Here is a 139,027-nt window from a genome sequence, read left to right on the forward strand (position 1 = left end):
CTTACCTTATCTCATCTTAAGAATCTTAGTTATCTCTTATCTTATCTTAAGAATCTTAAGCCTTTAGCTTTTTGCCTTTATCAAGTACTAAAATAGTTCGCTATCCTACTTCTCTTACGTCTTACAAAGCAATAGACATTATATCTAGTGGGGTTTCAATCCCTACTAATGTTCCTTATTCTATAATAGAATTATTCTCTACCTTTAGTATAACATCTCTAAGGTCTGCTTACTCCTAGTAAGCGGCCCTTATTACCTTATCGTCATGGAATATTTCGCCTAGGTCGAATTCATTGTCCTTAATATCCGATCTACAAACTGGTTTATTAGTTCCTTTATATCCTATAGGTGCTAGCTCTTATAGCCAATAGCTTGCGCTATACTTACTAGTAGCGTCCTTATAAATTTAGTATACGTTATTATAACAAAACGTAAAACTTCTAATTAAATATTCTTTTATTCCTCGTAGTATATTATTGTCCCTTTATACATATATATTGTCTACTAGTCTTATACCCTTTACTATATAGTAACTCTGCCCACTTCTATAGTCTCTAATGTAATAACCCTGTTTTCCGCAATTTATGTAAGCTCCTTCTTTAAACTATTTCTCTTATTATAGAGTCCGCCTAAATATCTTCTGCTATTAAGATCCCTAATTTAGCCTCTACTCCTTAGACCTTTAATTACTTAATCCTTATCCTCTAGGTTTCTATAGTTTGCTCCATTTCTTATAGGCTTCTTTAGTACCACTTAGGTCTATTAGCTCTACGCCATACCATAATTTCTAACTTGGCTTTTATTATTACGTACTCTACGCCTTATATAACTATAGAACTCTATCCTAGCCTCTCTTAGCCTATTCCCTTTAGTAGATCTAATTATTAATCTTAATCNCCTNATCTATTANNTCNNNTAGGGTNTCNANATCTTNNATTAGNATAATNNCGTNNTAGACTTTAGCCTTAAGTCCCTATTTATACTATGCTATAAGCGCCCTATTATTCCACTCTACTTATATTACTAGTGTCTAGAACTATATCGTATACTTAATTACTAAAGTTTGTTATATAAGGTTCTAGAGTTTTCTTTCTGCTATAGTTATTTCTTCTAGGTCTCTAAACATCTGCGTAAGTCATTCTATAAATCCTTCCTAACTTAAGAATATAAATCGCACGTCTTAGTTAGTAGTCGTCATTCCATTTGCCTATATCTCCGTAAGGTAAAATTTAAACCACTTAAGTGCTTTTCCTAATAAGAATAGTCCTATATAGGCTATCCAATCTATAGGTATAGGTAACTTTACTCCCTTCTATAAAACCTTAAAGTATATCTATATAAGGAATCCTTTAAGCTTTAACCTCTCTCCTATAAATCTCTTAATTAATAGTAGCTTAATCTTTACTGCTCCTATCCTATTAAGTCTTTCTTCTAATACTACATTATTAGCTATTAGCTAGTTAACTATCTCCTATAGCTATCCAACCGTTACAGGTTGCTATAAGTTAGTATCCGCCATACTAGTATTGCCTCCTATCCTTAAAGTAGTTACTACCGTTGATGGCGTTATGGTGGCTACTTTTGGTGGCATATTATTCGACTTCTTATATTAATACTGTAACTAGGTAGTAATTATATAACGGAACCTTATAGCAAGAACTATAATGGGTTCGTTAATAGGCTAGGTATATAAGAAATGCAAATATAAAAGTCAACAACGTAAAAACAACTGGTGGAGTGGTTGCCTAATAAATTAACTCTAATTATATTCTAAGAATCACTATAAGGAAGAAACTATCTAGGTAGGGACTAAGGATCCTTAAATACACGACCGTACTCCTATAAAATCCTTCTTATACGTAATATACGTCTTATATATAAGGTATATAAGTTCCTCTCGTTCCTCTTATTTAATACATAGCACATTATATAACCTTAGTTACCATTCCTTATTATATAGTTCTATCGGCTCTATTCTAAACCGTGCCTAAATTAACCAACTAGCTTCTTCTATCTCTTCTCCAAGTAGTTATAACATCGTACTTAAAGCGTCCGTAACACGAATAGCCAGCCATCGTCTATATAAACTCCTATAGTAGCAAGTTTAAGTAGTAGCTAACTATTTACTTTTAGTTTTACCTACTAGCGCGTCTAATCTAGTCCTTACTAACCCCTTTTAGCTCCACTGTCTTAGCGCCAGCGCTTCGCCTAATATAGGTCTTCTTCTATAAGAAGACGCTAACGGCCTAGAATACCTTAGTAACCTACTCCCGCTATAAGTTATATAAGAAGGCCGTCTTATAGTCCCCAGCGCTGCTCTTAATTAGGCGGATATTATATTACGCTAACCACTTACTAAAGTTTAGGAACGGCTTATTGCTAAGGTCCTAGTAGTATAAGAGGTAGAAAGCTAGCCCGCTAAGTATATAAATAAGCGGCTTCTTATTACGTAGAGCTTTAATAGTCTTAAGGCGGCTATACTAGTTCTGCTTACTAGCGCGTATAGTAAATATTAGGGGCATATAGCGCGTAGAACCTTTCCCCTTAAACTTAAAAATAAATAGGTCTAAGATCTTAGCGGAGCACCTATTGCCGCCGCGGGTAAGTATATAGTAGCCTAGCAGGATATCTATAAGCGTGCGGAGGTAGCATTCTAGTAAGGAGTCTCCGCGGGCCCATAGCTCGCGGCAAACGCTCTTAAACTCATCCTCTATATATCCGTTAAGTAGCATATCTCTACCCTTATCTATAAACTATTCCTTTTCCCACTACGCGTCCCTCCATTATAGAACCTTTAGGTAATCCCTAATATTATCCTCCCGCGGGGACTAGTGGCTGTTTATCCCTATACCCTTCTACGTCTGGTAAAGGTCTATTAGGGTAGTAATATAGCCGTAAACTAAGCGCTAGGAGAGCCGCGTCTCGTCTTAGGGCATATTATTGCTAGCCTTATAGCTTTTTCCTTTTAGTAGCTAGCCTATAACCTCCTTAATAAGGAAAAGAAGTAGCTTCTCTTCTATAATAGTATTACTATTATANTACTACTTCNNCTTATAAAAGGCCTAGGAAGACGCGCGTTAGTTATAAGTATACTACTCTATAAAGTATCTACCTACTTACCTTAAACTCTTTCTGCTTTAGCTTATAATTTAAAGATATATTTTTAGGTCTCTCGGAATATATAAGGGTAAAGATACTCTACGCGTTAGCGCGTAGTTCGGTATTATTTATAACGTTAATCTTTACGCGACTAATTAACGGCATTTTTAAGATATGTAGGACGCTGCTAAAGAAGCTGCGCTATAAGGGGGGGTTCCTATTTTCTTATATACGCAGATATAGACTAGGGAGAAGAGGTAGAGAAAGCATACCTACTGGATAAGTAACCTTACCGTATAGGGTAAATAAACGGGCGCATAGCTGGGCCAATAGGCCAATAGTACGCGCGCATCAGCGACTCGATCAGTAGGGGTAAAGACATTCGAAGATGTCCACGGCTTAGCTGTAGGCTCGGCCGTGGACATCCGCGAATGTCGACAGGGGTTGTATGTGTTACGTACGGCTTAGTGACTAAGCGGGCGCTTAGCTGAGCCGTGAACACCAATAGTATATCCACGGTTCGATTTGTATGGCTGAATTAGCCGCTAAGTCACGATTTGGCAGGCAGGAGGCCCGTACGCTCAGTGGCATGTGGATGTTACCCCATATCCATAGTTGATCTTTAATTACCAGCAACGCCGCAGCAACGTCGCGCTCTTAATACCCGTCGAGCGCTATGCGTAGAGCTATCTGAGGGCTCTCTACTCGCACTAGGATAGCAAGAATTAGCCGTAGGTTAATAGAGATATTTGCGTTTTAGATTAGGCGCCGCTATTATATAAGTACCCCACTAAACTTATACCGCACTAAAATAAGCCCCTAAGGGGCTATAGATAAAGGCTTTAAGAGAACTCCTTAGAAGTTAGATATATATACTATTTTAAAGCTTTTCTACCCGCTTAAAGCTATTTATAAAGCTAATTTAGCGAGCACTATATCCGCTCCTACTATTAATTAACCTACTATATAGCCGCTTCCTTACTAACCCTCTAGGCCTACGCGACCCACTTAATCTCTTTAATAACCTTAAGCCGTAGGGAGTATTATTAAAGCTTATTCTACCGGCTAGCCCGCTATCTACTACCCTATTTAAAATCTAGCGCTACTATAGAAGGATTACCTTTAAGCCCTTTAGTTTACTTACGTTAAAGGGCCTATATAGACTTTATTATATAGCATATATAATATACGGGCGGCTACTTAGGCGGCTGCTTAGGCTTAAGCCCTTACTATAGCTATAGCTATAGCTATAGCTGCGGCGGCGCTAGTAAAGGGGAAGCTATAGCGCTTACCCGGGCTAATATATCCTAGCTTAATTCTATAATAAATAGAGGCGCTAGTAGACATACTGTTAGTAGACGTACTATTAGTAGGTATACTATTAAACGCGAATATATAAATGCCGAAGGGACCTTAAGCTAAAAGGTAAGGCTGCTAGATATAAGTAATTAAAGCTATAAAGACTACGCCTACTAGGACTTAGCTATATGGTTAAACAACGCCTATAGCTCGCGTGCTTAGGCGTCTATAGTCTTTAGGCGGTTTATAATAACTAGCATAACCTAGTAAAGTATTAATAGCTAGCTAGGGCCTTCTTCCTCCTACTATAGGTAGGCTTTAACCTTCCGCGTAAAGGGTAAATAGGCCTTATACTAGAAGACTAGGTAGTTCTATATAGGGCTATTTAGAAATATCTTGCGGAGGATTACTAAGTCTTATAGGATAACCTCCCAGAAATAAAATAGGAGGTTTATAGTGCCTATAGCTATAAGGTCGTTAACCTAGCTAACCTAAGGGCTAAACTAACCCTTTTAGACGTCTAGCTCTGGCTAGATTATTAATAGTAGTATATTAGGGGGGGTAACGCTTACCCTATAAATCTTAAAGCAGCCTATTTACGGCAAATAGCCGGCTATCGTTTATATAAACTCCTATAGTAGCGAGTTTAAGTAGTAGCTAACTATTTACTCCTAGTTCCACCTACTAGCGCGTTTAATCTAGTCCTTATTAATATTACGGCACTGGCAGAACCTAGCAGAACTTAGCAGAACTTAGCAGAACTTCATAGTCACGTGACTAGAAGACCGCATAAAAAGAACCCTACTTCGACTAGCGCTACTCTTCTTCTCCTTTCCTTTCTCTAGCTTTAGATCCTCGTTTATAGACTACCAATTATATAGGCTTGCGCGCCCCTCTTACCGTACTCGTGCCTTAATTAACTAAGTCGCTAACATTATCTAAAGCTTAACTACCCTTTCTTCCTAAGAAGGAACTTAAATATATTTACGGACTACGAACCAGAATAGAATATAGAATTAGACCTAAAGAATATTACTAAAACTAAAAGAATAGAAAAGAATAATAAGACCTATAGAATACGCATAGACCAGAACCCCTATAGAATCCTACTAAAGGTTACCCTAATAACTATACCGCGATGCTAAGAAATACAGTAGCTGGCAAAGCAGCCGCAGGACCCTTAAATACCTCCGACGGTAAAACAGTAACTGACTCGAACTTCCAAGTAAAGCTTATAGCAGCCAATGCCGAAATTAAACGACTTTAAGAGCTGCTTAAAGCTAGAGAACCCCCTACGCCTAGCGAGGAATTATTAGACACTTAGAGACTTGCTACAGTCCTTAAGGCTCTAGCCCAATATATAGCATTAGCATTGTCGCGGTCCGTAAAGGTTACGGACCCTCTATTACTTACAGACGGAACCAACCCTATATTTAATAATTAGAAGCTTTAATTATAAAATAAGCTTAAAGTTAATGCGGACCACTTCCCTACCACTTAGGCTAAAATGGCCTACGTCTTCGGCCGTACCGGTAGGGACGTACAGACGCACCTACGTCCGCGGTACGTATAGGACTTAGCAAAGCCCTTCCTCTCTAAAAAAGAAATAATCGTTTACCTGTCTTTTATTTATAAGGACCCCTTTAAAGTATAGAATGCCCGACTTAATTATAAAAGCCTAAACATAAAAACGATAGAGACTTTCTTAGCCTTTTAGACCCGCTTTCTGCACCTAGCCGGCTAGGCTTAAATTCCCCAGGAAGATTTAATGCTAGACCTATTTAATAAGCTTACCCTAGACCTATAGCGAGCTATACTACTAGTTTTTACTACTGTATAGACGCTAAAGGAACTTACGGACTAATGCTTGGCTATTAACTAAGGCCTCCGCCGAATTAAGGCACGTGCCGAACGGTATAAAGCTAAAAACCCTTTAAATCAGACTATAAGTAATATAAGAACGGCCTGTAATACCCCGGCACAATCGGCAACCCCCATAGCACTACCTATATAGCCTACCGCCAATTTAGCAGCTAGCTATACGGCTAGCCCTACTATAGGTCTGGCGAATGCTCGGCCTATATATAGCAACCCCCATATATAGGCCCTTAGTGATTAAGAAGCTTGCTTCTCTTACGGATAGAAAGGTCACCGTATAAAGGATTGCCTGATAAACGCGAAAGCGGATAAGGTTCTATTAATCTAGAAGAACAGCGTAGAGTTAGAAAAAGAGGAACCCTAAAAAAAGACTTCTCTTTAGGGTTAAAAGGGATTAATATATTAGATGTTAATCTAGGTCGGCTAGTTAGTAGAAGAAGCTGCACTATCCCTTATATTTTATTCCGCAATAGATACCAAGTTTTAACCTCTGCTTTAGCTAACTCTGGAGTAAATACCTTCGCCTTAATAGACACCTAGTGTGCCGTAAAGCTGGCTGACTTTCTAAATATACCTATTAAAGAACTACCTAAACTAATTCCTATCCGCGGGTATAATAGGCGGATAGGACTACCCATTACGACTATCTTGTAGATTTACCTCTGTGTTAATAGACAAAGGCAGTATAACGCCCCCTTCCTTATTACGGACCTAGGTAGCTATAATATAATCTTAGGGCGAAAATAGCTAGCCTATTTAGGCTTATAGCTTAATATATAGAGTAAACGGCTTACCTAGCCTAAAACCCTACCCCTAACCCCTTCCTTTATAAAAGAAATCAGCATTATAATAGAAAACCTCGTACGGCCCTAGATTAATACTATTTACCAGGCTAATGCTATACGTAGGGACTAGGCCTTTAAGAAAGATATATAGCTTAATTCACAATAGATCTGTATACTACGTCGCCCCTAGACTACCTATATCACGCCACCCGCATTAAAGACCTAGGAAGTTAGTAGTGACCTAAAAAAGCCCCCTATGGAGAGCTTAGGCCCTATATAGCCACGAAGAACAGTAAAGGACGTCAGACGTCACACTAAACTAATAGATTGGAGGGATAACCTATGGAAGATAGAATAGGAGCTAAGAAAGATTATAAACCCTAGACCGCAAAATACGGTCCGGAAAACGGCTATAAGGAAACCAGCGGACCTCCCACCAGTTAATATCTGCTATATTAGTGCCATAGGATTCTACTAAAACTTAGTTTAGCCTAATACCGTTGCCTTTANNACNAGCTTATACGAAATTAATTAAATAATTAAGGAAAAGGGAAATAAGCTTAGCGGACAAGAAAGCGAGCTTATAGATAAGGAACTAGTAGAACAAAAGCTGCCCTATTAACACTAGAAATTTAAGGACGTATTCTCTAAAGCAGCGTCTAATATACTTCCACCTTACCGACCGTATAACTATAAGATTGAGATTGAGCAGGGCAAAGAAAACACCCTTAGCTTTAGCCCCCTCTACGAGTAGTCTATTACCAAATTATAGGCCATAAAGCAGTATCTTATTAATAACCTAAATAAGGGCTTTATTAAGCCTAGCCAAGCCCCTTTTACCTTACCTATTCTCTTTATTAAAAAGCCAAATAGAGGACTCCGCTTCTGCATTAACTACCATAAGCTAAACAATATAACCCATAAGGATTGCTATCCGCTACCCCTACTTAATAAGACTCTAGCCCGAATAAGTAGAGCTAAGGTCTTTATAAAGCTTAATATCCGCCAGGCCTTCTACCAAATTAGGATAAATCCCGGGTCTGAAGATCTTACTATATTTCGGACCTATTACAGAACATATAAATATAAAGTGCTCCCTTTTAGACTAACTAATGGACTAGCTATATACCAGCAGTATATAAACGATGTACTCTTTAACTACCTTAACGATTTCTATACGGCCTATTTAGATAATATTATAATCTACTTTAAGAACGAGCTAGAATACGAGGAGCACGTCTATAAAGTCCTATAATGGCTCTATAAGGCTAGCCTCTAGGTTAACATTAAGAAGTTAGAGTTTAGTGTTAAGCGTATAAAGTACCTAGGTTTTATTATTAGTATAGACGGAATTAAAACTAACCTAGAGAAAACGGCCGTAATTAACTAGTGGACACCCCTATAGACCGTAAAGGGGGTATAATCCTTTTTAGGGTTTTGTAACTTCTACCGATACTTTATTAAAAACTATAGCAGAATCGCCTAGCCTCTTAACCGTCTTATTAGAAAAGACCAGCCCTTCCACTTTAACGCTATATATAGGCAGGCCTTTAATAAGCTTAAAAAACGGCTAGTATTAGCTCCTCTACTTACCTATTTTAACCCAAAACGGCCCTTAATACTAAAAACTAATGCCTTAAACAGCGCGATAGCTAGTATTTTTTCCCAGAAGTAACCGGACGGAAAGTAGCACCCTATTATATACTATTTAAAAACTATAATAAATGCCGAGCTAAATTACTACATCCATAATAAAGAAATGCTAGCTATTATCTCTAGCTTTTAGCACTAGCGTATATAGCTAGAGGGGACCCCTAAGCCGATTAAGGTAGTTTTAGATTATAAGGCCCTAGAATACTTCATAATAACTAAGGCCCTTACGGCCCGGCAGGCACGCTAGGCGGATACCCTATCTTAGTTTAACTTCTTAATTATATATAGACTAGGCGCTATAAACCGTGCGGACGCTCTTATAAGGCGTAAGTAAGACCTAGATAACCAGACGGCTATAAAGATCTTACTACGGACCTAGACGCTACTATAACTAGAATACCTTAACCCCTAAATACGGGCAGAACTAAGCACGAACTCCTTAGGCGCCGAGATATATCCTATTAACTCCTCTAAACTTAACCTTATTAATAAACTACTATAGGCTAACTAAACAACCCCCTCTCTATAAGAATACCGTAAAAAGGCAAAGAACGTTGCTAGCCTATAGTCCCTTAAAAACGGACTACTTAAGCACTAGGAACGGCTAGTAGTAGCTAAGGAATAGAACTTACAGACCCGGCTTATTGCCGAAGCTTATACCCAGGTCTTTATAGCCTACCCTAGAAAAAATAAGACCTATAAGATTATTAGTAACCGCTACTACTAGCCCGGAATAATTATAGATATTAACCGTTATATACAGAACTGCGACAGCTACTATAGATCTACAATTCCACGAGATAAGACCCTAGGACTATTAAAACCTCTCCCAATACCTAACCGCCCCTAGTAGCATATCTCTATAGACTTCTATAAGCTACCAATAGACCGCGACGGATATAATATGGTTATGATTTTAGTTGACCACTTTAGTAAGCGCCCGTTTTTAATTCCCTGTTATAAGAATATTAATGCTAAGGAGGCGGCCTAACTATATATCCACTACGTTTACCGCATTTACGGACCACTAGATACTATTATATCCGATTACAGCCCGCAATTTATATTAGCCTTCTAGAACGAGTTTACCTAGATCCTAGGTATTAGGCTAAAGCTCTCTATAGTATACTACCCCTAGATAAACGGCCAGACGGAGATTATAAATTAATATTTAGATCAGAGACTCCGGCCTTTTATTAACTACTTCTAGGATAACTAGGGCGAACTGCTACCCCTAATAGACTATGCCTAGGCAATCCTACCCCATAACTCTACGGGATTTGCACCTATCTAACTAGAAATAGGGTATTTACCCTAAATAAGCTTTAACTAGGATAGACCAGAAGAACCACGGACTATACGCAAGAAACTATCTTATAAGGAAGCCTAGCAGTACGCTAAGCGCTTAGAGGAAGCCTAGACGGTAGCCCGTATAAATCTAGAAAAGGCCTAAAAATTAATAGAATAGCAGGCAAATAAGTATAGGCGCGAACCCGACTTTACCGTAAGCAATATAGTCTAGGTTACGACAAAGAACTAGAAGATGGAACGGCCTAGCTATAAGCTAGACTATTAGATAGCGGGACCGTATAAGGTCCTTAAGAAGATAGGTAACTTATATAAAGTAAAGCTTCCGGATTTAATTAAGGTTTACCCCGTTTTCTTGCCGGATAAGCTACGGAAAGCTATAAATAACCTATTACCTAGATAAAAAAACGAACCTCCCCTACTAATTTAAGTTAATGGCGATAACGAATGGGAAATTAAAGAAGTACTAGCCTATAAACTAGTAAGGAAAACGCTAAAGTACCGCGTTAGTTGGAAAGGCTATAACCCAGATCCTACCTAGTACCCTATATAGAACTTTATTAGCAGTCCCTATAAGCTTTAAGAATTCTATAACCGCTACCCTAATAAACCAAGACCCTTAAAGTACCTAGACGAGTAGATAGAGTGCTGGTATAGCGAAGATAATAAGCTACTGGAAGAACATAAAAATAAGAACGCCCTATAAGCATAATACGGACTATAAAGCCTAAGGGCAGGCTTTTATAAAGGGGGGGGTAATGTTATAGCACTAGTAGAACCTGGCAGAACTTGGCAGAACTTAGCAGAACTTCACAGTCACGTGACTAGAAGACCGTATAAAAAGAACCCTACTTTAACCAGCGCTGCTCTTCTTCTCCTTTCCTTTCTCTAGCTTTAGATCCTCGTTTATAGACTACCAATCATATAGGCTTACGCGCCCCTCTTACCGTGCTCGTGCCTTAATTAACTAAGTCGCTAACAACTAACCCCTTTTAGCTCCGCTGTCTTAGCGCTAGCACTTCGCCTAATATAGGTCTTTTTCTATAAGAAGACGCTAACAGCCTAGAATACCTTAGTAACCTACTCCCGCTATAAGTTATATAAGAAGGCCGTCTTATAGTCCCTAGCGCTGCTCTTAATTAGGCGGATATTATACTATACTAACTACTTACTAAAGTCTAGGAACGGCTTATCGCTAAGGTTCTAGTAGTATAAAAGGTAAAAAGCTAGCCCACTAAGTATATAAATAAGCGGCTTCTTATTACGTAGAGCTTTAATAGTCTTAAGGCGGCTATACTGGTTCTGCTTACTAGCGCGTATAGTAAATATTAGGGGTATATAGCGCGTAAAACCTTCCCTCTTAAACTTAAAGATAAATAGGTCTAAGATCTCGGCGGAGCGCCTATTACTACCGCGGGTAAGTATATAGTGGCCTAGTAGGATATCTATAAGCGTACAGAGGTAGCATTCTGGTAAGGAGTCTCCGCGGGCCTATAGCTCGCGGCAGACGCTCTTAAACTCATCCTTTATATATCCGTTAAGTAGTATATCTCTACCCTTATCTATAAACTATTCCTTTTCCTACTACGCGTCCCTCCGTTATAGAACCTTTAGGTAATCCCTAATATTATCCTCCTGTGGGGACTAGTAGCTATTTATCCCTATACCCTTTTACGTCTAGTAGAGGTCTATTAGGGTAGTAATATAGCCGCGAACTAAGCGCCAAGAGAGCCGCGTCTTATCTTAGGGTATATTATTACTAGCCTTATAGCTTTTTCCTTTTAGTGGCCGGCCTATAACCTCCTTAATAAGGAAAAGAAGTAGCTTCTCTTTTGTAACGGTATTGCTATTATAGTACTACTTCCGCTTATAAAAGGCCTAGAAAGACGCGCGTTAGTTATAAGTATATTACTCCATAAAGTACCTACCTACTTACCTTAAACTCTTTCTGCTTTAGCTTATAATTTAGAGATATATTTTTAGGTCTCTCGGAACATATAAGGGTAAGGATACTCTACGCGTTAGCGCGTAGTTCGGCATTATTTACAACGTTAATCTTTACGCGACTAATTAACGGCATTTTTAAGATACGTAGGACGCTGCTAGAGAAGCTGTGCTATAAGGGGGGGTTCCTATTTTCTTATATACGCAGACATAAACCGGGGAGGAGAGGTAGAGAAAGCATACCTACCGGATAAGTAACCTTACCGCATAGGGTAAATAAACGGGCGCATGNCTGGGCCAATAGGCCAATAGTACGCGCGCATCAGCGACTCGATCAGTAGGGGTAAAGACATTCGAAGATGTCCACGGCTTGGCTGCAGGCTCGGCCGTGGACATCCGCGAATGTCGACGGGGGTTGTATGTGTCACGTGCGGCTCAGCGACTGAGCGGGCGCTCAGCCGAGCCGTGAACACCAAAATATTTACGGATTTACGCCGTAAGCTTTTATATAGTTTTCTCTGGATAGATAAAGGCCAGAATGCCAGGCAATAATAGCCTTCTATATCTAATCCTCCCTACTAATCAGCAGAGGCCACCAGGGCATAGTTATATTAGTGGTTATTTTTTGATTAAGGATTAAGCATTAAAAAGTAGGCGAAGTTGTTGATATTTTGATTTTAGAGGCGGCAATATACTCAATTAGGAAGGCGGTAGGCCTAATACGGAAGGCGGTAAGGCCCCACCGTCATAACCCCATGGACCGTCATAACCCCGTTGCTCACGTTAGTTACACACCCCCTAATTACTGCGCGTACACCTTCCAATTTGATACACGCACACCCCCACTAAACAGGCTTAGATCCTTCCTCTTCACGTTAGAACGTCACGTGTGTTTGACTTGTATGCATCTGCATTAGTGCGCGACGGTCGCGCGCCCATACCAAAATCGACACCTCGCATTTGCATTACTTTTCCCTACATCTACCATGGCTCTTAACCTACCTCCGTTAAAGCTGTACGATTGCGCAAACTTTGCCCTTAATGATATTAACAAGTTCGCCAAAGGGCAGGGCTATACAGCGTTAAAATTCCGCGTAAAAACTGACGGGTGGGCATAGGCACGGGCGATCCTGTAGAGGCAGTAGAAGCCAAATTAGTTTACTTACTGCCTTACAGATCACTGCGCAATCCATTTAATCGAGCCAGGAATAAATAGGTAGTATTATGGTGGTAAGAATGGTGGTGGAAGTCAAGATGCCTCTGTAAGATGGCTTGCGGCAATATTTCACAGGCTTACAGCGGTCGTGGGGCCTTACCCTTTCAGCACGACTTTACTAAGGGGTCCTTTGGCAGCTCTGGTTTAAACTCTACAAGTTATACTATAGTTAAAATTAAGATTTAATTATGGTGGTATAGTTATAAAAGTTGCATTTTAAAAGTTTGACTTTCGTGATGCAGATGCATACAAGTTAAACACACGTGACTTTCTAACGTAAAGAGGAAGTATCTAAGCCTGTTTAGTGGGGGTGTGCGTGTATCAAATTGGGGGGTGTACGCGCAGTAATTAGGGGGTGTAACTAGTGGTGGCCAATATTAATCTTCATCTGAATTAGTTTACGTGCTAGTGTCCGTGTAATTGTGGGGATTTGCGTGGTGATGTTATTTTGCTGAGCTTCTCAACACCAAGAACTTTTAGTCAACTTCAGAGGAGCCCAGCCACCACGTGCACTCCCCATAGCTCGGGTACTCTCTATGCTAAGGCGCTTGCTCTGGCTACATGTTACTAGACTGGATCGTGGAAAATAAGTCTGTGTACTTCCAAGGTTCGCGCCGTCCTGCCGTTCCTAACGTCACGCCTTCCTTCAGCGTATATCCTTTCCACTCGTTATTAGAACCCTCTACTCATCATGGCGCAAATACGACGCATCACAACTGGGATATTGCCCTCATATCTTTTCTGCTTTCTCTTTGCTTCTGCACAAGCACAGACAACCACTTCTCCAGCGGTCGCGCTTATCACCTCCGCGAATTTTGTTGGCTACACAAGCGCGGACAACAACTGTCAGTACAGACACTGTCGTCTTCTATGGTTATCTTACTAACGAATTTATAGGGTCACCAACCATCTGCCCGGCAAGTAGTACCTGGTACGAGACTGGGACTTGGGGACGATGCTGTCCGACAACGGCATCAGGAACGGATTGCGTGATGTGGACCTCTTGCTCGGGTCATTCCATAATCTTCAAATCTGGTGGATCAACGGCAACATGGTGCCCTGCCTCGTTCTTGGTATTTTTAAAACATTCGCTGACTGTACTTACGTGACAGTAACTCCCCTATGTCTGTCTGCCGTACGGCTCTCATCCTAACAAACTCCGACGATAAAAGTCCAGCCACCTACGTCGGCTGCGGCACCGGAAACTGGACTGCCTACCGAACACCACCACGAGCCCTCGTCGTAACCCTTACAGCTTCCAGCCCTTCCACGACGAGCTCTCCCTCTTCTTCAACTCCAATTACTTCCGACCCAACATCCACCTCAACTTCCACCCCTCAGCCTTCGTCGAGCAAAGGATGGATCGCCGGCGTTGTTATCGGACCTATCGCCCTAATCGCAATCGCTGGCTTGCTCTGGTATATCTGGATCCTACGGAAGAAGCAGCCAAAGAGACAGGGCAGCGCTGAAGCTATGATGCAGGGCGCATTGGGTGGCTACCCGCAGAACGATCCGAGGCAGTCGTACCAGCAGGTCCCGGGATACACGTACGAACATCCGTATGAGCAGCCTTACGGGCAATATTATGATCCGCATAAGCAGGTCTACGACCAGCCTATTGGGATGGGTGTGAATGTGGGAGGACCGGTTGAGTTGAGCTCCACACAGGTACCGGTGGAGGCTCCAGCCGAACCAATGAGTCCAAAAAATAAGCAGTGATGGAGCTGAATCCTGAGGAAATACAAAACTTGCATGCTGCTGAAGTGGTCTTGCGCTGTGCCACCGCAAAAAAGGGTGGGCTCTATGCGTTGCATATTGCTCGGAAAGTAATTTGCAGGAGCCGGCCTTCTCGTACGCAAAATTTGATCACATCGCCTTCTAGGACGTGGGATCCATCTCCACGGGATATTGAGGGCGATCGGCTTTCCTCGAAACCCCTTTCGCACTGGATCTTGCTCCAATGATTAGTCTGTGGACGTCTAGAAAAGAGTATATTACAATCTCTTTCAAGTGATCGGGGTGCTTTCCTTTGCGTAAAGCTATAAATATATTCCTGATGCCTAAAGATTTACGGAAGCTATGTCTCAAGCATGTTTTGAGCGATCTGACTGTGATCTCTTGTCAGGCTAAGCCTTTTGGAGAGAGTTTCTCATAGCTAGCTGTCGATAGTACCTCTTGGCGAGTGGTTTAGGCCTAGAGCGGGAGTGGAGCGCCACCTAATGTGGCTTGCAAGAAGTAAGGTGGGGGGGCTTTGCGCATGCGCCCACGGCAAATGTGTCCAAAATATGTCTGCAGACGCTTTTGGGAGTTCAACACCCAGCGTATTGCGGGTAAGGAGATATAAGAGACGTGACAAGTAGAGAAGTTATTGTCATGTTGTGAGGATGAAAGCGCTTAGTCACTGGTATGACGCAGAATGGCAAGGATCACCTGGGTTATGCGCAGGTCATATATCTTAGAGGTGGTTCAGGTCCAAAGGCATCGCATGAAACAGAGAAAGAACGCACCCAAGATATATATGCTTGTTAAGGCAGGCTATGAAAGTCGAATAGTGGATCCACCTTGGCCTCATGATATCACTGAGGGGAAACAGATGGGCCAAGCAGCTGGAGAGCTGCTGATGTTCCTCGGATTGTAAGAGTTTATCCTGAGTTGACACATCCGAGAAATTAATACCGCTTATACCTTCTCATACCACACGCTAATCCCGCTTCCGATGTACTAATCTGTACCACTTTCTAATCATCACTCACTATCAGATCTTACCACTGTCCTCATCTACTTCATGACATTCCAAACCGCCGCAAAGGGATCATAGTTAGGGTCCAACCATCGCACACAATCGCTCGAGTTGGCAATCCCGCCAGCGACATCATCCCAATACAATGCTGCAATGAAAGCGTAAGCCACGTCTATCCCCGTCGAGACGCCGGGAGAAGACCATATGTTGCCATCGGCCACCCAACGAGCTTGAGGAATCCAGTTTGCATTAGGCCCTGGGCTGTTGCCTATGAGGGGTTGGTAAGCTAGTGCCGAGTAGTGCAGATGGTCAAATTTGCTATGAAGTTGAACCCAAGATGCAACGGTAAGGAAGAGAAGCCCCGTCTTCGCCACAATCGTCGCCCCCGTACACACACTAACCAAATATCCTAACCTGGGATACATTTTCCCCACAAACTCGACCGCTGGGGCTACAAGGGCCTCTCCTCTTGTCTCAATTCCGCCCGGCACGAACAGCACCACCAAATCCTCCAGTGGCGCGTCAAAAGTGTGCGTTGGCACAATGGGCTCGCAGAAGTTGGACCCGGAGACGTTCATGACGGTAGGCTTTGTGGAGACGGGCTCGAGTGTTGACGATAGTAGTGAGGTGTGCAGGGGTCTTTGAAGAGCAAGGATGTTAAGGACGACTAGTCGGCCGAAGACGTCTATAGCTTGAAAGGCGGGGAAGAGGACCATGCCGTAGGAAGTTGGCAGGGCGGTACTGTTGCTCGTTCTTGGAGTTAGGCCATGGACAAATGCAAGCAGGTGCGGAAAGAGAGTGAAGGTTTTGAAGGAAGTCGCATTGCGAGTGTAGTATAGCTTTTTTAGATTCGCTAGTTAGAGGATGTTATAAAGGTAGTTAGTGTGCGTTTTATGGTTAACTATCCTGATTGCTCTGTAAGTGGAGAAATTGTTGAAGGGATGACCGCCGTTGAGCGGCAGGATCCGGAACCTAGACCCGTAGCTGCATTTAGTCTTACAATATGTCCAAGTTGTGGTCCTACATATATTGCACGCACCAGTTCTCCGAATAGTGCGTACCTGTTGATGGCCCGGGAAACTCTTACAGCGTCTTAGTACTAATCTAAAAGCTCCGAATTTCACGATCTAGCGTGATAGGGTAGAATATAATACATTATCGGCTAAATTATGAAAGAGCCTTCTAGGTCTAGGCGCAGGACTCGCAGCCCGGGTAAGGATTTCACCAGAGCGACCGTGATTGCATCGTTCCACGGCCATGTGCTCCACACATCATCATGGATGGGAATACGAAAATAAAACGCTCGAAGCGCCCGGCGTTGATCAGGAATGAGGGCGGAGGTGAAGCGAGTCAATGTGTCCGCTGATGAGAGCGAGAAAGTGTTTAGACTGTATGATAGTAACGCCGCTTCTTGATATGTTTGTTTACAGGTATCAAGTAATCCCAGATGCAGCAATTTGTGCCATCTTTCTAAGGACCCACGGCGAGCAGTCGGCTTAGTACACCAGTGATGACGAGTAGAGTACGGCGGAATTTGATCGTCATGATGGATCTCAAGGGACCTGGAACTGCGCGTAGACTTAAGTCCTCTTCGGAGATCATAGCAGAATGGAGCCAGTGGCATACGTCTTTGCTGCTTTCCTTTTCTGGAATGCCCACATGGACCAGTTTTCCGCCAAGCACATGCGCGTAAATCTGGTTGCGAACTTCGGCGGGGAGATGCAGGAGAGGAGACTGGTTCGAATTCCGCTCAAGGCTAGTGGTAACAATCAATACTTATATTTTCGGGTTTAGCAATTAACGTTTTTACTAAACGTGCATGACTTTCGAAGCAGCGTTAAGCCGACGAAGGTGGAGAAGTCGGATTGGTTTGGCTTTGTAACGTTTTGGAGCAGGTCCTCTGGGAGGAAGACGTCGTTTCTCTGCGGGCATATCAGCTCATCCGCCAGAATTTAAATGTGGATAAGAACTCAATATATATCTCCATCTCAAAATCAGGTAGCACAGTACCTCCTGTTATTCGATTGGTCCGTTAAAAGGGGTGTTGCCTTGCAAGCCGTTTTGGTTCTCCGAATTAACTTACTCCGTATTGAATTGCTGCTCCCTTTTAACTCCAGAAGCTAATTCGCAGCAAGCTGTTCATCTCAGATCGTACTATTTCCATCCTATCTCCTCAGATAGCTATACCCTTGAAGATCATCCCTCGCACCGCCTACTGCTGGTATTCAGCTGAGATTCATCATTATTAATCCTCGTGTGAAGTGCAGCTCCCCCGAGAATATTTCTTGGCAGTGGAAGGCTAACTCTGTGTATTCACTGGTCGCCGAATTCTTATCCTCCATCTCGGTGGCCACAATTCATCACATTATACGGCTTTTATATGTGCACATTGTACTGATAGTTTTGAAGTTATTCACACTACTATTGAAACTTGTCTTAGAAATGAAGAAGTTCACATTCCGAGAGTATCGGCGCCCTCCCAATGGTACGTCTGCTTACCTCCGCGGGATTGTTTACGAAGTTTTTTCGGTTGATTGACACTACAAGCCCGTTGTTTCTGTGCTGCATTTCTACAATAGAGGTGATTTTTATACTTACAATGAATATGTCTCGTCTATTATCTATCTTTAAATTTTTTCTTCTGGTTTGAGTATCTGGTCTTACCGGATAGGCTTAATTCGGAATTCGGGTCATTCTAACGCTAGTTCTGAGAACATATAGAAGATGCCGGTGAGGCAGAAGATGCGTCAAAACCCCAGCAAAACGCATACTTGAAACGCCGAGAGCAAGTACGAAAAGCGCAAAGGTGCACTAGCAATTAAAATACTTCGCCCCTTGCTTAATATTGGCACTGATACACCGCAGAACTCATCGCGAGCGCAAGGAGGCTTATATTAAATCACTGGAATCCGAGGTTCTCCAATTACGCACGAATGAAGCGAAAATATTACAAGAAACAAAAACTCTGTATACAGAGATTGAGAAACTTAAGAATATAATATTACAGCATGGTATCGAGCTACCATCGCTGAATGATAACTCTGCCCCTCAACCCCTGGTCGAGAGCACGTCTTCCGCCAATTCTGTGATTAGTATTCGAACGAATAGCTACCAAATGCAACAGCTACACGTGCAAAATACGAGCAGCGATTCAGACCAGCAGGCCGAAGATTTCATACTATCAGACAGTAGCGGCGGCGATCCCCCGGGACGCCGGAGATTTGGGTTCTTCAGAAAGCGCGAAAGTAATACCCCAGGTGCTGGTAACATTGGTAATTCATGTATTCTTGCCGCTCTGTGGGGTCGACTTACTTAACGCTGATGAGTATGTACAGTCTCAACGTCGACAACATCAAACACTGATGCCTCTGGATTATCCTCTTCGGCAAGAAACCCAGTTAACATAAGCGAATTGAATGTGACGGATGTCGGAACAGAGTTTGTATTAACGTAAGTTTTCACTCTACGAAAGTTGGTGTTCAAATATCACGACTGATACCTGGGTGTAGCCTTGAAAGTCCCTGTCTCTCACATACACAGGGTGATCCCAAAGAACCGTCAGCACCTTCCGGCCATGCCTTCACAGCCTCTGCTCAGCTACTGTTCCAAGCTCCTTCTGCCCCGACATCACATCTACATACACATGCCACTTGGGAAACCCCCAATTTAGGCTTGGAACGTCTCTTAGAACTTTCATCAAATTTGAACTTAGGAGATGAGGTCACACCTGTACAAGCTTGGAATTACATTCGGCAACATCCCTCTTTCGCCGGGATGGAAGTGGGTAGGTTGAGGAAATTGACGAGCAGACTAATGAAGGAGGTGAAGTGCTATGGGTGCGTGACCCTTTGCACCCTATCGATGTTAGTATGTGCTGAGATGATTTGCTAAATGAATCACAGGTTTGGTGCGGTTATTGAGCAAGATATCTTTGAAAACTTAGTCTCCGAAGCGCTTATAGTTGAGCAGGCCTTTTGAGGATGATATACACCCTTTATTACCTCAATGGTGCAGTAGCCTATCAGATTCGGGAATAGCCTAACGACGTCATGCAGTTGCGTAAGGGAATGGGACAATTGTCGGCTCACGCTGGGTTACTAGTATCAAGTGATCGCAACAAAGGACATAATATGCTCAAAAGCCTTGTTTTCATAAGTTATATTTTGTAGTCCAAGCTGCACCATGAGCGGGATACCAAACGAAAGGCACTTGAAAGGGTTTAATGAATCACCCCATCCTTTCTCTTTCCTTTCTCTTGCTCTGCTCGCAGCTGATTCTCCATCCGCTTGTTTCCCTGGGCAATCAATCAATTCAGCCAGCTTCCTTTCTTGGCACTGCCACTCTTTTCTGCTTCTTCAACTTCGCTCAAATAGCGGCCGCGCTCCTCCGCATCCGTGTTTTGAATGTCTGAATCATGACTTAGGCGAGCGTCTAAATGATGGTGAGACTTTGTATCTCTTCCCCTGGTAGCGTCCTACCATCTGATAATCCGTGCACTGGCAAAACAATAATTGGGCATCTCAGCTTATTGGCTGAAACCCCTTCCTTACCTCGCAACTCGCACGCCTCTTTCTCAAGGATTCGTCTGATCTCGCAATATACCCTATTGTTCCATCAATTGAGCTCCCTATCCACATCTCACCTCACACCTATCACCTACGTTAAACCTTTTTTTATTATATTTTATTAAAAAAATTATTTAAAATATAATAGAAACTAAAGCCAATGCATGCAAACGCCTTCCATGCCCAGTGCCGTCTAGAATTACACCCACCGCGATGCATAAAACCTCAAACCTCATATCTCTGCCAGCACATCTTCCCCATCATATATCATGAATTTCCCCACTACAATCAATCCCCCCTACAGCAGCGTTAGATCCGGCCCACAGGCGGCGTGATCCACCCCTTCTGGGCCACAGCCTGCAAACCCGCAAACCATAAATCGCCCATATACGCATACCCAGCAGTCGTCCTATGCCAAAAATTAGCCCAAGCCTCTCCACTCTCCCCAACCACAGCACCACCAGCACCAGCACCAACTCCAAAAACAAAGAAAACTTACGGATGCGACCCATCCACCAACTCCCCCACCCCAACCCCACTCATATCCACCACCGCAACCTTCCCCCCCCTCTCCACCCTCTCCCTCACCACCCCCGGCACCGCCTCATTAAACGCCCTGATCCGTGCCTCCGCACTCGCACTCGCGACACTAATAATCTGCGCCACCAGCACCACGGCCCCGGGACACCTCTCCACAAGCTCATCGACCAACGCCCCCAGCCTAGCCGGCGCATCCGCATAGCTCTCGTTCGCCGGCGGCGGCCGGTTGTGCAGGTCGTTCGTGCCGGCGTGCAGGAGTATGATGTTCGGACGCATCGCGAGCGCGGGCCCGGCGACCGCCGCGATTCGGGATATGGTGAAGCCGGGGTGCCCTTCGTTGTGGTTGTCGGACATGCTGCCGGAGCGCTGCGTCCCGATGAAGAGGAGGTCGGAGCCGGAGAGGTCGGTGGATAGTTTGAGGCGGTAGCCGTCCGTGCCCGCGGTGCTGTTCCAGCCGTAGGTGATGGAGTCGCCGAGGGGGAGGATGCGGAGTTCGGTGCCGGGGGCGATGGGGGTGCGGGCGGTGATGTGGAGGAGGCTGGTGGCGAGGGGGTGGTCTGGGGAGGTGTTAGTGGCGGGGTGGGCTGGCGGGGATTGATGAGACCGGTTCTATGGAGTTGGGAATAGTTGAGGGAGTCTTGTAGTTACGAGATGGTCCCGGTACCGTTGATGCAGAGACTCGAGGAAAGCATACAGCACTTACAGAGAGAGAGAAGGAAGGTTGGCAAGGCCAGCCGAAATAGTGTTCGTGAATACATGATTAAAGAAAACTACTACGAAATCAAAAGAAAATAGTATTGCGGGATCCTAAGAGCCGCAGGTGCCACGTTCCTTATAACTGGTTTCCCCCAATTCCACCGGACTGGAAGCCTGAGCAGTGTCTCATGAACACAGCCATGCCATTCGGTCCACCGGCAGTGGGGCTCTCAGCCCTACCAAACCCTGAAATGCTGAAGATGGGCATTGCTTCGGAAGACGATTGGTTCTCGATCCTCCGACACTAGCCTAACGTTGAGATGGAGTTTAGAGATCAACACTACGTCATGGCGTGACCGGAAAAAAAAATGAAAGGGACAGGAACCCTCGGGTTAATAGTGGGCTAAAACAGGGCTATACTTAGGACATCAAGTTTCGATACTTGATTACTTGTTCCGGCCTGAATTCATGCAAGGGTATCTAAGCCTCGCGACTTGAGGATGGCCGAAGGATGCTTACGTGTAGAGGTCTTAAGTCTGGTCTAAACCTATTTCGGGCCTTGCTGGGCCTTTCTGGTCTTGTCTGGGAGTTTGAGATGTGAAGGATCGGGTCAACCCGAAGCTAGGGTTAATGCCGGACAGAGATCTTATTTACGGCGTAAAATGTCAATACCCGGTATTGAACGCCGCGAGTTTGAAGACCTTCCGGAACTCGGGAAGCAATTAATTTAAGAATCACGTGATATACGCTCGAAATAGGAAAACTGAAATAGACAATGCTGTTCCATGGCTGGGTCGCAAGTAATACAAAGATTTGAAAGAAATAGGGTAAAACAAATCCAAACTAAATCTTCTAACGACCGAAACCCAACAAGTTTAAAACCACAACATCTATTTCGTCAATCGTTATTTTACCCTTTAGCTATCATGTAATATGCCTCGTAATTCGATGCGGGAAGTTTTCACAACTTAGCAGCTGCAGCCGCGGATTGTGCCTGAAAAGTAGGGGTGTGAATACACCGTGTAAGTCAGAATATTACACGTGTACACGGTGTATTACACTGTGTAATACACTGTGTAAGTGTAAGCTTATATAATATATTATATATCGTAATCCTTAACGTCCTCCTGGTCGTCGTCCTCGTCGCCGAATATATATATATCCAGTTCTTGGCACCTTTTTAGGTGGGCGACGACCTTCTGACGACTATTTGAGTGCCATGTTTTCTAGCAGTGAATGCAGATAGCCTTTGGGTGGGTTTTACTACGGAGTTTATCCCTTGGCCCGTCGGCGTGCGTCTAACGTTATCGATAAGGATCTAGCCAATAAGATGCTCTTGTTCAACCTGATTCTCACGCGTTCCTGTCTGTGCGGCCTTGGCGTTGGACGCAGACGGGTCAAGGGATAGGCAGCAACCTCTTTCCAGCATAGATCAGCTGTAGAGCCTGCTATTTAGTAAGTGATTTGATTGAAAACACTAAGCCAAGGCTCGTGATAGAGACGAGTATACCGCTCAAAGAAAGAGTGCGATGAACGGCCTTGCAAATAGGTGTTCTGCTTATAGTAATTTAATACTATAGGTCATCCAAACGAAAGACTGTTCATTACACTGTTTACGAAGCATATGGCCCGTGCAATACACGGTGTAACCCTCTAGAATACACGTGTACACCGTGTATGTACACGAATGTATGTACACGTGTAAGTGTAAGCTCACACCCCTACTGAAAAGAAACCAAAAAGCAGTTAGCCCGACCACTTCATCTCTCAAAGTTCTCTCGCGCATAACCAGCAAGCAACGCATTATCGACTGAGCCAATTTTCGTTCTTTTGGTTTAGAATACAGCGGCCGGAGCGCTTTTTGACATCATGGAATTAGGGTTGTAAATAAGAAAAGAACCGTATCGATTACAACTTGGAAGCACCGGCTGGCGGACCCACATTTGTGATTTCGTTATAAAGAAGCCTGTCCACATGTTCAGCATTGCAATTGCATCAAGAGAGTGCTGAGAAATGGGGGACTCACGACGTCAAAAACTCGGCATAATCTTCACCGGTAACCTGACTCTCGAAGTACTTCGCTGCTAATGCATACTTATTTCCTTTAGGCGCCTTCTCTGCGAGTGCTTTGGCCTCTTCATTTAGCAGCTTAAGCGCATAATCCTTTGTAACATTCTTGCCCTCAGCAGTCTGTACACCGTGTCTGCACCACTGCCACAGCTGGCTCCTGGAAACCTCCGCTGTGGCTGCGTCTTCCATCAGGTAGTTGATCGGCACGCATCCGACTCCCCGCAGCCAACCTTCCATATAGCTGAGCCCAATAGCAAGGTTCTTGCGGATGCCAACCTCAGTCACTTTGCCGGGAACGTTCATGTTTAGAAGGTCGTTGGCAGTGACATGGACGTCTTCGCGGCGTACGAAGAGTTGGTTGGGCGTAGGCATGTGCGTGTTGAATACATCAGAGGCGATGGAAGCAAGCGCGGGGTGAGCAACCCAGGTACCATCGTGACCAGCACGAGCTTCACGAAGCTTATCGGCACGGACAGAGGCCATGGCTGCGTCGTTGGCAGCCGGATCGTTCTTGATAGGGATCTGTGCTGCCATGCCGCCCTGTGGATACGTTAGTCATGATATTTTACCTACTTTGGGTAAAAATATGCGAACCATAGCATGTACGCCCCGCTTGTGGCATGTCTTGATAAGCAGTTTTACGTATGCGTCCATGAATGGAACAGTCATAGTAACGGATGCTCGGTCGGGAAGGACGAAGTTCGGGTTTTGGCGGAAACGCTTGATGACACTGAAGATGTAATCCCATCTTCCGCAGTTGAGACCAGAGCTGTGATCGCGGAGCTCATAAATGATCTACACCATTGGTCAGAGCCATTGCCAGCCTTCGATCCGAGTGACTCACCTCGTCCATCTCAAAAGCGGCCATGATAGTCTCAATCAAGACGGTGCCACGGATCGTCCCTCGTGGCATCCCGATGTAATCCTGAGCCAAGTTGAAGACATCGTTCCATAGACGCGCCTCAAGATGAGACTCCATCTTTGGCAGGTAGAAGTATGGGCCAGTACCCCTCTTGACGAGCTCTTCGGCATTGTTGAAGAAGTAGAGACCAAAATCGAACAAACTGCCCGAAATGGGTTCCCCATCCACAGTGAAGTGCTTCTCCTCCAGATGCCAGCCTCGAGCTCTGCAGATCAGAGTGGGTAGTGTCCTATCCGTTCGCAGCTTGTATTCCTTCTCACCCTGTTTGAAGTCGACCTGCCTGCGAATGGCATCGTAAAGGTTGAGCTGACCGTTGATCATGTTATTCCAAGTTGGTGCGCTCGAATCTATTAGAAAAATGTAAGCATCAAGGAATTGCATGCATAGTCCCAATTGCGCATACCTTCAAAATCCGCCATGTATGTCCAGACGTCTGAGTTCAACGCATTCACAACCATCTTCCTGTCGGTTGGACCTGTAATCTCCACCCGCCTGTCCACCAAACCAGGTGCTGGTGGGGCACCTTTCCACGCACCATTCTCGCGGATGTGACGCGTCTCTGGGAGGAAGTCTGGAAGATGTCCCTTGTCAAGCTCGGCTTGTCTGACCATTCGCCGCTGGAGGAGAGCCTTTCGGGTGCCATTGAAGGCACGGTGAAGCAGAGCAAGGAAGACAGCAGCTTCTTTGCTCAGGATCTTGCGGGTCTGGTCGTTGAGCGGGCCGAGGACATTGACATCGCGAAGGATTTCATTCGGGTTGGCAGCCATGGTGATGAATATGAGATGCTCTAGGTATTTGCGTCGGGTTTTAGGTAGTAGAGGAGAGGGTTCAAGATTGCGGGATAGGTGGAAGGAGGAGAGGAGGATATTTAAATCGTACGTCACACATATCGACTACAAAGAATGGTTGTGAGTGGGTGGATCGCCGTGTAGTCAACGATGATGCAGAAGAACCAGGGCCTAGCTCCAGCTCCCGCCTCGGGCAGAGGGGATGGAGTGAGGATGTGGAGGGACAGAAGGGAACCGTCGGCTTGTGATAGCCAAGTGTGGGGAAAGCTTCCGATCCGTTTCAACATCCGTCGATAACCAGCCTGCCTATGCAGCTCTCGAAATAATTTCAATTCTCAATTCACGCTATCCATCGAGATTGTGATTGAGCAGACTGATGCAGGCATGACACATTCCTTTTGCTGCCAAACTCTTCCGCATACGGTCTGCTCCAAATGAGCATTTTGCATGTGTCAACACAACGTTCCAGATCGCTCACAGCGTGTCCCGGCGAATTCCGACTCTGCCATGGTGTCGTCGTCTTGCTGACATCCACCTGCCTCTCTCTGTTTTCGGCACAATCTGGACGAATATGACTCACCAACCAGCAATTGGTGGTGGCGCTGGGAATTTGCTGGAGCAAGTATACCGAAGAAATCATAATTGCCGAAACCGGAGTGACGTTACTCATACGGAAGCAAACTTTAAGAGCCTGGTGTTGCCGAAAAACTTCGCTGCCGGAATATTAGCCGTACTTTATCGAGACTTACCAAGAGTTTCAGTATATCAGTTCCCTCTTCTACATATTCTTTCAAAGCTTTAGCTGGATTACCAGCAACAGGAGCCTACAAACTTAGCGGTAGTATCCCTTAACACGGTGGAATTCGTCCTGTAGTTATCGATAAGGAGCTGGCCAACTAGAAAGCTAGATTTGTTTGGTGTTCCTAGTGCTTATGCACGGGCCATATCCTCGTATGACGCCACCGGGTCAAGGGATACGGATTTAAAATTATATTTAAACATTTTCAGTAGTTAGAGGTAAAATTATAACGTGAGCGATAGGGCTATGACGGTCGGCATAGTTATGATGGTTCCTAATAAATTTCGTCTGTGCGCAGTTTTGATGTTCCAAACCGTCATAACTATGCCGACGTCATAACCCTATCGCTCACGTTAATAGGCTAATGGAGTTTTTAGAGTTTGTTGGGGTGCAAACGGATTGGGTAAAGTACTGCAATTGGGCAAAAAGGGTCGGCTTCAAGCACTGCAATTTTAGCACAAACGAGCGCACAAAGTGCATGACAACCGAGCTAACCAAATACATCTAGACAGCACACCAAGACCATTTCCCCCAGTGGAGCTTCCATGAAAAGCAAAATGTTACCAACACATATCTTTAGCGTCCTTCCGCAGTTACAGAAGTTGAGTGTCTAAAGGCACATCTATGACATTAAGATCTTAGTATACGTCTAAACGGCTCATGGGATATAAGATGACTAGTCGCACTTTGTTAGATCATACAACCCTAAATATTTCAAAGCTAGAGCGTATATAGACACGGTGCATGGTCGAAGTCAAGTATTAGTTAACCTAGTATATCCGATCACCACCAATTAGCAGAAGATATTCTCGCAGGTGACAAGGGCTAAGGCCGTGTTAACTGGTTAAACTGCTTCAGTCTCAATTGTTTTGTCACCCTATCAAAACTAAAGCTTTATCATCTTCAATTCATTGCTTGTTCTCATACCCTATCCCTACACTACATACATGCAATCTGTCAACTACACAATACATTACTAGCCATGCAACACTCAATAGAACGCTAAAACTAGAGAAACGAAGTGTAGACGCCGGGGATCCTTTCAGATCATGCCATCATACTGCCTATCCGAATCATATTATCTATCCACTAAACGCCACGCTCAAACACAGTGATGTCGTAACAGCTGTCGTAACCAGCCCAACCATTATTTTCAAAGCAACATCAGCAACCACCCCGCCACCCCGACCATCAACCCTTCCACAAGGCCCTCAGTCCCTATACCCTGGCTCATCGCTCCGCCTTTGGTAGCGCCAATCCCGCTCGCGATGAAATTGCCTGGCGCCTTGCTACTACCCGTCGTCGTCGTCGAGCTCCCGCTCGAGCTGCTGCTCGTCGTGTTCCGCGCCCCGGACCCCGTCGTACTCGCGCTCACAGTCGCCGGCCCAATCGTGCTCGTGTGGCCATTAACAACAATGAAGCTCGCCGACGGGCCGAGCGAGTACGTTGTCCCCGAGATCGTGACAGCAGGACCGCCAGGGGTCAGCGTCGTGCCGGGCCCAATGACGACCTCCGTGGTACCGTCGACGACGGTCGCCGAGTACGTCTGGCCGTTCAGGGTGAGGATTGCGGCGACGGTGACGGGGCCCGGGTTGTTGAGCGTGGAGGTGACGCCGTTGACGACGACGACGGAGCCGGAGCCGCTGGCGGGGAGGCTGTATACGGTGCCGCTAACCGTGAGCACGCCGCCGGGGGTGAGGGTTGTCCCGGGGCCAACGACGAATTCGGTCGTGCCGCCTATCACTGTCGCGGCGACGGTTTGGCCGTTGATGGTGAGGAGAGGGGCGCCTGTAATCACGGGGTTGCCGGGAACAGGCCCGAGAGTCTGAGTTGCTCCATTCACGACGGCAATGGTGCCTGAGGGGCCAAGACTTAACACAGTGCCCGAGACTGTAATAGCTGGACCGCCGGGTGTTAGAGTTTGTGTACCGAAAACGAATTGACCACTAGGACCAGCAGTCACGGGGGTACCGCCAACTGTCAGAACTGAGTTACTAGGTGGGGTGGGCCCCGCTGGGTTGATGGCGATAGTATTGCTGCCTCCGACCACGATGCTAGATCCGCCTGGAGGTACGGATACGACAACACCACCGATAGTAGTCACCTGGCCTGGCTGGAGCGTCTGTGAGCCAATGACAATGCCTCCAGGTGGCCCTCCTGTCGCGGATTGGACCGGCCCGACGGCAATAGGCGTGTTCCCTACGGTGATTGACTGTCCGCCTGGCGGGTTGCCTGCTAGTTGCGTGATAACCGGAGGACTTCCGGGCTGAGTCTGTGGCGGCGGGTTCCCTCCTTGACTTACATGTGGAGGATTATTTATCACGGACGGATTATTGGCAATGAGCGACGCGATTATATCCCCAATCCCCGGTTTGCTTGCCGGAGGCTGGTTTGGCGGCGATTGCTGTACAGACGGTCCGCCCTGTATTGAAACAATTGGTATAAAAACTGGGGGTGGAGTATTAACGGGGCTCTGCTGCGGTGGCGTGTTTTGAGGATCTGATTTAACACCTGGAACGCTGGCTGGAGGCTCCCTAATTGGTCCCGTGACAGTGGTGTGAATTGTTTCGGGTGCGGTAAGAAATGCGGGCGTCATCAGCGTAGATGTTCCGGTTGCCCCGAGGGTGACCCCCTTAGTGGAAGCAGTCGTGCCTGTAAATGATTCGATTTGTTGCGTTGTGCACGTAGCTATGTTTGACCCATTAAACACGCTGATGATTTCCGCTTGCGTCTTTAGATAGTCAATAAGTGCTGGTGGAAGAGTTTGAAAGGTTCCCGAATCTTCATTAATCAATGGTTGGATGAATGGGGTTTCATTTCCATCTGCAGGTGGGAAGAGCTCTAGAGGTTCAACATCCTGAATGCAAGTAGACTCTTCCCTTTCGAGAATTTGGGTTGGGGTGGGCCTAGCAGTCTCATTTGCGTCAAGACCACCTCTAATATCAGTATACGCTACATATGTTGTCGGAAATGTTCTGTTGCAGTTAGTTTTGTGGTTAATAGAATGGACATGATAGCTTACAAAATAACGTCTGGGGCTGCCTTCCAAGTCCAAGTCAGCGTCAAATGGACGTCTGTTGCATTAGACGCAATTGTTGCACTTGAAGCAAAATTGGTTGTGAAGCTTGTGGAGACTTCGCCATCAGGATATGTCACGAGAACCGTTGTTACTGTGCCACCAATGAAGGTAATCTCTTGGACGGGCGCGGTATAAATAAGTGTTACGGGCCCGGACGCCTCTAGGACACATCCAGTGCAAGCTGCAGTAGAGCTGACTGAAGAATTTGTCGAGATAGGAATTGATGAAGAGGAGTTTGTTAAGCTTGACACACTCGATGAAGTAGTAGATGAGATTAAGGAGCTCGAGTTTGAAGATGAAGAGAGTCTTGAAGACGTGGAGGAGATTGAAGAGGAGCTTAAGCTGCTGGATAAACTGGATATAGAAACGACGGAAGAGCTCGATGACCAGCTGCTAGATGCTTGGGAAGAGATATCTGAGAAATTCACAGTGCTGCTTGACGAGCTTTGAATATGTCTCTCAGGAACTGAAGACGTCGATGTTATGACAAAGCTCGATGATACTGAAAATGTAGAGCTTATTGAAGATGGAGGAGAAACCGTCGACGAGTTTGCTGGAGGAAGGGTTAGAAGGGTAGCCTAGTCGGTCGTTGTTGGTGTAGGGGTCGGTGCTGGAACCAAAAATGAACCACCAAGACGGTAAGCACTTACTTATCGGAAAACGTTCTAAACAATCAATGTCAGCAATGCGCTAGAAATTTATTCGGCGGTGTTTGAGCTACTCACGCCTACGGACAAGAGCTGTTTCGCCATTCGCAAAGAAAGGCCAATTTGCAGCAAGTGCGCAAAAGATCAAAAGACTCCGCATGTTGGAGACGAGCATTTCGCAGTATTAAAACGTGTAACGAGCGGAAGGATGCAAGAAATGCAAACGGCTCTACAGTCAGAAATGACAAGATCAAAACTTCTTTAGGCAGTGATCAGAGGACAAAGGGGACATGGAAATTATTATTTGAACGCAGCAGAAAGGTGCAGCAGCCTTGTAGGCGGGTGTCGTGCGACAGGCCTATGAATAGCAGATCCCTGCGTTAATCTCCATTGCCCAAACCCTTGCCAATTGCATGCAAGAGCCAGCGGAGTGCACCAATAAGCGGCCCCAGCTAACGGTTCTGCTGTGGCCGTGTAGGTCGGCTGAGAGCGAGGGCCACCAATATTGTCTCTTAGAGGCAAAGCTCAGCCTTTAGAGAGGCTTCTTGCAACAGCCTAATCCACGTCACCCGTTCTTGGTGAGTCTGTCGTTGTTCACACGGTGTTCCGATGTTGCTATTTCGGCTCACTATGTGCAACCGTGGAGATTCATAACTGGCAGCTGTTCTGCATCCACAAGGTTCTGAGGGTTTGCTATTGGGCATGCCGTATTCAAAAAATGCGAACTGTCGAGGGTAGACAAGGGAAAGATAATGCGGGCAAACTTGAAGCCGTGGTCTCGGAGTCCCTAATCCCTCCTCTTGTCCTCTCGTCGCAGTCCTAACTCCGGAGCAAGGGGTGGCATCTTGGACATGGCATCCTGCAGCTTGGTTCAGCTTGGAGGGTAATTACGGATAACCCTGTTGGGGTAGCATCTCTCTCAAAACTCAGTGAGTGGTGTGGGTTTTGTGGAGGCGAAGTCGCCCACGCACCCAATCCCGGGCCAGAAGGCGAGGTTTTAGTGCCGCCGAGTCTATCTGGACCACACAGAGCCAACTCCAAGACCGCCCCAGCCATCATGGCGTTCAGCCCTCAAAGAAAAAAGCCCTCAGCTGCCCAGCCACTGAATGCCGTGCTGCTTTCCCGGAGAGCGCCCAAGTTCCAATGCTAACTAACCTTGTCTTGCATAACTTACCTTATGGTCCACAACCAACCCGCGACCTGGCTAAGTTATTGTCTTGCGACGTGAACACTACCAAAGCCTGGAGAAACTTTGCTTGTCGTTTTTCTTTCTGAGAGTCTCTACACCATGTCCTTAATGCTGCTGCGCATTTCTCTCTTTTCCATCTAATTCATCTACATTTAATATCTCATTTTCTTTTGTTTCAGCATTCTTCGACTGCGCTTTTCGTTTCAACTTAACCCCACAAAATGCCCATCAGGCCGCGAGCTTCCACAGTTCCTACGCCCTATGTAGTACCGCCGTCGCAGAGCTTTGACGGCAACGATGGAGCTTGGTCTACCTTCGACATTAACGTCGGTACTCCCGGGCAGGACTTGCGCGTTCAAGTCTCTACTAAGAGTGGGGAAACATGGGTCATCGTGCCAGAGGGGTGCTATCCAGAAGATGGCGCAAATTGCCCCAGTTTGCGAGGAGCGCAGACCTTCAACAGCGCCGCAAGCCCTGGATTCCAATCCAATATGTCCTCTACATGGTCAACAATTGGGGTGTACAGTCTTGATCTGGAGAAGGAGTTGAATTACACTGGGAATGGGATATACGGATATGATAGGGTAGCGCTAGGGGCAGCCTCGGATACTTCGGTACTGTCGCTGGACAAGCAAATTATTGCCGGAGTTGCAGAAATGGATTACTACATGGGCCATATTGGTTTAGGAGTTCAGCCTTCTAGTTTCTCCAGTTTAAGCCAGCCGATCAACTCCTTCCTTCATCAATTATGGAACCAGACGAAGATACCTAGTCTTGCCTATGGGTATACGGCTGGAGCGAAATACCGTAAGTATTCCACCAGCTGAGACGCCCTGCAGCGCTAACACTTGTTCCATAGGCCTCAAATCAGTATTCGGAAATCTTGTCCTTGGTGGTTACGATGATACCCGATTTACTCCCAGCAATGTCTCGTTCTCCTTTGCCAACGACGATTCCCGCCTTCTCACCGTTGGCGTTCAATCAATCGTAGCCATGAATTCTTTACAAGGTGTATATTCTCTTACCACAACCGGTCACCTCTCTCTCATTGACTCAACTGTTCCCCACCTCTGGCTACCACCCGATATCTGCGACGGCTTCGAGAAAGCATTCGGCTTAACATACGATCCAACCACGGACCTCTACCTGGTTAACGACACTATACATTCCCAGCTTCAATCTCTCAATCCCTCCATCACCATTAAACTCGGCAACTCTGCCTCTGACACCAGCAGCAATTACACTAATATCGTCCTTCCATACGCGGCTTTTGATCTCCAGGCCTCGTACCCTATCTATGCTAATGCAACAAATTACTTCCCGATCCGGCGCGCCGCAAATGATACCCAGTACACCCTAGGCAGGACCCTACTGCAGGAAGCCTACCTAATAGTCGACCACCAGCGTGGCAACTTTACCCTTGCGCAGGCCGCATTCCCAGACCCACTACCAGCCTCCCATATTGTCCCCATCATGCCACCCTCAAATTCAACTACAAACCCGAGTTCTACATCCACACCTTCAAAATCTGGCCTTGGGATAGGCGCAATAGCAGGTATCGCAGCTGGGGGTGGCGCTCTCCTACTACTCATACTCATAGGCGCAATCATCTGGTTCAGACGCCGACGGAACCCGACGAAGCCAGGAGAACTCGACAACACGCAGATCACCGACGCCAAAACCCAGGGCGCGGATGACGGGCTTTACGGTGCCAACAAGCCGCAAGAGCTCTCCGGCACCCAGGTCTCGGAGCTCGCGTCGCCGGCCAACGATACCGCGCTGGGCATGGGCAGCAGCAGCAAGCGGGGTCCGTACAGGCATGGCGACCCAAGGAGCCCAGGATCGCCGGGAGTGCATGATCATCTACTCAGCCCTAATCCTCAGGAGCTGCCGACGCCGTTGAACAGCCCCGGTTTTGTGCATGAGTTGCCCAGCGCCCCTCTCGTGCATGAATTAGAGGGCGAGTACTATGTACCGCTTAGCCAAAGGGGGAGCAGGGCGGGAAGTATTGCTAAGCAAGGCCACGAGCGAGATAGTTAAGACGTTTGAGTGCTGTATACAGCCGAAATATTACCTGTAAATATCTTCTATATTCATATACATAGTCCTGTAATTTGCTGGGGTTGAGCGGCTTCTTGGGTCGATAGGGATCCGAAGGGGTGTTTTGTATGGCAGCATTAGTGGCAGCATACTCACTGGGGCGTTTTGGAGGAGGCATGACATGGAGTAGACGCAGATGTCTACTATTGTATCAGCATATCACTTATATCCACGCAACATACCTATTAAAACGACTAGGCCTTTCTATGGTAGATTTTGAATTCTAAGAGAGTATACTTTTGATATCTTCTTGAGGTAAATTAGGTTAAAAGTTCCGAGATATTCGCCAGGCTGATGATTTCAGATGTTTACTGGCCCTTTGTGCTTCAGAGGTAATTCATAGGAGCGTAATTGCATCAAATGACCAACACGGACCCAGGTCAAACTAGCACCAGACTTAAATCAACTCTAATTTTATACATCTTCATTTAAGGTGTAATATTTGCAGATATAGACTCTCTCTATGCCTGATCTATTGAACCAATTAGAAACCTTGGCAGTAGAAGCTTAGCACAGACATTATATGCCTACACCCTCTCGTCAATTCCGGTGGTTAGCGTGTTTTATTAACTTTCCCTTAAACAGCAAAAATACCAAAACTTCCCCTACAAAAAGGCCGTGCAGACGTGGCCGCGCTAACCACCGGAATTGATGAGAGGGTGTACTCCGTAACGTGTTCCACCACTCATCCGGCCACACCAGTCATCCGGCCACCCCACCAGCACCAAGACGCGTCTTCGTACCAAAACAATAATGTCATCAATTCAGAGTTCTAAATCACCCCAGAAAGAGGGTAGACTACTTCCTGCTAAACAAACCGTTCAAAATAATAGAATTTCAAGTATTTGTAGGGCTGCAACGTGGTAGGACTGGTGGAACACGTTATGGGCCGCTGTTTCCCTTACATAAGTGATTTTCTAGCCCCGTAACTAAGCACGTGCTAATCTAACTGGGTTCGGTTAAAATTCTACTACGAAGCGTCTGATTTATGATATAAGCGGCACCTGCCAAGGATGGTTCTATTATCCCTTAACACGTCAGCGTCCATCTAGAATCTGGTCCGTGCGCGAAACATCAAAACACCAGACTCTTAATTACGCGTGCATCTACATAGACTGTGCGACACATTTTGGGTGTAAAATATGTTAGATTCCATTCTGCAGAAAGGACGAGGGCTGGTTATCTTATATTGAGCGACTAAACTCTAAGGAATAAGCTATATAGATCGTTTTATATAAGATTTTGTAAATATCAACTAGCTTCATATTCCTGAGCAGGACGATTCGATTTGGTTGATTTAATTGGCTAGTCCTTATCGATAACAGATGGACGCAAACTGACGTGTTAAGAGATAGGCCGACGGCACTTCATCATTTGAAGGTTCTCACTCAAGCGCTGAGCGTTATGCCAGCTTCTTCACCAAGCACACAGCCCCCTTACTAAATTCATAGCATTGCGCAACCTTCGTCGTATAGGAGAATGAATGTCTTCGGCTCAGGTCTCGCGAAGCTAAAGCGGCATAACCCAATAAGTCAGAAACATGAGAAACCACCCGCGGGGAACTCTGAAATACATGGAGCTGGAACATCGAGTTTGATTCCGGTTCCTTTCCCGGATTTGGCCCCTAAGTCGTCCTTCTATGATTTGCCCATCAAGGCGTCCTTCCATGATTTCAAGCCACTAGGAAGCGACATAATCACCGTTCAATACCGTTCTAGTCCAATGCTGTACATGAAGTTTGCCTGGAAAGCTATTGGTGATGGCCACCTTGACATTTGGAGTCTCAGGAAATTGGTCGCCGAGCAACTCAAAGAGCAAGACCCTTGGCGTGTCAACCTGGTGTACAATTCAGAAACAAACCCGGGCTCACAGGCCGTAAATCTTGAAGAGTGTGACGCATCGGAGACTGTTAGCAGTTTGGGAATGACTTCCAAGCAAAATTTAATCCATGTTGACATTAGTGATTACCTGATCCTTCGAGACTCTTCAACCTCTTTCCCAGTTCGCGAAGGAATCCGGATTGTTTCGATTCGATATTACGCATTCAACAAAGTTGGGCAAGTTAAAGAGAAAATCGCCCGGCTACGGGATGTGCATAAAAGCAAGATACGGTTGTCGCATCTGGGCCAAAATTTGAACGACGAACTACGGCTAGGCGAAGTAGGCGTTGTTCCCGGCTCCGAGGTTGTGTATCAGATAGAAGTTCCTCGAACAAGAGCTATACATCCTCCTTCACCAATTTCCCCATGGGTACGCCCAGTTCCAGCTACAGGAAACCAGGAACATAAAGAACCCCAAAGACAATCCCCCGCTTCTACGGAAACATGCTCCCATAAAAGCTTTACTTCCTGCCAGCTTTCCACGAACCTTCCTTGCTGTGTTTGCGCCGACGAAAGGCCTCACAGGGCTTCGAACAGCGTCTTATACACCGCTTCGTATCCTATGTATACTGATGGAGTTGGCATGACGACGAATGGTACAAGGTGGCAAGGCTACTGTCCTTCATGTAAAGGTATTAGGACCCTTGAGTTTTATCTTCGCCTTCCGTGTATGCTAACTAGTTGTCAAAATGTAGCCTATTGGCAGAAGAATCCAAGTGCTTTTCCAACTAGCCAAGCCCAATCTTCTAACAGTCAGGCCCAATCTTCCAACCCATTTCGTCGGAGCGTTTTCACCAAGCCAGAGCCCGCCCAGAGAACCGCTCCTATCGAATCAGCTATCCCAAACAAATATCGAGAGCCTAATATTCCTGAAAATTTACGTCCTACATATTCTTATGGTAAACGCCCTTCCAAAAAGTATTTCGACTGCATTCGAATAATACCTAGCAGCGGCGCGGATTTTTGGATGGAATTCCCTCTAGGTACCATCAGGAATGGTTTGACAGTCTCTCAGCTAAGGACTCTGATGGGCCGCTATCTAGGAGATCAGGATATATGGCGTGTTAATTTAACATTCGATAATGAAGCTGTGAGAAAAGGGACGAGTACATCACGAAATCAGTCACCCAACCTCGAGCGTCATGACTGCCAATTTGGCGAGAATGCTCCGGAAATGTCAGGAGAATCAGCTTCTCTCCAGAGCCTCGGCATGGAATCAAATGATCCTCAAGGAAAGAACGTGATATACGTCATTCAGACTGATTATTTGTTGCTTCAATGCCAGGAGAAGTACAATACCACATTTTCTGTACGACGCGAACAATTCCCAAAGGTCGGAGGAATTCGAGAACTGCTTGCCAGGAGAGAAAACTGTCTCGCAGTGGACATTCAGCTTTTCTACAAAGATCGTGAGCTAAAAATCGACGACCGCACACTTGTGGGGGAAAATATCTCTTCAAGGGCTCTAATTCAATGGCGCCAAGCAACGGACTCGAACTGCACGAAGCTTGTTGATAGATCCTCAACATCACTGATGAGTTCAAATAGCAGCAAAATCACTGGACCTAGACCTTTTTTCTATACAAAGGACCCGAGAGATCCGAAATCTTTACCGGACAATGATGTCCTTTTCATTTTGCATGAGGGAGGCAAACAAATCTGGATGAGGTTCCCTGCCGGGACAATCCAGGCTGAGCGTTTGACATTTAATCATCTTAGAACTATTCTTGCGGAACACCTTGCCCTGCAAGATCCATGGCGGATCGCTTTTTTCAACGGAGTCATCGATCTGGAGTCATCCGAGATAGACTCCGAGATATTCTATCCAGTTGATCCGCAACGTGGACCAATCAAAACGTTTCTCAGTCGTTACATACTGTTGACCAGCCCCAAACGGAGCATTCCAATCTCAAACACTTCTCTCATGGATTTAAGGTCAACTGCATGTCGAATGGTCAACTTGCCAGGCGCATCACGAAGAATTCGGTTTCTCTATAAAGGCGAAAATTTCAACGACGACCCGAAAGAGCTGTTCACAAATCATGTACAGAAGAGCTCTGGGACCCCTCTCGAGATCACTTTTGTCGTAGACGCCGTGCCATCTCTGGAGGTGCGCTTTGCTGCGCTCGGTGGAAAGAAATGGTCACTGTATTACTCCGAGGACGAGGAAGTGAGTGTTGGAGACATACGAAATCATGCAGCAAATCGGCTCGGGATTGACGACGTGCGAAAAATCCAACTGAGCATCGATGGGGTCCCTCTGCAGCACGACTTGTGGAGAGTGAATCAGGAGGAGTTCAAAATTTATTTCGAAGCTTCTCCTGACAACACAATTATCGTGGAGGCATCAGACTACTTCGTTTTGAAGTGCGAAGATGATATCCACTTGGTCCATTTCGACGCCGGAGCGATTGACCGAGGCCTAGTCTCCGTTCTACGAATCAGGTACGAAGCCGCAAAATCCTTAGGCAAGAGATTCCGAGTTTTTAATGAGGAGAAAATAAGACTTGTCCACCGAGAACGGGAGCTCAAATGCAGCGCTACACCTACTCTTCTTGCCGCGAGAGATGCCGGTTTGCTTTGTGGATCCGAGCTCCGCTGTGAGTTCAAGGAAACAAGAGATCGAGATCAGTATCTTCGGGACATCGAAAAGGAAGTTGAAGCTCGAGGCGTGCGTAAGACGGCCATTGAGTGCTCAATTTGCGGTGACAACAAACCAGCAGCCGATTTCCCTAAGCAGATCACGGAGAAATGCGCGCACGAGGTGCATACTTGTCGGGAATGCTTGCAGAGTTGGATTGCATCAAATTTGGAAACTAGAGCATGGGATAAAATCAGTTGCTCGGAATGCAAGGAGACACTTCACTACTCGGATGTTCAAGCTCACGCATCAACACAGATATTCCAGAAATATGACCAACTCGCCACCCGCGCTGCTCTCAACACCATTTCTGAGTTCCACTGGTGTATCTCGCCTGCAGGGTGCACATCAGGCCAGATCCATGAATCCGGCGCCGAAGGTCCCATTTTCCGCTGCATAAGTTGCGGGTTCAAGGCCTGTACTGTTCATGAGCGAGCCTGGCACGAAGGGGAGACGTGCGAGGAGTATAACTATCGCATCAACCCAAAGAAGAAAAAGGCAGAAGAGGAGGCATCGACGAAGCTGGTTGAGAAGATTGCGAAGAATTGTCCCGGATGTGAGTGGAGGATTGAGAAGATCTCCGGGTGCGATCACATGACCTGTAAGTTGGCTATTGTCTTTGCGGAGTATAACTCCCGCTGACTGTATTGCGCTAGGTTCGAGATGCAGCCATGAGTTCTGCTATCTTTGCTCTGCGGACTACGCAGCGATAAGGAAGACAGGGAATTCTGCACATGAGTCGTCGTGCCGATATCACTCGAGCAATATACGGTAGTTCTGTACGGGGTTTTGGTCAGCATCTGGGCGTCACTTTTCCCCATACTTAATCCCCAGTAATGATGTTAACCAACCACAATCTTGGGGATAATTTCATAAGCAATATTGCCTGTAGCTAGAATCATATGAGCCGTAGCTTCACGGTATGACGGTCACTAGAGTATTAGAATGATACCCATACATTTGAGCTATTAATGCCGAGGACTATCGTTCGACAAAATTATATTCATTTTTTTCTTGGAATATTCATACCATTGCCTATATTAACATCCCCAACAGCGCCGTACTCTCTCTTCTTTCTCCTACTCACGCTGCGCCTTCTTTCCTCTGCCCGGTGTAAAATGATAATCCGTAATCCTCAGTCTCGAAAGTGATTTTAGCTCCCTTTGGAAAGTAAAACACGTCTCCCGCTACGGCATGCACCTTGTTCCCTGTCTCGTCGCTAATGTCAAAGCTGCCTTCAACAATAATCTTCATCTCGTGATAGGTGTAGGTATAGACCAGCGGCGTGCCTTTTTCGAGACGGTAGAAACCGCAGGATATTGGCTTTTCAGGGTCGATCTTCTCACTAGGAGAGGGCAATATTAGTATGACGCTCAGGGGAGGCATTTGGCACGGTCTGGGTGCAGGAGAGGCGAAGAGGGAGCAGAAAGGTCAGGGGCGTGGTGGAGGGTAGAGATGTACCTGCTAGCGACGTCTCCGAGGTATGCGTTCTCGTTAGCGATTAATGGTGGTTTAAATGTTGATTGGCACTTTGGAAAGTGTGTCATGGCAACTGGGGAGGACATCTTTTCAGATTTTGAGAAAGCTGAGGTAGCTTTGACTTTGCTGATTAGACCGCCCATCGCGTCAGTCTGGTAAAATGTTAAGAGCGGTATTGATTTGAAGTTGATATGAGATTATCTATCCCGATGGGGAGCGAGCTTACCTATATATCTTTATCAAACCAAGTGGATCTGCAGCTGCAAACTCAGTAAGATAAGGTCGATAATAACTGGAGCTGATAGAGAAGAGGGGGCAAGACTGGAAATAGTAAAGCAATGCCTGGGAGGTGTCGGTTCCTACAGCTGAATGGTTATATAGCCAGTGCATTTATTAGCATCACAAATACGTTATAAGGGCCTAGATGACCCCGCTATGCCCCGCAGTAAAAGAATAAGCTCTAAGAGACAGTGAGACGTCCATCTTTTGCTAGCTTGAGGAATAAATTGCTGCTTTTAGCGATTGACGTCCCCGTCCGGTCCTATGCATCAGAACGGAGGCGAAGGTGAATTACATGGAGCCTCCAGAGGAGAGGCGGCTACGATTGATGTAAGACCGTAGAGGGGCATGCATATTACTGCGGTGATTGTGATGTCCGTGGTGCGGGTAGCTATCAATTGGTGTTGGGGGAGGACTTGGCCATGGAAACTGTGCCCTCTTTAGGAAAAGGTTGGCTGGTGACTTCCAACACCACCTAGCACCTCTTCTTTCAACCTCACCCTTCTAGGCCGGGCACTTTAGCTGGTGGTTTTGAAAGCTGCACATACATACGGGTTTATGTGTGTTAGAATGTGTCAAAATAATGTCCCTATGTTCCTGGCGGAAGTACGGCCGAGCCGTTTACGTCTAGGTATAGTACAGAATCAGAAGTGAAGTGTTCAGTCGTTCGCCGTATGCTGTGCTCCAGAAACTCCAAGCAAACTCCGCAGAGGAGGTATCTCAAGAACAGCATAAGACGTGGAAAAGAGCATTAAGTTAAAACTGTAAACGACAAGGAGCTGTCCGACTAAAGTTCGTCACAGCTTGACATCATGGAAACTCGCTCCATCGTCCTCTGGTGTCTCACCACCTCCCTGCTTCCCATGTGTAGACAATCCAGCCTCCGCAGCCTTCTCCTCTCTGCCCGTCTCCTCTTCTTCTGATTCTGTGTCTTCCTCGTCCTCCACGCTCGGACTCGTGGGTTTCAGGTCCTCTGTCCTGACCTTCTGTTCCTCTGTCGCGGATTTTGGCTCCGGCGCCTCAGCCGCAACCTTTTCCTTCTCCCGCTCAAACTTTGGTGGCGGAGGCGGAGGCCTGTCATCCTCCTTCTCCCTCTCCTGATGCGAACTCGCAGACGCCCGCTCTGGAGTGGGAGGCGTGACCTGGGTGGTCGGACTTGGCTGCGGCGGAGGCTGCGGGCTCCTCTGCTGCATACCCACGCCAGGCCCCACGTTCCTAAGCCTCGGATCTGCATTCAAATAGTATCCTCTCACACCCACTATCCTCCCCTCCCGCTCACATCCCTTGACCCAATCCGGCACCACAACCGGTATGTTATTCTCGACCGCCCTCTCCCACGCCTGGCCCCTGCCCTCGGTGCACACGAAATGCGTGGTATCGATCCTGACCGTGTCCACAATCTTGGCGCCAATCCTCTCAACGGTTTTCTGCAAGCTCTCGCGCAACGTGGCCGGCATGTGACCAGGCGTGATCGTGATCCCAGACAGCTCCGTCATCTTGTGCGTCCGCACGGCCAGCTTCTCGGAGGAGTACGTGCCCGCGGACGTCCGCAGAACTAGGTGGAAGACATATTCCGTGTCGACCGCCAGCCCGCTCAGCTTCGTGCTGTGCACGTCCCTAGGGTTGGGGATCGTGCCGGCCTTGCCCCCGTTTCTGTATAGTGTCAAGCCCCGCAGAGATGCGGTCGCGATATCGATTGGGTCCCATTCGAGGACAACGGAGGTCTGGGTGGCATTGCGGCAGCGGAGGATGGGAGCTGAGGGCGTTTTCTGACCGAAGGTGCGGTAGATGGTGGACTGGAGGGTGGCAAAGGCGGAAGCTGAGGCGGCTTCTGAGGCGTGGTTTCGGGAGACAGTTATGTCAACTATGGAGCCCGAGGAGATGTCCGGGGGAAGGAGGATCGAGGGGAATTCAATCTAGGAGGAGGGTTAGGGATCATTGCATGGGCATTTCTGAAATTAAGGTGTAGACAATGGGATAGTAGAGATGAAGGGAGGGCATACAAGGCGTTTATCTTCAGTTAGGAGTACGGCGACACCGGCATCGACTTTGCCGACGCTGAGTGAGACTAGCATGATGTTGAATTAGAAGTCGTCTGTGGTGGTGGTGATGCCTCGTTGATGTTTTGGGCTAGCTGGGATTTTGCCAGGCATTTCCGCCTTTGCAGAACGTGGATCGGGGTGGATCGGGGTGGACTCAGCATCATTGAAGAACCAGTCGTAATTGTGCAGCTAAGCTTTAAGGTTAGATACCTTCTATCACTCATTATCTTCGAGAAATGCCGCAACGAGAATCGGATTCATACGTTTACTCTCGTTTTCTATTCATACATAACAGCCTATTCTCAATTCTGGCCAGACGCATACTCGAGCCCCTGGGTATATATTGTCTGTCAAACTGTGCGATCCTTATTCCCGTGTCTAATATCCTACTCTTAATTACCATTCTGACCACCGTCCCTCCGCCTCTTCCTCCACCACTTCAACTTGAACCAATCTCCTAGTCCATCCTGCTGTCTCGATCTCCTTCTCTGATCGCCAAACCCCCATCTTCCGCCTCTACCCCTTGCTTCCAGACCTAGGAGGCCCGAAGTTGCATTGCTTGCATCTGTCTCTTCTCCATCATCACCGTCTCTGTCGTGTGCGATGGCCAAATCTTCATTGCTCAACATTGGTCTCTTGCCGCTCAAGCTGCCTGCGCCAAGGCTCATACCTTCCCACCATGATCGTCGCCGAAATTGATCGCTCGAATCTCTTCGCCGGGCGGGTAAGGTGCCCGATCTAGGCCTGGGTCTCTCAAGATCTGCAGATCTCCGTGCTGGAGATCGGAGATTGACACCGCGTCGCAAGTCTTCCCGGTCGTTCAATTCATCCCAAATTTCTCCTGCCTCCTCTGAGATTGTCATACGGCGTCTTCTTGGGGCGGGGCGTCGTGGGCTGGAGCTTAAACCGGGGCTCCATTTTGTGCCTGAGGTTCGTTTCTTAGATTGGGGGGTTAGATTAAGGGTTGGCGTGGTGGAAGTCCGAAGGAGCGGCGTGGTCTCATCAGCGCCGCGCTTGTGCTTTTTATCAGCTTGGGTCATAGGTATCTTGAGCTTGGGCGGCTCGAATGCGGCCTCCTCGTCAAAGGGATACTCCAGTGGCGAAGAGCGGAGAATATTGGAAGGCCCTTCCTCATCCGCCCCATATTCCGACCCTTCACCTTCCGACATACTAGAGTGAACAAATCCCATTCCTGGAGTAAGGGCTGTTTGTGGGGTGGGAACACGGCCTCTGTGTTTGATAGTGAGTGTGGGAGATCCGGGCTCATGAGTCGACTCATCGAGTCGCCAACTCAACGCTAAGACACCAGAAAGGAGGATGGCGGTCCCCATTGCAATGAGTCCAGCACGCCATGCTGGTAATCGAGATGATTGATGGAAATAAATCAAACCGTCCAGAATTGCAATAATATTGTAAATGCAAAATACGAAGGGGTAAAGTACGCTAGTGCTACAGAGCTTTAGTCCACGATGCAAATAGTAGAGTTGCAGTAAGGCGAGAGCCACGAGGCCTAATAAGATCATCCAAGACTGCCATCGGTTGAATTGGTTGTGGCGATCGACGATTGTTCGAACGAGAAGCTCGACCGCGGATTTCGCAACCAGGAGTGAATGGGCAGAAAGGATGCCACTAATGCAACCGAAGCACATGCCACGAATCAGACGCAGGCGGGCTGTTGGGCGAGGGAAGACGCGTTTCATAGCCCAGGTGGCGACTAAAATCAAGACAACAGCGAGGCCAGTGCCCCAGAGCCAAAGGAGAAATTGGCGCCTCCCGAGAAGGCCGAGTAGTTGGTCGAGGTTATGAGATGGCTCCGTAAGAGCACCAAATGTTCCAATCAGCACTGCACCGGCGGCGACAAGTATTGTGCCTATGAGGGAATATCGAGTGAATGGTTCACTAAGAATAATAGATGCACAAATGGAGTTGAATACTAGGCCGGACTGCAATTGTTAGAATTTTATGCAATGAGGCGCAAAGGGTGGATGTGATCGTACCGCCTGGAGAGTCGAGAGGACAGGCAGTGGAAGGGTTGTGATTTGTATTGTACTTCCAACGATGTTGGCAACGATGAACATGAGCATTCCCAACTAGTAAGAGTCAGCGCGTTGCCCCAATAGCCATGCACAGAGAGATCATCACTGGCCTGCCATCTTCGGCGTCTGTATGGTGGTCTCCGGGCAAGGCCATCTTCCTTTTCTTCTTCCAAGAGGTGAGACTTGCGTTGCAGAGTCAAGCCGATGCTCTGGATACTTGTGGAGAGCAGTCCGACGATAACTCCGAGCTACGATAACCTGGAAGTTAGCATTCGAGGGTGTATCAAAGATTTATAATTACAAGGGTTTTCAGGGCTTGAACGGTTCTTGAACTTACAGCAACGCTTGCTCCGGCAGACAGCTCCACCATGTTGAGGCTGAAGACGGAACGCAAGAGCGATCGCACAAAAACGCCGATGCTACCTGACTGCCGACTGCATGCTGGATACGGAGCCTTGGGGTATTTCTCTGGCGGCCAGCGCGCGGAATCGGCGGAGGGTTTGGGGGATTGAGGGATTGGGAGTCGTCGGGGTTAGTTGACGGTGTCGTAGCGGTTCACGAGACACAGCTAGCGGCCAGCCGAGGCGAGTAGGCAAGGATCAGCAGCGTGATGATGTCGTGTTGTATTTGAATGCTTTCTGCAGTTGCTACGGAAGTCTGTACATGTATTGATTTGTTGGAGAGAAAAAGGGCTGCCATGTGACTTCATAACCTTCTCCTCGTACGTGCCTATACTTTTGACTTGCTAACGTAATTTCGGAAATGCAGTTGCGAACAGTGTTGCTTGGTTGCTTTTGCACCGCTATCGCCGTAAACGAATCTCCGAACGCAGCAAACCACGACCTAGCATCTTAATTACACCTCCACCAAACCGCTATCTTCCACCCACAACCAAGCTCAACCCGAGCAATTGCTACCTCCTCTAAAAAGCCGCCATGTCGCAGGTTCACGCAATGTCCGAAGACCAGGTCAGAACAGCTCCATACGCTCCAAGTCGAGCCCAGTGCAGCCGGCAAGCTCCCCCGCTAACTGTGCCTTGTGCAGGTCGCCGGTGAGCTCAGGAAGATGACAGCCTTCATCCGCCAAGAAGCTCTTGAGAAGTCCAATGAGATTATGATGAAGGCTGATGAGGAGTTCGCTATCGAAAAATCCAAGCTTGCGCGCCAAGAGACCGCCGCAATCGACTCCTCCTACGAGAAGAAGTTTAAGCAAGCCTCCATGTCCCAGCAGATCACCCGATCCACCGTCGCCAATAAAACCCGGTTACGTGTGTTAAGTGCTCGCCAGGAGCTGCTGGATGACCTTTTCGAGAAGGCTCGGGCGAAGCTTGACAGCTATACTAAGGATAAGGCCAAATACGAAGACATTTGCAAAAATTTGATACTGGAGGGCTTGTATGCGCTCAATGAGAGCAAGCTCCAAATCAGGGCTAAGAAGGCGGATTACGACATTGTCAAAAAGGCTATTGAGGAGGCGGAGAAGGAGTATAAAAGTAAGGTTGAAAAGGACATATCGGTAACGATCAATGAGAGTGATCCACTACCGGAAGGATTGTAAGTTCATATTCGAAAAACCCCCGCAGGTTCTCTTCTAAATATTTCATAGCGCTGGTGGCGTATTCATCGTTGGAACGGGCGGAAAAATTGACATTAACAATACTTTCGAAGAAAGATTACGACTACTCGAGACTGATGCCTTACCTTCTATTAGAGTGACGTTGTTTGGAGACAACCAGAATCGGAGGTTCCATGATTGAGAGGCAGAGATGTTTTCACAGCAGAGGTTAAGAATCGGCTTCGGGTAGGTTGTAGCTGGACTGGTGCAAAACAGGCTGAGGATAGTGCACAACATCCTCTGGGATACCAAGGTTGAATAAGGTGCAGTTCATCTCTTGCTAATGCTTGGCGGATTTTGTAGAATATGTACGGTCTGCTTCAGGTCGACAAATGTGCAAAACAACCGTTTAATCACGCCAATCAAAGCCACGAAATATCCTCCAGCATGACTCAAGCTGACAAACTTTAGTGAGCCATAAATTCTACGAATCGAAAACCCATGTATCAGCTCTGGCGTTATTCTTTGCATGTTCCTAAGCCTCTCTGGTGCCATTAATGAGATTCAACAAATGCTAATGAAGAACCCGGGAACTTCGTATAATCTAGGAGAGCATCTCTCGAACCCGCAACCCGCTATGAACGAATAGAAGTTGCCACTCTGACATATATGAGTGTCGTTTTATGGACCTTGCTCGTCACTCATCAAAAACAGTTTTTTAAGTAGAATAAAGTTTGAGGTCAAGACTCATAAAATTCCCATCAAGGAATTAGCATGTGCCTGTTTACTGGGAGTCATGGAAGCTCTGGCCTGCTGCATTGGCTTGCGCTCGTACAACGATCATCAACGAGCCGGCAATGAGCGACAAAATTTCTGATCTTCTGAAACTGCCCCCTGCCAACATCGATTTCACTGCGAGAACGCCATTCATCCCAAACAAATCACGTACATTACAAATAGCACAGAACTACACCAGTCGGTCTAGTCTCGACTTAATTCCGGAGAGGGATACATATCGTAATGTACTAGAAGAGCAGCATCCCTCTAATGGCATCGATCAGGTCTCGCAATCTTGGCCCGAACTCCCACCTCGCCTTCCGAAAACCCAAATCAACACGCACTACCTGCGCAATCTCCTCAAGTTTTGCTGCTAAAGGACTCGTAACGACCTCTTCAACTAGGATATGCCCTTCTCAAATGAATCGCTTCACCGCAAAGACTATCTGTTCTTCAACTTCCAACTCATATGTCCGCCCCAGATGTAGAAGTGTTTCGCAAGAAGACAGAATTGCTGCCTGACATCTTCAAGTTACCTGCGGAGGAGTTAGGGATCCTTATTGATACGGTTTTAACAGCTATTAGGCGATTCAATTATCCATGGAATCACTCCCTTTTCAAGTCCCACAACCCCACTATGAGAAAAATGACTAAGTGGGAAGGGGGCGCTGAGTTAGCCAGGAAAATTTATCTGGGCCATTCCAACCTTGTTCGGGCGCGACGACCGCGCAACCTGCCACGAGATTTGCTACAACGCGCAGGCAATAAAGAATCGCTGGTTCTCGCAACTCGTTGGTCTGAGAATATTACAGCGGCCGACATGCAGCGTCGTTACTCGGCACACTTCGAAGTACCTACCGCTTCACACAGGAGTAACATTCATAGACTACAGAGACGGGTTGCTGTAGTCTGGCCGTCTTTTACAGATTCAGCACGTGTGGGGGTACTGTTCTGGGTTGAGAGGAAGATCAAGAATTACTATGGGGAGCAAGCGAAGAAGATATTCAAGAAAATCAGGAACAATAACTGTTTCTGGGTAAGGCGTGGACCTTGTGCACCCCGATTGGGGAGTAGCCATGTCTGAGAACGATTGGGTTCAGAAGCTAACATCGAAAGGGAGACTGGCTCTACAGGTCCCTGCCAATGATGTGAAATTTACAGGATTTGGAGTTGGTGTTTGCAGTAGAATCCCTATGGAGGTATAAACGGCCATGAGTGAGAATTAGCAGGGATAAATAGGAAGCCGCTGCTATTATTCTGCCACTGATCTTTTACAAATAAAACACTGCTTCTGAAATCCACGGTGAATAATTTGGGACATTTTACAAGGCCTATATTTGTCCTCATATATGGCACACGTTGGGTTATAAAAGATAGACCGTAGTGGAGTTCCGCCTTGTAAGGCCTTATGCCAAGGATTTTAGTGGCCAGCACCCGCGCACTATGTGCGACGTCTCTACGTTGGCTCTGCTGAATCCGAAGACCAGCAGGTGTAGGCCTCACCTCGTACAGGTGCAGAGTCCGATTTCGATGGCCCTCAAATATATATATATAATTTTGTATCCATACTTAACCTTTAGAGTTGATTCGATTGGGCTTTCCAACAAGGGCCCGTCTTGCAGAGAGGTATTCGACAGAGTCTGCAGCCGAATCGAGTCCTTGGTGCCCTCTGCGGCCTCTTCCAGTCCCTACTGTCGCGAGTGTCGCGCATAGGTCACAAACGCATGGACGCCATCTATGCAAAGGATAGAGAAAGTTATGGAAAGAAACGGTTCGAGGAATAGTGACGAGGGAAGTGTTATTTTTCTTCTCGGCCGAGTATCTAGATTTCTCTAAGTAATTCAAATTTATAGAAACAGGGAGATCGATAATGAGAACATTGCGCTTTTTGGAGATATGACAACAACACAGATTATAGCGTCGGCAGTGAAAGATTCTTAGCCTCTGCATTCTTTTGCTAGCATTTGTATAATTATAGGCAATTTCCTACTCTTCACCAGCCCCAGAACGCTGCGCGTGATGTGACTGAAGACGTAGGTAATGAGCATGAAATTGAGACAGGTGAGGGCAGCGGTGTAATTGAATTTGTACAAAGGTACATGCGAGTAATTGTTTGACGGTCTAAAATGATGGAAAGTCCATTCTACGGCTCTTCTTTGATGGTAATTGGAAGCTAGGCTCTGAAGTCCCTGTGGAGAGAAATTAAGGAAGCGATCAAGCAGCATGGCACTTCTCATCGCAGAATATTAGCCCTAGGGCCCAATACCAAAGATATCCACGGATCGGTTGTGTATCCAAAGGCCTTTACCTACCATCCCAGACGTCCAGGGTCGAAGAGAGTAACCAAACCACATAATAGTCCAAAGATGACCCAGTATCCTCAGTGTCCGTGAGTCCTGTACTCCTAATTTACGGCCAAAGTCAATTATGTGATCCTCAATTAAGATTATGACAGCCTGTGCGATGAAGAAGCTGATTTCGCCATTGTCTCGGAAAGTGCGGGCGTTGGCCATAGCGGCTCCTGAGTGGATGGCTCCACTAACAAGGAAACCAACGAAAAGTTGCAGGTACTTTGATGCAAATGTCCCTTTAGCCAGATGGAAAACATCACGTGCAAGGAATATGCCAGACATGGAGCAAATCTAGGTGGGCATGAGCAGTGGGTATATCCAGAAGGGAGGTAGAACTCACGCGACGCATTATTTGGTGCCAGGTCACACTAATATTTGCAGGTAAGCTATGTTATTTAGGCGAACTGTTGATATGCACTTACGACCAACTTCTGCGGACCGTGTACATATCACGTAAATCTCCAAATAGTCGTGGGCATTCGTTAGGGGGAGCAAGTCCCGACAGCACAGATACCACACCAATGAGGCAATTCATCATCTCCAATGTTGAATAAGTGAGTATTATTTGTACCCAGGACAATAAAAACTGGGTCTTGAAGGGGGCAGACATGAAGCCGACGGTCGTCTTTTCCATTCCACGATAACTGCCATATGGAGTTGAGGCAGTGTATGCGCAAGCTGTATCCTGTAGGAAAAAGAAGAATACAGCTCTAAAAATCTTGCGCAGTGCAAATTTTCTGATGGCAATCGTAAAATTAGCATTAGGCCCTGCTCTGAAGGTACCTTATGCAGATGGCATGCTCACAATTTTGGATAATCAGCCGGATGCCCGTCGGGCACATTCTTCGACTGATGTGACCAACCCGTGCCTCTCAAATATACAGTGAGGCGAGCGGCCCACCACAACCTTTGCATGAAAGTAGATGGAACCCCATCATTCCTGTCATGTTCCCTTTTCTCTTTTGTTTCCCCGCGAATTTTGTGCCATTGTTCCTTGTCTGGGTTTGCCAAAACTATCCAGTCGAAATAAGTAAAGGCCAATGTTAAGGCCATGAAGCTTAACGTGTAATCATCTCCGAAGTTCCCTTTTTCGCGTCGAAGAGGTAGCTGTAGGAGGAGGAGCATCATGATCGGTAAAGTGACAAGAGTACGGTAGATCCCAGGACGCGCTGCCAGTGCCAAAATACTGACTAAGTAGATCAAAGGAAGGAAGTAGCGCTGGGGGAGAGTCGGAGGCTCCATTTCTCGGCAATAGACTGAAGCTGTGCAGCTTCGAGCGGCAAGAAAATAGGAAAGGTGAAGGATAAACCCCTTGATCATTCCGGCCGAAACTGTTCCGGAAAAATTTCTACCTGAGTCATGAGAATGACGAGGCGACGTGATTCGTTAATCATCGCCACAACAATTGAAGTACTTTAAAGGTTCACAATCGAAATGTAAGGAGCATTGTTCTTGATGAAAAGTCTTTACTTCCTTAAGCGTCTATTGCAATCCTCTAGAACCTTTGCTATACGGCTTGAAGCAGGACATGACTAGAGAGGGTAGGAAATCTGACGGGCGAAGATTTCGTTAAACGACTAGGCCTTAACGCTATGAATCTTCGCTCGAGGTTGTGAAGCACAAAATGTCTGCTTGACCTCTTAAGTCGTCTCTTTTTGCGCTCCGGCGGAAGCTCTCGGCTCCCAAATACCATTTTACGCTCGATCTAGTGCAAGTCAAATGTACGGTCAGAGTTGGACAGAAAAGATTATGTCTTCAGGTTGGGCCGCGGCTGGATTAGACTGCTGACCAGAATAGGCATAAAAGGAGTGCGAAGCCCGGAATTGGTGATCCTGGGCATGGTGTTTTTTTGGCGCCGCACGAGTCCGGGTGCTGCTGCTCCACACTCACATTCTCCGAAAGCGCAAGACACACAGCAGGACCTTGCAAACGGTCATTAGACCAAGATGTTGCTGAGCAGGTTATGGATCTAAAACGTTGTGTATTGCTTAGCTTCTATGTAGGTCATGGATAAGGTTTTCCTTTATCGAGCGCCAAGCCTTATCACGTGATATTGTCCGGGCTTGTTCGCCAACACAAGAGTCTCGGAGATTATTTCCACCCACTTTGGGGTTGCGGCTGAGAAGCTGCCAGACGCCCAGCAGTCCAACAGTGGTCTCACAGTGTCACATTGTTACCTAAACGTGCAATGGCCGACCGCCTTCCGTCAGCACCAGGCATAATGTCACCTGTTGGAAACAGTGGCGTTGGCGTCTTGAGTGGTTCGTTTCCTCAGCCTTGGCAGGGGCTGTGCCGGTGGAGAGATCACTCATCATTAGCATTTCCAGTCCAGCCCTGCAACAAGTAGGGTTCCATTCGTATCTCGCAGAACATTCAATTAGCCATCCGGCTTACCCTTTGTACAACGTCCAATACCTGCTACGCGTTACAAATGCCGTTTTACCGTGTTCAGTGAATATTATTACTGTTGCAGTAACATAGGAGCTAACAATAGAATACCTATACGAACAGCTACGTATATTTCCTCTTCCTGCCCTAATGCCCGAGGCGAAGGTAATTATAGCAACCATAGAGCTGGATGTCATGAGTATAAAGAGGGTGACTACATCAACCGAATCCATCCATCACCATTCATACAGACTACACTCTTCAGATAATCACTTCTAAATCACAAACTCTCAGCAAATTCTTCTCTACAAGCTCCATTCGACGAAATCCTCCCTCAGCTCAGCAAATCATCTCAAAATGCAGTTCCTCACCATCGCCTCTGCCATCTTGAGCTCCGCTCTCCTAGCCTCCGCTGCACCTACAGGAACAGAGTCCAACCTCGTTCCCCGCTCTTGCAGTATGGCCTATCCCCAGTCAATTGGCTTCCCAATCAACTACGATATCCATCAAGGTGCTGGTGCGACCAACAAGCGAGACGATTTCGTCTCCTTTTCCATTCCCTCCGGATCCTACGGCTGCACCCTAGAGGTTAACTTTCCAGCCAACTATCCTATCACCAGTTCTGGAAACAGCCAAGTTTACGTGTATGCTGTTGATGGGCCGTCAGCTGGCAGCCAGGTCGGAACCGTGACATTTGCGAGCAGCCCTGTCGCCGCCACGAAATATGTCATCAACAGCTTCGCTTGCGCATCCACAATGACCTACAAGTTGAGCATTGGAAGCACCACCGACGCTGGTTCTGTCGCATTTGCCGATACAAAAGATGCTGGTATTACCATGACCTATGACTGCTAGTTGCATATTTGCTCGTCATATTGGTGGAGTAATTCGGTTGCATGTAGCCTTCAGTTTATGCTCTGTCTATTTCTTCATTGTTCTCATAGTTGTAATACTTCTGCCTGTCCTTCAATAGATATTTCTTTGCTCATCTAGCTATAATACATTTGGCCTGAGTAGCTATTAAACTTTCTGTGGTTTCAGGCCTACTTTAGAGAAGATGTTTCATTTTGCTTTCTACAGACTAGACGGTATGAGTATGTACAAATCCTAAACCACTAACTGCATTCAATGTGCGGATGTCCCAGTTTAGCTCGCTTAACTCGTCTAACCTTGTATTTGCGGATATAATTCTATTCACTAGTCATGTGCCCTTTCTCCTTTGGATACTCTTATCCCTAGAACTAAGCAATTCAGACCGAATCCCTGGAATATAAGCGATTCATAGTCTTGTAACTAGGCAGTCTCGAAACACGTCTGGGATGGCCTCGGCATATTCGTCATCACAGTTAATCCCGCATATGACCAATCAGCATGAGCTTTTCCCTTGATTTATCTGATTACACTTATCTTATTAGGCCCTAACTGATGCTTTATTTCTCTAGCGACCCCCTGATCTCCACACATCTCCACATTATCCCATATAAGTACCATGTGCACTAAAGTGTGTGTAAAACATCTGATGATAGACCGAATTACTTCAACCCCCGCATTAACTCTCATACCAACTATTGACTCCAGTTAAGTAATAATACGTTCTTGGTCGATTTCTTTATAACCAAAACTGATACTATATTACAACATGACATGTCCTATTTCCAGAAAAACAGCAACAAGTCTCACCGATGATGAAAAACAAGCTCCGGTCATTCTCTACAAACCAGCAGCGGAGTCCATAGAGCTTTGGAAGATGGTTAAAGACAGAATCTACGCCCTCGGCGGCCAACACGCGATCCTTATTCAGTGGCTCCACCCGGCCTTGCTCGGGGTTCAATCGAGCACAGTGATTTCGCAACTCGCATTCTTCACCGTTTGAAAACCACCTCTAGGTTTCTCAACGCCGCAGTATACGGCACGCCAGAGGAGAAAGCCAGTATTTTCTCAGTCATCCACAAGAAACACTCAACAGTGAAGGGAGAAGGCTACTTTGCCAACGACCCCGAGCTGCATAAATGGACCGCAGCTACCCTTTTCATGTCTCTGATCGTAGTCCACGAGACATTCTTCGGAAAGCTATCCGCCGAGAAGGAAGCGTTATTCAAGGAATCCTCCGTCTATGCCACCTCGCTCCGAATGCTGACCGAGATGTGGCCAGTTACTCTGGATGAGTTGTGGAAGTATTGGAACCACAATATTAGCACGCTGCCCATTACCCAATGGGCTAAGGATTTGGCCCACTCGTTGCTCTATCCGAAAAACACGCCGCTGTGGCTCCACCCTCAGTGGCCAGTAGCGAGGTTGCTGACGGCGCAGTGATTGCCGGAAAGGTTGAGGGTGGGGTACGGCTTGCCGAGCACCGAGGCTCGGGAGGGCGCTTACAAGGCCGTAAAGATCTATATTGGGACGGTTTATCCATTGGTGCTGCAGGCGGTAAGGACCTATCCCCATAAGCATGGTATGAAGGATATGAGGAAGGCTGTGAGAAGGATTCAGTTTTCGGGCACGTGGGTTAAGTAAAGGTTGGTTAGCCTATCTAGGATCCTTAATGCACGTCTCTTTGTCTTATCGCCCTTGGGTAGGATATCGAGCTGATAAACTATTTGGTATAGTTTAACATGGAAGTTTTACCTGCTTCGATAATGGTGACGCATTGGGATGTTAAACATGAGTACGGATGGGGCTGTGGACGAGCAGAATGTTTTTCGTTGTACCATTGCAGTGATTGAATGCTTCGTAATTTCATTTACTGAGACGCTATCGGAGAGGTTAGCCAGCGCAAATATCGGCCTCTATAATGATGACTGGAGGGAATTGAAAGTTGGATGCGCACCTCCGCCTTCATCCAATTCTGATTTGGCATTTTAATATGTGAAGTTTGTGAGAACTACTACCCAGTTAATAATCTGGGCATAGCGGCCCATGGCAGACCTGAGAACGAGACACTGAGGTGAATCATGTAGAAGGTTACTCTGAAGAAACTTTTTCGTGGTTTTTATAGTGAAATTGGACCGCTTGTGATGGCTGTCGTCACACTTAGGCAAAGAACGCAGTATCTTAGGTTCTATTTTTACAGGTGTATAGTTTTGCGTAAGGCGACTGTATAATTACAGCACCTGGTGTACGAACGCGTAAATACGCGTTCGTGCACCAACCACCTACGTGCTGACTAATCAGGGGGGAGGCGCGTCAGTATATAGACCACGTAGTCTACCTCAATAGAATCGACAGTCACCATCCAAACAAGCATACGATACTACATGTATTTCGTGCCCGTGGATACGACTCACTCGTGCTATTAAGTTAGTACGAACACTGATCAGTGAGCGCGCACAGATCAGCAATCACTCGATACCTCCCCCCGAGCGATACTCGACAGCGACCACCCGTTCAGACTCCTAGTACGACCTGCTGGAAGGTCGGAAGTCGGGGATTACGGACTTATCTCTAACTCTGTATACTTATTTAAGTCTTAGTACGGTTTACCGGAAGTTATAGACGCGAATACAGACCTATACGGAACCCCTATCCTCAACCCCCTTGAACCTTAAACCTCTTTGGACCTTTTGCGGAAACCCCCTACCCTCCTATAAACTATTACGGACCCGTTAATCGATTTTACGGACCGTTATAAGACCTCCCCCACCCGTTATAAGCTGCTACCACCCGCTACGCACCATACTACACTATAGTATGGCAGATATTAGTAAGCAAGTCAGCGAAGGTTAAAAGAAATAGAGATAAGGCGTCGATGTTACGTCTACAAACGATATTAACGACTACATTAGCTTTAAAATCCTTAAATATAGACACTTTAAGCTTATAAATAACGACCTATGGGAGCAATATAAGGAAGACTTTGCGGACTTTACGGAAGCTATTTTTAAGGCTTATAACCCTACTGCTATTTATAACCTATAAACCCTTTTACGTCACTAAGGCGTATAGGTTAAAAGGGACAAACGAGTTACTGTTATACGGTCTCTATATAACACACTATGTAAGGAGAACCAAACGGAATGGACTAAAGAGTAGATCTTAGATTATATTAAAACTAGTAACCTCTTTACCTCCTTTAAACTTAATAGAATCTCTAGCCTTATAGCTGACCTATTTAACCAAATTCGTTTTATAAACCTAAGTAGTATTAGAATTAATCTTACTGGCTAAAGTATACCTAATACTTAAGTTACGGACTATAATACCCCCATAACCTAAATTACGGACTATAATACCCCTGTAAACTAAAATACGGACTAGATTACCCCTATTATTTAAGTTACAGATCCGTAAGCTATATATCCGTAAGCTACAGATCTATAAGTTATAGATCCGTAACTTACCTAAGTAAAGACCTACGGTAAGGAGCTAGCTAACCTAGCTAAGCTCTATACCGACGAATCTAAGTATAGCGGTGAAAACGATAACTTTAACTTTAAACTTACTATCTTTACGGACCTCTATTAGAAGGCTAATATTCCTAAATAGGAATTTAGCCAAGCCTACTCTACTATGCTACGCGGCCTAGTACTTAACCACTACTACACTAACCTTAAGAGTAACCCCCTTAGTGTTCCCTTTAATAAGCTATGCAAAGCTACGCGTAACTACTTTAAAGGACTAGAATATAAGCGTGATATTCTTACTTAATAGAATGCGACTAAGCTATAGACCGTAATCGACAAGAATACTAAAAAATTGACTATAGAGTGCCTGCAAATTCTTATTAAAGACCTTCGGCACCTATAGTATGGCCTTAATACCAAGCTTTAAACAGACGACTTCCTGTATAATAAACTTATTATAGCCTGCTAGGAAGTAAAGCCCTATAAGTACGCCTGCTATAAGCCTACAAATACCTTAGCTGGCCTTATTAATGACCTACGCTCCTCTATTATAACGTATAAAGTCTTAAACCCACTAGGCAGCACTTAAGCCTTTATTGCGGATATTTAATATCCGTAAATAGACTTAGACGTCTACTTTACGGACCGCCGCTACCGCTAGTAGCACCCGTACCGACTAAGTCCTACCCGTAACCCCCGTAGCAACCCCCATACAAAAATATACCCCCGTAGATAAACCAGCTAGAAGTGCTTCGTGTGCGGTAAGGAAGGATATTAGTTTATAAGGTATACCTGGGAAGAACGTAATAAGTTTAGGAAGAGACTTAATAGCCGTATTAACTAGTTTATTTTAGAATATAAAGGAGAGGAAGTAGAAGAGCCCCCTAATAAGTTAATAGAAGCCCTTATAATTAACTTTAACTTAGACGCTTAGAAATAAGAGACCTTAGAGATATTCCTAACCACTTTCGGACCTTTTACGGATAGCTAAGCCTTTAATATTACGACCGTATTAGCCGACCGTTCCTTTATATACTTAGTTACGCCCAAAAACTATTTCGTAAGTACCCCCGTTATAGATATTATAGATTATAAGTAGGACCTATTTATATATATTACCACAGAACGCTATACCCCTAAGGAATTCTATAGTGTTATAATTGATATAGGTGCCTCTAAGAAGTCTACCGCAGGCTATAGATAATACCTCGTATATAGGACCACCACAAATAATAATACGGATATTGATATTACGCAAACTAGGGCTGTAAATGTTTAATTCAGCATCGGCTTAACCGTATTAATTGGATTAGTTAAAGTTAAGACTCTAATTGGCCTAGTTAACTTCCACGTAGTAAAAGCGGATACCCCCTTTTTACTCTGTCTTATAGACATAGATAGGTTATAGGTGTACTACAATAATGTTACGGACACCCTAATTGGCCCTATAACTGCCCTAGGAAGCAAGTATATTACCCTACTAATTATATAACGATTTGGACACCCGTTCCTTATATAGGGAGAGACTTTATAAACCTACATTTAGGAATCTTTTGACTATAACCTGTGCTACCTTACTAGTACGGAGATCTACCGCCTATACCGCTGTTTCGGCTACCCGTTAGCCGAAAAGCTATATAGAGTCCTTGAACGCTCTAGATATAACGACGTTAATAGGAAGGCAATTAACCACCTAACTAAATACTGCTCCTTCTGCTAGAAATACGGACGTTCCCTAGGCCGATTTAAGTTCACCCTTTATAAGGACCTTAACTTTAACTACTTAGTATACGTGGATATTATGTATATTAACGGCAGTCTAGTATTATATATAATCGATAAGGTAACCCGCTATTAAGCCGCCCGTTGGTTGTAAAATATATCTATAAAATATACTTAGGATATTTTATGGACCTGCTAGATCGATATATATATCGGACCTCCGCAGTATATTACCCACGACGCCGGTAGGAACTTTATTAGTAAGGAATTCTAGCAGTATGCTATGGCTATAGCTATATTAACAAAAGCTGTTCTAGTTAAGGCGCACTAGTTTATTAGGCTTATTAAGTAAGCTTATCTAGCCTTATAGAGAGCTTACTAGATTATTACGGACGAGTATAAGGATATCTAAAAGGAACTGGCTTTATAGATGGCCGTAAAAGCTATTAATAACACCGCTAGCCCTAACGGACTAGTACCTACCCTCTTAGTTTATGAAGCCTACCTAAGGATAAGCAACCTGGGCCCTCCTACCCCATCTATTACGGAACGAGCAGCTATAATATGGAAGGTAATAACTAAAATAGTTAAGCTACGGGCTAAGTAAGCTATTAATAACGCCTTATACTACCGTAACGGACCTAATATAACCCTAGTATACGACCTCCTGCTTAACTCTGAAGTCCTTATATAGTGTAAAAGCGGTAGTTGGAATAGACCTTATTGTCTACTAGCCGTAGAAAATGAGACGTGCTGCGTATAGCTTCCTAGTGGGCCAACTAGCTTTAGAAGTACGTCCGTAAAACCCTACTTTCGGCCTAAAAATACCTATGACGTCGAACTAGACGAACTGGAAGCACCCGTTAAACTAGACGAACTAGAAGTATTTGCCGAATTAGACGAACTAGAAGTACTTTTGCCTACCCTAGAAGTCCCCTAGAAACCTACTAAACCTATTAAACCTACTATAAAGTGTGGTTAAGGACGCCCCTGAAAGCACCCCGTAACTAAGAACACTATAATAGAAAATTACCTAACCTCCGCAGGAATATCCGCAAGGTAATCTCCGCCTGTGGATATATTAGTTCTAGTATAGGAAACCCCGTTTACGGACTTATAACGTAAAGAGATTAACGGACTACTTAAAAAGGGTGTCTTTGCGGTTATAATAGAGAAAGATGTCCCGTAAGGCGTCTGTATATTTAACTTATACTTTATTAATAAGATTAAGCACCCTAGTACTAATAAAGCCTTTAAGAAATTAAGGCTTGTTATATAAGCTTATAACGATAAGGGAAAGGACTTAATCCTTATATAATCGCCTATAATTTAATGAGTTAGCTAATAAATTATACTTACACTTATGCCGGGACTATAGTAAACTAAACCTATAGCCCTATACTTACGGGATATCTTATAAGCCTATATGCAGTCTAATACCTACCTAAGTAGGGATATCTTTATACGACTACCCCGTAAGCTTAACCTATAACTAGGAACAATTTTATAGGTTGTAAAACCTCTTTACGGAGTACTAAAAGCCGGAAACTATTAGTTTAAAATATACTACTAGCACCACGTTAGTAAACTTAAAATGGAACAGTTGACCTATAACCCCTACCTCCTATATAGCCCATTAAATGGCCTTAGTATTATTAGACTCTAAATAGATAATACCCTCTTTTTAGCAGACCGGATATTTATGGACGCTAAAGAGACTAAACTGTAAGAAGCTAAGTTCCTGGTAAAGCTATAAGAGTAGTTAACTAAGTAGACTCCAATTAAGTTTAACGGAGGCTTAATTATATAAAAGGGCAACTTAATTTAGCTAATCTAGGAACGCTAAGCTTAAAACCTAAAGCTTATTATAGTAAAGCCTACGGACCTTACTAGCTCCCGTAGAGAGACTTATAAGATCGTAAATATAAAGGACTAATACGCTGTATAGCGTGTAAGAGGCGCCTATATTGCTACAGTCTACTAACCTAAATCTGCCTATAACTTATCCTTTACAGCCTAGGTAGTAGATCTGTAAGAAGAAAATATTAAGCAGCTTAATAAGCGCATTTAGTGGCAAATTAATAATGTAGTAAGGGGACTTACTTTCGTACTACTAAACCTAAGTTCCCTTAGCTTACTAGTATTTATAGACGCCTCCTTTACTAATAATAAAGACCTATTATTACAAATTAGCTTTATAATTGTACTTACGGACCGTAATTAGGACGTAAATATACTATACTAGTCTTTAATTAAGTGCAAATGAGTAACCTATAGTGTACTAGCTTCTAAATTATATATACTAGCTTATAGCTTTAATATAATAGCCGCAATTAAATTAACGGTCTAGAAGATTTTATAACTAGAGCAGTTACCCCTAGTTTTATACACTAATTTAAAGTCCCTTTATAACTGCCTAGTTAAACTAGGTATAATATAAGAGAAGAGGCTTATGGTTAACCTAATATGCTTACGTTAGGCCTATAAACGACGTAAAATTACGGAGGTTAAATGGATTAGTAGCAGAGATAACCTAGCGGACGCTATAACTAAGGTAAAGCCGTGTTAAGCCCTTAAAACCCTAATTAATACAAATAAGCTTAACCTAAAAGTTATAAAATAGGTAGAACGGGACTAACGGAGTACCTATAGTACGCCTACGGCCCGTTAGAAGGCCGTACGGCTTATTATACGGCCTATTCTACGGACCGTAAGCTATTAGGTGGAAAAACGGTAGAAAGCTGTAATGGAACTTAGTGGACTTACGTGACCTGCCGAATTCTGCCATATTCTGCCATAGTGGTTGAATCCACCAATTACAATTTTCCATGCCGGGCACGGAAAATCGCTATTGGCTCGCTTAACACTAGCGTCTTAGCGGCCCTTAAGATCTGACTTATGGCTCGTCTACTGCCCGTTAAAAGGCCGTACGGTTTATTTTACGGACCGTAAGCAGGACTTACGGCCAGCTTGGGGCACCGTTTGGAAGGCAGCCCAGAAGGCACCTCGGGAGGAGTTTCCTATGTATTTTCTTATGTGTTTTATGGTTCTATTGAGGTAATTACGGAGGCTGTACATAAGTGGTTTCATTTTCTAAGTACCGCCAGTGTATAATTACAGCACCTGGTGTACGAACGCGTAAATACGCGTTCGTGCACCAACCACCTACGTGCTGACTAATCAGGGGGGAGGCGCGTCAGTATATAGACCACGTAGTCTACCTTAATAGAATCGACAGTCACCATCCAAACAAGCATACGATACTACATGTATTTCGTGCCCGTGGATACGACTCACTCGTGCTATTAAGTTAGTACGAACAGCGACTAATGAAATAATATTGATGATATTAAAAGTGACGTAAAACAATCTCACTTATTTGAGATGCCCTACTCCTGGAGATTGCTAGCCCGGCGAAATCCAAAGATCCCCGGTCCGTTCTTTTCGGCGGCTTCCTCAAGTCGTTCCACGGAACATCTCGCCTGAAGTTCCAGTCCCTCATACGGAGCCTGTAGCTCTCAGGTGTCTCCGCCTCCATCAGTTGTCGTCGGAAGGTCTTGGTGCTCTGGAGACATTTCGTTCCTGAGAGCCTCTCGAGCTGCCCAGTACGATCTCTCTAACTCAAAGGCGATACATTCCTTTAGGTCACACCATCTATCCAGGCAATAGCCTAAAAGTTTGCGCTGGACCACGTAATAGCGTTTGGGATGCTCTGGATCGTACGAACCGTCGGTAATGTGGCTGAAATCGTACCGAGGGCAGCCAGGGCTCCAAGCCTCCTTCACATGATCAATACGTTTATCAAGGCCTTTTAAGGCACCGATCATCTCGCTGTACCAATTACGTAAGGTTTGGAGAGCCTTGGTCTTTCGAAGGGAGCTCTCCTTGGCAATACCAGCAGCGGCCATTGTCATGCACTATTTGGTCTGCTGGAAGATCATGCTAATCCGTAGGCATGCGTGTCTCGGGACAGAAGGAAGGGTTTTGGTTGGTTTATGGACCGAGACGTAGACTGAATGTGTATTGCTCGATGAGTATGCGGCAGTGGTGTTCGCAGGGACAAATAGAGATTCTGATTTTGCACACCATGAATATGTGGTCGCTGATTTGCGAACTCGAAAATTCGCTTGATGGTAGAGAATGTGGATGAAAATAAAATACGTATTTATATAATGATAGACATATTAGAGATGATACTTTGTTACGCAACGTGAAAGTTTCACAATGTATCGGATTGTGAGTATACACGATTTGCCCTCTGAGAATTCGCTGGACAGTTTGTCGATGTACAGTTTTCTACTATTCTCCCTCAAGGCTGGCTTTGGGGAGGAAACATGATTGTCGTATGTCGGAGCGGGACGGGCGGGGGATTTGCTGTTTGTCCAAGGTGACGGGAGACGCATGATTGTTATAGATTGATAATGATTGTAGGTTGGCCGTGATACATCACTTTCGGCCTGTTGACGTAGCCTCGTCTTTCCTGAGGGTTGTTGGCACCTTCGGAAGGTCTGAAATCGTATTTCTCTCTTACTTGGTCCGTATATAGTTCACTGAGATGAAATCTAGGATATAGGATTTTTGAGAAGGTAAAGAAGGATGTTGAGGATGGTTTATTACCCATTCAGGCCAGAGGCTTGCATCGAGTTGTTTGGAAAACGCCATTACGTCCCTCTAGCAGCGCAGAGTCAATTTGTACCAGGAGAACACCATGACGTCATTAAATAATAGCAAGGGGTTGAGTCTGTTTAGGAGCCTGCTGCATGAAGAGATACAGTGACTCATAATAGTTATTGGAACAAAGCTCTGGATTTTGAGTGTATACATCACTCGGGCAAAAGAATAGATTGCAGGAAGGGCCTCTTGATAATCGAAATTTGAACGAAGTTGAACGAGAAACGGATCTTCTGGCGATGGTTTTTTAATCGTGCCGCAAGAATACGGGAATGATATTTGGATGTGGTGAGTATATATTTGAAACGCGTGAATTATCCTCGTCTCTAAGTAAGCTTAAATCCTTAACGGGCTTGGCGGTTCGGCCCGCTAGAAGGGGAACGTCTCAGTCAGAAAACTGACGTGGGACCGTTTGTTCAACAATGGATGGAAAGACGCGTACTCAGGTCGTGTCTAAATGCATGTTTCACGAGAGATCTTGGGTACAAGCACATTTAAAGCACATTTAAAGCACATGATAGAGAATCGGGTTCTAATCCCAGCCACTCACAAGGCTCTGGTTTCATGTTCCTAGTCAGCCACCAGTGCGACTAATTCCGCTACCTGAATTCCTTATCACTTGGCATGCTGGCATGGTGTCGTGGCTGCATTTATTCACGATTTGTTGTGACCTCCAATTGCGCTGTGTGGATCATTGTTTTACCACACCAGATGATCGAAGGCCACGAAGGCCACGAAGGCTAACGTTAGGCGCGCCGGAGTTGCAAGAATGTGAGTAAATATAGAGTTGGTTTGGCACTCGCTGACCGATGGGTGCTGGCATCCTTGAATGGCATGACCGGGGGTGGGCTTGCAAGCTTCACCGTTAAATGTCGGTCGAGGCTGGGTGGTGGGCAGTGTTACTGGTTGGCATTGACACCGCTAAACGCTGCTTATTCGACCGTGTCGGGACGAGCGATCTGCTGTGGTGTGAGAAAGTAACAACGCCCTGTTCACCCACCTCCACGCCACCACTGCACACCCGAACTTTCCAATCTGCCCCAAAATCACCCTTTCTACTCCTCTAACTGCGTGGCTACGTCTCCTTGGCTGCAACCATGGTCTACTTGTCTAGCCATGCATTGCGTTCACAGCCTTTTTGTCTTGTGTTCCCTCGGCCCTTGCGCCGGCTATGAATCGTTTTTTGATTTTCGGCATATCCGCTTTGATTTTCATCGTAGCTGCACCTCGATACTTCTGTCGTACAGCCTATGGCCGTCTATCTTTTTTGCTGACAAGGCATACGCCACACGCTGTCGACTTCAGGCCGTGCTCTAGACTCATTAACCTATGCAAGAGCTGAGGCAAAAGACAAGCCCTTAGCACGCCACATTCATTGCTTCCTCACATCGTGCATGGATACCATATCCACGCCTGTACAAGCTACATTTAAGCGCATTCTGAATGGAGGCGCTCTTCAATATCCCTGGCTCCCGTGTCTGAGCACGAGTGGTGCACGCTTTGTATGCTACCTCAGATCGACCAACTTGAGATAAGACGATTACGAGCGGCGTTGCCCTACGATGGCTTGTAGGCTCCCCTCGATCGGGGGGATGGTTCGTCGAAATGCGCCTCCCTGAGCCCTAACGCACCTGGCTACCATGCCGCACGCCCCGAGGGACCTTTTTCCCAAGCCGACTTGAGGGGCTAGCTCAGCATTTCGCCTAGAGTGGTGCTGCCCTAAGAGCTAAGGCGTGTAAGATATCTAGCCTCAGTGGCAGGTTACCCGCGGTCTCTTCAGCCCCATGAGCTTCAGCTCATGCCTGATGCTCATGCTTAATTTTTAGAGTCCAATGAGCGTAACACGACCGCAGCTCTTTGACTCAGCTTTGACCCGCCATCCCGCCCTACATAACGGACAGCTCCTCGGTAGAGAGTTGGAAGCTTTTATTCCCCTCCCGCTCTCTCTGCTGTTACGATTTTGGACTGGATCATCATCAATCCTCCAAACAACAGCGCCAGGCCCTCAAGATGAGGTACCTGCTAGCATATTTTCTCACAGCAACTTTGGTCACATGTTTGAAGTTTGATCCCCAACAAGTCGGCTTCAACTTGAACGAAAACAAGACTGCGACGAATCCGTTAGATTACTGGGGAGAATGGCAAAATCACGCGTACCATGAGTCACCTTCGAATTGGCGATTTCCGTTTTACACCCTGTTTCTGGACAGATTCGTGAACGGAGACCCATCCAATGATGACATTAATGGAACAGTGTTTGAATACGACATCCTGAACAATCAACTAAGACATGGAGGCGATCTCGCAGGTTTGGTGGATACTCTGGACTACATTCAAGGTATGGGCATAAAAGTAAGATTCCAAGCCTTCCTGTCTCAAATTCACCTCTAATTAGCCAACAGGGAATTTATATTGCGGGTGCGCCTTTCATCAACATGCCATGGAAATCTGACGGCTACTCGGTAAGGCGTCTATTCCAGTAATTCTGCGATTAGGGGCTAATATTCGTGCAGCCACTCGATCTCACTCTCTTGGACAAGCACTTCGGTAATATCGACGACTGGAGATCCACAATCGACGAGATCCATAAGCGTGGTATGTATGTCGTGATGGATAATACTATGTCAACGTAAGTTCTGCCCACTGGCCGCCCATAGGAGCATTCCTGGTACCTCGCATTCCAGAAAACAACGCTCTGCAATATTCACGTTGCTGACATTTCCAAGCATGGGTGATCTAATAGGATCAGAGGGCTTCCTCAATAGCACCACACCCTTCAGCCCAAAGGAACACAAGGCGGTATGGAAGACTGATCGGCAATATCTCGACTTCAATTTTGGGAACAACTATAAGGAAACGTGCGAATATCCGAGATTTTGGAATGATTCTGGCCTCCCAGTGCTCAAAGACTCGGATGATGTTTTCAGCCAACTGGTTGGCTGTTATGATAGCGAGTTTGACCAGGTGTGTGTGAATAACTTAAGCTCCTTCCAAATAGCCGGCTGATAATGGTTTGTACAGTATGGCGATACAGAGGCTTTCGGCGTCTTTCCTGACTGGCAACGCCAGCTTTCCAAGTTTGCCTCTGTGCAGGACCGTCTTCGCGAATGGAATCCCTCAGTCCGCGAGAAGATACAGCACTTTTCTTGCATTACAATTGCGATGCTGGATATTGATGGTTTCCGTTTTGACAAAGCCACTCAAATAACGGTTGATGCACTGGCCGATTATGGAGAGTACGTTAGGGATTGTGCGCGGAAGTTTGGCAAAACCAACTTTTTCATGCCGGGAGAAATCACTGGCGGAAACTCATTTGGATCCATATACCTGGGTCGAGGAAGACAGCCAGACATGATTCCGCAACCCCCTAATATCACCATGGCGGTAACCCTCACAAATAATTCAGACGCCAAGAATTTTCTCCGCGACCCAGGCAAGAGCGCTCTTGACGCTGCTGCTTTTCACTACAGTATCTACCGCTCTCTCACAAGGTTTTTGGGAATGAGTGGCAACCTGGAGGCAGGTTATGATGTCCCAGTCAACTTTGTCACTGCGTGGAATACTATGTTGACTACGAATGACCTCATAAATGCGTACACCGGAGAGTTTGATCCTAGGCATATGTACGGAGTTACCAACCAAGATGTCTTTCGCTGGCCAGCTATTAAAGACGGCATCCAAAGAATGCTTCTTGGCATATTCGTTACAACGTTAGAAATGCCTGGAATTCCTCTCTTGCTGTGGGGTGAAGAGCAAGCGTTTTATGTCCTCGATAACACCGCACCAAACTACATTTTTGGTCGACAACCGCTTTCATCAGCGCTCGGCTGGCAAAACCACGGTTGCTACAAATTGGACTCGACACAGTATTACGATTTTCCACTCGAGGCTGCATTGGACGGCTGCAATGATGACTCAGTAAGCCTAGATCACAGAGACCCTACTCATCCTGTCCGAAACATTATCAAGTCAATGTATCATATGCGACAAACTTACCCTATTCTCAACGATGGGTATTTCTTGGAGTCGCTATCTAACCAAACACATGAGGTGCTTTTCCCAGGCTCCAACCAAACAGTCACCGAACTAGGAATGTGGAGCATACGCCGTGACCAGTACCTAGGCGTTCAGAATATGACAGGATCTGACTTTGCAAATCAATCCGTCTGGCTGGTCTACCAAAACGAAGGCAACGCAGTCACGTATACTTTCGACTGTAAATCAAACGAATCTGCACTGATATCTCGTTTCGACGAGGGCACAACGGTCAAAAACCTCTTTGCCCCTTACGAGGAAATTACTCTCAAGGCTGGACCCAAACACCTGCCGCTTCCTGGCTCAGAAGGGCTGATCGGCTGTCTGGACAGCCTCGAGTTGGATGCTTGGGGCTTCAAGGCGTTCGTGCCTAAGGACAATTGGGTTGGGCCTCCGCCAATGCTCACTCAGTTCTTGCCCGGTTACGACGCACGCCTCCAGAGCAAAGCAGGAAAGGATGGGAAAGACACAGTAGACATTGAACTGCACTTCTCAGAAGAAATGGACTGCGATCATATTACTAAGAATATATTGATCAACTCTACGATCGAGGGAGAAGGCGCTGCCACACTCGATGCGGGTAGCATTTCATGTGCCAATATGACTGTTTCGGAATCTGTTCCGTACAATGGAGCGATTGCTTCGGCATGGCGGTGGAAGGCAAGGTTACAGGACGTGGCCAACGGCATCCATTCTGTGACAGTACAGAACGCCTCCACTTCTGATGGGAATAGGTTTACCAACTCCATTGATCGTGTGCAATTCCGCATCGGCGCAACAGACAATCCAATGGTATTCCCTAGGCTGGCGAACTACAGCCAAGGCGTGTTATCCAAGGACGCCACCGGATCTCTTTCTGTCTCCCACAAAGCAGCAGGGTCAGACAAATGGCGTTATTCGCTGAATTGGGGCAGTTCCTGGAGTGACTGGACAGATTATAAAGGAGGCAATTCTACTCTGGCTAACCAGCCATGGAGTGGCACGAAGCTCCAGCGATGGAAAGGCGATCACGTCATTTTGCAGTATTGGAGTCGGCTGGCTGGAAGCAGCGCCACTCTACAACATGCCGATGCTAACTGGGAGAACAAACCTCCCCGTCGATTTCCTCACCTTTTTGCTCAAGGTCCGTTCAATCAATATGGCTTCGATGCTGGCATAAAAAACGACTTTCAACAGGATTCCAACGGCCTCTGGAACTTCCACTTGATGACTGAGTGGCCAGCCACATTCCAAGTCAACGTCTGGGGAATGAACCCTGACTCCCAACCAGACCAGAGCTTCGTCTATGGAGACACGGACGGTGATCAAGTCTTAGATCGGCTGCCTCCTGACACTTTGAATGCATCAACGGTAAATATTACAATGGGTCCTTCTTCACCTTACTTGGCATATCGTATGGAATTGAACGACAACACCAACGCATTCCGGTTGATTCCTGCTGGCAACCGGATCCAGCAGGTTCTTTTATTCGCACTTCTTTGGTCGATCCCTGTCGCTACAGGTGCAATCAGTATCTGGTCGTACATGGGGGCTTTCTACGGAGTCAAATTCAACAAGTTCGGTGTTTCCCCGAAGAAAGGTCTATTTGCATTTGGCTTCCGCAGTAAATTCCAGAAGCTTGCAGGTGAAGATGACGAAGAAAAGGGCCGCCAATCAATCGCACTATCGACCTTACGCCCTGGTTCTTCTGCAGTACTCCCCACAATCGCCGTTAGCGAGAAGCGACGAACAGTTCTCATTGCCACCATGGAATATGACATCGAAGACTGGAGCATTAAAATCAAGATTGGCGGTTTAGGCGTTATGGCCCAGCTTATGGGAAAGAATCTTTCCCATCAGGATCTGATCTGGGTGGTCCCGTGTGTGGGTGGCGTGGAATACCCCGTAGACCGGCTTGCGGAACCAATGACAATTACAATCCTCGGAAGCCTTTATGAGATCCAGGTGCAATACCATACGCTACGAAATATTACATACGTCTTACTAGATACCCCAGTCTTTCGCCAGCAAAGCAAATCTGAGCCTTACCCACCGCGAATGGACGATCTTGACAGTGCCATTTATTATAGCGCATGGAATGCCTGCATTGCCGAAACGATTAAGAGATTTCCTGTGGATATATAAAACCATGGAATGCCTGCATTGCCGAAACGATTAAGAGATTTCCTGTGGATATATATCACATCAACGACTATCACGGTGCAGCAGCTCCGCTATATCTACTCCCACAAACGATCCCTTGTTGTTTGTCACTGCATAATGCTGAATTTCAAGGACTATGGCCAATGCGAACGCCTGAAGAACGAAAAGAGGTGTGCGAGGTGTACAATTTGGAACAATCGGTTGTTGAAAGCTACGTACAATTTGGAGAAGTCTTCAACCTACTACATGCGGGCGCTAGCTATTTACGAGTCCATCAAAAAGGCTTCGGCGCTGTCGGTGTCTCCAACAAGTATGGTGAACGGTCGTATGCCCGATATCCAATCTTTTGGGGGTTGAAAGAAATCGGAAAGCTTCCAAATCCTGATCCAAGTGACACAGATCCCTGGGATAGAGAAGCAGAAGCAAATCAAGTCATCAAAGTCGACCCAGAGTTTGAAGCTTCTCGTGGAGAACTCAGACGCCAGGCCCAGGAATGGGCCCAGCTCGATGTGGACCCGAGTGCAGAGCTTTTCGTATTCGTCGGCCGCTGGTCAACCCAAAAGGGTGTCGATTTAATTGCAGATGTTTTCCCTACTGTTTTAGAGAAACATTCAAAGGTACAGCTCATTTGTATTGGACCAGTCATCGACTTGTACGGCAAGTTCGCAGCCCTCAAGCTGGGTGAGATGATGAAAAAGTACCCAGGACGAGTATACTCAAAGCCAGAATTTACGCAGCTGCCTCCGTATATATTTACCGGCGCAGAGTTTGCACTGATTCCGTCAAGAGACGAGCCGTTTGGCCTTGTTGCCGTCGAATTTGGTCGTAAGGGCGCTCTTGGCGTCGGTGCAAGGGTTGGTGGCTTAGGCCAAATGCCGGGCTGGTGGTTTACCGTGGAATCGACGACTACCAGACATCTTCAGCATCAGTTCAAACTAGCAATCGAGGAAGCACTTGCATCGAAAACAGAAGTCAGGGCCATGATGAGAGCTCGGTCGGCGAAGCAGCGCTTTCCAGTCGCGAAATGGGTTGAAGATCTCGGTGAGCTTCAGAGCAAATCTATAAAGATTCACCATGAACAAGCAAAACGCGGTTCAAACCGTCTGTCGAGAGCTTCTTCGCCTTCAGGTCTTTTCCTATCCCACTCACGCAACGTCAGCACCGAAAGTTTGGGCAATCCTTTCGAGAACACGCGTTATGAAGGAGGTGCCCAACCTGAGCAAGCAAACGTCCAGTCGTCGGGCGGACTAGGCCGCACTCTATCTCTTGGTGTCCGAGCTGGCCCTGGTCACAGAGCTAGGTACCCACGGATAAGCGCCCGAGATACTGAGGGATCTATGCGTGACATTGATGAGTTAGATGACGAGACACCTCGTGCAAGCACATCGGAGGAATATACCATCACGCGAGAACAAGCTGAAGCTAGCTTGAGAGAAGAAGAAAGAAATCTGGCCTTGCGTTCACTCGAGGGCGGAAGAGGAGCAGTTCCCCTTCCTCGACAGCCAGACGAAACTCTCACCGTGGCACGAGGCCGGAGCCGATCCCGAGCACCACGAGAGTCCTTATCAATTGAACAATTAGACCGAAGAGGCAGATCCTTGAGCCCTTCGGCAGGTGATTCTCTTCTCTCTGTGCGCCCATTAAATGTGCGAAACAGGAATTCGTCAGCTCTCAGCTTGAATGAGGTTATCGGTACTCGCCACGATTACAAGTTACAGAAGGTCGACCCGACGTTTAACGACACAAGTGGGGAATTTTATCGAGCTTTTGAGCAGAAACTGCAGACGCTTGATGGGAAAACCTCTGAAGGTGACCTCTGCATCGAAGAGTATCTTGTACAGAGCGAAAAGGCGTGGTTCAAGAGAATGCGCGAGGCAAAGCTGAGTAAATCACGCGGAGCAAGCCCCAATCCATCTGTCTGGAGCCGTAACTCATCGCCCGATTCGCACGGATCTGGCCCGGACCATTTCAATGATGAGAGAAGAAATCGACTATCAACTGCCGAAGAGTTCTTGCTTGGCGAGGATTACATGCGCCCTTCCTTCCTGAAGCGCATGCTTCAGAGAAGAATCGGTGACTGGCCCATCTATTCACTAATTCTCGCGCTTGGACAGATTATTGCTGCGAATTCGTATCAGATCACGCTGCTTACAGGCGGCCAAGGTGAAATGCCGGAAAAGCTTTACATCCTTGGAGGCATCTACATCATAACATCCTGCGTTTGGTGGATCATGTTTCGAACCCTCAAATCGAGATTTGTGCTTTCTGTTCCCTTCTTATTCTATGGGCTATCGTTCCTTTTCGTTGGCCTGGCACCTTTCTTGCCTCAAGGAGCTGGCCGAGACTGGATCCGTAACGTAGCTGCGGGCATGTACATTACCGCATCATCGAGCGGCTCAATATTCTTCGCTCTCAATTTTGGTGACGAGGGTAGGTTCACATCCCATCAAATATTTTGAATTCCAGATGCTAATATAACTTAGGCGGAGCTCCAATAAAGGCGTGGGTCTACCGCGCTTGCGTTATCCAGGGAACCCAACAAATCTATATCACCGCGCTTTTCTACTGGGGAAGTACCATGATCTCACAGAGCACGAAAGATCAAAATACTATCACCTCAAAGCCAATTATGGCCGCGATTACTCTCCCCATCGCTGGCCTTCTTTGGATTTTGGGCATTATCCTTTTCACATCGCTACCACCCTACTACCGCCAGACCCCTGGGAAAATTCCCGATTTCTATCAAACTCTCTTCCGCCGAAAAATTATCGGCTGGTTCTTTGTTACCGTAATTCTACAGAACTACTTTTTGTCGGCACCCTACGGCCGGAATTGGGAATATCTCTGGAGTTCAAATATTGCACCACATTGGGCTATCGGACTACTTGTGCTTACTTTCTTCATCGGTGTCTGGGCCGGCTTCTTGGCCGTGTTCAGTCAACTAAGTAAGAAGCACTCCTGGATTCTGCCAATCTTTGCAATCGGGCTCGGCGCACCACGTTGGGCACAAATGTTGTGGGGAACATCTGGGATCGGGGTATGGGTGCCTTGGATGCCTGGTGGACACGTCGCTGGCGCTCTCGCAGGGCGCACGCTCTGGCTCTGGCTTGGTGTACTCGATGCCATTCAAGGCGTTGGCTTTGGTATGATGTTGCTGCAGACGCTGACCCGTATCCATATCGCCGTCTCCCTTGTAGCTGCACAGCTGCTCGGCGCGGTTGTCACAATAATAGCCAAAGCGACGGCGCCAGATAGGAACGGTCCTGGAGATGTGTTCCCAAACTTTTCGGCGGGAATTGTGCAAGGAATCAGCAAGCCATGGTTCTGGATTGCGCTCGCGTGTCAATTGGTGATTCCATTTGGCTTCTTCAAGTTCTTCCGCAAAGAACAACTGAGCAAACCTTAAACTTTGTCGAGTCATTTCCCTGTGGTTCGGACGTGTTTTTATGTAGAATAAGCATTTAGTATATATTTGATTAGTTAGCGTTGAAATTAAGAGTTTGCACTACTTATTTATATATATAGAACTATCTACAGCCTGTTTAATGTCTGCTGTTGAGGTAATGGTATTGGATTCATCTCTAGAACCTCAATAATAGAGGGTATAAGAACCGCATGATTGGAAGTAGTGCACACCATATCAACTAAAAATACTTTCCTTCTGCTGAAATGGAGGATAAGGAATTGGTTAGCTAGGTCTCACGAAAGTTTTCTTAAGGAAAGCTTATTTTACTTATTCGGTCTACATAAGTAGTAGGGTATTAACGTTAAAGGTAATAATACTGTAATTAAGCCTGACCATCCCTTTTTAAGCTAAGTTGGTGGGGTGATATGGAGATCATCGAAACTCCGAGCTTCACCGTAGCCGATGGCAATGCTATTCGGCCTCCCTGCGCGTCCGAGTAATTTGCCTTACGATTGGTTTGCGCAGGTGGAATTCAATCACACCGCACTACCCACCACAGTTTAAATGTCTGATCTGGGTTTCGAGTTTGTAGCCCTTAAATATCCGCAACCCCGCAATGCTTACAAACACACTAGGTTCCCCACCCATCGTAGCGTAACGCTGCCTTTATCTACTTGCATGGTTTTTTCCTAGGATCGCAGTTAGAACCAATAGTGCAGGCAAAGGAAAAAGGTTAGGGAACACGTAAGACTGCACAAAACTTTAAGAATTGCGTAGGCCCGAGATGAAAACCGACTATGAGTACCGAATAGAAGAGATGGTAAAGACATAAACCCTGAAGACATGTCCATCTAGTGCGACAACGCATGCCAGAGAATTTATAGGAGTCCTTTGAGTTCATTCATAATCCTTCCTTTACCAGTGGAGAGATTCAGCATTTTCTACAATGTTCTTCTACCCCCTTCGCCTTTCTTATCTTCATAAATGTTATTCCTTCAGAAATATTCTGTGACTACATAAACCAAAAGAAAATTCAATTATAATGCGTCTCCCATTTCGTGCAGAACAAATCGGGTCGCTCATCCGCCCATCTTCACTTGTTTCCGCTCGCGACAAGTCAAATGCATCCACGTATTCATCATTAGATCAAAGTTCAGAAGATGTCAAATCGCTCACTGGATCAGCCATTCGAGTGGCTCTGGCACAACAACTGCAGCGTCGCATCCGCCCGCTGACTAACGGCGAATATCCGCGTCACATTTTTTACGCAGGATTCTTTGAGGCCCTAGACGGCATGGAAGTGCTTCCCTCCCTTCCCATACCTGAAGGATTTAGGAGGGATTTCCCCACAATTGAGACCTTACAAAAACTTGGCATCAAAACGAGACTAGCAGTTGTGGCGACCGGGAAAATACGGTGGGTGCGGAGTGCGTATCTGAAGGAATGGGAGGACATGAAACAGATCCTAGCCGAGCTGTGCGGTGAAAGTGCAGATCAAAACATAAATTATGATGGGTCGCGGAAGCTGTGGAGAGAATGTAGGATGACCATGCCTGCAATAACGTGGCAGTACATGGTGCTTAAGCACGGGACTGCGTGGAGCCCTTCTTCCAGTTACACTGGGGATAAAGAGTACCTTGAAGACCTTGCCGCCGCATACAGGCAAGAGATTAAAGTCCTGTACGATGCCGGCCTGCGCAATATCCAGATCGACGACCCGAACATGACATATTTCATTACGGAATCATTCCTTTCCGGCTGCCAAAAAGATGGTGTAGACTCGGATGAGCTCCTGGACGCTTACATATGGGCCCATAATCTCTGCCTTGTGGGGAAGCCGGCAGATCTCCATGTTGGTATTCATCTCTGTAGAGGCAACATGACGGGTTCCACGCATACGGCAAGTGGCAGCTAGGAGCGGATTGCTAGGAAATTATTTCAGGAGACGCAATACGATACCTTCTATCTCGAGTATGATACCGAACGTGCTGGAGGTTTTGAGCCACTGAGATTTTTGCCACGAGAAAAGAACATTGTACTGGGTGTTGTCTCAACGAAAATGGCCGGATTGGAGGATATAGACATGTTGGAAGATAAAGTTAGAGAGGCTGCGAAAGTTATTGCAAGAGCACAAAGTGGAACAGTTGAGGAAGTACTAAAGGAACAGATTGGCGTTAGTCCGCAGTGTGGGTTTTCGAGTATGAGCCAGGGCGGTGGAACTGGAGTTACAGAGGACAGAATGTGGGAGAAGTTGGAACTGGTGAGGGAGTTGGCTAAGAGGATGTGGCCAAACGGAGGTGCATAAATAGGCAGTACATCTCGGAGTAATCTCTTCCCTTACAACATTTGTTGTTTACCTAGAACCAGGAGTAATCGAGCCAAATCTAGAGCAACTTTTGCAGTAGTAGAGTGGACCGATATTGGGAATAGAATTCGTATCAGCTGAGATCACTGAGTTAGAAAAGAAACAGCAGCTCTAGCAAGACTGCTATCAACAGCCGTAAGAATCCAATTCCCAGGGGAAGCAAATTCCTGTGGACACAAATGATTACATAGCAAAGGTCCAGGCACCGAAATTAAGATGCTCATGCCATCCAGTTAAAGGGCTCCCAAACGTAGTCATCAACCCTGGTGTAGTCATCAACCTCATCGGTTTCATAACCTTCCGCAAAGAAGTCATCATCATAGTCATCGTCATCATCCATGGGTATGGAGAAGTCAATACATTGATGCTTAATCTCTGCCCAAGTCATGCCATGTGACCACTGTCGAATATCATCAATTGACTTGTATGGTGGCGTGTCTTGTTCCCTAATGTTAGCGCCGTGACCGCGCTTCACAACCACGAGCAACTCTTTTCCAATTTCATCTTCTGCTAATAGCTGCTTGTCTTCTGCTACACCGAAAATTTCCAAATCTTTCGGAGATGGCACTTTCTGCTCAAAGATTTGTCGTGTACGTGGGTCGATGACTGTTCCGGGCGAATGTGATTGTGTCGAGCGGTAAATAGTAACGGAGGCCCCAGAGTTTGCGCCATCACGTCGAAGCAGGATATCATTCCAAGTACTCGGCTGAGGCTTACGCCAGCATGGGCCTGCCATGAACGTACGGACTTTGGCGAAACCGAGCATTTCGGAATTAGCTGTGATGAAGTGAAGTTCTCTCCATCCATTCCCGTGCTTGATCAATCCTCCCAGAGCATCATAAGCAATTGCACCACCAGACGACCCGAGAACGGTGAGATTATCTAGATTCATTCCTGGAAGCAGCTTGAGTGCCCATGCTAGCTTGTAGAACACATCATCATCGCCTCCAATTGGCTGCAGCATCAACGGGTGTCCTCCGGTGCGTACATTACGGATTTGGGAAAGGGTAGATGAAGGTAATGTAGAAAACTTGTCGAGTAAATTTTTGACAACTTCGAAACTGAACAGAATCTCGCCAAGCCATAGAGATCTAGCTTCTTGGTTGATCTGACGGCAGACACGAAGAATAGCCAGGGAATTAATTGCAGGCCTCATGATTTTGCGGGTGATGGGACCAGTGTTCCTTTCGCCAAAGGTGAGTCTTGTCGAAGCGAATAGGCAATTGTAGATCTGATTGCGTAACTCGCCAGGGAGCTGCAACAATGGACTAAGCGTTTGTGGGAATATCTGTTGATTTTGAGTCTTTGCTTTTGCTTTCCCTTTCTTTTTGGTGCGCGCCATGGTGGCAAAATTTCAGCTACGACTCTGAAAAGAAGCGTGTTGTATCTTGAAGACAGATGATGAATGTATATAAAGAGTACTTAGGTGTGAGCAAATCGTGCCCTGCTTGCTTGCCTTGTTTGCAACGGGAAATCACGGCGAATTTTAATAAGGGTGCGGCAAGAATTAAGCGAGAAGGCGTGTCTGTGCGTACGTGCTTGGGGCGTCGGGCCTTGCTATGTTCATCAATAAAGTTCTAATAGTGTTAAATGTCCTTCTTGTCCCTCTCGATAAAGCTAATTAGAGGGTTTTACTAAATTTCCCGACACATTAGAAGGTTCTCCAAGCATGTTGTGTGGATCAGTTGGCGGGACCCAGCAATCGGCTTGTCTTACCCCAGAACAGGGTAGCATAAGAGGGTAGTATGCACTGGTTAGCCCTTAGCATGGAAATTCTTTGAAAGACTGGGAGGGGTGAAAACCCCACTGTCAATAGAGAATGAAAGGAAAGTAGAAGCATCGTGAGCTTCAAAAGGCGGTAATTAGGCATGTGAGCGTGTAGAGTATGAAAGGTAAAAGTGCCGTAGCCGATAGCATCGGGTGAAAATGCATGGCTCCCGGAGCCAAAATCTACTCATTCTCACTTCCACCTAGCCTGCAGCTACCCCGAATCTCCAACTTCTCCGATGGGATTTTTTCGGAGAACACTAACGATGGGTATCCCTTGGGGAGAATGCCGGTTCCAGGCTTTCAACTTGCATGCATCCAGTGGCCTCTCAGGCCGGGAACTGTTCAAGCGGCCTGAGAGTTCGGCGATCGACTTGCAGTGTCACGCACGGTAGGATATACATGGTAGGATGGTAGGCCTCGGCCTTTGGCCCGCAAACCTTCTCCCCGCATTTTCAAAAAATGTATAATAAGCGAAGTGCCGCAGGCTATTAAATCCGGTTTGCCAGATGGAGGTCTAACAAGATTCCGGCCTCATACTGCAACATCTTCAGGATTATCTATCCAAAAAAAATGAGAAACGACAATTTCATAAGCACCCTAGATGCTCCACTTCCCTTCCCTCCCAAAGACCATCTCCAAAACACCAACTCGACAAACGACATTATCAACAATGCCAGAAAGGCCACAGATAAAGAGCACAACATGTCCTTGCTGCAGGGTATCAAGCTTTATCCTAAGGCCGTATTGTGGAGCATCCTGATTTCGACATGTATTTGTATGGAAGGCTACGATGTTTGTCTACTTAGCAATTTCTACGCATTCCCTCGGTTCAACAAGAAATATGGCCAGCAATTGCCCGATGGAACTTATCAGATACCAGCACCTTGGCAGGCCGGCCTCAGCAACGGGGCAAATGTTGGAGAGATCATTGGCCTTTTCATCAACGGATGGGTGTCAGAGCGTTTTGGTTATCGCTACACTGTTATGACCTGTCTCACGCTGATAATGGCATTTACTGCCATTTTCTTCACGGCTCAGTCGGTGGTATCTCTCCAAGTTGCCGAAATCCTTTGTGGTATTCCTTGGGGTGTCTTCCAGACACTGACAATTACCTACGCCTCTGAAGTCTGCCCGGTCGCATTGCGTGGTTATCTCACGACATATGTCAACTTCTGCTGGGGTCTCGGCCAAGTCATTGGTATAGGAGTGATTAAATCTATGTTGCCTCGGCAAGATCAGTGGTCATATCGGATTCCTTATGCTCTTCAATGGATGTGGCCTGTGCCACTTCTTGTTGGTATCTTGCTTGCTCCCGAATCTCCTTGGTGGCTTGTTAGGAAAGGAAAAATTGAGGATGCAAAGCGTGCCCTTCTCCGCTTGACGAGTTTGAACAGGGAGACCGACTTTGACGCCGACGAGACGATTGCTATGATGGTCCATACGACCGCTTTGGAAGAGAAAATCACCGCAGGGGCCAGTTACTTTGATTGTTTCAGAGGCGCCGATCTACGTCGAACTGAGATTGTTTGCATGGTCTGGGCTATTCAAAACCTGAGTGGCAATTCATTCTCGGGTTATTCCACCTACTTTCTTGAGCAAGCTGGTTTAGAACCATCCAAAGCTTACGATTTTGTCTTGGGCCAGTACGGAATCAATATGGTGGGAGTTTTTGGCGCCTGGTTCCTTATGGCTATCGGTATTGGTCGGAGGTCTTTATATCTGTACGGCTTGTGTGGGCTCTGCTCCATGCTTTTCATTCTCGGCTTTCTCGGACTTGTACCGCATGCACACAGGAAAGAAGCCTCGCTCGCTACTGGTTCTATCATGTTGGCGTGGGCCATGTTCTATCAACTTACCGTGGGCACGGTCTGTTATTCATTAGTAGCAGAACTATCGACACGCCGACTGCAAATCAAGACCGTCGTACTTGGGCGGAACCTTTACAATGTCGTGGGTATCATATGTAGTGTTCTCTCCCCGTACATGCTGAATCCAGGTGCGTGGAATTGGGGAAATTATACTGGTTTCTTTTGGGCTGGTATTTGCTTCCTTTGCATCGTCTATACTTATTTCAGAGTCCCCGAGCCTAGAGGCCGGTCCTTTGCGGAACTGGATCTCCTGTTCGAGCATGGAGTCAGCGCAAGGAAATTCGCCACGACCGAAGTCGACGTTTTTGATGAGACAGTCGACGGAAGCGTAATTCACAATTACGAAGAGAAGCTAGATGCCACTCATTTGGAAAAGCCGACTAGCTAGCCTAGGGGGTGAGCTGTTGTGGTAGGCTGGTCCCATAATGATATAATTATCTTTTCAAAGTTGGAGTTTCCAATTTGGACTATTTCTATACCTTGCTAGTTAAGAGCCGTATGTGTTCCGCTGAAATTTCACAATTGTGAACTATATTGTGCAGTGAGTTGCATAGAATATCTGTGCTGTTGCTTTATCCGTCGACTTCGTCGAAGCCCCACTAGAGCTCTGATAATGTTGCTAGACATATGTTGATGGTGTTTATATGTATTTGCTTGTTATCATGTCCTCCTGGTTCTTGGTAATGCAAATAGAGCACTTTAAAAGGGGTAAACGGGTCTTTCTAGTATTGGAACTAAACATCTCTATAGAAATGTTTGTGGAGGAATTCACCCTCTTCAACTAAGCGCCGCACGCGTTAGGCACGACTTGAACCTCTTCGGCATGCTCTCCGAGAACGAGTGCCCCTCAGCAACCGTGATCGAGATTGCGATACGGACAAAACCGTCCCTAGAACTTATGTCTCGGCTTCTGAAATTTCTCGTCTCGCACAATATGGTCCAAGAAATTGAAGAGGACAGATTTGCCCCTTCTAAAATTACTAGGTATCTCGCCATTCCCGGAATTAGAGCGGGCATATATTATGCTGTAGAGAATTGTGCGCTGCCATATCTGGCTCTCCCCGATTTCCTGGCCCTGCACAAATACGAGCCAGCTACCGATCCCATGGACAGTCCGTTCCAGCTTGGTCAAAGAACAGAGTCGCATTTATTCCAATGGGCCCTAAGCAAGCCTGCAAGGATGACAGCGTTCAACGAATACATGAGTGTGTAGAGGATAGGGCGACCAAGTTGGCTGGACTCTTTCCAAATTGAAAATTATTTGGATGTCTCTGAGTCGGGAGAAGGAATTCAATTTGTTGACATCGGTGGTGGTCAAGGGCATCAATGTGTTACGCTGTTACAGAAGTTTCCAGAACTCAAGGGCACAATGGTGCTCTAAGAACTACCAATGGTAACTAGCGGACTTGAAATTGATGGGGTAAAGATAATGCCGTACGACTTCACAAAAGAGCAATCCGTTAAAGGTGATTTGGCGCCTGTCCTCTGCATTTCTACCATTAACCCGACATATCGATCGCTGACGTTAACTTGTCTCTATAGATTCTCGCATATACTACCTCCGAAAAATCCTCTAAGATTGGCCGTTCCATGTTTGTGTCAACATCCTGTCTCAAATTTTGCTAGTCATGTTTGTGTCAACATCCTGTCTCAAATTTTGCTAGTCATGTTTGTGTCAACATCCTGTCTCAAATTTTGCTAGTGATGTCGACGAGGTCTGTTATCGTTGTTGACGACCTCGCCATTTTGCCAACAGGTGCGCACTGGTATGTTACGTAACTGGATCTGGCAATGATGTGTATGCTTGCACCACAAGAGCGGTCGGTGGTGGAATGGGAGTCGCTGTTATGCAGTGTTGGACTGAGAATAGAGACTACTGTGCCTTATACAGAACAAAACGACGCTATATTCCTTGCTATTCCGAGATAAGGGCGTTACGTAACTACTTAAGTTAACTGCGCCTCTTATACCTTCTACTTTACTACTTTATGTGTATGTGGCTTATAATCCGTATTCAAAATATTATGTGTTTTCAAATACACAAAATGAAATCAACCAAAGGTTTGACCACTTCAAGAACTTTCAGAGCACTACGCAAAAGGGTAAAAATAAAAAACTGAACTTGAAGGCCCAAAACTTCATTGCGAAGCATTCGTCTGGGCTGCTTATAGCCTCAATGTACCGAGTGGGGCAACGCATTGCTTTTCCCCAAACCTGTTGAACCATTCACTAACATTTCAAGCACGCTTAAGTAAAAATACACCCGCCAAAAGCGCCATTTGCAAAGTGATGCTGGTTTCCGAAAACTTTTTTGAATTTAGCTGGTATTCAGTTCGGATGTGCGCTTTTGTGTGTAGATGACGGTGCGAAAAAAATGAGCGATACTCATTTGTACCTAAGGTTGGGTCTAGTTTGCTCTACACCACCCTGGCATCCGGTTGAAAGCGCGTGTTGATCTTGGTGATCAAACGGCTGAGTTCATACCTTTTGAAGTAATACGCACGGCCATTTCAACGTAATTTTACCCTTTTTTAGGTATAAATCTACGCATTTTGATTAGCGTGATCAACACGCGCTTTCAACCGGATGCGCCTCTCTTCAACTGCCATATCAATTTCAAGATTAAGCTCACATGCCGCTTTTCTCGCACAGGCATAGGGCCTGGTCTTATTGTGTGGCCATGTTCGAGTTTCGCTCCCATGGAGTCTCATTACAGACTGGTTAATACCTTAGAATATAGCCATTCTCGACACTTATGTTCCGACTGATACCGGTACATACGATGTTCCGGAACATTTCTGCCTTATTCTGGAACGAGTCGTCCTTGTTCCAGAATGAGTCGTGTATCGCTTTGATCGGCTCCATTCCGGATTGCTTGCCTTATTCCGGAAAAGATCTTTAAAGGTTAGGCTAATTACTAGGTGGTATAGTAGGTAGAGGCTCGCCAACGCCCACACGCATACCACGAGTCGTGAAGTTCTTTAAAATAGATGCATTTTATGCCTTTATTTTTCTTCATTTCTAGATTTAATTGGTAAATAGTTATCGCATAGGGTCTAGAATAACCTCAAATTACACTAACTATGCCTATATAACGTCGCCAAAAGATCCACTTAATAAGTGTATATTTGGTGGTCGAATAATATTTTGCAATTAAGCGTAAGGCATTTTATAGGGCTCTCGTGAGCTCCTTTGTGGTGTTGATTTTGCTTAAAAATCGCCTAATTAGGCTTAGCGCAGGGGCTATCGCGAACTTTAAAAAAATTTCATTAATCCTTCCTTACCTACCGCCTCTACGCACGACTTAATTAGATCCTCAACAATATACGCAACTTTTCTATAAGTTCTGAATATATATTTGACTCTACTGCCAGCTTAAATCTAACACTAGCGATAGTAATGTTGTCCTCCGCGTCTACCTCCGCGCCTACCTCCGCGCCCGCACTTAATGCAGCTTTCTTACCTCCTACCGCAAACGAAGACTATAACGCTAGCCAAGCAGTCGTTTCCTTCTTAGTTATAGTAAAGCCTGCCTTTACTAAGTATCTAGAAGAAACCCGGAACGCCTTAATAAAGCGCGTTATATAGGAAAAATATAACAATATTATTTCCTAGCTTACTAATCCAGGTCATAAAGCTCTCTTATAGGCCAAACGCAACGCTAAATTAAAGGCTAAGAGCCACTAGTTTATATAGGAACAAGGCAAAGAGTATATACGCGGCCTCTAGAGGCGGTTAATTCGCTCACCTAACCGTAGCTTAAAGGTTGTTCCTAAGCCAGAAATATATAATACCATCATTTAGTGCTATAAGGAGCTTTACCACGCAGGGCAGAAGAAGATATATAGTATACTTGCGGCTAATCAATACGGTATACGGCTAGTGGAAGTTATTTGGCTTCTAAAACACTGCTAGGTGTATATTAAGTAAGTTTAACTTTTTATAAAATTGTTAGTCGTACTAATATTCTTATAAAAGCGCTCCTAACGCTACACGGCCACCGCTTAATGCAATTATCTCTAGGGCTCCTTTTGATCGTATTTAGGGCGATCTTATTGATATACGTAATAAGGCCGACGGTAAATATAAATAGATCCTACAGATACGCGATTACTTTAGTAAATACTATGCCCTCTACCCCCTTAAGCAGAAGACCGCTGAGCAAGTCGCCGTAGCTATGCTCCAATGGATACATCATTATATTCACCCGCGTATTTAGCAGAGTAATAACGGCTTAGAATTTAAAGGCGCCCTTCTTATACTGCTTTAGCGTTATAGAATTAAGGTAATTAACAGCTAGCTATAATACCCCTAGTCACAAGGCCTTATAAAGCAAGCCAATAGTTATATAAAGAAGAAGCTTTATACAGTAAAGCGACTCTTAGGAACTTCGCGATAGGCAACGGCTTACCTAATTATTATAGCCTTAATTAATTGCACCTACTATAAATTAATTGGCTGCATACCTTTCTACTGCCTCTATGGGAGAGATCCTTAGCTATTTACTTTAGTGGCGCCTAGCTACCGGGCTACTGTAAAGCCTCCGTTAGAAGTCACTAACGCCTCCAAAGCTAAGGAGGAAGAGGATCTTAATAGCAATAAGAAAGTTCTCGGTCCTCTACTAAATAAGAACAGTAATAGGTAATAGGCAGCTAAGCAAGAGCGTAAGGACAATAAATATTCTAATAAGGAACCTAACGGCAGTTAGAGCTCAATCGCGGCCGAATATAAAGATAAGGAGAATAAGGATTAATTAGAAGATAAGGAAAATAAGGGTTAATTAGAAGATAAGGAGAATAAGGGTTAATTAGAAGATGAGGAGAATAAGGGTCAATTAGAAGATAAGGAGAATAAGGTTTAATTAGAAGATAAGGAGACTAAGGGTCTAATTAATCCTTATTTTCCTTATCTTCTAATTAACCCTTATTCTCCTTATCTTCTAATTAAAGTTAATATATAGAGGCCGAGGACTCCTTTAAACCCTACTTTATCTAACGACGATTAAACCTTTAAAGGCTGCTTACTAATCTTAAGTCGAACTCGCGAGATTATAGAGGCTATGCAGTCATTAGGATTAAGTAGATTTAAATAGCCTCCACCTCTATTAAAAGGCTTTCCTATACTAAGCTAAGACGCCTAGATACAATTAATAAGAGAAGAGTTTACTAAATTAAATAGACAGATTATAGCCGACGCCGCTATTAGAGCTCTATAGAAAGCTAAGTTCAATTGTAATATTAAAAGAAGGTAGCGATCTATCTATTAGTAGGAGGAGTTATATCTAAATAACTAGATTAAAGATCCAGAGGATCCTTTTTATATACCCGGAGGCTCCTTTATAGATAATCTTACTATAAAGGTTAAAGATATACGCGTACAGCTCTACCGCATAGCTAGTGGAGTAGGCCTGCTACCTATAGATTTTAATAAGTACTATAACGTCGCCATGCCTTCTTACCGGCGTGAGTTAATTCGGGCGGTAAAGGACTCTAATTACCCTATTTACTCTATACCACTATAGCGAGAGCTTATACGGCAGGTGCGTAAGAGACTTAAGGAACATCAGAAGGAATTACAATCGCAGTAGCTGTAAAGTCCCTCATAACATTCAGATTCCTCTACTTATAATTCATTAGATTTACATAAGAGAGTTTAACAGCGAGCTGCTTACTCCCGCGAATAAATAAAGAAAAAGTATAGTAAGCAGTACTACGTTACCGAATTTAATATAGGTGACGTCGTCCTTTTTAGAATTCCTAGAAAGCTTTAACGTAGTACTAAAGTCTCCCGCATACCTGGCCGCATACATAAGATTCGAAATCACGGCTACTTTAAGGTTTATACTTAGTACGGAATCGTTAAGGAGCTCTTCTTAGGTAGCGAGCTTATTAAGCCGCTAGAGACTTATAATGCTCGCCTTAATATAAGCGTTAGTACGATCCTGCCGCTCTCTATAATAGTTAAAGCCTATTTAATAACTGCGCGGCCTACCTACTATGGGTATAGGTAAGGATATAATAATTAATAATATAGCTGTCAAAAAGGAAATATAGAGTGTTCTTCCTACTGCTATAGAGGAAAGCCTTGTATAAATCGGCCGACGGAGGACTCCCTAGGCAAGCCTCCAGTAAGAGCTTATAGAAGGCTTACTAGTACTTAGATTAGCTCTTAAACAAAGCGAGCCTAATAGGGGACTCTACCATAAAGTTCTATACAACCTTAATTAACAACAGTAGATGAGGAAGGCAATTAATTAAGCCTACTAGTAAGGCTGCGCAAGCTAAAGGAAAGGAAAACGATAGAGCGAGTAAGGTTGGCGTAGCTAGGAGAAATCTAAACCGCAATTACGTTAAACCTAATTAGGTAATTAGTCTATGGCTAGTAAAACGTTAGAGGGCCCAGCTTTTAATAGATCTTGGTAGGTTTAAAGCTTTACATAATTTGCAAATTTTGGTGTCGGGGAATATAATTAACCACCCCCTACCTAATTAGTTTCTACTACTTATAGACTATATCTATAACGTAGAAAGGCCTTTAAATACACCTATAAATTGCAGCGTAACCTAGTTTAGATGGAATCTAATAGTGTTGTGGTGGTTTAGGGGGGGTGGTAAAATTTAATCTTTAGAGTAATAGAAAATCTTATTAGAAAATCAAAATCTTATATTTTTATACCAGATATCGCGACTATGCTCTACTAAATGATAGATTATAATATCTAAGATATATAACCACTTATTTTACAGCTAAAATTAAATTAATTATATATTGGTCCTTATTTATAATCATTAAGAAATAGGCAAAATCCATATATTTATCAAGAAGTTAAAAAAGCTCTATTAAATCTTAATATAGCTTTAAATCTTAATATAGCTTTAAATCTTTTCCAGAATAAGGCAAGATCTTTTCTGGAATAAGGCAAGCAATCCGGAATGGAGCCGATCAAAGCGATACACGACTTATTCTGGAATAAGGACGACTCGTTCTAGAATAAGGCAGAAATGTTCCGGAACATCGTATGTACCGGTATCAGTCGGAACACTTATTCTACATATAGATATTAAATCATCAAGAACTCTAAACTAAAGCATGGATCCCATACGGCCGTCTTGCCTTAAACTTGACAGGGCGAACGCTAGAAGCATGCTTTCCTGCAAGAGTTTCTCCCACATGTTTATTCATCATCTCTGTGCGTTGAACAGATGGAGTCTAACTAATAGTGCATCGATGTGTCAAGCCAAATAATAATCTCTACAGGCTATTGCCACATACACAGCTTATATTGCAGTTGGAGTGGCAATTAGTTTCTTGCTCCTGTCCGTGAACCTGAACCGGGCCCTCTCTTCGGTCTTGTTCCAAACAAGTCTCGTTCGAGATTTCTCAACGTTCTCTGCCTGACCTGCCGCATATAAAAGTCTTGCTCATTGCTCCTTGGAGCATCCTCCTCCTTATTCCCCAGGATCACCCGCGTAATCGCATATCCAACGCAAACGCAGAAGCCGGCACCCAGCATAACCAAGAGAATAATCCAGCTGGGTGCGATGGTATAGTCGGTGCCGCCACCCCCCATTCTCAGGGATGCAGCAAGGGGGGGCTTAAAAAGGCCGAAAAGAGGGAGGATGCCAGATAATATCGACGTAGGTGTTATCGATATCTGGCGAGTATTGGTCGATACAGCGATCCCTGGCACGCAGGGTGCTGGGGTACAGGAGTGCTTCGCACGGAAATGTTTTGTAGCTGTGGAATTGTTGTTTAATCGTAAAAAACTTGTTGGAAGTATGTCTTTGATTATAGTGATGAAATGTTAGTGGCGCGATGGGGCTGAAGCAGTAGGTGGGATGGCTCCGCTATATCGACGATTTCCCATACTCGTTCGGGATCACCGGATGTCACGAGGCGGAAATCTAGGATCTGGGATACGAATCCAACATAAACATGTGCGAAAAGTAATAGGCTCCAAGGGAGGAGGTTCAGAATTTTTTGTTAGAATTAGAACGTGATGGGGTGTAGTCTCCCAGGATTCTATTTTTTAATCCGGGTACTATTAAACATCGCTATGCTAATAATAGGGTTTGTATAATTAGATAGTAGAAAACTAGAATATCTCTAGTATTCTTTTTAGGTATATTAGGTGTGTTTACCTCGTATTTTATATTACTTTCCAGCTATAAGAGCTATAAGGCTATAGTATAAGAACATAGATAATATATTAAATATGTTACGGACGCTTTAAGTACAATGTTACGACTACTTGGGGAAGAGTCGGAAGAAGCTAGTTGGTTAATTTAGGCACGGTCTAGGATGGAACCGGTAGAACTATGTGACGAGGAATGGTAACCGAGGTTACGTGACGTGATCTGTATAATCTGTAGGATCTGTGTAATCTGTAATAGAGTAGATAAAGTATACGTATATCGCGTACAAGGAGGATTTTATAGGAGTATGGTTGTGTATTTAAGGACCTTTAGTCCCTACCTAGATAGTTCCTTCCTTATAGTAATTCTTAGAATATAATTAGAGTTAATCTATTAGGCAACTACTCCACCAGTTATTATTACTTTATTAACTTTTGTACTTATATTACCTATATACCTAGCCTAATAATAAGTCTATTATAGTTCCTGCTACAAGGTTCCGTTACATAATTACTACTTAGTTACGGTATTAATATGGAAAGTTAAACAATATGCTACTAAAAGCACTAGCTATAACGCTATTAACGGCGGCAACTACTTTAAGGTTAGGTAACGATACTAGTATAGTAGACACTAACTTATAGCAACCTATAACGGTCGGACAACTATAAGAGATAGTTAACTAGCTAATAGAAAATAATATAATGTTAGAAAATAGGATTAACGGGATAGGCGCAGTAAAGATTAAGCTACTATTAATTAACAGGTACTTAGGAGAGAGATTAAAGCTTAAAGGATTCCTTATGTAAATACACTTTAAGGTTACGTAAGAAGGAGGTAAGTTGCTAATATTTATAGACCGAATAGCCTATATGGGACTATTCCTGTTAAGAAGAGCACTTAAGTGGTTTAAGCCTTACCTTACGGAGATATAGGCGAATAGAATAACGACTACTAACTAAGATGTGCAATTTATGTTTTTAAGCTAGGAAGGGTTTATAGAACGACTTATACAAATATTTAGAGACCTAGAATTAACAACTACGGCAAAAAAAAACTCTAAGATATTACGTAATAGACCTTAGCAATTAAGTATATAATATAGTTCTAGATATTAGTAACGTAAGTAGAGTAGAATAATAGGGCGCTTATAGCATAGTATAAACAGAGACTTAAGGCTAAAGTTTAGGACGTAATTATCCTAATAGAAGATGCGGATACCTTAAGGGAACTAATAGATTAAGTGATTAAGATTAATAATTAGATCTACTAAAGGGAATAGGCTAAGAAAGGCTAGGATAGAGTTCTATAGTTATATAAGGCGTAGAGTATATAACGACTAAAGCTAAGTTAAAAACTATGGTATAGCGTAGAGCTAATGGACCTAAGTAGTACCAAAGAAGCCTATAAGAGATGGAGTAAGAAACTATAAAAACTTAGAGGTTAAGGATTTAGTAATTATAGGACTAAGAAGTAAAGGCTAAACTAGGGATCTTAATAGCAGAAGATATTTAGGCGGACTCTATAGCAAAGTTAATAGTTTAAAGATAGAGCTTATATAAATTACGGGAAATAAGGTTACTTTATAAGGGATTATAAAGATAGTTAGAGATACTATGTAATAAAGGGAACTAAACTAATAGTAGATAATATATATATATATATAGAGGGACGATAATATACTACGAGGAACAAAAGAGTGTTTAATTAAAAGTTTTACGTTTTGTTATAACAACACATACCAAATTTATAAAGACGCTAAGTATAGCGTAAGCTATTAGCTATAAGAGCTAGCACCTATAGAATATAGAGGGACTAACGAACTAGTTCGCAGATTGGATATTAAAGATAATAACTTTAACGTAGGCGAAATATTTTATAACGATAAGGTAATAAGGGCCGCTTACTAGGAGTAAGTAAACTTTAGAGATATTATATAAGAGGTAAAGGATAATTCCACTATAGAATAGGGAATATTAGTAGGGATTAAGACCCTACTAGACATAATATCTATCGCTTTATAAGATATAAGAGAAGTAGGATAGTAAACCACTTTGGTACTTAATAAAGGTAAAAGGCTAAAGGCTTAAGATTCTTAAGATGAGATAAGAGATAACTAAGATTTTTAAGATAAGATAAGGCAGACCTAAGGACCTATAATAGATAGAAACTAATAGAGTAGGGCAGTAGCTTAGTTTAAGGATATATAAATAAGCTTGGGACAGAGTTTCCTATAGGTATAAGACTCTTAAGACAAAATAAGTGAGATTTAAAACTCTTAAGATAAGATAAGAACACTAAGTAAGCCTAGTAGAACTAAGGCTAGAGTAAGGCTTAAGTTAGAAGCAAGCTTAGGATTAAGGAATCTAAGGGACTAAGAATTTGGAGAACGAATAAGGATACCCATAAGAAAGAAGTAAGGAGCCTTCTTATAGATTAGAGAATCTATAGTATAAATAGTAGTTAGACTAGGAGACAGATATATAGACCTAGAGGACTTATTAGGGGAATATAGTGTTTAGCCTAAAGATCGAAAAGTTAATACTAAGATTAAGAAGTAAGAAGACTTTAAGGATCTAAGCGCGAGACGTAAACTAAAAGAAACTATAGAAGAATTTAGATAGAGAATTATTATATAGCAAGAATAGAAACTAGATAAGAAATCTAGTATATTAGGATGTATAAGGGATAGAGCACTAGTATAAAGAATTACTAATAGGCCTAGAGTAGGCATACTAAGAGCTAAGTGGCTTACTAAGCTAAAATAAGAAGAGGATTTAGGGATTCTAACTAGGTTTAAGGAACGATATATAAAAAGCTGTTACGATATAGTGATAAGAAGATACTTCCTTATAGATGAGCCGTATATACTTAAGGGGTTATACTAAAAGTAGTATAGATAGCGATATAATGATAAGTAGGAAGATTTCTATATATAGTTAGATAAAAAAGTTGTTTAAGACCACCTAATTACAGAAAAGGCTATAAGTTATATTAAAGGAGCCTTAATTATAACGTTAAAAGATCTAGAGAAGTAATTAGAGGACTAGAGAAGCGAGAGGTAAATTATAGTACCTACGAATAAAGTTGCAACGCTTAGATTAATACGGGAAAGGTTTAAACTTAAGGATAAAGATAAGCTAAGAGTTAACCTAAAATACCTAGTATATTATATATTAGCATGGATTGTATATATAGATAATATATACAATATATATAGGACACTAAAAGATAAGAACCGAAAGTACCTAGTGAGGATATATTGGTTATTAGACAAGGCGAAGTATAGAAATGCTAAGTATATATATAGTTAGCACCTAGTAGAAGTTTAGGAGTTAGGAGACTTAATACTTTAATTAAAAAGATTCCTTATGGAAGAATGCTTAGATAGACAATAGTGGTAGAAGTATTTAGAAAATATATATCTATGGTATATTAAAGACAAAAAGCGAACTAGGTATTAGCTAAAAAGTAAGCTAAGTGCGGCAGGATTAAGTAGCTAATAGTTAGGAAAAGTAGAGGCCTATAGGACTAGAGGGAGCTAGTAGTAGAGCCTTAGACCCTTAAAGGAATTTAAGGATAACACCTAAATTTATAAGTTAAATAGTAAGATTAATAGTTTAAAGCACTAATAGATAGTAGAGTAATGCGAAACTATATCTTACTAGTAGTAGTTAAGAGAATGGGATTACCTTATAGATAGAAGGAGTAACCTTACCTATTAGTTACAATTTTAGGAGATCTAATAGCCTATAGAGGAGGGATTATTAGTCTTAAAACAGAACCTATTTAGATAACTATTAAAGGGAGACGAATTAAGATGTCTTTTAATATCCTACTATTAGGACAGGATGAGGCAGTACTAGGAATGCCTTAGTTATAGGAATATAATCTAAGGATTGATTGGATTATAGGTTAGGTTAATATTAAAGATACTTAACGCTATAAGATACGATAATAAGCCAAGTTAGTATAGTATTAAATAAGAGCGACCTATAAAGAAATAGAGAAAGGACTAAGTTACGTACTAAAGAGATACTATAAGTATGGCAAGAAACTATAGTTACTAGAAAGTGAAAAGCTGTTAGAGTATATAGCATCGGACTATAAAATAGAGTTAGAACTAAGAATAAGTCTAAAGTTCTTTCCAATTTATAAGCTTACTAAAGAAGAAGGTAGAGCATTAAAAGAGTTTATCTAGGAAAACTTACGAAAAGGATATATTAGACTATTATAGTTATTAGTGGGTTATCTAATACTGTTTATACTAAAGAAGAATGGCAAACTAAGGCTATATATTGACTATAGATAGTTAAATAGCATTACTAGGAAGGATAGGTATCCTTTACCCTTAATTAGCGAAATCTAAGACAGGATAGGTAATGCGTAAATCTTTATAAAGATAGATCTAAGATGGGCGTACTATTAGATTAGAATTAAGGAAGGCAACAAATAGAAGGCAGCCTTTAGGTTAAAGGAAAAACTATACAAACTATTAGTTATGCAATTCGGGCTTATAAACGCGCTAGCGACGTTCTAGAAGCGTATTGACAAGGTATTAGGAGAATACTTAGATAAATTTGTTATAGTATACCTTAATAATATTATTATCTACTTAATAACAGAGGAAGAGTATAGGGAATACGTTAAATGGGTTTTAAAGAGACTATAAGAAGAATAGATGCTAGTAGCAATTGAGAAATACGAGTTCTTTACTAGGAAGACCAATTTTATCGGATTTATTATTAAACTAGGCCAACTTAGTATAGATCTAAAAAAGATTAAGGCTATAGTAAATTGGTAGGAACTAGAGAACGTTATATAGTTAAGATTATTTTTAGGGTTTTATAATTACTATAGAAGGTTTATAGCGCAATAGTTAAAGGATATTAAGCCATTTACGTGATTAATAAAGAAGGAAGAACTATGGGTATAGGGAGAGGAGTAATAAGAATTATTTAAAAAGGTTAAAGAGTTGTTTACCTAAGAGCTAGTTCTTAAGATCTATTAACTAGAATTAGAGACGGTTATAGAGATAAATATATCGGACTATATACTAGGAGCGTGCTTTATATAAAAATATTAAAATAGATAGCACCTAGTAGCATATTATAGTCGGAAGATAACACTACTAGAGTTAAACTATAACATCTATAATAAGGAGTTGTTAGGTATAGTTATANTANTAAAGNAATANAGAGNATTNTTATAAGGTATANANAAACNATTTATAGTTAANANAGANTATAAGAACCTAATAGAATTCCTAATAATAAAGGAACTTAACTAAAGATAGGTTAGATAGGCAGAGATGCTTATAGAATACTACTTCGAGATTTAGTATACTAAGGGTACAGATAATACGCGAGCAGATGCTTTAAGTTGAAAAGCTAAACTATAGAATGATAAAAAGCTATTAGGGGCTTTATTGCGAAAAGATATAGACAGATTAATTAGGTATAATTACCCAAAGATCACAGCAATTTAAGAGGAAGAGAAGCTAAGGAAAGTCTACAAGACGCTAGAAAGCTTTTAAGTATAAAGAATTCTAGAAGTATAGCTAGAAGATTTATAAACGGATATATATAAAAATCGAGAAGTAAAGTATATCCTAAGAAGCATAGCAGAGTAATTTATGGAAGATTTCTATAAGAGATTAACTTAAGGACATAATAGAGCTATAGGCTTAGTATTAAGACTCTAGGAGGAGTATATTATTAATAGAATTTAAGGCTTAGCGCGAAAAGTTATAAGGGAATATCTAAATTGCTAAAGAAATAAACTAACGAGGTATAAGCTATATGGAGGGCTATAACCTATTAAAATACTAGAGAGACTATGGGAGGTTATATTATAGGACTTTATTATTAAGTTATTAAAGTTAAGAGACCCTATTACCGGATAAGATTATAACGCGATCTTAGTAATAGTAGATAAGCTTATAAAGTGGGGATACTTTATAGTATATATAGAAGAAATTTTAGTAGAAGATGTCGCTAGAATTTATATTAAAGAAGTATTTATAAGATATGGAGCACTAAGTAAGATTATATTAGATAGAGATCTAAGATTTATAGCAGTATTTTAAAAAGNATTCTTAGCGGAATAAGGAGTTAGAGCAGTAACTTCTACTATATATTATCCGCAGACAGACAGCTAAATAGAAAGATTAAATTAGACACTAAAGTAGTATCTAAGGGATTATATTAATTATGTATAGAATAATTAGGTATTACTATTACTAGTTATATAGTTTATATATAATACAACACTATAGAAAGGAATAGATATATTACCATTTAAGGCGAATTACGGATATGAGCTAAGAATATCGTTATTACTATAGTAAGTAAAGAAAACGAGTAGTATAGCTAAAGAAAGAATGAAAATATTAATAAATCTTTATATAGACCTTATAGAATTAGTAAAGAAAGTATAAAAGAGAATAAAAAGGTACTATAATGCTAAGAGATCTAAGGGACTAGATCTTAAGGAGGGAGATAAAGTATAGCTACTATACAAAAATTTCAAGAGTTAATGTTTATACCAATTTAATAGTATAAGTAAATCAGATCTAGGGGCACGAAATACATATAGTATTGTATGCTTATTTAGATAATAGTGACTATCAATTGTATAAAGCAGACTACGTAGTCTATATACTAATGCGCCTCCCCCCTAATTAGTTAGTGCTTTAGGAGTGCACTAAACGCGTAAGTGGGTAGTTAGTACACCGAACGCGTAAACGCGTACTTGGCGTACCAAACGCGTAAGCACGCGGTTAGTATAACAGGTACTGTAATTATACACTAGCGGTACTTGGAAAATAAAACCACTTGTGTATAGCCTCCGTAATTGTCTTATTAGAACCATAAAACACATAAGAAAATACATAGGAAATCCCTCCTAAGGTGCCTTCTGGGTTGCCTTCCAAATGGTGCTCCAAGCTAGCCGTAAGTCCTGCTTACGGTCCGTAAAATAAACTATACGTCCTTTTAACGGGCCGTAAATGCTCCATTAGTCTCGCTCTACCCATTCTATAACCTTTAGGTTAAGCTTATTCGTGTCAATTAGGGTTTTAAGAGCTTGACACGGCTTTGCCTTAGTTATAGCGTCTACTAGGTTATCTCCGCTGCTAATCCATTTGACCTCTATAATCTCACGTCGTTCGTAGGCCTAACGTAAGCACATTAGGTCGACTATAAGCCTTTTCTCTTATATTGTACCTAGTTTAACTAGGTAGTCGTAGAGGGACTTTAAATCGGTGTATAAAACCAGGGGTAGCTACTCTAATTATAGGATCTTCTAGATCGTTGATTTAATTGCGGCTGCTATATTAAAGCCATAGGCTAGTGTATATAGTTTAGAAGCTAGAAGCTAGTACACTGCGAGTTACTTATTTATACTTAATTAAAGACCAATACAGTATATTTACGTCTTAATTATAGTCTGTAAGTACAATTATAAAGCCAATTTGCGATAACAGGTCCCTATTATTAGCGAAGGAGGCGTCCGTAAATACTATTATGCTAATGGAATTTAGGTCTAGCGGTATAAAAGTAAGTCCTCTTATCGCGTTGTTAATTTGCTATTAAATGCGCTTATTAAGCTGCTTAATATTTTCTTCTTACGGATCTACTGCCTAGGCCGTAAAGGATAAGTTATAGGCAGATTTGGGTTAGCAGACTATAGTAATATAGGCGCCTCTTACACGCTATACAGCGTATTAGTCCTTTATATTTACGGTCTTATAGGTCTCTCTATAGGAACTAGTAAGGTCTATAGGCTTTACTATAACAGGCTTTAGGTTTTAAGCTTAGCGTTCCTAAGTTAGCTAGATTAAGTTGCCCATTTATATAATTAAGCCTCTATTAAACTTAATTAGAGTCTACTTAGTTAACTACTCTTATAGCTTTACTAAGAACTTCGCCTTATATAGTTTAGTTTCTTCAGCGTCCGCAAAGGTCCGGTCTGCTAGGAAGAGGGTATTATCTATTTAGAGCCTAATAATACTAAGGCCGTTTAATTAGGTGTATAGGAGGCAGGGGTTATAGGTCAACTATTCCGTTTTAAGTTTACTAACGTAGTGCTAGTAATATATCTTAAATTAATAGTTCCTAGCTTCCGGTACTCCATAGAGAGGTTTTATAACCTATAGAATTGTTCCTAGTTATAGGTTAAGTTTATAGGGTAGTCGTATAAAGATATCTCTACTTAGGTAGGTATTAGACTGTATATAGGCTTGCAAGATATCCCGTAGGTAGAGGGCTATGGATTTAGTTTGCTATAGTCTAGGCATAAGTATAAGTATAATCCGTTAACTAACTCGTTAGATTATAGGCGATTATATAAGGACTAAGTCCTTTCCTTAGTTGTTATAGGCTTATATAATAAGCCTTGATTTTTTAAAAGCTTTATTAGTACTAGGGTGCTTAATTTCGTTAATAAAGCGTAAGTTAAATATACAGACACCTTACAGAACGTCTCTCTCCGTTATAACCGCAAAGATACCCTTTTTAAGTAGTCCGTTAATCTCTTTACGTTATAAGTCTATAAACGGGGTTTCTTATACTAGAACTGATATATCCGTAGGCGGAGATTGCCTTATAGATATTCCTATAAAGGTTAGGTAATTCTTTATTACGGAGTTCTTAGTTATAGGGTGCTTTTAGGGGCGTCCTTAACCACGCTTTATAGTAGGTTTAGTAGGTTTAGTAGGTTTACAGGGGACTTCTATAGTAGGTAAAGGTGCTTCTAGTTTATTTAAAGGCAGAGGTATTTCTAATTCGTCTAGTTCAACGTTGTGGGTGTTTTTAGACCAAAAGTAGGGTTTTACGGACGTACTTCTAAAGTTAGTTAGGCCGCTAGGAAGTTATATATAGCACGTTTCGTTTTCTATAGCTAGTAAACGGTAGGGTCCGGTCTACTTGCCGCTTTTACGCTATATAAGGACTTTAGAGTTAAGCGGGAGGTCGTGTACTAAGGTTATATTAGGTCCGTTACAGTAGTATAGGGCGTTATTAACGGTTTGTTTGGCCCGTAGCTTAACTATCTTAGCCATCGCCTTCCGTATTGCAGCTGCTTATTCTATAATAGACGGGGTAGGAGGATCTAGGTTACTTATCCTTAGGTAGGCTCCGTAGACCAAAAGGGTAGGTACTAGTCCGTCCGGGCCAGCAGTGTCGTTAATGGCTTTTACGGCCATTTGTAGAGCCAGTTCCTTTTAGATGTCCTTGCATTTATCTATAATAATTTAATAAGCTCTCTATAAGGCTGGATAAGCTCGCTTAATAAGCCTAATAAACTAATACGCCTTAACTAGAACAGCTTTTGTTAATATAGCTATAGCTATAGTATACTACTGGAATTCCTTACTAATAAAGTTCCTATTGGCGTTGTAGGTAATATACTTAGAAGGTCCAACGTACGTGTTAATCTAGCAGGTCCGTAAAATATCCTAAGTATACTTTACGGATATATTTTGCAACTAACGGGCGGCTTAGTAGCGGGTTACCTTATTAATTATATATAGTACTAGGCTGCCGTTAATATATATAATGTCTACGTACACTAAATAGTTAAAGTTAAGATCCTTATAAAGGGTGAACTTAAATCGGCCTAGAGAACGTCCGTATTTCTAGCAGTAGGAGTAGTATTTAGTTAGGTAGTTAATTACCTTCCTATTAACATTGTCATGTCTAGAGCGTTTAAGGACTCTATACAGCTTTTCAGCTAATAAGTAGCCGAAACGGCGGTATAGGCGGTGGATTTCCGTACTGGTGAGGTAGCACGGGTTATAGTCAAAAGATTCCTAAATGTACGTCTGTAAGGTCTCTCCCTATATAAGGAATAGGTATCCAAATCGTCGTGTAATTAGCAAGGTGATATACTTACTTCCTAGGGTAGTTATAGGGCCAATTAGGGTGTCCGTAATATTATTATAGTATACCTATAACCTATCTATATCCGTAAGGCAGAGTAGGAAAAGGGTATCCGCTTTTACTATATAGAAGTTAACTAGGCCAATTAAAGTCTTAACTATAACTAATCTAATTAATACAGTTAAGCCGATGCCAAATTGGACGTTTACGGCCCCAGTTTGCATAGTATCAATGTCCATATTATTATTTGTGGTGGTCTTATATATAAGGTATTGTCCGTAACCTATAGTAGACTTCTTAGAGGCACCTATATCAATTATAACGCCGTAGAATTCTTTAGGGGTATAGCGTTTAGTGGTGATATATGCAAATGGGTCCTATTTATGGTCTATAATATCCGTAATGGGTCTAACGGGTATGCTTATAGGCTAGTTTTTAGGTGTAATTAAGTGTATAAAGGAGCGGCCGGCTAATACGGTCGTAATATTAAAGGCTTAGCTGTCCGTAAAAGGTCTAAAAGTAGTTAGGAACGTCTCTAAGGTCTCCTATTCCTAAATATCTAAGTTAAAGTTAATTATAAGGGCTTCTATTAACTCGTTAAGAGACTCCTCTACTTCCTCTCCTTTATAGTCTAAGATAAACTAGTTAATCCGATTGTCAAATCTCTTCTTAGACTTATTACGTTCTTCCTAGGTATACCTTATAGACTAATATCCTCCCTTACCGCACATAAAGCACTTCTGGCTAGTTTGTCTATAGGGGTATACTTTTATATGGAGGTTGCTATAGGGGTTACGGGTAGGACTTAGTTGGTATAGGTGCTGCTAGCGGTAGCAGTAGTCCGTAAAGTAGACGTCTAAGTCTGTTTACGGATATTAGATATCCGTAACAAAGGCTTAAGTGCTGCCTAGTGGGTTTAAGACTTCATATATTATAATAGAGGAGCGTAGATTATTAATAAGGCTAGTTAAGGTATTTATAGGCTTATAGCAGGCGTACTTACAGGGCTCTACTTCCTAGTAGGCCGTAATAAGTTTATTGTATAAGAAGTCGTCTATTTGAAGCTTAGTATTAAAGCCGTGCTATAGGTGCCGGAGGTCTTTAATGAGAATTTGTAGGCACTCTATAGCCGATTTTTTAGTATTCTTATTAATTACGGTCCGTAGCTTGGTCGCATTCCATTAGGTAAGGATATTACGCTTATATTCCGGTCCTTTAAAATAGTTATAGGTAGCTTCGTATAGCTTATTAAAGGGAACACCAAGGGGGTTGCTCTTAAGGTTAGTGTAATAGTGGTTAAGTGCTAGGCCGCGCAGCATAGTAGAGTAGGCTTAGCTAAATTCCTATTTAGGAATATTAGCCTTCTAGCAGAGGTCCGTAAAGATAGTTAGTTTAAAGTTAAAGTTGTCGTTTTCACCGCTATACTTAGATTCGTCGGTGTAGAGCTTAGCTAGGTTAGCTAGCTCCTTATTATAGGTCTTTACTTAGGTAGTTTATAGATCTATAACTTAAGTAACAAAAGGGGTTTGGTCCGTATTTTGGTTTATAGGGATGTTACGGTCTATAATTTGGGTTACGGTAGTATTATGGTCCGTAACTTAAGTATTAGGTATAATTTGGCTAGTAAGATTAATTCTAATACCGCTTAGGTTTATAGAACGAATTTGGTTAAATAGGTTAGCTATAAGGCTAGAGATTCTATTAAGTTTAAAGGAGGCAAAAAGGTTACTAGTTTTGATGTAATCTAAGATCTACTCTTTAGTCCATTCCGTTTGGTCCTCCTTATATAGTATATCGTATAGAGACCGTGCAACAGTGACTCGTTTGTCCCTTTTAACCTATACGCCTTAGTAACGTAAAAGGGTTTATAGGTTATGGATAGTAGTAGGGTTATAAGCCTTAAAAATAGCTTCCGTAAAGTCCGTAAAGTCTTCCTTATATTGCTCCCACAGGTCGTTATTTATAAGCTTAAAGTGTCTGTATTTAAGGATTTTAAAACTAATATAGTCGTTAACGTCGTTTATGGACGTAACGTCGACTCCTTATCTTCACTTCTTTTGACCTTCATTGATTTGCTTACTGATATCTGCCATACTATATAGTACGTGACAGGTGGCAGAGGTCTTATAGTATTCCGTAAAGGGGGTTAACGGGTCCGTAACAGTTCGTAGGAGGGGGGGAGGTTTCCGTATAGGTCTGTATTCGCGTTTATAACTTCCGGTAAACTGTACTAAGACTTAAATAAGTATATAAAGTTAGTAATAGGTCCGTAATCCCCGACTTCCGACCTTTTAGTAGGTTGTACTAGGAGTCTAAACAGGTAGTCGCTGTCGTATATTACTCGGTAGGAGGTATTAAGTAATTGCTAATCTATACGCGCTCACTAATCAGTGTTTGTACCAATTTAATAGTATAAGTGAGTTAGATCTAGGGGCACGAAATACGTATAGTATTATATGCTCGTTTAAATAATAGTAACTATTAATTGTATAAAGCAGACTACGTAGTCTATATACTAATGCGCCTCCCCCCTAATTAGTTAGTGCTTTAGGAGTGCACTAGACGTGTAAGCGGGTGGTTAGTACACCGAACGCGTAAACGCGTACTCGGCGTACCAAACGCGTAAGCACGCGGTTAGTATGACAGGTGCTATAATTATACAGTTAATGACTAAGTAAGAAGTTAGACTATGTTAGACTAGGACCTTTTAAAATTATATAAAGAATTTTACTAGTTATATTTAAGTTAAACCTACTAGCTAAAATAAAGATCTACCTTATATAATATATCGCAATACTAGAGCTAGTATATAGGAATGTTAAGCTATTAGTTTACGAAGTAAATATATATAGAGGATAGGAAGAAGACAAATAGTAAGTTTTAAAGATTATTAGTTATAAGGATATCAATAATAAAATATAGTATAAGGTTAAGTGGATAGGCTATACTAAGACTACCTAGGAACTACTAAAGAATTTAAAAAACGCTATAGGAAAGGTATAAAAGTATTAGAAGAGATTAGGTTAGGCAGTAGTAATAAAAAAGAATTACTAAAAAATAAGCCACCTAAGGGGGACCTAAGAAGAGCAGTTGCCGAGCTACTTGGATCTATTTCCTTCTCTATTAGAAGAGAATCCGTTCTTTTATTACTAAGTTCCTATAGACCCTATTCTATAAGCTTCTACTTCTTAAAACGGACCTTCTTATAAACCTTTTTAAGACGGATTAACCAAGCGGACGCTGTAAGACGAGACTTAAGAGCCTGTTGCTAAGTATTAGCAGCCACCCGTTTTACGTTATAGGAACAGCGTAACTTTACTAGAGTAATAGATAGTTTATTATCTAGCCGCGTAGCGGCAGATTAAATATAAGACCCTAAGATAAATTAATTAGGGAACTAGACGGCTATTAAGAGTAATAGGTTATATATATTTAGTATTAGAGATAAAGCGAACGTTATAGAATGAATAAATATTCGCTTTAGTGCACTCTAAGTAAGAAGACGGTTATTGCGAAGATGGGTTCGCTAACGTAACATAAACTAACCCCTTTTTTAAACAGCGAGAATACAGAGATAGTATAATTTTACTAAGAAACAATATCGCAGCAATAGTACGAATGTGACGAGCGGTTAAAGAAGAAGAAATTGCTTTAGGTATAATAAGTAATAATATTAACTAAATTAATTAGACAGATATTATACCTCTAGTAAATAACTTAAAGATATTAGAAATCTTTAAGGACGAAGATAAAAAGGAGGGAGATGGTGTTATGGACGCTTTAAGTATAATATTATAACTACTTAGGGAAGAGTCGGAAGAAGCTAGTTAGTTAATTTAGGCACGGTCTAGAATGGAACTGGTAAAACTATATAATAAGGAATAGTAACTAAGGTTATATAACGTAATTTATATAATCTATAGGATCTATATAATCCGTAATAGAGTAAATAGAGCATATATATATCGCGTATAAGGAGGATTTTATAGGAGTACGGTTGTATATTTAAGGACCCTTAGTCCCTACCTAGATAGTTCCTTCCTTATAGTAATTCTTAGAATATAATTAGAGTTAATCTATTGGGCAACCACTCCACCAGTTATTATTACTTTGTTAACTTTTATACTTATATTACCTATATACCTAGCCCAATAACGAGCCTATCGTAGTTCCTACTATAAGGTTCCGTTACAAAATAGGTCTTAAAGAGACTATAAAAAGAATAAATGCTAGTAATAATTAAGAGATATAAGTTCTTTATAAGAAAGACTAATTTTATTAAATTTATTATTAAACTAGGCCGAATTAGCATAGACCTAAAAAAAGTTAAAGCTATAGTAAGTTGGTAAGAACTAGAGAATATTATATAGTTAAGGTCGTTTTTAGGGATTTGTAACTACTATAGACGGTTTATTATATAATAGTTAAAGAATATTAAACTATTTACTTAATTAATAAAGAAAGAGGAACTATAGGTATAGAGTAGTAAATAAAAAAAACTATTTTTAAAACTTAAAAGGCTATTTACCTGAAATCTAATTCTTAAAATGTATTAACTAACGTTAGAGATAGTGGTTAAAATAAATAAATAAGACTTTATACTAAAAGTATACTTACTATAGAAGTAATAAGACGTATAGTGTTATTAAACTCCCTTATAACACCTTATACACATCTACTTATTTTATTAAACGGACGATTAGGAATAAGAACTCCGTTTATTAAAGAGGGCTTTAGAAGCTCTCTTATATATATTAGGTAGGTCTAAATATAATGACGACGACGTCGTTATATAGTAGGTCATAGTTAAGAGAAATAGGTAATAAGACGTTTGATAAGATATACGAGCTTAAGATATAAGACAACTAAGATATAGTTTGTATAGACGATCTAGGTCATTAGACAGTATTACGATGGTAATAAGGAACTTCGATTTAGGTCGACACACCCCCCTAGCTATATAGAGCCTTTTGGGCTGCTGTAAAAATATTAAAAAGTTATAATAGTAATTTGGTGTTAAGTTAAAGGAAATCCTCTATATATTTACCTTGCCCAAATATTATTTAAATTAAATTAAATTAGATCCTTAATATTAATAAGGTTTAATTACTAAATAAACGTCTTATGCTTTTAACGAGGCAGAGCCTTTGTTAGGCCGTCTACTATTATATCCGTAGTAGGCACCTATTTAATATTAATGCTTCCTTTATAAACTTCCTAGCGGAGCTAGTAGTAATAAATATTAACGTATTAAAGCTTAGTGTTAAGCTCCGCGTTGCTTTTAGTTAGTAGTTAAATAGTCTATAGGTTATTGCAATATATTATTTACTTTTTATTAGGGTTAAATCCAATTTCTTTAAAGAATCGCTGCTACTAAATTAATTTGGTAGCTGTATATAATAGGGCTAGGAGCTCTGCTTTTATGCTTAATTTTATTACTAACTTCTGCTTTATAGATTGCTAGTTAATTAGTCCCCCAAATAAGGTAAATAGATAGCCTTCTATGCTCTTTCTGCTTACTAAATTGTTGCTAAATAATATGTTACTTGTCCTTATAAAGATCTAGTTTATTATATTCTCCTTTAAGTACTTAATCGCAAGAGTCTTAGTTTAATTAAGGTAGGTAATTACCCTTATAGCAGCTGCGTTTTAAATTAGTAATAGATTTTTATAAGAATTCTAATAGCTTGCTTACTATTCTCGCCATATTTAGATAAGTAGTATTAGCTATATAGAGCACAGATCCAACTTTCCTCTAATAGGCGTAGGTATCCTACTTAAAGGCTTACTCTAGATTAGGCTTAAGTTCCTTAATACCCATTAGTATATATATCTTGCAATAATCTTTAACTTTAAAGCTTATTGTAATTTTATTAATATAGGAATCCTAGCTAAGCCAGAGCTTTCTATTTTTATTATTATAGATAATTTAAATTCTTAAGAACTAGGTGAGGTTACCTAGGTCTTTTATCTCGTACTTTCTTATAAGGTGCTCCTTAAAGGTTTAGAGCTTAAGTAGGTCTTTCTTCTTAAATATAGCTATAATATTATTAACGTAGAAGAAGACTATTAGCTAATTATTATGATATAGGTAAGGCTCCTCCGCTACTAGCTTTAAGCCTTTCTTTTTTAGCGTTATTGTTAAGTTACTATACTATAGTAGAGGTAATCGCCTTAATCCGTAGAGGGCTTTTTAGAGAAGTAGACACTTACCCTTAATTAGAAATCTATTTAGATACTTAACGTATATAACCTTGTTAATTACGCTGTTTATAAATATATTAATAGCGTTGCCTTGCTAGCAATCTAGGTTAAATATTATAATAATAGCTATTAAGGCTCTAAACAATCTTGCTGCTAAAGTTATAGTATAGGTGTCCTTATAACCTAACTCTTATAGATTACCTTATGCGTAAAAATAAGCTTTAAACCTTGTTAGATATCTGTTAATATTAGTTTTATATATAAATACCCAGATAATAGGCACTGTTTTAGTATAGATTATCTTGTTAATAACTTAAAACGTTCCTTAATTTTAAAGGTCCGTGTATTTCTTTTAGGCAGTAGCCGCAAACTCTTTCTTATATTAATGTCTTTAAAGCTCCTTTTAATTCCTAGGCGGCAGTAGGAGCTAATTATAGTATAGCTTTTTATAAAATGTAAGCCCTATATTAAAGGCTAATTTTTAAGCTAGAAGGCTCTAGTTAGTGACTTTAGCAAGAAAGCCTGCGTAGATCTTTAATCGTCCTTTAAGTCTCTTTCCTTTAACTACGTTTTGCTCTCCTATATCGCTATTAATTTTCTTCTTTAGCTTAGCTTTATTAGTCAGAACCATAATATAATACGGCTTCTTTATTAAGGTATTTAAGGACGGTGGTAAAGGCTCCGGTAAGTTAGGTTTTAGTATCTTATTTAAGGTAGAAAGCCTTAAAGCTAAGTTATCTTTAGAGCTTAAATTTTGTTACTTACTACTCTTAATATTAGGCTCTTCCTTATTTCTACCAGATTCTACCTATTATTTCCTTTTAGTGTTAACTTAAATCTTGTCTTAAGTCTTATCGCTTTTATTAGATAACGATTCTAATTCGTCTTAGAGATCCTATATTTAATAGATATTAATAATTTCTAATATTTAGTTAGTTCTTACTTAGAGTATATTTGCTAGATCTGGCTATAAGTTATTATAAAGTAACCGCTTATTAAACTTTATATCTTTTATTCTAATAACCTTTTTCTAACTAGGAATGTAAATTCGGAATATGTTTATTAAATTATACCCTACTAGATATCCTATATAGGCCCTTAGCGCAAGCTTATTTAGGCGTAGAATATTATATTTGGGAGGGTAGGCCCTATAGCCATAGACTTATAGGTGGCCTATATTTAGTTTTAGTAGTGATATACCTATAGCTAACTGGATTTTTTTAAAAGGCATTTACTACCTAAGTCTTCTACTAGGCGTTTAATTAAGTAAATAGGCAGCTGCTTTATAAACTTTAGAATATAGCTCCTCTAGTAGATAGGCCTTAATTCTTATACACTAAGCCTTTTATATAATCACCCCCTTAAGTTATTCTGCTGGACTATTCTATAATTAAGTATTAGGTGCTAATCTTTTAAGACTAATTCCTTATTTAGCTACCTATTCCTTAAATTCGCCTATAAGAAACGTCTCCCTATTTATATAGATAATGGCTACCTTAAAGCTATATCGTCATTTAATAATATTGCAATATTTAATAACAATTTAGGTAAGGGACAACTTCTTAGCCATTGTCTCTACTTTATTTATTCACGTCGCGTTATTAAGGAAGTGTATTACGTACTTATTGCTATTAAATGCGACTATTCCGGGTATTAAATTAAGGTGGATTTTATAGAAAGGAACTAGTAACTAAGTTAGAGGTCTTCTAGATACCACCTTATAAGCTTTACTTACTCTATACAATTTATATTCTACCGTTATTAGGCCTTTTATAATTATAGCTATTATTACTAACTAAGGTAGTTATTTAATTACGTCTTTTCCTATATGGCCTAATTACTAGTACTATATATAGCCTTCTGCCTAATTTAGCAGAGGCTTTAATAAATGCTTTATTAGCTTTAATTAAGTTATAAATAAAGCCTTAGGTAAGTTACTTTTTGGCTTATTGTATTTAATAGTGTTCTAACTACAGTGGCGACTATAGTAGGCGTACATCTCGTCGTCGCCATAAAAGAAAGTGTTCTCTTTATTGTTTTAGTAGACTCCCTTATTATTAAGCTTATTAAGATATACTAAGTTAGTATAGAAGCCTAGTATAAAGGCTGCTCCTAAGAGCTGTATCTTTCTCTTCCCTTTTAGGTTGTTAATTGTAACTACAGCTATACTATAGCCTATGATTTCCTCTATATACGAGCCTGTGTAAACGCGTTCTAATATAGGCTTAATATTACTAATAAACCTTGCTTTATTGTTAAAGACGTATAGGCTAGTTCCTAAGTTAAAAATCACACTATCGCGAAGCTTGTAATTAGAAGCTGTATTATTAGCTCCTATATAATAAACTATAAAATTTCCGTAAGGCTCTTAAGAGCTCTGCTAGTTACTATCCTTTAGCCTTTTATTAGCTTGATCGTCCTTCTTATTAGCTTAATTATCCTTTTTAATTTACTTAATACGAGCCTTAATTTTAGGCATTATATTAGCAATCTTCTTATCTACCTTCTTCTAAATTTTGTTACTTAGTTTAAACTATAATGGGCAAGGAATCGACTCTACGATATACTAGCACTTATTAAAGTAGTAATATTTTCCGCATAGGCACTCTAGTAGCGGTCGCCTTTCCTTCTTCTACTTATCTACTAACGATTAAGGCTTTAATTTAGGCTTCAAATTCAGTGACTTGTCCTTAAAGGTAACTCTAAAGGATCCTTATAAGGTTTTGCCCTTCTAGGCAAGCTCTATACAACGGTGGTTATAGTATATTTTAACTAGTTTGAAGAAGGTAGAAAGCGTCTTCTTCTCCTACTTACGCTTATTAAGCTCGTTCTTCTAATATTCTAACTAGCTTAGTATAATTAATTCGACTATATATATAAAGTCTTTTACCAAATAATTACTATCTACCTTAGGTAGAGCTTACTCCTTACACTTAGTATATACCTTCTCCTACTCTTATAACTAGACCTTAAAGTTTTGGTTCCGAGGCGCCTTCTTAAGCCTTATATATTAAGTGGCTATTTAAAGCTTTTAGGCGTGGTTAGTTAGAGTAATTCTCTTCTTAAGAGATACTAAGATGTTATAGGTAGTAGTGCATTTAAACGTGTAGATAAGGTAGGTACGTAAGATAGAGCTTAGGATGTAGCTACGCAACGTATTAAAAGCTAATAGCTGTTTTCTATATAGCTTTATATTGTCCCTATAGTTGGCTTTAAGCGTATAGAGCTTTTCCTTTTCCTCCTTATCTAGGTCCGCGATCTTTGTCTTCCCCCAGCTATTAGTATTCTTGGGTAAGGCATAAATAGGTTCTTTAAGCTATAGCAGATTAGTCTTAGGTATTAATAGGTTAATATACTTCTAGAGATAATTGTTATTTACTTTTAATTTAATAACCTTAATCTATTTATCCTAATTATTTAGGCTTATAAGGATAACAGATAATATAATAACGGGAGGGGTTTCTTGTTAAGAAGTTATTGTGGGTAGTTGTCTATAATTAAGATAATAATTAGAATTAATAAAAATAAAGGCTTTAGAATTAAAAATAATGCAGTAGATGGCCTAGGCTTATAACTATTAAACGGACGATTAGGAATAAGAACTCCGTTTATTAAAGAGGGCTCTAAAAGCTCTCTTATATATATTAGGTAGGTCCAAATATAATGACGACGACGTCGTTATATAGTAGGTTATAGTTAAGAGAAATAGGTAATAAGACGTTTAATAAGATATACGAGCTTAAAATACAAGACAACTAAGATATAGTTTGTATAGACAATCTAGGTCGTTAGACAATATTATAATAGTAGTAAGGAACTTCGATTTAGGTCGATATATTTCTACCGATTTAGTAATTAATGACTAATAATAAGACGACAATTTAATAACAATCTATGGCATTCTGCTATATTCCGCTAAGTTTTACTAAATCCTACTAAGTCCTGCTAGGATTACTACCTAAATGTAACGGCTCGAACTATCAAACAAATGTCTCGACAGAGGCTTGAATGAATGCTTGCAAGGAGAAGCGAACGAATGCTGTATTACGAAGATATTAAGCTAAGGAGCAAGAGAAGGTGGTGAGGCCACGTCCATATACACATGCCAAGTCCTAAGCGAACCCCTGACTAGGTGACGCGCCCCAGCGCCGTCACACTAAATTCTATTCTACTCCGTATATATATTAACTAAGTAACTAAGTTAATAATATATACCCTTTTCCCCCATTTTCTTACCTTCTTTTCTTATATAATATAAGGTAAGAATATAGATAGGGAGTCTAATAATAGAACAATAGGGTATATTATATAGACAGAGACAAATCCTTAAGGGAAAAGGAGGAGTCTGTATATAAGGTAGGAAGGGTTTTCCCTAGGCATATATAGCGCATATACCTTACAGGCAAGTCACCCCTAGGTTGCCCTAGGGTTGCCTATACCTTATAGCTATATAACTATCTATTTAGGTTTTACCTAATAATGCCCCCCTATTTAAAAAGGGTCGTCCCTAATCCTTTATATACTTAAGCCTTAATAAAACCCTATAAAAAAACCTTAGTAAGGAAAAAATTTAGAGAGGAAAGAGCGTTTTAATTTTGTGTATAAAGAGACGGGTAGTATATATACGCGGCGTAAAGATATTAAAGAACTTTAACTAGCGGTTAAAGTTATTTCATTAGTTATATTTACCTTACTAAGACTCCCCCGTATTTAACTAAGTTAATAGCGATTTTTTATCCCTAGAATAGAAAATCCTAATTAGTCTATTTAACGCCTAGAGCCTATAGCTTAACGTTATTACCTAAATTTAGTAGATTATTAGAAGTATTCTAAAGCTTACTTACTTAGGTAGGTCGCTAATATCTTATAGATAGGTTGTAGGTTATTTATATACAGCTAGATTTATAAACGGTAAGGCTATATATTTATTAAATCTGCCACTAACCCTGTTTTAGCCTTATGCTATACTAGCGTAGCGCCGTATATACTTTGTAGGTAGGTTATAGGTTACTTATATATAGCTAGATTTATAAACGGTAAGGCTATATACCTATTAAATCCGTTACTAACCTATACTTTAGCCTTGCGCGTTATCTATATAGTATATATATAGAATAGTATATAAGTTATTGGTATAGGTTACTAGTAGGTTATAAACCCCGGTTAAATAAACCCTAGTTATAAACAGGCCTATTTTCTAATATAAATAATCTACTAAGCTAGTATAGAGTAATGGACTAGGTTTAGGAAGGGCGCTTTTTAAATTAAGCTTCGTTGCTAGTATATACCATAGCCTCGCCTATAAGTCGCTTGCGAGTCGCCTGTAGGTTATTAGCATAGCTAGGTTGCGTTAAAGTGTGGCTTATATAGGATACTAATAAATTAAAACTTTACCCTATATATATGCCGCAGTTCTTACCACAAGCGTTACTTATTCTTTAATCCCTTAGGATATTCTCTACTCTGCTTTTGTATAGGTTATATCTTAATAGTAGCACTTACTTTTCGCCTACGCTTTAACTATAAGGCTGGGGTATACCGCTTATAATACTCGTCTAATAGTTATTAATAATTCTTAAGTTCTATTTTATATTTTTATTTATTATACTTATTTAGCCATCCTAGCTATTTAATAAGGTACTATAGTTATATAATATAATCCTAATAGGCAATAATTACTTTTACTTCCTAGCTACCTTCTTTAAGCTCTTCTTAAATGTAGATTAAATAACTACCCCTAAATTAAATGATTCGGCAGAGCCTCCTATAAAGGATACTAAGTAGTTACCAACTCCTAGTAGAACGGTATTTCCAGATCTACTAGAAATAAATACTACACTAGAAGGACTTTAAGATAATATCCTAAATATAATTAAAGCAATCCCTACTTAGTAAAGCTCCTTAGAACTATCTAATAGAGTAACTAATATAGCTCCATAAGCTAATAAAGTCTTAATTAAACCTTTTACCGACCCCGTTCCACTAGAAGAATTTAAATAAATTTAATATTAAGCGCATACGACAGTACTAGCCAATCTATCTACCCTATTTGGTTACTATACTGGATTTGCTATAGGACTAGTAAAGGATATTAACCGAACTAGATCTTTATCTCTATATTAGGACTATCTTCTTTCTAAACTAAAGAACCTTAAAGAACTAAAAAAGTATTATTTAACTAATGGCTTTTAAAAGGCTATAGAAAAAGAATATAACGACCTAAAACGCTAAGGGATATTTAAGACTGTACTAAAAGAAGAAGTAAATAATAAGCAGATTCTTTTACTAAAATAGGTCTTTAAATATAAGCTTAATAGTAACGGCGACCTATAAAAGCTTAAAGCTTAACTATATGTCCGCGGAGGCCTATAGATTACCAAAGAAGAGACCTATATAGTAACCCTAGCTGCTTGAATATTCTATGCCCTTATAGCTATAGCAGCCGCATTTAATTTGGAAATTTAATAGTATAATGCTGTAAACGTATTTATAAACGCTAGGCTTAGTAAACTAGTTTACTGCTACTACCTAGAAGGATTTAATTAAAACGGATATATCCTAGAGCTACTTATAACGCTATATAGATTAAAAATCTTATTACTACTTTAGTATAAAGAACTTACTAGTACCCTAGCTAAATTTGGATTAAACCCTATTTTAGGTACTAACTGCCTATTTACTAATAGACGACTTATTATCTTCTTTTACATAGATAATATTGCCGTTCTATTTACTAAAGAGGACCTTCTAAAATTAGAAGAGTTTAAAGCTAAACTACTATATTAATACGAGATCCGTATACTAGGGGACCTATAGTAGTTTCTAGGAATTTAAATTGAACGAGATTAAGCAAATAGAAATCTCCAGCTCTGCTAAGATTTCTATATTAAAAGGATAGCCAATTAATTTAATATTTAACTAGGAAGACTTTCTAAATTACTACTTCCTACTAAAGAACTAATTCCGTCCGACTAGTAGACAAACCCTTAAAGGATACTAGCCTACTAGCAGTGGGTTGGTTTTCTTATACACTTTATTATATTTAGAAGGCCTAATATTACTAAGACGCATTTTAAACTAGCCGAATTCCTTATTAATCTAAATTAAAAACACCTTAATGCGGTAAACTAAGCTATTGCCTATTACCTTAGAACAAAATTAACAGCTATTAAATACTCTGGCAAAGTATTTAGAGCCTATATTATAAGGGATATTATTGCGGATACCTTAGGTTGCCCTTAGAACAACCCCTAGACGCCCCTTAAATAGTTACTAGTTACGTGCTAGAGGCATATGCCTATAGTATATAGTCTCTATAATCCCAAAGGCCTTACCTCCTTAAGGATTCGTCTCTCTTACTAATCTATCCTATTCTAATCGTGTCCTTATAGCCCCCTATCTATAAGATCCCCTTACATTTAAATCCTTCCTACTCTTTTTTAGAAGGGTAGTTAGCTTTAAGGACTAGATTATTTATTTATATCTTTTATTTATAACTACTATTCTCCCTTAAAATCTTATAATAACTTAAATAGAAACTCCATAGATACCTTATAGAAAGCCGTTATATAAAGGCAGGAAGGTCCCTCTAATAGCAAGAGATTGCGACAATACAACCCTCTAGGTAAGACGGCTAAATAAGCCCTAATACCCAGATGCTTTAAAAGCTTAAAGACTCTTATATACCTACGGTTACCAGTAATGCTAAGGAAAATATAGATACCCTCCATAACGGTTACAATACTATTAAAAAGTAGCTAGAACCCCTCTAGCCCTATCTATATTACGGCACTAGCAGAACTAGCAGAACTTAACAGAACTTCGTACCGGCAAGTTGCCACAGATTGCCATATATTGCAATTACGTAACGTAAAGATCTTATAAAACACCGAACGGCGCTACTCTTCTTCTCCTTTCCTTTCCCTAGCTTTAGATTCTCGTTTATAGACAATCTAATTATATAGGCTTACGCGACCCTTTTTCTATGCTTATATCTTAATTAACTAAGTCACTAATATTATCTAAAGCTTACTCTACTCTTTCTTCCTAAGAAGGAACTTAAATATATCTACTAGAATATAGAATAGGACCCTAAAGACATTACTAGGACTATAAGGACAGGACCTAAAAGAAAAGAACAGAACCTTAAGGAAAGGACCTATAAGATACACACAGACTAGAACCCCTAAAGAAATTACCCGGAATTACCTAATACCCCTACCACTATGCCACAAATCACAGTAGCAGGTAAAGCAGCTATAAGACCCTTAAATACTTTAGACAAAGAAATAATTAACGTTTTAACCCCCTAGGCGGAGCTTGCGGCTACTAATACTAAAATTAAACGACTACAAAAGCTGCTTAAAGCTAGAGATACCCCTATATTAAATAATAAGTCATTATTAGACAACTAAAGACTTGCTATAGTTCTTTAGGCCCTATCCTAGCGCCTTAGTGGACCTACTAAGACCTATATAGCACTAAAGTAGTTAGTAAAGGTCGTGGATCCCCTACTACTTATAAACGGAACTAACCCTATATTTAATAATTGGAAGCTTTAATTACGGGATAAGCTTAAAGTTAACGCAGACTACTTCCCTAACGCCCGAGCCAGAATAGCTTATATTTTCGGCTATACTGGCGGAAACGCCTAGACGCATTTACGCCTATAATATACTAAAGACTTAGTAAACCCCTTTATCTCTAAAGAAGAAATAATTAAACACTTATCTTCTATTTATAAAGACCCTTTTAAAGTATANAACGCCCGCCTTAGCTATAAAAGCCTAAATATAAAAANAANNGAGACCTTTTTAGCCTTNTAAACCNNCTTTCTATACCTAGCCGGANAGGCCTAGATCCNNTAAAAAGACCTACTACTAAACCTCTTTAATAAGCTTACCCTAGACCTATAGCGGGCTGTATTACTAGCTTATACTATAGTATAGACGTTAAAGGAACTTATAGACTATTGCCTAGCTATTAACTAAGGCCTCCGTTAAATTAAGGTACGCGCTAACTGGCTAAAAACTAAAAACCTTATAAACCAGGCCGTAAGTACTATAAGTACGGCCTATAGTGCCCTAGCATAATCGGCAACTCCTATAATTAACCTAGCAGCTAGCCGCGCAGCTACCCCTACTATGGGCCTAGTGTACACCCGGCCTATATACAGCGACCCCTATATATAGGCCCTTAGCAATTAAGGAGCTTACTTCTTATACGGTTAAATAGGCCACCTTATAAGGAACTGCCTAATAAAGGTAAAGATAAATAAGGTCCTATTAATTTAGAAAGATAGTATAGAGCTAGAAAAAAAGGAACCCTAAAGAAAGACTCCTCTTTAGGGTTAAAAGGGATTAATATGTCACATATTAATCTAGGTCGGCTAGTTAGTAGAAAAAGTTACACTATCCCTTATACTTTATTTTACAATAGATATTAAGTTTTAACCTCTACTTTAGCTAACTTAGGAGTAAATGCCTTTACCTTAATTAATATAAAGTGCGCTGCAAAACTGGCTAACTTTTTAAATGTACCCTTTAAAGAACTGCCTAAACTAGTCCCTATTCGCGGGTATAATAGATAGATAGGACTACCTATTATAACTATCTTACGAATCTACCTCCGCGTTAATAAATAAAGGTAGTATAACGTCCCCTTCCTTATTACGGACTTTAGAAGCTATAATATAATCTTAGAAAGAAAATAGCTAGCTTATTTAGGCTTATAGCTTAATATATAGAATAGGCAGCTTATCTAGCCCGAAACTATACCCCTAACGCCTTCCTTTATAAAAGAAATTAGTATTATAATAGAAAACCTTATACGGCCGTAGATAAACACTATTTACTAGGTTAATGCAACGTATAGGGACTAGGCTTTTAAGAAGGATATATAGCTTAATCTATAACAGATCCGTATACTACGCCGCCCCTAAATTGCCTATATTACACTACCCGCACCAAAGACTTAGGAAGTTAGTAGTAGCCTAGCTAAGTCCCTAATAGAGAACTTAGGCCCTACGCAGCTATAAAGAAAGGCTAGGGATATTAGACAATATACTAAACTAATAAACCGGAAGGATAACTTGCGGAAAATAGAATATAAGCTAAGGAAGACTATAAACCTTATACTGCAAAATACGGCCTAATAAATATTTGTAAAAAAACCTACAGACCTCCCGCCAGTTAATATCTGCTATATTAGCGCTATAGGATTCTACTAAAACCTAGTTTAGCCTAATACTATTGCCTTTATAACTAGCTTATACAAAATTAATTAAATAATTAAAGAGAAAGAAGCCCTAGCCTAAAAGAAAGGTAAGCTTATAGATAAGGAGCTAGTAGAATAAAAACTGCCCCGTTAATACTAGAAATTTAAAGATATCTTCTCTAAAGCAGCGTCTAATATACTCCCACCCTACTAACCGTATAACTATAAGATTAAAATTAAGCCGGACAAGGTAGTTACCCTTAGCTATAGCCCCCTCCGATAGCAATTTACTGCCAAATTATAGGCTATAAAGTAGTATCTTATTAATAACCTAGATAAGGGCTTTATTAAGCCTAGTTAAGCCCCTTTTAACTTACCTATTCTCTTTACTAAAAAGCNANATAGAGNACTTNGTTTNTNTATTNACTACNNTAAGCTTAATAATTTAACCCTTAAAGACCGCTACCTACTGCCTTTACTTAATAAGACTTTGGCCTAAATAAGTAGAGCTAAGATCTTTATAAAGCTTAATATCCGCTAGGCTTTTTACCAAATTAAGATAAACCCTAAATTAGAAGATTTTACTATATTTTAGACCCGTTACGGAACGTATAAATATAAAGTACTACCTTTTAGACTAACTAATGGACTAGCTATATACTAACAATATATAAATAACGTACTATTTAACTACCTTAATAACTTCTATATAGCATACCTAGATAATATTATAATCTACTCTAAAAATAAACTAGAATATAAAAAGCATATCTATAAAGTCCTATAACGGCTTTAGAAAGCTAGCCTCTAAGCTAATATTAAGAAGTTAGAATTTAGTATTAAGTATATAAAGTACCTAGGGTTTATTATTAGTATAAACGGGATTAAGATAAACCTAAAAAAGACGGCTATAATTAATTAATAAGTACCCCTAAGGACTATAAAGGGGGTGCAGTTATTTTTAGGGTTCTATAACTTCTACCAACGCTTTATTAAGAACTACAGCAGAATTACCCAGCCACTAAGCCTACTTACCCACAAGGACCGGCCCTTTTACTTTAACACCATATATAGGCAGGCCTTTAACGAGCTTAAGAAACGACTAGTCTCTACTCTCTTACTCGCCCACTTTAACCTAAAATGGCCCTTAATACTAGAAACCAATACCTTAGATAGTATTATAGCTAGCGTTTACTCCCAAAAGTAGACAAACGGAGAATAGCACCCTATTGCTTACTATTTAAAGACTATAGTAAATGCTAAGCTAAACTACCTAATTTACAACAAAGAAATGCTAGCTATTATCTCTAGCTTTTAGCACTGGCGAGCCTAACTAAAAGGCACCCCTAAGTCTATCTAGGTAGTTTCTAATCATAAGGCCTTAGAATATTTTATAATAATAAAGGCCCTTACAGCCTAATAGGCGCGCTAGGCGGACACCTTATCTTAATTTAACTTCCTAATTATATATAGGCTAGGCGCTACTAACTATGTAGATGCTCTTATAAGGCGTAAACAGGACATAAATAACTAGATAGCCGTAAAGATCTTATTACGGACCTAAGCGCTACTATAACCAGAGCACCTTAACTCCTAAATATAGGCAGAACTAAATACAGACTCTTTAGATGCTAAAATATACCCTATTAACTCCATGGAACTAGACCTTATTAATAAACTACTGTAAGTAAACTATACAGCCCCTTCTTTATAGGAGTACCGCGAAAAGGTAAAGAACGTTTCTAGCCTATAGTCCCTTAAAAGTAGACTACTTAAGTACCGTAAACGGCTAGTAGTAGTAGAGGAATAGAACTTACGGACTCAGCTTATTACCAAAGCACATACCTAGGTCTCTACGGCCTACCCCAGAAAAAATAAGACCCGTAGGATTATTGGCGACCGCTACTACTAGCCTAAAATAATTATAGATATTAACCGCTATATACGGAACTGCAATAACTGCTATAGGTTTATAATTCTACAAGATAAGACCTTAGGACTATTAAAACCCCTCCTAATACCTAACCGCCCCTAGTAATATATCTTAATAGACTTTTATAAGCTACCTCTAGACCGTAATAGATATAATATAGTTATAATCCTGGTTAACTACTTTAGCAAGCGCCCGTTCTTAATTCCCTATTATAAGAATATTAATACTAAAGAGGCAGCCTAACTGTATATCTACTATATCTACTAAATTTACGGACTACTAAATACTATTATATCTAACCGCGGGCCACAGTTTATATTAGCCTTTTAGAATAAGTTTACCTAGATCTTAGGCATTAAGCTAAAGCTTTCTATGGTATATTACCCCCAAATAGATGGTTAAACGGAGATTATAAATTAATACTTAGACCAGAGACTCCGGCCTTTTATTAACTACTTTTAGAATAACTAGGCCAAACTATTACCCTTAATAGATTACGCCTAAGCAACCCTACCCCACAACTCTACCGGATTTGCCCCTATTTAACTAGAAATAGGTTACCTACCCCATATAAGCTTTAACTAGAAAAGACTAAAAGGGCCCTAAACTATACGCGAAAAACTATCTTATAAGGAAGCCCAGTAATACGCTAAGCGCTTAGAAGAAGCCTAAAAAGTAGCCTATATAAACCTAAAAAAGGCCTAGAAATTAATAAAACAGTAGGCAAATAAGCATAGGCGCAAGCCCAACTTTACTATAGGTAATATAGTCTAGGTTATAATAAAGAACTAGAAGACAAAATGGCCTAGCTATAAGCTAGACTATAAGATAGCAGAACTATATAAGATTTTTAATAAAGTAGGCAATTTATACAAGGTTAAGCTCCTAAACTTAATTAAAGTTTACCCTATTTTCTTACCGGATAAGCTATAGAAAGCTATAAATAACCTACTACCCAGATAAAAGAATAAACCTCCCCTACCAATTTAAGTTAATAGCGATAATAAATAGGAAATTAAAGAAATGCTAGCCTATAAACTTATAAAGGGAACGTTAAAGTATCGTATTAGTTAGAAAGGATATAACCTAAACCCTACTTAGTACCCTATATAGAACTTTATAGGTAGTCCCTATAAGCTCTAGGAGTTTTATAGCTGTTACCCTAATAAACCCAGACCGCTAAAGTACCTAGATAAGTGGATGAAATGCTAGTATAATAAAGATAATAAGTTACCGGAAGAACATAAGGATAAAAACGCCCTAGAAATTTCTTAGTTACGTAATATATTAAGATATCTAGGAACTTCGACCGGCAGTTAAAGTTGTCTAATTAGTTAGATTCTCTTGCTAAGACTTTTAGTAATAAAGCCTAAGGGCAGGCTTTTTTTAGAGGGGGGGTAATATTACGGCACTAGTAAAACTAGCAGAACTTGGCAGAACTTCGCACCAGCAAGTTACCATAAATTGCTATATATTGCAATTACGTAACGTAAAGATCTTATAAAATACTAAACGGCGCTACTCTTCTTCTCCTTTCCTTTCCCTAGCTTTAGATTCTTGTTTATAAACAATCCAATCATATAGGCTTGCGCGACCCTTTTACCGTGCTTATATCTCAATTAACTAAGTCACTAACAATCTAGGCTAATTAAAAGATTAAGCGCTAAAGGTAACTTTAAGATCTTCCCCTAAGCTAGAAATGCTAGAGAAATATACTAATATATCTAACTAGGGAACTAACTAGAACCCTCCCGGAAGACTACCAGCCTATAATTAGTATAGTAGTAGTATATAAACTACTTATAAGCCAAGTAGGCCTACCCCTTTAGGTAATTTAAGCTAATTACTAACTTAAGACCTAAGCCTTATTAGGAAGCCTATACTAGCTACTAATACTAATACTACCTCTATAGTAGGAGCCTCCCTAGGCCTAAGTTTAGAAGGTTAAGAGCCCTATACTAACCTCCTTTAAAATAGATATTAGAAAGCTATTATAAGGCTCTTAGAAGCTATATAGGAGGAAGCCACTAATAAATATATTAGAACCCTTTAAGGGCAAATCTAAATCTAGTAGGGTTTAATCTAAGCTAGGTAAATTTTTATATAACTTAGTTAAGGCTAAGGGCTTCCTAGGAGCTACTTAGTACCTACTTAAAAAGGTATAAAAGACTTAGAGAGTTACCTATACTATAAACGGAAAAAGGATATAGACTAACTAGCTAAGTATAAGGCAGTATTACTAGGGTATATAGTAGGGAGTAGGTAAGCCAAGTATAAGTTATATAGGGAGTCGATAAAAGAGGACGATATAGTAATAAGGGTAGGCAATAGCCTAATATAGAGACGAACTAATAGGGGAGGAAGGAGGCTGTAAGCCCGAGGAGCTTATAAGGGGTCGCCAAGGCCTAGCCAAGTAAGGGACCAAAAGTACCTTTATATTGCCCCCCCCTTAGTTAGGGCTGGCCCCTAGCCCGTATCCTAATAGATTAATTCTATATATAGAAAGGTAAGTAGTATAGAAGCCTTGCTTATATAGGGGAATAAAAAAAAAAAATATGGGGGAAAAGGACTAGCTAAGCAGCCTTAATAAAAACCTTAACCACTAACCTTCACCACACATACAACCTTACTAAAAGGTAGCGCCACACTCCAAAACTTACGCATACCCATCTTACCATTAAAAACAATCGATTTTCTAACTTTTAAGACCTAATTCCTACTGCCTAGCGAGCTAGAGGTGGATTTATTTGTCGTTTTACCCCCTTTCCCCTAATAGAAAATTCTTCTTAGGGGTGGTCCTAGCTTATAAGCGAGGCACGGATAGGAACACTAAAACTACTACTACTACTACTACTACTACCAATACTAGGGGTCTAGTATTACTACTACCTTTAAACCTAATCTCCCCAGAAATCCTCTAGTAGGATTAGTAAGGAAAAAGGGTATAAGGATAGTAAAAACTAGAAAACTACCCCTATAAGATGCCAAGGCCTACTAGGCCTAAAAAGAAACCTCCTATAGAGACAAGTGACGACAACGAGTCTATAGGCGAAACCCCTATAGAAAGAAATGATAATAGATTTCTATTTTTATTTTTTTTTCTTTCTCCTCCTAGCTTGTCTAAGAAGGGAGAGAAAAGAGAACATCCTTAAACTTCTCCTGAAAAAGAAAACCAAAAACCTGTAAAAAAGAAACTAATAACTACTACGGATGGCATACCTAGTATACCTATACCTTTTCCTTCCCTTTCTCTAGAATAATACCTACAAAAAGCTCTAGAAAGCCTAACCCAGGCATATAAAGGGCTAGAAGAAGAAGAAAAAAAAGAATAAGTTAAACAGCTAGAGGACTATACAAGGAGTATCCTAGTAGGAGAAAATCCCTTTATAAAAGGAAAAGAAATGGAAAAAGATGTCCTAAAAGGGCTAGTAGAAGAAGTAAGGGCTCTCCGTAAGGAGGTAGCCCCTACTAAAAAAACTTACGCAGAAAGACTAAGGAAGAACCTCCCTTCCTCGTCCTCTCTACCCTTATTACTACTACCTCCTTTTAGTAGGAGTCCTCCTACTTCTACTAGAAGTAAGAAAAAGCAGTTATAAGAAAGGAAGCTAGTCCTAATTATAGACGAAAAGGACTAACCTCTAGATATCTTCTCTATACGAAATAAAGTTAATTAACTATTTGCATTAAAACTGCAAGTAGAAAAACCAGTACTAGCGTCTATAGCTAGAACTAGAGGAAAACAAAATATTCTCCTTACTACTATAGAGGAGTATAATGCAGATTTCCTAGTTAAATATAAGGAGATCTGGTATAACTGCTTTACCTTCTAAAAAGAACAAAAACTAGAACTATGGGTTCAAAGTTATAGCCCATAGGGTTCCTACCTTACCTTTCCTAGGAGAAGGAGGCTCTAAGCTTCTAAAAGAAGAAATTGAGACCTTTAATCCTATAAAGATACAAGGACTACCTAGATAGATCTCATCTAGCGAAAAAAGACACAATCCAATAGACCAGATTTGGCTCTATAGTTTTTACATAAGTAGACGAAAAAAAAAAGATAAGAAATCCTTAAGCAAAAAGAGATATCAATTGCAGGGTACAGCTACTAAGGTAGTAAAATACCTCGAAATCTCTCCTACTACGCAGTGCATAAGCTGCCAAAAATTTAGCCATATAGGAGATAGGTGCTCTACTAGGGCCTGCAGATACTTATACGGCTACACATTTATCTAAAGAAACCATTCCTATTCTACCTATATAATACAATGCAAGCCTTACCAGCATACCACCCTCTTTACCATTAATTGTAAAGAAAAACACTTTGCTAATAGTAAAGACTGTAAGACTCTTAAAGCTGCTAAACTAGTACGCGAAGGAAATTCTATAGAAGAATAAAACAGATAGGATTCTAGAAGGAGGTAACTCCTACTAGACTCTTAAAAAGATATTAGAGAGCAAAAGAATAGAAATAAATTGCAAAAGGACAGGGACAGGGGTTAGGATTTCTTATAGTTTTTCTTACCATTTTCTATTCCCTAGTAGTTGTAGTATCTTAGTGCTTTACTAGGAACTATAAACTACTAGGACATAGCTACTAGTATATATTAAGCTCCTAAAAAGATTTATGTATATAGAACTATAGCGCCATAGCCTAAGGCTGTATGCGTAGTATTGTACGTAGTATAATACAATGAAAAAAAAAAAAAAACCTTAACCTATAGCTAAAACCCAGTGGGAAAAAGGGCCTATTTTAGGTAGGAAAAGAGCATCTACTAGTGGGGTAAAGACTTAATCGTATACAATTAGTCTTAAAGAGACAATTGCCTGTAATTAAGTCTTAACAGCTCTATAGCTGATAGCTAGATAGTCTCCACTTAAAGCCAGCTTAATCGCAAAGAATATCCCTTACATTCCCCCCCCCTCTTGCGGTCAGCCCCCTCTATTACCTTACAGTTAGCGGGAGATTATAGAGGGCTCGTCCCGGAAGGGGTTCGGAGAGATGTCGATAGGGTTTTGTAAGCTTTTTAAAGCAAGCTGGAGCTCTTAGAGCGACAAAGCCTTACTAAGAGATCGCGTACGATCTTTGTAAGACGTAGCTCTTTTAGAGACTTTAAATTAACGTCTTAATTACCTTCCCCCGGCCGCGTAATTAGTTTTTGTAAGGAAGTGATAGCCAATAGCTATACGCGTGTTTCCCTTTCTTCTGAATTACACTATTATTACGGAGTAATATTGGCATAAGAAGAGATCGCGTAGGAATCTTTGAGCCGTAGCTCTTGGACGAGCCGTAGCTCTAAGAGACAATCGCCCTGCGATTAGGTCTCGGCAGCCCTATAGCTGACAGCCGGAGAGTCTCCGGGTCGGAGCCGTAGCTCTGTAAGAGATCACATAGGATCTTTAAGCCGCCGCCATTCTCTTGGGCAAGCTGTAGCTCTTAATGCAGGCTAGAGCTTTTGGAGCGACAAAGCCTTGCAGAAAGATAATCGCGTATAATCTTTGAGCCGTAGCTCTTAAAGCAAGTAGTAGCTTGTAAGACTACCTACGATCTCAATAAGCCGTAGCTCTTAAGGTAAGCCGTAGCTTAATAAGAGACAACCGCCTACGGTTTAGTCTCGGTAGCCCTCAGGCTGATAGCCGGAGAGTCTCTGGGTCGGGCCGTAGCCCTTAAGCGATCGCGAACGATTTAAGAGCCGTAGCTCTTAAGCAAGCAGTAGCTTGCGAGATTATATAGGATCTCTAAGCCGAAGCTCTTAAGGTAAGCCGTAGCTTAATAAGAGACAACCGCCTACGGTTTAGTCTTGGCAGCCCTTAGGCTGACAGCTGGAAACTTTCTGGGTTAGGCTGTAGCCCTAATTGCATTTAATCTGGAAGCGTATAGTAGTAGCTGTAGCTTTAAAAACTAGCCGTTAGTTCTTTAGATGGCCATTAAATAGTAATCGGATAGCCTCCAGGGTAGCTGCATCTCTTTAAAAACGTTTAACCTTCTAATCTCTATTGGTGGGACCTCTATAGCGAGTAAACCGCGGTTAGCCTAGAGAGCGTCACCAATCTCCTTAGGAGGTGATCGCGTCCGATCTAATCTCCCTTCTCTAATCCGTATTCCATAACCGTTATTAGCGGACGCAATCCCAAATATCTACTAGTATATCTACTTGTTACAGTGAACTAATCAGCCTAGGTAAAAGGGAAAGGATTAAGAATTTCTTTTTTCTCCTAATTTATATCTACTACCGTAATACGGATGCGATCTACCAGGCGTTTACTAGTGTAGCTACTCTATAGCATACGCGATTGTCCTAGGTAAGGTAGAGGACCTAATCCGTATTCTAACACTATTATACGGATGCGATCTGCTAGGCGTCTGCTAGTGTACCTACTGTATTATAGTGAACGCGATCGTCCTAGGTAAAAATAGAGGATTGTGAAATTGCTTAAGGGCGAAGCCCTTAGCTTACTATAGGCTACTACCCGCAAGGGTATAGGATCGGTTTAAATATAAGGCAGTATTGCTAGGGTATACGGTAGGGAGCAGGTAAGCCGAGCATAAGTCATATAGGGAGTCGATGGAAGAGGACAATATAGTAAAAAGTAGGCAATAGCCTTGTACAGAGACAAACCGATAAGGAGGGAAGGGCTGTAAGCCCGAGGTGCTTATAAGGAGGTGCCAAGGGCTAGCCGAAGGCTAGCCTTAGCGACCCCTAAGAGCCCCTAGGCGATACAGCCGAGTAAGGGCCAAAATAACCCTTACATTGCCCCCCTTAGTTAGGGCTGGCCCCCAGCCCGTATCCTAATAGATTAATTCTATATATAAAAAGGTAAGTAGTGCAGAAGCCTTGCTTATATAGGGGAATAAAAAAATAGGGGAAAAGGACTAGCTAAGCAGCCTTAATAAAAACCTTAACCTATAGCTAAAACCCAGTGGGAAAAAGGGCCTATTTTAGGTAGGAAAAGAGCATCTACTAGTAGGTAAGACTTAATCGTATACGATTAGTCTTGGAGACAATCGCCTGCGATTAAGTCTTGACAGCTCTATAGCTAACAGCCAGATAGTCTCCGCTTGGAGCTAGCTTAATCGCAAAAATATCCCTTACATTCCCCCCCCTTCTTATGGTCAGCCCCCTCTATTACCTTGCGGTAGCGGGAGATTATAAAGGGCTCGTCCCGGAAAGGGTTCGGAGAGATGTCAATAGGGTTTTATAAGCTTTTAAAGCAAGCTGGAGCTCTTAGAGCAACCAAAGCTTTGTAGAAATAATCGCGTAGGATCTTTAAGCCGTAGCTCGAGGTAAGCCGTAGCTCTAAGAGACAATCGCCCTATAATTAGGTCTTGGCAGCTCTATAGCTGATTAGGCAGTAGCCCTTAATTGCATTTAATCTAGAAGAGAGGGTAGTAGCTATAGCTTTAAAAACTAGCCGTTAGTTCTTTAGATAGCCATTAAATCGCAATCGGATAGCCTCTAGGGTAGCTACATCTCTTTAAGGACGTTTAACCTTCTAATCTCTATTAGTAGGACCTCTGTAATAAGTGAACCGCGGTTAGCCTATAGAGTGTTTGCAAGCTTAATCGCGTAGGACCCCCCTTAACTCCTACTAGAAAGCTTTTAGATAGCAATTGAATTACCTTTAGGTCGCCGTCGGGGCAGAGCTGCACCGCTACACTGTTAATTATATACGGGTATACTAATCGCGTTAAGAGATGATCGCGTACGATCTAAATAGCCCCTAACCCTTAGCTAGGTAGCTATTATCTCCCTTATCTCCTAATCCGTGTTTACTACCGTAAGCGAATGCGATCTGCCAGCGTCTGCTAGTGTAGCTGCTCTGCAGTATACGCAATCGTCCTAGGTAAAGGTAGAGGACCTAATCCGTATTCTAATAAACCTTTATATACGGATGCAATCTACTAGGCGTCTACTGGTGTACCTACTGTGTCGCAGTAAACGTAATCGTCCTAGGTAAAAATAGAGGATTGTGATTTTACTTAAGGGCGCAGCCCTTAGCTTACTGTAGGCTACTACCCGTAAGAGTGTAGGATCGGTTTAAATATAAGGCAGTATTGCTAAGGTGTATAGTAGGGAGTAGGTAAGCCGAGTATAAGTTATATAGGGAGATAATAAAAGAGGACGATATAGTAATAAGGGTAGGTAATAGCCTAGTACAGAAACGAACTAATAGGGGAGGAAGGAGGCTGCAAGCCTGAGGAGCTTATAAGGGGTAGCTAAGGCCTAGCTAAAGGCTAGCCTTAGTAGCCCCTAAGAGCTCCTAGGATGTAGCCAAGTAAGGGACTAAAAGTACCCTTATACTAAGGCCTTTAGTAGTTTAAAACTCCGCCATAGACCTAACGCCCAATAGTTAGACGATTGGCTTTATAAGGTAGATAACTTCTTTAAGATACTAATAATATAAGATAATACTAAAGAGCGTATACGCTAGATTATTAGCAAGATTAAAGACTAATCGCTAAACTAGATTGCACTTAATTAGCTTAATAAAGAGCAAATTACTATATAGCCACAGCTATAAACCTTCCTAAAGAAATGGACTTAAGATCCGTATATTATATAATACGATAATATAAAGCTATTTTAGAATGGGATATAGCTAGACCGCTATAACTTCCGTTTATTTATAAACTTTATAAAAACTTATACTTAGTAGATATATCTAGAGCCCTTTAAAAATAAGAACAGTAGTATCTATAAAAAGAAAAAGATTGGGTTTATCTAGGCTAGAATTAAGCTAGTAATTTATAATAAAATTAAATACATAGGAGCCCTATTACGGATTACTATATATACATATTTTAAATAAGTAGTTCTAAACGCTAAAGATATAGTAAGAAACTAGACCTCTTCCGGTAAAAAGCTAAAGGGTTTTTAAAAGCGTAGGCACTTTAGTAGTAATATAGGGCAGACCCAACCTTTAAAGAAGCCGTTTTTAAAGAAAACTTTAAAAGGGTTAAAGTTAGAACCCTTAAATAACGGGAAAGACTTCTAGGGTTAACCTAATACCTATCTAGCACCTTTATAGAAATACTTTAAGAAGTTAAGAGAAAACTCTAAAGGTAAATTCTATTGAAAAAATAAGTAGGGTAATAACCACACTAACAATCTAAAAAAAGAAAAGCCCTAGTTATAACCCTCTCTTAGCTATAACTAGGGTAAGATATAGAAGAAGAAACTCTCTATATTGCCATTAAGCTAAAAATAATACTCTTTATAGGTAAGGTATAATAGTTCTAAGCACTATACAATAGCGGCGCTAAAATCAATCTTATATAATATAATTTGGTAAAAAAGTATAAACTTATCCTATTATAAAGGTAGTAAAAACCTACTATAGGCTTTTTAAATAAGTATTGGATTAAGCTATATAGTGCCTATAAGCTTATAGTGTTAGTAGCCGATATATATAACCGCATTAAGGTAGTTAGCCCACAACCCTTCTAGGCGGCTAACTTTATAGGTTATAACTTTATCCTTAGATACCCTTAGCTAGCGGAAGTAGATCTTAAAATACGCTTTAAAACTAGAGCCTTTAAATAGTAGAATAATTAAGATTTAAAAGGGCGTATATTACTAATAAGCCTAAAGAATATCCTAGAGAATATAGCCCTAGGTAAAATAGTATACGCTTTACACCTAAAGGAGTATTAGATCTAACCCCTATTTAATAGTAAAATAGATATAGAGACTAGTATAGGTAATAACCCCTCTATAATAGAGACCTTATAAAGAACTACTAGATAGGTTATAGAGATATTATAAAAAGGCGGCGATTTTAAAGATCTTATAAAATACTTTAACCGTTATAGGTTACTTTGGCTTAAGCAATATATAAAGAGTATACTACGGTATCTTAAGCGCTGCGTTAAGGATTTCCCTACCCTTTACTAGCTACTGTATAAAATGGTATAATATATAGTGGCAACTATATACGAGTAACTACTATAGCGTATAACGCTGCCTATAAGTATTTTAAGGGAGCTCTAGAACCTATCTAATAATAATATAGAGGATAAACGCGACCCTAATTTATTAAATATTCTAGTAGGCCTAAGGGACTTATTAAGGGTATTTTCGGGCAGGAGAGCTAAAGTCCTACCGTAGAACTTAGAGTATAATTATATAATTAATTTAGAAGAAGGTAAATAACCACTAAACCTTCCTATCTATAATCTCTCGCGTAAAGAGCTTAAAATCCTATAAAAGGGGTAGATTTAGCCTAATAAGCCGCCGGTAGGCATACTAATCCTCTTTATCCTAAAACTAAATAGAACTATAAGGCTATGCGTAGACTATTACGGCCTTAATAAGATTACAATTAAGAACCATTTCCTACTACCACTAGTTAGTAAAATACTGGATTAACTATTTAGGGCGAAGATCTTTACAAAGCTAAATCTATAAAACGCCTACTATAGGCTCTATATTAAAGAAGGGGATAAGTAAAAAACCGCTTTTAAGACCTAATACGGCCACTTTAAATATCTAGTAATACCTTTTAGGCTAGCTAATACGCCTATAACATTTCAATTATATATTTACAAAGCCTTAGGGGGACTAGTCGACCGCATATACGTCATCTATTTAGATAACATCTTAATTTACTTAAAAGACGAGGATTAATATAAGTAATACGTCCGCGAAGTACTAAAACGTTTAGATAATTAGGGCCTCTATACTAAGGCGTTAAAGTATATCTTTAATATTAAGCAGGTCGAGTTCCTAGGTTATATTATAACGCCTATAGGTATAGTTATAGACCTAGTACAGGTATAAACAATCTAGGAGTAGCTAGAGCTAAAAAGCTACTAGGATGTTTAAGTATTCCTAAGCTTTGCCAATTTCTATAGGCGCTTTATCTATAACTACTTAGATATCGCCTAATACCTATTTAACTATATTATAGAAGCTTCCTAAGACCTAACCTAAGGAGCAAAAAGCTTAAAGGCGGTAAGGAAAAAAACTAAAAAGGGACTAACTAAATAGTATAAACTATGGTTATAGCCTAAAAAGGTTTAGAAGGCCTTCTAAAAACTTTATATAAAGTTTATGGAAACTCTATTACTGCGGCATTTTAACCCAGATCAGCTATTAATAATAATCACTAATATATCGAATTTTGCCCTTACTGGTATCCTACTATAACCTAATAGGTATCCAGATACTACCTATCTCCATTAGAGACTAGTAGCATTTTATAGCAGAAAATTCTAGGGACCTAAAGTTAGGTATTATACCCACAACAAGGAACTACTGGCTATAGTTAACTGCTTTAAATAGTGGCAATACTACCTTAAGCACGCAAGCTATACCACTCGTATACTCTTAGATTACCATAATCTACGCTACTTTATAACTATAAAGAAGCTTATACTTTAATAAGCTAAATAAGCAGAGGAGCTTATATAATTTAATTTTAAGATTAAATATAAGCTAGGGGAAAATAACCCTACTAATAAACCGTTATAACGGCTAAACTATACCAAAGGCTTTAAAACGGGAAAAGGAAAACAGATAATAGATATTTTACTCCCTATATTATAGAATAAGCTCCAGGTATAAAATACTTAAGCACCTATAGCTCTATATACTAAGTTTTAGGCAGTATAAGCCCTATTAGTTTCTACTAACGTTTTAGCTAGTACCCGGTCCGTTACCAATAAAGGTCTAAATATACCTAGATAGGACATCCCTAATACATTCTTAAAACCTAGTAATATACTATCCCTAATTACTAAGCTATCCCCTTAAACTAATAGCAAAGCTATAAAGCAATTAGAACTCGGAGCCATATAATAACTAAAGGACTTTAACCTTATAGTAGCCTTCCTAATATACACATATTGAAGAGTTATAAGATCTATAGTACTATTTAGTCTTATACTTAGAGCAGTATAGGACGAAATAGCTTTCACCTAGAAACTATCCAAAGGGTTAACGGATCTCATCCGTAAGGTATAATGGAGGGACACTTCCTATACTATCCTTAATGCGGAAATAGACCGGAAACGTAACAAAAAGAAAGCTACTAGGCGCTACTATTAGGAACTAGACCCAATGGGCCTACTATATAGAGGTAATAAGGTTTAGGTGCTATAAGAAGTAAATCTATAACAGAAGATTCTTATAAAAAATTACAATAATCCTCTGGGTGGCCACTATAGTCAAGTAAAGACAGTAAAATTACTTTAGCGTAAATACTATTAGCTAAGACTTAATTAGGAAGCAAAGGAGTATATTAGCTATTACGAGAAGTGTTAAGTATATAAAATCCGCAGGCACAAGCCATAGGGTCTACTTAAATTAGCTCCCCCCACCAGTAAGCTATAGCAATATTACACTATAAACTTTATTATAGATCTCCCGCCATCTAAAGATGGCTAAGGACGAATATACAATTTAGTCCTTATACTTATTAATAGGTTTTTAAAGTACATCTAATACCTTTCCGTTAATAAGACAATTAATATATAAGCGCTAACTAACCTAATTAAGGAGAAATACTTTCTTAAAACAGATTAGCCGCACTCTATTATTACTAATAGGGGCAGCATCTTTATAAGCCAGTACTAGTTGGACCTATACTTCCATTTAAAGATAGACCACCATTATAGTATAGCTTTCCATCTATAAACGGATAGGTAAATAGAACGCCAGAACTAAAAACTGAAGTCTTACTTATAGATGTATTTAAACTACTAGTAAGACAACTAGTATAAGCTACTTCCGTACACAAAGTATGCTTATAATTTAAAGTAATATATATTGTATAAGTATACACTAATCCAGATTACCTATAGCGTTCAACTATTTAGGTTTAATAGTATACCCGATAATTACTAGCTAAGGCCATATAATTAGTTATAGGATCCTACTAAGAAGTCTAAGGATATCCACTAAAGAGTATAAGGATACCTTTAGAAATAGGAGGAGTAATAAAAGTATATAAAGTAGAGCCTATAAGATGCCTAAGAGTAGTAGAGACTTTAGTATAACCGTAAGCACTAAAATAAGTATTTCGGAGTAGGTAATAAGGTTCTATTACGTTTAACAAATATTAAAACCTATTAACTATTAAAGAAGCTCAATATAAGATACCTAGGTCCCTTTTAAGTTAAGAAATAAATTAATAAGCTAGCCTATTATCTCTAACTACCCCTATTTATAGCCTGTGTGCATCTAGTATTTTATATAAACCTATTAGAGCTATAGTATAGACTATTACCGGAAAAGAACTTCCGTCTAGGCCCAATTAAACACCCTAAGGTAGTAGGCGAGCGGTATGAGGTTAAAGCTATACTACGCTATAAGTCTATTAAGAACAAGCTTTAATTTAAAGTTAAATAGCTAGGCTAGCCCGCTAAGGACTCTATATAGAAACTAGAGGATTACTTTAATTATTATAAAGATATTCTAAAAGAATATTGAGACTAAGGTCTATAATCTACAAGTTATAGAAAGCGCTCTAATACTACGGTGTTATCGCGACCTATAAAGAAAGCTCACAAAAAGAGTAAATAGGTTAAATTAAATATAGAATAGATAGGCCCCGGAAACTATAGGGATAGGGCTACAGCCTAAGGCAGGACAGGTCCTTAGCCTTTTCACGTATATAGCATAGAGTTAATAGGGCATTTTACTAAAATTGCATTCCCATTTATTAATCTATACTAGGAATATTATTCTTAGGGCTTCTAAGCCCTTTTTAATAGCCTTATAAGGCCTTTCTAAGTACCTAATTAAAGTCCTTAATTGCTACTATATATAAGAACAAATCTTAAAAGTCTAAACCATAAATACCTAATCTAAAAAGCCACTATGCCTTATTATTATCAGAAGTAGGATTAGTATCCATTGGGCTACTAAGTAATGGCTAACAAAAATAGGATCTAGACCCCTTAGTAGGGGTATAAGTAGGCATAAAAATAGGGGTAGGACAATGAGGTGTAGCTAGGGCAGAGATCCTTAAATGCTTAATACTAATATTAGGTCCAAACTAATACCAATAAAGCTCTTATAGCGTAAGCTTATAGTTAATAAAGACACGCTTAAGCCCAGAATAAATAAAGATGTTAGCTAGCTAGTATAGTCTAGAACTACCAAGACCTTACTACGGCAACTATTAGTTACCTATCCGCTAGGTACCCAAAGGGTAACCTACCTAATACCGTATCATATTATGCTCTTTTAATACTTAACGCATATACATAAACTCCTTTTTATAGTAGACAGCGACCTTCTTCTTATTACCCCTATTTCTTACCCTATCCTTAGTATACCAACCTTACTCTCGTATTAGGCGTTACTAGCTAGCTTACTAGGAATTATAGGCGGTATAGATAGCTATAGTATAGTCTTAAATTTAACTAAAATATTTAGCATTGGCGCTAAAATAAGATAAAGCCTGGGTAATATAGTAGTTAAGGACATTAAAGGATCGTCGCCACTTAGGCCCAGGCTATTAAAGCTTAAAGTCAGTAATGGAAATCTATTAAGAATAAAAAAGCTCACCTTAATACAACTGCTACTCTTAGTACGCATATATTAATTACAAGGACTAAAGGTATTAGATTTAACGCAGTGCGTCTTATTATAAGCCTCTAAAATCCTATTATTAGATTTCTAGTCTTTTAAAGACGTATAGGCAAAATCATTTAGGTAGGACCAGCACTAGTTACGGGTTAGCGGGGGTTAGGGTTTTATATGCAAAGGTAAGGCCAAAATACACTATAAAATTTACTTAAAAGAGCAGTCAGCAGGAGAATAAAAAGGCATATTAAATTAATAATAAAAAAGAAGAAAATCTTAATAATATATTAAAGATACGTCCAAATTAGACGAAGGTTAATAATGGGAAGTAAGGTATTAAGGAAAAGGATTAAGCTCGATAAGTAAAGCATCTTTATACTTTACTATCTAATACCCTTTTAATAAATAGCCGCAACCTTACTAATATAACTCCGTTATAATAGCGTTATTTAGAAGGAAGGAAACACGCGTATAAGTTATTTAACCATCACTTCCTTATAAAAACTAACTACGCGGCCAGGGGAAGGCAATTAAGACATTAATTAAAGACGTATATAGGTTAAATTATACCTAAAACGATACTATAGTATTAAAGATTAACGTTATAGACGTTCTTAACAATTATATAATAGCTATAATTACTATCGCAAAATGTCCCTGTTTGCTAGGTAGTAAAGCTACGCCAAATATACGGCATAGGACCACTAGATTTAAAAGCATATATACTAAATCTTAAGAGACAAGTCTCTTTAACTAACTAATTAATACCTTAACCGTATTTAATAGCCTAAGGGCAAATATAAAAGTAATATATTAGTAACGCAGAGGATTATAAGAAAAGGATTATAAGAAAGGATTATAGACTATATCTTAGTAGTTAAAGACAACGGCAAGCCAAGGCTCTATACATTAAATCCTATACTAAAAGGTTCTACAGAACTATACTAGAACACTAAATTACCTATAATACTTATAATTAATTATAGACTAGCATAAAGGCTTAGAAGCAGAGTTGTATAAAAATCCCTATATTAGCCTAAGTAGTTACCAGTATGCTTTTAATAGGCTTCTAATAGGTCTCCTAGCAATCCTTACGTCTTTTCTCTAGTTATATTTTTTCCTTATTAAGGTTTTTCAGGAGTTTAAAGTAGGGGTTAGATAGATAGATAATATACAGCGGCATACCAACACCTCTTTAATATCTCTCTAAACCTCTTCTAGGACAAGCCCTTGTAATCTCCCTACTATAAGGTAATAGCAATTGGGGGCCAACCGTAAGAAGGGGGGGGGTAATATAAGGGATATTATTACGGATACCTCAGGTTGCCCTTAGGACAACCCCTAGACGCCCCTTAGATGGTCGCCAGTCACGTGCCCGTAGTATATAGTCTCCACAATCCCAAAGGCCTTACCTTCTTAAGGATTCGTCTCTCTTACCAATCTATCCTGTTCTAATCGTGTCCTTATAGCCCCCTATCTACAAAATCCCCTCACATATATCTACTTTAAAACCCCTAAAAAAGAAGATATTACCTTTTATAGAGTATCTAATATAGTATTTACGGACTATAAAGAGACTAGACGGAGCTCTTAAGGATATCTATTTATCCTATTTAGAGGTCTAATTAATTAGAAAGCAACCCTATAGCGATTTGTTATGCGCTTAACTACTAAAGCAGAGCTTCTCTCCCTATCTACTACTGCCGTTAAAATTATCTAATAGCAACGATTCTTTAAGGCAATCGGCTTTAATTTAGAACGCGAATTTACCCTACTATGCGACAATATGTAAACTATATGCCTACTTAGACAGGATACACTAAAACTTAACACTAAGCTTTAATATATTAACGTCTATTAGCACTAGCTTAGACAGGAAGTCTAAGACAAAAAGATTAACGTACGATGGGTTCCTATAGACAAAATACCTACTAACGGCCTTATTAAAATCATACCTTGTTAAAAGCACGAAGCATAGATATAGTAGTTAAATTTGGTAGATATTTAACATTAGATCAATTGATTCTATTTGCAATATCCATTACGGTTACCCCATCCTTTTATTACTCCTAAATTGTATCTAAATTTCCTAGTTTAGTATAGTCTCTACCTTTATTTTTATTTTTTATAGCTTTAACTACACTGTTAAATCTAGGGGGGTATATAACTAACTACCAGTACTATACTAAGACATAAGACTATAGCCTAGAAGGCTCCAAGACAGCACTCGCACTACCCTTATATATCTCGCATACCTCGTATATAGCTTAAATAAGTTAGAGATCAAGTTATAGACCCTACGGTCAAGACTCTATATTTATATATATATTTTACCTAATTTCCATAAATTTAGAATCAAGTCGCTTATTCATTTCCCACACTATAAAAGCTTATACTTAAGTATATAAAGAATTGGGGACAATCCTTTTAAAGGGGCATTATTAGGTAAAACCTAAGTAAATAGTTATATAGCCGTAAGGTATAGGCGACCCTAGGGTAACCTAGGGGTGACTCGCCTATAAGGTATATGCGCTGTATATACCTAGGGAAAACCCTTTCTACCTCGCATATAGACTCCTCCTTTTTCCTTTAAGGATTTATCTATCTATATAATATACCCTATTGTTTTATTATTAGACTCTCTATTTATACCCTTACCTTATACTTATCTAGCTTAAGTTAATAGGTGCTATTTAGTATCAACTACTTAAGCCCCCCTTTAGGTATAGAGATTTTATATAAAATCTTTCTTATAGTATATAAATATAAGGGATCTTTTAGCAGCTACTAAGGCTAGCCCTTAGCTAGGCCTTGGCACCTCCTTATAATCTCCCTTAGGCTTATAGCCCTCTTATCCTCCTTATTAGTTTATCTCTCTTTATACTAAGGCTATTACCTACCCTTATTACCATATTTTCCTCTTTTATTAACTCTCCTTATAATTTATGCTTAGCTTACCTACTCCCTACTATATACTCTAGCAATATACCTTATAATAAATTTAACTTACTAATCTCACTAATAACCTAATATTAAGTCTTTTTAGTAATAGTTAAAGTTATTATAGATAATGTAAATATTATTATAAATAAATAGAGACTTAATTAGTTTTTTAAGGGTTATTAGCACTAAAAGGGCTATTAGAATTAATAGGACCTTCCTTAAAATACTTAACTAGCCTAAGCTGTTTAGCGTTAAGAGTTTTATAACTATTTATTAGACTAAAGCTATATAGGAAAAATAGTATACGGCGCTTTATATTAAGCGCCTAAAGATATAGACTAAATAAATAAGTAAAACTATATATAGAGTTTTAGGTAAACCCTAAGAGAAATATAGAGGTAATTATAACTATACGTCCGCCGTACGGATCCTAACTATATTCCTCTTTATTTAGTATAAATATCCCCTTAATAAGCTAGAATAGTAGCAAACCGTACTACTAAATAAACTTGGCTATATCCTTAAGGTTAATATTCTAAAACTTTATATTTAGAGTCTATATATTAAAGGGGCCGCGTTATAATTATAGTTAGCAAAGTTCTTTTTAGATATAGCGGGTAATATATGCTACTAGTATTATATAAATATTAGCCCTATTAATAAGCTCTTCTTATATTTCTTTTTCCTCTAGTAAAGTAATAAGTAGGTTCCCTACTTTCTTCTTCTTTTTATTACCTCTATACCCATTCTTGCTTTTTAAGTACTTAAAAATTAGCCTATAAAAAGACCAGCCTTATTAATATAGAAGGCCCTTTATAATGTCAACCTTCTCTTTCTTTAATATCTTTGTCTAACTAGCAGATAGAATATCCGCTAAAATATCCACTAAAATATCCACTAGCTATGCAAAGGGCTAGCGGCGTAGACGTAAGCGTTTAGCGTTAGTATTTACTGCGCGGCTCAGTAATGCAGAGGTAGAATTAGGGCCTTTACGGCAACAAATTCCTCTTAATATCGCGCGCGTATAAGGAGCTAAAGATCTTATAACTTATAGAGTAGGCTTTTCTCTATAATTTAGTGTAATTTTTATGTTAATAGGTACTGTAGGAGGGTAGATTAATTTTGTTAAAGTTAATAAGGTCTTCTTATATAAACCCTGTTTAGGTTTTCTACAAAGCTCGCTAAAGTGCCTCAGGCCAAGAAAACGATTACCGTCCTAAATCAGCTTAGCGGACGGTGCGGATATTCTTATATCCGCATAATCGATTTCTTAGTCTGAGCTTCTGAGGTAACTATATACTGTACCTATTTCTCTACTTTAGGCCTAATTATTACTACTTTAGGCATAGATCCGGCGCTTTAAGCGCTCCACGGCCTCAAATCCACGCCACGCCGGCTGCAAAATCACCAGATCCACAGCCAATGCAGAGAGGCGCCAGCCGGCCGCTCCAAATAGGCGACAATCCAAATAGATCACTGGCTTGCAGAGCGTCCTCATACCTCTATCCCCTCTTCGTCATCTCGGAATCCATTGATCCATCCTGAATATCACTGATTTCGACACATAAGATGTCATCTATGATGTTAACGATCAAGGATAGTGGCCTTTCGGCCTCTTCCGTCTGGTATGCTGCGCCAGCTTACCATTTCAAAGGAGTGAGGTACGCTGCGGCCGGTCATTGAGATGGCAAAGGTAGAGACGCAGTTGTACCAAGTGCACAGAAGAAAAGGAGACGCGGTGATATTAATGCGAGGCTAGATGGCCTTGTTTCTTCGAGGCAGAGACTGAAAACGACGAGATATTGGTCAAAACACAGTAGTGAGCAACCTTCTCAAATATCGCAACCAATTTCTACCGCCTCGTTCTGAAGACATTAACAAGATCTTCAAGTATAAGTGCTGAATCGGTTCGACCATCAAGCATACGTGTACCACCAACATGTGGCGTTGGATGCCAAGCGAAATGAAGGCTGTTGTCTTCCTGTGCCTCCCTCAGAATCATGGCGCATCGCTCTTGAAACGAAGGACGCATCCTTTTCAACGGTTATATGGCCTCTCACAGATGTCCAAGTTTATGAAAGGTAGCGTTGGACTTCGCGTGAGGATTCATCCTTCTAAACAGATATATGGTCTCTCCTAATTTTTCAAGTTTTCGAAAGGCGGTGTTGGGCTTCGCATGGGGAATCATCCTTTTGTACACTCATACGACCTCTCACAGTCCTCCAAGTTTCGTAAGGTAGTGTTGGGTTTTTCCGTGAGGATTCCACCCTGATCCTTACCCTATTCTACGAGATCATGGCGACGTGGTCTCTTGACCTCGAGACATCTTGAAGGGGATATAAGCATGCCACAATGTAGGACCCTTCAGTGAGGGTGACACAGCCTCTGTGATCACTTCTTCAGTTCGCCGTTCTTAAGTCTCGCATCCAATCCTGAATACCTACCCATTATGAGGCCTTCTATTCAGACATGGCAATAACTATATAATCATAACCAACCGTTCGATTGCGATTACTATATAATCACGAGAGGCGATTGCGATTTAATTGCGTAGTTATATTGATTACCTATATTTAGGGCCAGGATCTGATTTCTGGTACAGTAGACAGCTCTATAGGACTCATCTGGATTTTCCTACATTTACCCCAAACTGGTGATAGCCTTTTGGTCTCTTAATCGTGCCAATCTTCCTTATCTAACACCTGGCTATTGCCTATATTATTGCTGCTCGTATTACCAACTCCTCCCCTAATATTCAACACCTCAGCTGCCACCTCTGCCGGCACGAAACTACCAAATTTAACGACTTCGCGTACCCAGCTTTTTAAGCATTCCGTCTGTTCGACTACTGTGGCTTTAAGCCTATATCGCGACCATAATATTATTCGCCGTGCACCCGAAAGGACTCGCTCTGCTTTAGCCGACATTACTAGTGTGGAGAGGATATTAATGGCCACTCGAGAGTGAGCTAATCTGGATCCTCGCGAGCGGCCGTAACGTTGTCGAACTTACGCAAGTCGTAATTGCTGAGTATTGAGCTAGTAGTAGCTTGTTCCTCTTCCCGGGCTCTTTTTTAGGTGGCAGGTGGTATAAAGGAGCCAGCTAAGGGAAGCATAGCCTAAAGCGTAGGTAGTAAAGGCAAGGCAGATTGGTGGTGGATAAAAAGGTAAGGGGGTTATACGCGGTACTCGCGACGCGTTGTATACGCCTACCCTTCTACAAGCCCGCACAGACGTATATTTTATATATTTTGATTAGTTTGGAGCTACGCACGGGTATATAGATCACTACTGGCGATGCATACGCTAACTGGTAAGATCTAGTACTCAACACTACGGCTCTCACCACTACCACCTGTTCTTACCGCGGGTGATTATATTGTTGTATCTACGTAACAAAATCACTAGGTGCGATCATGGTTCGATTGGCTATGTTACACTATAATCGAACATAATCGTAACTAACTGATTATTGCCATGTCTGCTTCTATTCGGCGCAACCTGTTCGCTCTTTCAGTCTTATGCCTTTGCTCTCTCAAGTCACATGTAGCGGCTGACGATAATCTGTTCAACGTCACTGGATATGATGTTGGTCCTGACTGGGAGAACGATGAGTTGCCTCCCTTCCCTCCGCTTACAGACAGCGAAGGCAAGAAAATCGACGCCGCAAATTTACGAGGGACCAGATTGTTTGGATACAAAGGCTGTGGCAAAGCAGAAAAGAAAATCATAGACGATACCTACGTCGACTTCAGCTATCTAGCTGCTCTTCCAACATTAAAGGATGGGATTGCTTGGAACGACCAAGCAGAGGTCTCAATAATCATTAAGTTAGTTATCTAAATTACGATTATTTAGATTATCTAATAATCGAAATTGAAATCGAAGGCCTTAATTAGTTATATAGATTATATAGATTATATAAATATATATAAGGGAGTGGGCGGAGGAGGAAGTTGTAATATAGCCTTAGTGACGATCGACAGCCATCAGCAGCTATATCCATGCAAGCGCCAAGAGGCCAAAATTTTACTATAGCCCCTAATAAAATCTACCTAACACGTAATACTCGGTTACGGCGCGCGATGCTCCTATCACAACGTCTAGTCATATTACTTCCTTTTAGTCAACACTAAGCTTCTATTATTAACATTAACACTAGCTATAACTCCCCTACTACCCCCCCGCACCCGTAGCCAAAAGAAACAGCGAGAAGAAGAAGAAGAAGTAGATAAAGTTTCCGCCCTTAGCGAGCACAATTCGCGCGAGTTTAACAACGTGACGGCTGCCCGCGAGGACCCTCATTACCAAATTAGAATTCCTTAACTAAAACGGAAGAGAGAACGTAAGGACAAAGTTCTCTAGTTGTACGCCCTTAATAAACCTCCAAAAGGCTAACCAGAATATGGTAATTTAAACCAGGAGCTTTTCTACTGCAAGCGCTGCTAAAAACAGTATTTAAGCCTTACATTTGCTTGCGCCTACCTAAAGAATAAACACGGTATAAAAATCCCCCTTAAGACGTCTAAAGTTAATAAAGCAACAAAGTCTACTATTAGCGCCTTATTTAATAAACAGAAGGAGATAACTGCTAGTAAAACAGACTCTAAAGTTAATAAGATCCTACGAGATCTGGTAAACGAGGCCGACTTTATAAACGCCCTTTATTACCTTATAGTTATACGCAATCTTCCTTATATAATTATTAAGTGGCTAAAGTTTAGAGCCTTCCTTTACATTTATAATTATATAGTCGACGACCTCCTCTACAGATCTGCTAACTTGGTGCCATTACTTATTAGTAAGACGTTTGTAATTTACAAGGATTTAGTTAAAAAAAGACTTAAGAAGGTAATATTAAAAGTCTATTTTATAACTAACTATTAGACGGCTCTAAATAAGTCAGCTTTCCAGGCAATAACTGCTCACTTTATTAACGAAGCTGGCCACCTTTTAAAGGCGACGCTTGCTCTATAAGAGCATAAGGAGTCTTATGGTGGTAAGGAGCAGGTAGAGGTACTAATTAAGGTATTAAACGAATTTAATATTAAGGAAAGCCAGATTAGCTATATAACAGGTACGTTTTATTAGTTAGCCTAGATCTCCATCTAACTCTATTAAATGCTTACCTATTTAGCGGCAAATAGGTAACAATTACGGCAGTAATAATAAGCTCTACCGTTTAATCCAAAAGTACTTCCCCTCCTAGTCGGCTACTTAATACTAAATTTGATATATAGGCTATATAATTAACCTCGCTATTTAAGCCTTTCTTTTCTATAAAGATAAAGAAGCTGTTAAGATTGCAGTTTAGGTAGCCAAATAACTTTAACGCGAAGAATAACTGGCAAATATCCGGTTAGAAAATAAGTATAATTAAAACAAAGCTACGTAGGCTAAATGGCGAGAAATGGGAGCCCTTAGCAAAATTTATAACATCGCTATATAGCTAAGGCGTTCGATAGAGCGATATTAAGCCTTCCTGGCGCTTGCTAAGAAGATGCTTTCTTATAATAATAATACAAGGTGGAACTTATGGCTTACTATACTTGAGTCGGCCATTAAGCTTAAAAACGGTATTTGCGTTTTTATTAACAAAAACTAAGACTCTATATAGAAGAATAACCTTAGTTGTAATAAATGGAATACCGTCCGCGAGACTATTGCCATTTTAGGGCCTTTTAAGGATATAACGAAGTCCTTAGAAGGCGACTCAACAACTCTAAATAAGGTTCTGCGGAGTATAGATTTCCTTATTAAATACGTTAAAAGTAAGCAGGAGGAACACGCTGCTAACACAAACCTCTTAGCGTCGCTTTTAACTATGTGGTTTGCTTTTAATAAGTATTATAAGCTAACTAATAAGACTTCTACCTACGCCTCTACGCTTCTTCTTAATCCAACGCTTTAAAAGAGATATCTAGATAATTACTGGCAGGCGTTAGAGGAGCAAGATCTAGGTATAATTAAGCGAGTAATTAAGGCAGCATGGAGCCTTTAGAAGAAAGAGTATAAATATAAGCTAGTTAATAGTAAGTAAGTTTAGTAAACTAATCCAGATCTTATTAAGAACACATATAAGAGATAGAAGTATAAAAAGCAGCTAAAGCGAGCCTCTACTAATAATGAATTTAAGCGCTTTATTATAGTAAGTTAGACCTCCCTTTTGCAACACCTTCCTGCTATTCGCGATAGCTAACGTTACTAGCTTTTAGCAGGCAACTCCTCTAGCTTTAATTGCCGACTCCTCCCTTAGCTAGTAGCTCGAGCCTTTACAACGAAAACTCTGGCTAAGGCTCTTACGCATAGCTATTAATATCCTCTCTATACCTGCTATATTGGCCAAATCTAAACAGGTTTTTTCCGGTGTACGTTAAATAATATTATAGTAACGCTTAAGGCTTAGAGCGGGGGTAGTAAAACAAACGGAGTGCTTAAAGAGCTGGATCCGTTAAGTCGTAAAGGTAGGTGGCTTTATAACAACCGACGTGGCCACTGAGGTATTAGGTATTAAAGGACTAAATAAGGTAGAAGGCAATACGGCTAAAAACCCGATTAAGTTGCCAGAGGATAAATAGGAGTATAACTAACACCAGAAGTCTATCACCGACTTCCTCTTTTGGAAGTCTAGTAGGCGCGGTGGCAATTGGCAGTAAGTAGAGACTTCCGCAGGCTTTTATCCTATACTTGAGCGCTCCTACTAACCCCCCCTAGTGTATTAGGTAATATTTATATAATGGTTATAATCTATATAATATAATCGAAATCGAAGGCCTTAATTATCAGATAATTGAAATCTAGGTGTCGATTATAATTATATCGATTATTGAGACCCCTGCGACCAAGCAGCGAAAGAATTCTGGGGCGCTGTTGGTGGGAAAACACCCGTTCCTCCTGAGCGAAAGACAGAGATTGAACGTGCGGTATCCCAGACAGGCATCAAGTGCAATCGCTAATATCCTTGAGACAGAAATCTACAAAGCCGCGAAAGAAATCTGGCGATCATATTGGGGTGGACGGCCACCTTGGTTTCCATGGCACCCCCCCGGACGTTCTCTCTGGATTGAAGTTCGCTGTAGCGGAGGCGATGGATCTGGAGACCCGACTAATAAGTGTGGGGATAAGTCTAAAGAGCCAGAGCCATGCCCTCCACCACCTGGCGGTGGAAAGCCTGTAGAGGGAACCCTCAGCAACATGGAAGCATATTCCGATAACTCCGATAAAGATCAGAGGTACAGCCGTATCACCTTCTGCAACCTCTTCTTTAACGGCCTGAGGTCCTTGGCGGAAGCTACGAACTGGGTGAAGAGCGGTCCAGAGATACGGCAAAACAACTTGATGTTGTGGGACAATCGAGCGCGATGCTTCTTCCATGAAATCGCACACCTGGACTACTTCATGAATGCGCCCGCTTCGAGCCCTCCAACTGATGACCTGCAAATAACGTACAAGCATAAGGATGGTAGATATACTGGAGGCGCATATAAACCCTATAACTGTAAGGTGCTGCGGAATTGGCAGTCCTCCGGCTGGTTCCCTCAGCGAAACGGTACGTGATGGCTCCTAGTACCCTCGCTTCCTAAGTTTACTTGCTAATGTGCAATGCAGCTGACAGTTTTGCATTCTACGCTATGGCGATGTGGGCAACAAAAGAGATAGGTCGGTAAGTTGCCAACCTGTTCACCATCGATTTTCTAGTTGAAACATCCGACTCTGAACTGATTGGATATAGGTACCCCTATCTCCCACGGGCAGGCACGAAACCTCCGGAGAGCAGACCACGGGATTCAAACGGTAACCCGATGCTGTTTGATGACGAAAACCCAGATCATGGAGACCGTGAAGGTGATCAAGACATCGACAACGTGTTGAACGGCACCGCCGAGGATAGTTTCCCACTTCCAGGTTGCCCAGACAGAGACATTGGTCACGCTGCCGAAGTCGCACTTGACCCTGCACCCGTTCCTGAACTCGACTGCGGCAACGATGCTAGCAGCATTCCAAGTACCATCTTCAGCTCCGACACAAATAGGGTGTACTAACAATTCTGCAATGCGGCATTTGCGAACCACAACACCTTGCAATGGACCTTTGATGTTTTTGGGAACTTGCTCACCTCGCCG

General features: G+C 41.6%; 27 protein-coding genes across 27 annotated transcripts; 16 read left to right on the forward strand and 11 right to left on the reverse strand.

Moving 5' to 3' along the window:
* Positions 1–12,919: 12,919 nt before the first annotated feature.
* K441DRAFT_669141 (uncharacterized protein) lies at positions 12,920–13,228 on the forward strand (the record flags this gene model as incomplete). Its single annotated transcript, XM_067650105.1, has 2 exons — positions 12,920–13,074; positions 13,187–13,228. Coding segments are annotated over exons 1-2 (164 nt in total), but the record flags the coding sequence as incomplete, so codon positions are not given.
* Positions 13,229–15,751: 2,523 nt separating this feature from the next.
* K441DRAFT_312283 (class I glutamine amidotransferase-like protein) lies at positions 15,752–17,063 on the reverse strand. The gene is made up of 2 exons (XM_067641110.1): positions 16,962–17,063; positions 15,752–16,894 (listed from the first exon to the last, which is right to left on the reverse strand). Exon 2 carries the CDS (start codon positions 16,636–16,638, stop codon positions 15,961–15,963), a length of 678 nt encoding a protein of 225 aa, XP_067497880.1. The 5' UTR covers positions 16,639–16,894; positions 16,962–17,063; the 3' UTR covers positions 15,752–15,960.
* A 201-nt stretch (positions 17,064–17,264) lies between these two features.
* K441DRAFT_427519 (uncharacterized protein) lies at positions 17,265–17,674 on the reverse strand (the record flags this gene model as incomplete). The annotated part of the gene is made up of 2 exons (XM_067641595.1): positions 17,265–17,417; positions 17,582–17,674. Coding segments are annotated over 2 exons (246 nt in total), but the record flags the coding sequence as incomplete, so codon positions are not given.
* Positions 17,675–18,091: 417 nt separating this feature from the next.
* K441DRAFT_312299 (uncharacterized protein) lies at positions 18,092–20,002 on the forward strand. Its single transcript, XM_067641111.1, has 6 exons — positions 18,092–18,407; positions 18,644–18,728; positions 18,788–19,194; positions 19,258–19,372; positions 19,432–19,758; positions 19,825–20,002. Exons 1-6 carry the CDS (start codon positions 18,365–18,367, stop codon positions 19,898–19,900), a joined length of 1,053 nt encoding a protein of 350 aa, XP_067497882.1. The 5' UTR covers positions 18,092–18,364; the 3' UTR covers positions 19,901–20,002.
* An 838-nt stretch (positions 20,003–20,840) lies between these two features.
* On the reverse strand, positions 20,841–22,168 carry K441DRAFT_669149 (carbohydrate esterase family 3 protein). The gene is made up of 2 exons (XM_067650106.1): positions 21,731–22,168; positions 20,841–21,584 (listed from the first exon to the last, which is right to left on the reverse strand). Exons 1-2 carry the CDS (start codon positions 21,783–21,785, stop codon positions 20,983–20,985), a joined length of 657 nt encoding a protein of 218 aa, XP_067497883.1. The 5' UTR covers positions 21,786–22,168; the 3' UTR covers positions 20,841–20,982.
* A 1,463-nt stretch (positions 22,169–23,631) lies between these two features.
* K441DRAFT_681866 (malate synthase) lies at positions 23,632–25,482 on the reverse strand (the record flags this gene model as incomplete). Its single annotated transcript, XM_067651517.1, has 5 exons — positions 23,632–23,689; positions 23,750–24,333; positions 24,367–24,588; positions 24,638–25,062; positions 25,119–25,482. 5 exons carry the CDS (start codon positions 25,480–25,482, stop codon positions 23,632–23,634), a joined length of 1,653 nt encoding a protein of 550 aa, XP_067497884.1.
* A 1,695-nt stretch (positions 25,483–27,177) lies between these two features.
* K441DRAFT_700559 (uncharacterized protein) lies at positions 27,178–30,350 on the reverse strand. Its single transcript, XM_067653258.1, has 4 exons — positions 30,107–30,350; positions 30,032–30,046; positions 29,325–29,934; positions 27,178–29,277 (listed from the first exon to the last, which is right to left on the reverse strand). The coding sequence occupies exons 1-4, from the start codon at positions 30,201–30,203 to the stop codon at positions 27,456–27,458; spliced, it is 2,544 nt and encodes an 847-aa protein (XP_067497885.1). The 5' UTR covers positions 30,204–30,350; the 3' UTR covers positions 27,178–27,455.
* Positions 30,351–31,087: 737 nt separating this feature from the next.
* On the forward strand, positions 31,088–33,707 carry K441DRAFT_646784 (acid protease). The gene is made up of 3 exons (XM_067646828.1): positions 31,088–32,024; positions 32,077–33,572; positions 33,622–33,707. Exons 1-2 carry the CDS (start codon positions 31,439–31,441, stop codon positions 33,255–33,257), a joined length of 1,767 nt encoding a protein of 588 aa, XP_067497886.1. The 5' UTR covers positions 31,088–31,438; the 3' UTR covers positions 33,258–33,572; positions 33,622–33,707.
* Positions 33,708–37,886: 4,179 nt separating this feature from the next.
* Positions 37,887–38,613, forward strand: K441DRAFT_588998 (uncharacterized protein; the record flags this gene model as incomplete). Its single annotated transcript, XM_067644740.1, has 2 exons — positions 37,887–38,439; positions 38,495–38,613. Coding segments are annotated over 2 exons (672 nt in total), but the record flags the coding sequence as incomplete, so codon positions are not given.
* Positions 38,614–38,811: 198 nt separating this feature from the next.
* On the reverse strand, positions 38,812–39,743 carry K441DRAFT_646792 (putative ethanolamine utilization protein). The gene is made up of 3 exons (XM_067646829.1): positions 39,544–39,743; positions 39,300–39,469; positions 38,812–39,183 (listed from the first exon to the last, which is right to left on the reverse strand). The coding sequence occupies exons 2-3, from the start codon at positions 39,458–39,460 to the stop codon at positions 38,922–38,924; spliced, it is 423 nt and encodes a 140-aa protein (XP_067497888.1). The 5' UTR covers positions 39,461–39,469; positions 39,544–39,743; the 3' UTR covers positions 38,812–38,921.
* A 650-nt stretch (positions 39,744–40,393) lies between these two features.
* On the reverse strand, positions 40,394–41,671 carry K441DRAFT_681871 (uncharacterized protein; the record flags this gene model as incomplete). The annotated part of the gene is made up of 2 exons (XM_067651518.1): positions 40,394–41,512; positions 41,600–41,671. The coding sequence occupies 2 exons, from the start codon at positions 41,669–41,671 to the stop codon at positions 40,394–40,396; spliced, it is 1,191 nt and encodes a 396-aa protein (XP_067497889.1).
* A 142-nt stretch (positions 41,672–41,813) lies between these two features.
* On the reverse strand, positions 41,814–44,136 carry K441DRAFT_312454 (uncharacterized protein). Its single transcript, XM_067641112.1, has 5 exons — positions 44,012–44,136; positions 43,785–43,922; positions 43,636–43,728; positions 41,902–43,581; positions 41,814–41,827 (listed from the first exon to the last, which is right to left on the reverse strand). The coding sequence occupies exons 1-4, from the start codon at positions 44,042–44,044 to the stop codon at positions 42,031–42,033; spliced, it is 1,815 nt and encodes a 604-aa protein (XP_067497890.1). The 5' UTR covers positions 44,045–44,136; the 3' UTR covers positions 41,814–41,827; positions 41,902–42,030.
* A 582-nt stretch (positions 44,137–44,718) lies between these two features.
* On the forward strand, positions 44,719–45,430 carry K441DRAFT_589099 (ATPase, V1/A1 complex, subunit E; the record flags this gene model as incomplete). Its single annotated transcript, XM_067644750.1, has 2 exons — positions 44,719–45,227; positions 45,280–45,430. Coding segments are annotated over 2 exons (660 nt in total), but the record flags the coding sequence as incomplete, so codon positions are not given.
* A 631-nt stretch (positions 45,431–46,061) lies between these two features.
* Positions 46,062–47,436, forward strand: K441DRAFT_669157 (uncharacterized protein). Its single transcript, XM_067650107.1, has one exon. The coding sequence runs from the start codon at positions 46,475–46,477 to the stop codon at positions 47,087–47,089; it is 615 nt and encodes a 204-aa protein (XP_067497892.1). The 5' UTR covers positions 46,062–46,474; the 3' UTR covers positions 47,090–47,436.
* Positions 47,437–48,257: 821 nt separating this feature from the next.
* Positions 48,258–49,598, reverse strand: K441DRAFT_690613 (uncharacterized protein; the record flags this gene model as incomplete). The annotated part of the gene is made up of 4 exons (XM_067652393.1): positions 48,258–48,647; positions 48,697–48,724; positions 48,779–49,093; positions 49,162–49,598. The coding sequence occupies 4 exons, from the start codon at positions 49,596–49,598 to the stop codon at positions 48,258–48,260; spliced, it is 1,170 nt and encodes a 389-aa protein (XP_067497893.1).
* A 1,503-nt stretch (positions 49,599–51,101) lies between these two features.
* K441DRAFT_690614 (uncharacterized protein) lies at positions 51,102–51,599 on the forward strand (the record flags this gene model as incomplete). The annotated part of the gene is made up of 1 exon (XM_067652394.1): positions 51,102–51,599. One exon carries the CDS (start codon positions 51,102–51,104, stop codon positions 51,597–51,599), a length of 498 nt encoding a protein of 165 aa, XP_067497894.1.
* A 775-nt stretch (positions 51,600–52,374) lies between these two features.
* Positions 52,375–53,293, forward strand: K441DRAFT_708846 (uncharacterized protein). The gene is made up of 3 exons (XM_067653809.1): positions 52,375–52,544; positions 52,586–53,053; positions 53,096–53,293. The coding sequence occupies exons 1-3, from the start codon at positions 52,384–52,386 to the stop codon at positions 53,256–53,258; spliced, it is 792 nt and encodes a 263-aa protein (XP_067497895.1). The 5' UTR covers positions 52,375–52,383; the 3' UTR covers positions 53,259–53,293.
* A 9,931-nt stretch (positions 53,294–63,224) lies between these two features.
* Positions 63,225–71,256, forward strand: K441DRAFT_646805 (glycosyltransferase family 5 protein). Its single transcript, XM_067646830.1, has 7 exons — positions 63,225–63,829; positions 63,880–63,939; positions 63,991–64,106; positions 64,204–64,441; positions 64,499–67,617; positions 67,674–70,084; positions 70,138–71,256. Exons 1-7 carry the CDS (start codon positions 63,488–63,490, stop codon positions 71,058–71,060), a joined length of 7,209 nt encoding a protein of 2,402 aa, XP_067497896.1. The 5' UTR covers positions 63,225–63,487; the 3' UTR covers positions 71,061–71,256.
* Positions 71,257–72,102: 846 nt separating this feature from the next.
* K441DRAFT_690617 (UROD/MetE-like protein) lies at positions 72,103–73,365 on the forward strand (the record flags this gene model as incomplete). Its single annotated transcript, XM_067652395.1, has 2 exons — positions 72,103–72,912; positions 72,976–73,365. 2 exons carry the CDS (start codon positions 72,103–72,105, stop codon positions 73,363–73,365), a joined length of 1,200 nt encoding a protein of 399 aa, XP_067497897.1.
* Positions 73,366–73,645: 280 nt separating this feature from the next.
* On the reverse strand, positions 73,646–74,767 carry K441DRAFT_690618 (uncharacterized protein; the record flags this gene model as incomplete). Its single annotated transcript, XM_067652396.1, has 2 exons — positions 73,646–74,380; positions 74,414–74,767. 2 exons carry the CDS (start codon positions 74,765–74,767, stop codon positions 73,646–73,648), a joined length of 1,089 nt encoding a protein of 362 aa, XP_067497898.1.
* Positions 74,768–75,577: 810 nt separating this feature from the next.
* Positions 75,578–77,815, forward strand: K441DRAFT_669166 (sugar transporter). Its single transcript, XM_067650108.1, has one exon. It carries the CDS (start codon positions 75,766–75,768, stop codon positions 77,449–77,451), a length of 1,686 nt encoding a protein of 561 aa, XP_067497899.1. The 5' UTR covers positions 75,578–75,765; the 3' UTR covers positions 77,452–77,815.
* Positions 77,816–77,853: 38 nt separating this feature from the next.
* Positions 77,854–78,276, forward strand: K441DRAFT_588891 (uncharacterized protein; the record flags this gene model as incomplete). The annotated part of the gene is made up of 1 exon (XM_067644731.1): positions 77,854–78,276. A coding segment is annotated over one exon (423 nt), but the record flags the coding sequence as incomplete, so codon positions are not given.
* Positions 78,277–84,098: 5,822 nt separating this feature from the next.
* Positions 84,099–84,966, reverse strand: K441DRAFT_669167 (uncharacterized protein). The gene has a single exon (XM_067650109.1). The coding sequence runs from the start codon at positions 84,631–84,633 to the stop codon at positions 84,364–84,366; it is 270 nt and encodes an 89-aa protein (XP_067497901.1). The 5' UTR covers positions 84,634–84,966; the 3' UTR covers positions 84,099–84,363.
* Positions 84,967–89,744: 4,778 nt separating this feature from the next.
* K441DRAFT_588916 (uncharacterized protein) lies at positions 89,745–90,002 on the forward strand (the record flags this gene model as incomplete). Its single annotated transcript, XM_067644734.1, has 2 exons — positions 89,745–89,852; positions 89,880–90,002. Coding segments are annotated over 2 exons (231 nt in total), but the record flags the coding sequence as incomplete, so codon positions are not given.
* Positions 90,003–117,511: 27,509 nt separating this feature from the next.
* Positions 117,512–117,826, forward strand: K441DRAFT_589060 (uncharacterized protein; the record flags this gene model as incomplete). Its single annotated transcript, XM_067644746.1, has 2 exons — positions 117,512–117,615; positions 117,667–117,826. Coding segments are annotated over 2 exons (264 nt in total), but the record flags the coding sequence as incomplete, so codon positions are not given.
* Positions 117,827–136,524: 18,698 nt separating this feature from the next.
* Positions 136,525–136,815, forward strand: K441DRAFT_589095 (uncharacterized protein; the record flags this gene model as incomplete). The annotated part of the gene is made up of 1 exon (XM_067644749.1): positions 136,525–136,815. A coding segment is annotated over one exon (291 nt), but the record flags the coding sequence as incomplete, so codon positions are not given.
* A 1,283-nt stretch (positions 136,816–138,098) lies between these two features.
* K441DRAFT_588884 (uncharacterized protein) lies at positions 138,099–138,571 on the forward strand (the record flags this gene model as incomplete). Its single annotated transcript, XM_067644730.1, has 2 exons — positions 138,099–138,453; positions 138,513–138,571. The coding sequence occupies 2 exons, from the start codon at positions 138,099–138,101 to the stop codon at positions 138,569–138,571; spliced, it is 414 nt and encodes a 137-aa protein (XP_067497905.1).
* Positions 138,572–139,027: the final 456 nt, after the last annotated feature.

Source organism: Cenococcum geophilum, assembly GCF_001692895.1.
Source record: "Cenococcum geophilum 1.58 unplaced genomic scaffold K441scaffold_68, whole genome shotgun sequence".
In the NCBI taxonomy this organism is placed as follows: domain Eukaryota; kingdom Fungi; phylum Ascomycota; class Dothideomycetes; order Gloniales; family Gloniaceae; genus Cenococcum; species Cenococcum geophilum.

What these genes read in the sequence shown, in the direction of transcription:
- K441DRAFT_646805 (XM_067646830.1), top strand. Translation starts at nt 63,488, where the DNA reads ATGAGGTACCTGCTAGCATATTTTCTCACAGCAACTTTGGTCACATGT. An exon ending in TTCAAGGTATGGGCATAAAA is followed by an intron (nt 63,830 to 63,879) that starts GTAAGATTCCAA and finishes ATTAGCCAACAG; the next exon opens with GGAATTTATATTGCGGGTGC. An exon ending in TCTCAATTTTGGTGACGAGG is followed by an intron (nt 70,085 to 70,137) that starts GTAGGTTCACAT and finishes AATATAACTTAG; the next exon opens with GCGGAGCTCCAATAAAGGCG.
- K441DRAFT_700559 (XM_067653258.1), bottom strand. Translation starts at nt 30,203, where the DNA reads ATGCTCGTCTCCAACATGCGGAGTCTTTTGATCTTTTGCGCACTTGCT. An exon ending in GCAGCCCCAGACGTTATTTT is followed by an intron (nt 29,278 to 29,324) that starts GTAAGCTATCAT and finishes TAACTGCAACAG; the next exon opens with AACATTTCCGACAACATATG.
- K441DRAFT_312454 (XM_067641112.1), bottom strand. Translation starts at nt 44,044, where the DNA reads ATGGTGGAGCTGTCTGCCGGAGCAAGCGTTGCT. An exon ending in CTGCCGGAGCAAGCGTTGCT is followed by an intron (nt 43,923 to 44,011) that starts GTAAGTTCAAGA and finishes AGGTTATCGTAG; the next exon opens with CTCGGAGTTATCGTCGGACT. An exon ending in TCCTCTCGACTCTCCAGGCG is followed by an intron (nt 43,582 to 43,635) that starts GTACGATCACAT and finishes TAACAATTGCAG; the next exon opens with TCCGGCCTAGTATTCAACTC.
- K441DRAFT_669157 (XM_067650107.1), top strand. Translation starts at nt 46,475, where the DNA reads ATGTCCGCCCCAGATGTAGAAGTGTTTCGCAAGAAGACAGAATTGCTG.
- K441DRAFT_669149 (XM_067650106.1), bottom strand. Translation starts at nt 21,785, where the DNA reads ATGTATTCACGAACACTATTTCGGCTGGCCTTGCCAACCTTCCTTCTC. An exon ending in AACCTTCCTTCTCTCTCTCT is followed by an intron (nt 21,585 to 21,730) that starts GTAAGTGCTGTA and finishes ACACCTCCCCAG; the next exon opens with ACCACCCCCTCGCCACCAGC.
- K441DRAFT_646792 (XM_067646829.1), bottom strand. Translation starts at nt 39,460, where the DNA reads ATGGGCGGTCTAATCAGCAAAGTCAAAGCTACCTCAGCTTTCTCAAAA. An exon ending in CTCGGAGACGTCGCTAGCAG is followed by an intron (nt 39,184 to 39,299) that starts GTACATCTCTAC and finishes GCCCTCTCCTAG; the next exon opens with TGAGAAGATCGACCCTGAAA.
- K441DRAFT_708846 (XM_067653809.1), top strand. Translation starts at nt 52,384, where the DNA reads ATGACATGTCCTATTTCCAGAAAAACAGCAACAAGTCTCACCGATGAT. An exon ending in CAACACGCGATCCTTATTCA is followed by an intron (nt 52,545 to 52,585) that starts GTGGCTCCACCC and finishes AATCGAGCACAG; the next exon opens with TGATTTCGCAACTCGCATTC. An exon ending in GCGAGGTTGCTGACGGCGCA is followed by an intron (nt 53,054 to 53,095) that starts GTGATTGCCGGA and finishes CGGCTTGCCGAG; the next exon opens with CACCGAGGCTCGGGAGGGCG.
- K441DRAFT_646784 (XM_067646828.1), top strand. Translation starts at nt 31,439, where the DNA reads ATGCCCATCAGGCCGCGAGCTTCCACAGTTCCTACGCCCTATGTAGTA. An exon ending in TACGGCTGGAGCGAAATACC is followed by an intron (nt 32,025 to 32,076) that starts GTAAGTATTCCA and finishes CTTGTTCCATAG; the next exon opens with GCCTCAAATCAGTATTCGGA.
- K441DRAFT_312299 (XM_067641111.1), top strand. Translation starts at nt 18,365, where the DNA reads ATGAAGAAGTTCACATTCCGAGAGTATCGGCGCCCTCCCAATG. An exon ending in CAAGTACGAAAAGCGCAAAG is followed by an intron (nt 18,729 to 18,787) that starts GTGCACTAGCAA and finishes GATACACCGCAG; the next exon opens with AACTCATCGCGAGCGCAAGG. An exon ending in CCCAGGTGCTGGTAACATTG is followed by an intron (nt 19,195 to 19,257) that starts GTAATTCATGTA and finishes GAGTATGTACAG; the next exon opens with TCTCAACGTCGACAACATCA.
- K441DRAFT_669167 (XM_067650109.1), bottom strand. Translation starts at nt 84,633, where the DNA reads ATGGGGGGTGGCGGCACCGACTATACCATCGCACCCAGCTGGATTATT.
- K441DRAFT_312283 (XM_067641110.1), bottom strand. Translation starts at nt 16,638, where the DNA reads ATGGTCCTCTTCCCCGCCTTTCAAGCTATAGACGTCTTCGGCCGACTA.
- K441DRAFT_669166 (XM_067650108.1), top strand. Translation starts at nt 75,766, where the DNA reads ATGAGAAACGACAATTTCATAAGCACCCTAGATGCTCCACTTCCCTTC.